The sequence below is a fragment of the Sorex araneus genome, chromosome X, assembly GCF_027595985.1.
Source record: "Sorex araneus isolate mSorAra2 chromosome X, mSorAra2.pri, whole genome shotgun sequence".
Lineage (NCBI taxonomy): Eukaryota > Metazoa > Chordata > Mammalia > Eulipotyphla > Soricidae > Sorex > Sorex araneus.
In genome coordinates this window covers 311417790-311561968 of record NC_073313.1, presented here as the reverse complement: position 1 = coordinate 311561968, position 144179 = coordinate 311417790, and the positions used below count along the sequence as shown (strand labels likewise).

At 40.6% G+C, this 144179-nt stretch overlaps 1 protein-coding gene across 1 annotated transcript; it reads right to left on the bottom strand.

Moving 5' to 3' along the window:
- Window positions 1–26557: 26557 nt before the first annotated feature.
- Window positions 26558–88800, bottom strand: MRPS9 (mitochondrial ribosomal protein S9). The gene is made up of 11 exons (XM_004617922.2): window positions 88635–88800; window positions 79792–79971; window positions 63357–63419; window positions 63242–63272; window positions 51849–51928; window positions 38742–38827; window positions 37383–37458; window positions 34596–34764; window positions 33571–33679; window positions 30011–30180; window positions 26558–26816 (listed from the first exon to the last, which is right to left on the bottom strand). The coding sequence occupies exons 1-11, from the start codon at window positions 88767–88769 to the stop codon at window positions 26725–26727; spliced, it is 1191 nt and encodes a 396-aa protein (XP_004617979.2). The 5' UTR covers window positions 88770–88800; the 3' UTR covers window positions 26558–26724.
- Between the last annotated feature and the right edge of the window lie 55379 nt (window positions 88801–144179).

Here is a 144179-nt window from a genome sequence, read left to right as displayed (position 1 = left end):
TAACAACCAATAGAAGTCTGACACAGCACTTGCCCAGCACAAACCAGCTGGATGTGGCCAACCAAGTATAAGGTCACCAGGAAGTTAGCTAGACCACCAAGAATCAGGCAATTTGCAGAAATCAGGGATAAAAAGAGTTCAAGAACAAAAGCGGGAGTCTTTCCTGCTGGAGGGGATGGCCCTGACTCATCAGCTTTCTCAGCTTTCTGAACTCAACCTTTGCTTGACTTGTGCCAACTAAAACTTTATGCTACAAAACTCACTGCTTTATGTGGTCCTTCAGACACCAGACAGTAACAGCTCAGGGGAACTGTCTAGTGCTGGGGATCAAACCTGGGTCAGCTACATGCAAGAAAAGTGCCTTAACAAATATAATATATCTAGAGACCCTACATTCTATTTTCAATGACATATTATATATATACATATATATCCTTTGTTGAAGTTTAGAGGTGTTTGAATTAGAGAAATAGAATCAATGGGTTAAAATCATATTTTAACTGGCCTACATGGATTTTTTTTCACTTCTCTAAGCATGTACATTTCTTGGTGAGGTATAACACTTACACAGACATGTATAGTATAATAGATCACGTGAAAGTGGACAGTAGATATAATCACTTCTTAGTCAAAGTCAAGGAAGTGAACATTATTCGCACCCCCAAAAAACCCACCCCCAAAAAACACTCATTCCCTCATCTGCAACCCCTGATGACACATGGTTATTTCATGAACCACTTCCATATGGAACCTGAAATGTCTCCTCTCCATCCCTTCTCTTCCCTCTCTGTCTGCCTTCCTCACTGTCTCCTTCAGGCCTTTTCTTTTTAGCTCAGCATGCCTTTCTCTCCTAGAATTAATTTGTGCCACCTGTGTGCTCCTATCCTCACCTGTCTGGCTCTTTTCTCCTGGGATAGGGAACCTTCTCTCCATACTGCCTTCAAGTCCCCCCATGGATAAGCTCCAGTAAATCTGAAGGTTTCCCAGAGGTACTGGAGCTCATCCTTGATTCCTCTTTCTCTCCCGCTGCAATTTCCAATTAAATTGCCATGGATGGTTAACTCTATCTTCTAGATGACCTTCCAGTCTGCCCACCTCTTTCCTTGGCTACAATTCCAGCCTCTGTCATGTGTGATATTGGAATTTATAACAAAAATGAGCCACAGTGTAACACCACACATTATAGAGTACAAAAGATAATTTAAAGTGGACCACAGCTTTAAATGTGTCCATGTGTATCAAAGCTGGGCAAATCCTTGGCCCTGGATCACATAAATGAAAAGACCAGGGAAGAAGAAAAATGCAGGGGGAGAAGGGGTAGTGAGATGAGGCAGAGGGGAGGTAACAGGGTCAGGGGCCAGGGGACTCAGGCACAGAATGGGGACAGAACTATGACATATGTATATATCTAAACCACTTAGTCAACAAAACTGAAAGTGTGGACCCAAACTAAAATTGAACTTTTAAATGTATCTGTTTTAACGAGGTGGGCTGGGATAGGAGGGAACCTGGGGACATTGGGGGAGGAAAGTTAACACTGTTGGTGGGGTTGATACTGAAACTTGTATGCCCAAAACACAATTACTGACAGCTTTGTAAATAATTGTTCCTAAAATTAAACTAAGCAAATATATGTAAATGTAAAAATATAGAAGTTAGGGAAAAAAGAAACAAAACCAAGGTACTATTTTATATCAATGTATGTATGTCTAGAAGAAGAATTCCTAGACTTGTCACCAAAAGCAGAATCCATAGAAAAAGAATGATCTCACTGCAAGGAAGTGTTTTTGCTCTAGAAAATATCTTGGTGAAAGGATGAGAAGACAAGCTAGGAATAGAAAATGTTCTCAAACATATCTAATGAAGGATTGCAACTGGCTTAGGGAAAGAATTTTGAATGTTCTATTGCAGAAAAGCAAAGAACAAAAGCAAATCAAGAATGAAGACAGGGTAAGTCTTCACAGAGGAGGGGGCAGATGGCAATTATGCACATGCACATGGTTTAACACCATTACCCATTTGGGAAGTGAAAATTCAAGTCATAGTCAGATAACACTCCCACCCATCAAATGGCTAAAATAAACACATTTGTGACAACACCTAGCATGTAAAGAAACCGGACCCCTCACTCATTGCCAAAGGGAATGTGAAATGATTTCTCCACCATGGCACACAGTATTTCTTTACACAACATGATAATTACATGACCCAGCAACTACAGGCTTGGGAATCTGATCCAGAGAAATGAAGACTTTGGTTCGTACAGAAACCTGGAGATGGATGCTCTTGGCATTTTTCTTTGACCTCCGATTAGAGTAAAAGATATTGTAAGTGAAAAAGAATTTAATTAGCCCGCTTGCAAAAATACCTCCCGCTTTTAACAAAACAGAATCAGTAGCTTTCAAAGATGCCTTTTTATGAAATTCTTCCTTGCTTTGCAGATTATGTAAATCAATAGATAATCAGGAAAAGTTCTTGCATGATGAGAAGGGAAATTTTGTATCGAACTTATTAATATTCTAAGAAGATTTGCGAACACCTGAAATGACGGAGAGAGACAAGTGAGAGAAACCCCTCTGGTTTAAATGCAGAGGCTGCCAGACATCAGGCAGGAGAAGCACACTTCCTTCCTGACAACACCCTGGTGCCTCTTATCATTTAGATGAATTGTCAGAAATTAGCACTCAGCTTTATTTCTTGTCTTTCTCATTAGAAAAACCCATAAACTTTAAATTTTACTTATGCTAATGCTTTGAAACAAATCTCACTATTCTATTTGCATAATATCAAAATATTGTTCAAACTCTTCCATTCATTTATCACTGTTCATTTCCACCTCAGAGACACATAAACACTAAGAAGAGCTCATGCCTCCTGTTACCCCAAACTTTTGTGAAACTCAAGCCTCTCCAACTGCCATGTGGATCCTTTCGTCATCATGACTGCTAACAATGCAAAGAAAGATCAAAACCAAACCAGCTCTGCCATTACTTTTCCCACAACTGGAGAAATGTGTCCATAATGTAACACAGGATCAAATGCATTCACGACCTAATGTGTGCCGGGCATAGTTGCAAACATTTCACATGCTAATTTCTTCAGCATAAGCACTCTATAAAATCAATGGTATTGTTACTCTATTTTACAATGAGGAATGTGACACATAGGAAAGCCAATAACTTGCTTAAGATCACACAAGCTGGTGGCAGAGGTAATGTGCAGGCCAAGCCATTCAGTTGTATTAAAGACTATGGATTAGACTGCTGATTCTAGCTGAATGAAAGAATAGAAGGATGGATGAATGGATGGTTGGATGGGTGGATGGATGATTAAATGTATGTACGTGAGTTTGCGTGTATGAGTAAACAGATGATTAAATGATCAAATAAAAATATTTGCCCCATGTAATCCCAGCAAAGAGTCTCTTGCCCGCATGCCTGGCTGTCTTCCCCAGGGCCCCTCGAAGGGGATGGGCTTCACCTTCCCTCCACACCCCGAGCAGAGCTCCCATGGCTGAAGACCTCTAGAGCCTTAGCCACAGCCACGCTCAAGGCCCCTCTCCACACGTTCGGATGAGCCTCACACATGAAGGAACCGGCAGAGGAACCCAGGTGTGTGGGACCCGGGGCTGAGACCTCCAAGCCTGCTTGGATCAGGACTGGGCCTCTTCCATCAAGATTTCCCATATTCCAGTAGCTGGGCAGTCACACCCAGGGACTGCCCCCAGCGCCGTGTAATCCCACCAACGACCAACATCCAGAGACTTAAAACCAAGCTCCGGGAAGCTACATCTTATAGCCTACTTCTCCCTCTGGGAGAACCTGGGAAGCTACCGAGAGTTTCCTGCCCACATGGGAGAGCCTGGCAAACTCCCCATGGCGTATTCATATGCCAGAACCAGTAACAATGCTGGGTCTCATTCCCCTGACCCTGAAAGAGCCTCCACTGCGATACCATTGAGAAGGATGAGTAAAGAGAGGCTTCTAAAATCTCAGGGCTAGGATGAATGAAGACGTTACTGAGACCGCTTGAGAAATTCGACGATCAATGGGATGAAGATGATGATGATGATGATGTGATCCCACGCTGCAAAAAGGATTCTCATTAGTGTGGGAGCACCATGGTGCCCCCAATGTCAGCATCTGGTACAACCCTGGCTAGGACTTGCTTTTTCAGGATGTGACCAGGGTTGCTGGAGAGCAGTATCAGGAGTTCAGAAAACCTAGCTATAAAGTTTGTTGTTACCACCAACTTATTATTATATGTTCTGGGTAAATAGATGAACTGTTTTCCTACTGGTAAATCAGAGAGTTCAAACTAGAATTCCATAAATCCATGTTTTTATTGTCCCACCGGAAGTCCCTCAGTGAGACAAGGAATTCAGGATGTGTGTGTGAAATAGCACAGACATGGAAAGTAAAATGCTAGAGAACCCCACAGAAACTGAAGATCGGTCACGGTCATAGCCCAGAGACCACTTGTATGGCAGCATTGTGGTTCTCCCAATGTCAGCAGCTGGCCCAACCCTGACGCAGGACTTGCCTTTTCATGATGAAGGGGAGGAGTTCAGGAGAAAATAAGCTGGAAAAATTTTCTAGAGCTCAAAACACAGGCTATGGTGCTAATTTTTTTCTTTCACTTATTTTGTTTGTTTTAGAGTCACACCTGGCAGTACTCAGGGGGACCACATGTGATGCCAGGGATTGAATTAAGGTTATCAGTTTTGTGCAGAGAAAATGCCTAAAGCATGTACTATCCAGCTTGATGCTGTAGTTTTGTGGAGCATGGAGATGCACTGAAGGATGCATTTTATCCTGGTGAAAACATACACATCAGACCTTTTAACTATTTTAGGTACTACTGTTGAGTGGAATCAAGTGTCCTCACACTGTTGTTCTACTACCACCACTCATCTCTAGAACATTTTCACCAATTCAGACTGATCCTCTATGTCCATTAAACTTTAATTTCACATTCTACCACCCCCCAGGTCCCTGATAGCAACCATACTGCTCTGCATCAACTTGACTCCTGTAGTTATCTCATGGAAGTGAAACCAGGTGGCATTTTCCTTTTTTATAACAGGTTTTTTTTTCATTTAGCACAGTGTCTTCAAAAGTTCATCCATGCTATAGTTTATGTCAGAATTTCCTTCCTTTCTTTCATTTATTTGAAATGAATAAAAAATTTCTTTTTTGGAGGCTATACCAGGCACTTTTTCAGGGTTTTCTCCTAACTCCGAGCTCAGAATCACTACTAGTGGTGCTCAGGGGACCATACACTGTGCTGGGGATCAAATCCAGCTCAGTTGTATGCAAGGAAAAAGGCTTACCTGCTGACCCTACATCTCTGCTCACAAGATTGCCTTCCTTTTAAAGGCTGCATAATACTCTACTTTGAGCATGTGGCATATTTATTTGCCTATCCAGCAACAAACACTGCGCTATTTTTATTTTTTGCTCATTGTGAATCATGCCAAAATGATCACAGGCATGACAATATTAGTTTTGGGTGTGTAACATAATGACTTGATATTTATAGACATTACAAACGATCACCCCAAAGAGCATGGTTGTCATCTTTTATAAAAATTACACACTTTTCTTCTTAAGATGAGAACGTTTGAGACTTATTCCCTTGGAAAGTTTCAAGTAGGCAATGTTATATAATTGTTAACTATCCTCAGCAGGCTGTACATGACATTCCCATGACTTGTATACTTTGCTACTAGAAGTTTGTGTCTTTTAATCACCTTACCTGTTTTTCCCACACCCCTGACTGGCAACCACCAATCTATTTCCTATATTTATTCACTGTCACTGTATCACTGTCATCCCATTGCTCATTGATTTGCTTGAGTGGGCAACAGTAACATCTCCATTGTGAGACTTGTTGTTACTGTTTTTGGCATATCGAATACGCCACAGGTAGCTTGCCAGGCTCTGCCGTGGGGGCCGGATACTGTTGGTAGCTTGCCAGGCTCTCCGAGAAGGATGGAGGAATCAAACCCGGGTGGGCCGTGTGCAAGGAAAATGTGTTACCCACTATGCTATTGCTCCAGCCCCCTATATTTATTAGTTGTAGATTTTTTTTGTTCACTTAAAAAATATATTACATATAGGAGGGCTGGAGCAATAGCACAGCGGGTAGGGCATTTGCCTTGCACGCGGTCGATCCGGGTTCGATTCCCAGCATCCCATATGGTCCCCTGAGCACCGCCAGGAATGATTCCTGAGTGCAGAGCCAGGAGTAACCCCTGTGCATCGCCAGGTGTGACCCAAAAAGCAAAATATATATATATATATATATATTACGTATAGGGGCTGGAGTGATAGCACAGCGGGTAGGGCGTTTGCCTTGCACGCGGTCGACCCGGGTTCGATTCCCAGCACCCCATATGGTCCCCTGAGCACCGCCAGGGGTGATTCCTGAGTGCATGAGCCAGGAGTGACCCCTGTGCATCGCTGGGTGTGACCCAAAAAGCAAAAAACAAACAAAAAATATATTACATATAAGTGAGATCAGCAGTATTTTTCTCTGACTTATTTCACTAAGCATAATGTCCTCAAACTTAATCTCTATTTTTATGCAAATAAGACTTCATTCGTTTTTATGGCTGAAAAATTGTCTGTCGTGGTCCTGGCCAGTCAACCTCGGCACACTGGAGTATGAGCCCCGAAGTGGCCAGACTTACTCCCTATGGTATGGGAGTGGGAAGGGAAGAAGCCTCTGCCCTGGCCCTCTGCTCACTGCGGGATTCCTGCCTGGCCACCGGCAAGAAAAAAATTGAGAAATAAAGTTGCTGAGAAGAGTGGGGGGAGTCTGGTGGTCAATCAGTCTCCATTTATTAGCTCTTACACGGGGATTTTTTATGCACACACATGTATCATGCATTCCACACATGTATCACGCTTATGTCGTTGAGCTCAGTACAGATGCTAGTTAATGATTTGTATCCCCCAATCTCAGGGCAGGGTTAACTAGCACAGGCAAATGTTAACTGTCACGCCCCTCATCCCATTGTCCCCTCAACCAGAGTGCCTGTGTGTGGAATGCTGGAGCAAGCCCCTGGGCCCCTGTAAACAGGGTCGGCTCTTGCTTTCAGGGGCAGGGGGTTTGGTCAAAGTCTCAGGCTGGCTACGGAGACCCCAACAATTGTCCAACAATTATCAATACCACGTTTCTTTATTCATTCACTTACTGGTGGAGAGTTGGATTGCTTCCATGTCTGGGCTATTGTATATAAATCAGTAATAAATATGAGTGTGTAGGTATTTTTACAAACTAGTTTTTTTAAGTTCTTTGAATAAATGCCTAGACATGGCATTACTGGATCACATGATGGATGCATTTTTAGATTTTGAGGAACATTCACATTGTTTTCCATTATGACTGCACAGGATTTCCATTATCCACATTCTCATCAACACTTTTATATGTGTGTGTGTGGGGGGGTAGGGGTGAGAGTGGAGGGGGAATGAGGGTGCCAGGAACTCACACAGATGAGGCATTCTCTACCATTGAGCTACATCATCAGGCTGGTCCTGTTTCTTTGAAAGAAACCTTCTTACAGGTATGATATCATATTTCTTTTTTTGTCCCACTTTAATCTTTATAAATTGAAATCTATTATAAATAATGAGCGGTAAAATGCAAGGTACAAAGTATCTCTATATAAATATGTTGTATTTATTTATTAATTATTATTATTTTTATTTTTTTTCAGTTTAATGGTCACAACTTTTATTTTATTTTATTTTATTTTAATTAATTCACCATGTGAATTACAAAAGTTACAAAGTGTTCAGGTTAAAGTCTCAGTTATACAATGCTCAAACACCCATCCCTTCACCAGTGCACATATTCCACCACCAAGAATGACGATATACCTCCCCCCTTCCCCCCACCTCCCCAGCCCCCCACCCCGCATGTATAACTGGTAAATTTCACTTTACTTTCACTTTACTTTGATTACATTCAATATTTAAACAAAAAAAATTCACTATTATTGATTTGGAGCTTCTCCCCCCTAAAGTCGATCTGCTGAAAAGAAAGCATTTGGTAATTTGTTTTCCATTGCTGAGAATGAAGAGATATGAAGTCAGGAGGCCGCACTAGCAGCAGCGTAGTTTTGGATTTCTGTATTTTAGTATCTAGTAATTAAGTCCAGAGAAATGTCTGCCAGGAATCGCAACATTGTAAGCTTGTACCTCTCAGCTACTTTATATTCCACATATGAGTGCAATCTTTCTACGTCTGTCTCTTTCTTTCTGACTCATTTCACTCAGCATGATACTTTCCATGTTGATCCACTTATATGCAAATTTCATGACTTCATGTTTTCTGACAGCTACGTAGTATTCCATTGTGTAAATATACCAGAGTTTCTTTAGCCAATCATCTGTTTTCGGGCACTCTGGTTTTTTCCATATTGTGGCTATTGTAGACAGAGCGGCAATGAACATGGAAATGCAGATGTCATCTCTACTATACCTTTTTGTCTCTCCGGGATATATTCCCAGTAGTGGTATTGCTGGGTCAAATGGGAGCTCAATTTCTAACTTTTTGAGAATCGTCCATATAGTTTTCCAAAAGGGCTGAACCAGTAGGCATTCCCACCAGCAGTGAAGGAGAGTCCCTTTCTCCCCACATCCACGCCAACACCGGTTGCTTTTGTTTTTTTGGGATGTGGGCCAGTCTCTGTGGTGTGAGATGATATCTCATTGTTGTTTTGATCTGCATCTCCCTGATAATTAGTGATGTCAAACATTTTCTCATGTGCCTCTCAGCCATTCGGATTTCTTCTTTGGAAAAGTTTCTGTTCATTTCATCACCCCATTTTTTGATTGGGTTGGCAGTTTTCTTCTTGTGGAGTTCAACCAGTGCATTGTATACCCTTGTTATCAACCCTTTATCGGATGGGTACTGCATAAATATCCTTTCCCATTCTGTAGATTGTCTTTGTATTTTGGTCACTGTTTCTTTTGAGTTGCAGAAGCTTCTTAGTTTGAGATAGTCCCATTTATTTATCTTTGTTTTCACTTGCTTGGCCAGTGGCGTGTCAGCTTTGAAGATACCTTTGGCTTCAATGTCGTGGAGGGTTTTGCCGACCTTATCTTCAATGTACCTTAGGGATTCTGGTCTGATGTTGAGGTCTTTAATCCATTTTGATCTGATTTTTGTACATGGTGATAGATGGAGGTCTAAGCCCATTTTTTTGCATGTAGCTGTCCAGTTTTGCCAGCACAATTTGTTAAACATGCTTTCCTTGCTCCACTTCACATTTCTTGCTCCCTTGTCAAAGATTAGATGATCATATATTTGGGGGTGTATGTCAGAGTATTCAACCCTATTCCATTGGTCTGCAGCTCTGCCTTTGTTCCAATACCATGCTGTTTTAATGACTACCGCTTTGTAGTAAAGTTGGAAGTTGTGGAGGTTGATTCCTCCCATTTTCTTTTTCCCAAGGATTGCTTTAGCTATTCGTGGGGGCTTATTGTTCCATATGAATTTCAGGAGCGCTTGCTCCATTTCTTTGAAGAATGTCAAGGGTATCCCTATAGGGATCGCATTGAATTTGTACAATGCTTTGGGGAGAATTGCCATTTTGACAATATTAATTCTTCCAATCCATGAGCAGGGGATGTCTTTCCATTTCCTCGTGTCCTCTTTTATTTCCTGAAGTAGTGTTTTATAGTTTTCATTATACAAGTCCTTTACCTCCTTTGTCAAGCTGATTCCGAGGTATTTGATTTTTTGAGGCGCAATTGTGAACGGGATTGCTTTTCTCAGGTCACTTTCTTCTCTCTCATTATTTGCATATAGGAAAGCCATGGACTTTTGGGTATTGATTCTATAGCCTGCAACTTTACTATACGAGTCTATTGTTTCTAGGAGTTTCTTGGTAGAGGTTTTAGGGTTCTCTAGGTATAGTATCATATCATCTGTGAATAGTGAGAGCTTGATTTCTTCCTTTCCTACCTGAATGACCTTAATATCTTTTTCTTGCCTAATCGCTATTGCAATTACTTCCAGTACTATATTGAACAGAAGTGGAGAGAGTGGGCATCCTTGTCTCGTCCCTGTTCTCAGAGGGAAGGCTCTTAGTTTTTCCCCATTGAGGACAATGCTTGCCATAGTTTTGTGATAAATGGCTTTGACTATATTGAGGAAGGTCCCTTCTATACCCATTTTGGCAAGTGTTTTCATCATAAACGGATGCTGGATCTTGTCAAATGCTTTCTCTTTATCTATTGATATGATTATATGATTTTTATCTTTTCTTTTGTTGATATGATGGATTATGTTGATTGATTTCCGGATGTTAAACCATCCTTGCATCCCCGGGATGAATCCCACTTGGTCGTGGTGTATGATCTTTTTGATGAGTTGTTGAATTCTATTTGCTAATATTTTGTTGAGGATCTTCGCATCTGTGTTCATCAGGGATATTGGCTTGTAGTTTTCTTTTTTTGTGGTGTCTTTGTTTGCTTTTGCTATTAGGGAGATATGAGCCTCATAGAAACTGTTTGGGAGGGTTTCTGTTTCTTCAATTTCCTGGAAGAGCTTGAGAAGGACTGGCAAAAGGTCCTCTTTAAATGTTTGGAAGAACTCGCTAATGAATCCGTCTGGACCAGGGCTTTTGTTTTTGGGAAGACTTTTGATTACCATTTCAGTTTCCTTGATGTTAATTGGACTATTCAGGTACTCCAGGTCTTCTTGGTTCAGCCTTGGGAGATTATAGGAGTCGAGGAATTTATCCATTTCTTCCAGGTTCTCTTGTTTCATGGCATAGAGATTTTCAAAGTAGTCTCTGATGATCTTTTGAATTTCATTGGTTTCTGTTGTGATGTCCCCCTTTTCATTTCTGATTCGGCTTATAAGGGTTCTCTCTCTCTCTTTCTTTGTGAGTCTTGCTAGTGGTTTATCAATCTTGTTTATTTTCTCGAAGAACCAGCTCTTGGTTTCATTGATCTTTCGGATTGTCTTTTGGGTTTCCATGTCGTTAATTTCTGCTCTAGGTTTTATTATCTCTTTCCTTCTGCCTGGTTTGGGCTCCTTTTGTTGGTCCTTTTCTAACGTCTTGAGCTGTGAAGTCAAGTTATTTATGTGGGCCCTTTCTTCCTTCCTGACATATGCTTGCAGAGCTATAAATTTTCCCCTTAAAACGGCTTTAGCTGCGTCCCACAGGTTCTGGTAGCTCGTGTCTTCATTCTCATTTGTTTCTAGGTACCTTTTGATTTCTTCCTTGATTTACTTCCTGACCCACTCATTGTTCAATATCGAGCTATTTAATTTCCAGGTATTTGATTTGGTTTTCTGCATCTGTCCACGATTAAGTTTTATCTTCAGTGCATCATGGTCTGAAAAGATAGCTGGTACAACGTCTATCTTTTTGATTCTGCTGAGGTATGCTCTGTGGCCTAGTGCATGGTCTATTCTGGAAAATGTTCCATGTGCACTGGAAACGAATGTGTGTTCCTTTTTTGGGGATATAAAGCCCTGTATAGATCTATTAGCCCTCTCTCTTCTATTTCTTCCTTCAAAGCCAGTATTTCCTTGGTGAGTTTTAATCTTCTTGATCTGTCCAGAGGAGACAGTGCGGTGTTGAAGTCTCCAGCTACTATTGTGTTGCTCGAGATGTCCTTCTTAAGGTCTCTTAGCAGCTGTTGTAGGTATTTAGCTGGTCCCTCATTGGGTGCGCAGACATTTAGGAGTGTGATTTCTTCCTGATGTACACATCCCGTGATTAATAAAAAGTGGCCTTCACTATCCCTTTTAATCTTTTTCAACCTGAAGTCTATGTTGTCTGATACTAGTAACGCCACCCCAGCTTTCTTGAGGGAGTTGTTTGCTTGCAGGATTGTTTTCCATCCTTTGACTTTGAGTCTGTGTTTGTTCTGGCTATTCAGATGTGTTTCTTGCAGGCAGAAGAATGTTGGGTTGAGTCTTTGAATCCATTTTGCCAGTCTGTGTCTCTTAATTGGTGAATTCAGACCATTGACATTAAGGGAGATTATTGTTATGGGATTTTGTGCCATCTTTGTGCAAGGGTTTGTTGTGCTTGTAGGGGTTGTTCTTGTCTTACAATAGCCTCTTTAGTGCTTCTTTTAGGTTTGGTTTTGAGTCTATGAAGTTCCTGAGCTGTTGTTTATCCCCAAAGTAGTGTATGATTCCTTCGAGTTTGAATGAGAGTTTAGCCGGATAAAGTATTCTTGGTGAAGCGTTGATTTCATTGAGTTTTTTCACTATATCCCACCATTGCCTTCGAGCTTGGAGGGTTTCCTCTGATAGATCTGCTGTGAGCCTAAGGGTGCTCTTTTGTATGCAATTTCCTTCTTGGACCTTGCTGCTTGGAGTATTGTGTCTCTCTGGATGATGTCCATCATTGTAACTATGATATGTCTTGGGGTTTTTCTGTTAGGATCTCTTTTAGCTGACACTCTTCTGGCGCCTTGAATCTGGATGCCCGCATTGTCCAGCTGTGGGAAGTTTTCCGCAATGATTTGTTTGACTGTGTCTTTTTCATTGGGGTTGGTTCCCTGTGGTTCTGGTAGTCCAATGATTCTAATGTTGTTCCTCTTGAAATCATCCCCTAGGACTCTGATTCTGGCTAGAGCTATTTTGAGGTCTCTTGCCATGGTTTGTTGTTGCCTGTAGGCCTCTTGCAGCTCATCTTCAAGCATACTGATTCTGTCTTCGGCTGCAGTCATCCTATTGTTGAGGGCAGCCAGAGAGTTTTTGATTTCATGTACCGAATCCTTCATTTCCTTTTGAAGGCTTTTTATTTCTGCTCTCATTTCTTCCCGTATTTTGTCGGCTGTCTGTTGTATTGTTTCTGCCAGGTCTTCCTTGAAATTGTCTATCTTTGCATTGAGTTCATTGAACATGTTGAGGATTTCAACTCTGAATTCTTTCTCAGTGAGGTCAAATTTGTAGGAAACGCCCCTTGAGGTTTCCGGACTCCTTGGATCGTCCTCTGCTTGCACTGGGGATTTTCGCTGTTTCTTCATGTTGTTGTTGTGGTATGAAAGAGGGCCCTTGGAGATGAGTATCCCTGTTTCCTTTTGTTGCGAAAAAAGATTGTGGATAGGCTCAGTTAATAGCGGTTGCCTTTTTACTTGCCATTTGTGGAACCTGGTCTCCTACTGAGATGTTTCCTTCAGTTCTTATGTGAAGTCTTGTGTTTTATTGTCCTACTGCTTGCAAATAGCTAGGATGTTAGTCTTGGATAGGATGTTGAGGAAACTATCTGCTGCCGGTGATGAGGCCACTCCCACTTTTCTTAGGCCACGCCCACTGCCTATTATGCCACGCCCCTTTCCCACAACCTGGCAGCGGTCAAAGCACGGGGTGCTCAGGGCCGCGGAGCAGGCTGGGTCCGGAAGGGCGGGTCGAGGGAGCGTCACAGACCTTTGCCAGAAAACAGAATGGCGGCGGCGTTTGGGGTTGGCGTGCTGGCCACTGGGCCGGCAGTCCGCAGGGGAGGGAAGCGCGGGTGCTCAGGGCCGTGGAGCAGGCTGGGTCTATTATTATTTTTAATGAAGCATCACAAGATACATTTATAGATTCACAGACTTTCTTGGAATATAAATTAACTTGATGTCATGTTTCATTGTGCTTTGGGGATTAACATTTCCCCATATCAGTAATATTGAGAATCTTTTAAACTTACCTGCCAGCCATCTATATGTTTTCTGTAGAGAAATTCAGCTCTTCTGCTTATTTTTTGGGTGGGGTGGGAGTGGGGCTACATTGCAGGACTTAGAGGCTATCCATATGGTCCTGTGCTCAGGAGTGACCCCTAGTGGTGCTCAGGTAACCATATGTGGTGTCAGGGATTTGAACCAGGATTATGGACCCCAGAGCCATAGGAAAGGCAAGTGTCTTGTACCGTCTCTCTGCAGCCCTCCTCTCATTTTTATATAAAATTATTGTGCTTTTAGGTTATTACTTTCTGTGGGTATATGTTTCATTAGAAATCTGATTTGCAAACATTTTCTCCCTTTTGCTAAGTTTTCTTCTTATTGTTGTTGTTGTTTTTTGGCCATACCTAGCAGTGTTTGGGTCTTACTCCTGGCTCTGCATGTAGGGATCACTCCTGGTGAGCACAGGGGACCACATGGGGTATTTGAGATTTAACCCAGGTTGGCTGTATGCAAGGCAAGTGCTCTACACATTGTACTATCTCTCTGGCATCTACAGATGATTTCTTTCGCCAAACAGACACTTTTTAGCCTGACACAGTCCCATTTGCTTACAAATGGAAGGCTTGAGTAGGCACTGTTAGGATATGTTAGAAACCACTCCCTGCTATGCAAAGGACAAGGATGGTATCATAGCAACTCACATTTAATAGGTGCTTACTATGTTTCAGGTGCTCTCCCAAGTACTGACTGATCTGGTGGCAGGTAACCCTCATTCTAATCTCATGCCTGTCCCTGAGGAGGGGGATTCTATTCTCACCTCCCTCTGACATACAAGCAAACAGAATGGACATAAAGAACCTATCTACCTGCAGCACAGACATGGAGGACAACCTGCAACTGGATCCAGAAAGCTGGTGTGCAGGCCTGCCTGTTCACCTGGTGGACAGACCATAGGACGTCACCACTCGTGAGGGCACTGGATGGAGTCAGCAGGAGCAAGCACAGGCCATGAAAGCTGGAAGCTGCAGAAGGGGGCTCTGAGGGGAGGGAGTTGAGGGTGTTGGGAATAGGGTAGGATGAACTGTGGGATAACATTGGTTTGTCCTTTCTACCTTGCCACAGGGAGCTTAGGTTTATTGGTTACTTAGGTCACTCCCATCACACTGCCCCTCATGCCCCTCTCCTCCTGTCTCTCCCGCTCATCTCTCTGTGTTCCTTCTTGCATGCTGTCTCTTCTGCATGCTTCCCCTACATTCTTCTCTCTTTGTCCCCCTTGCTAGTCTCTCCACGCTCCGTCTTGCTGCCCAACTTTTCGCATTGGGGGTAGACACCACATTCCCTCAGGTAGCAAAATCAACATAAGAAAGCCCTTTTTCACATCAAAGCATCGTAATTAACATCTTAATTCTAATTCTTAATATTGGTTATTTTGTATGGACACAGTAAGAGATACATTGAGCTTGTAGGGTGGCTCTCCTGGGAACATCTCGCCATGGACTTGGACTACAGTGCTCAGGCCAGATTAATCTTTCCTAACCCTAGCAGGGTCCAACTCCAGTTATTGCTTTTTGGATCATGACAGAATTTGTCCCTGACCAAGATCTTAACTTATAGTTAAGCATTATGGCACTTTGGCTTGGCCCATTTGGATGCCAGGGTAGCTCACTTGCTTGCCCTTGGTCCATCCAGTCCCTCATCAGGAACCTGCTTTTGGGGTGCTAGGAAATAAGGGCAACTGATGCTTAAGTTGAGAGAACAGATGCCCTGGGGTTAATACTATTCAGAGTCAATTAACTCACAAGTTACAAAAGCATAGCATTGTCTTCCTGTGTCTATACAAAAAGGACATTGCTCTGAATTAACTATGCAAAGGACTTGAGGAGAAGATAAAAACAATATTTACAAGTTAACAGAGCACAAAGAAAGAGGTTACAAATAAACACAGGGGAAAGGGAGCACTGTGAAGGGAGTAACCCAATAAACCTAAGCTTCCTGTGGCAAGGCTGAAAGGGCAAACCAATGTTATCCTACAATGAACAAGTGATCAGAGGGTGAGAGATGGTGGATGAGGGGAATGGAAAGGAATCTGAAGAATAAGACAGCTTGGAAGAGACCCCAGAGTGACATCTGCATTTGATGTAGGCAGGCAGGCAGATAGGGAAGGCCCCTCCACAGGCAATGGCAGTAAATTTCCTGGGAAGTAATAGCTCTGAAGTTGCAAAGGCCAACCTTGCAGAAAAGAGGAACTAAGGCCTGATAAGACCCTCACCTATCTATAGCAACAGACTCCTACAGAAACCGAAGCCCAGGAAAGGAATTTTAAAGAAGACCATCACCAACTCAACCCCTTGGTAACCTCCGTGGCTTTGACCTAGGTAGAAGCCCCACATGGGGGCAGGTTGGAAAAACCCTATAAAGGCCACCTTGAACAAAGGAAGTGCACACATATGCTGCCCAAGAGCATGTTCTACTTGTGCTCACGTGGCCAAGCACATGTGGTGCCTGAGCACATGTGTCGCCCGCATCACCCCTCTTGAGATGTGTACTTTCATGCTTTCCTGTCTAATGCTGGGATGTGTGTAGGGGCTCTCTCCGCCCTTGGGGAAGCCTGGGTTCTCCCTTGAGCATGTTACTCTCCACTCTCTTTCCTACTTTCTCTCCCTCCTTCCCTTCAAAACCTCCAAATAAAATGTTTTACTTCACTGCTTATCTACTCCTGAAATTCTTTTCTGTGAGGCAAGACAAGAACCCAGTAACCCTGGGTTCCGGGTGGCAGAGGCAGATTGGGAGAAAGTGACTGCCTTTCTCCTCCCCACTTCACATGAACCACCTGTGGGGCCCCCCAACATCACATTTGCTAGGAGTGCAAGAACAAGGGCAGGGAAAGTGGAGAAAACTGACCCTGGGTGGTGCCTGCTGAATGTGAGGCACGGGCAGCATCCAGACCGAGGCAATCCACAGTTAGACAAGCATCGGACACAAGAGAAAGAACTTGCAGGAGAAAGACTGGAAAGCCACCAGCATGAAAATTAGAATCTTGAAGGAGTCGGGGAGTTTGTGTGTAGAATGACGGAAGGAGGCAGATGGAAACCCAAGGATGGGGAGTCTCGATGTCAGCATTCGGATGCACTGGAGAGCATAAATCTGAGTGTGGATGTAAGAGGAGAGATCTGAGAAGGGATGAGACTCTGCACCTCTGACTCTGCTGTGGTCCTACTCCAAGGACACAGCCATGGTTAGGGACTGAGTTAATAGAAGACACAGCAAGCACTTGAAAGGGAGTGTCAGAAGGGCAAGGGGACACATGCACTAAAAAGGGAGAAAGTTTTCAGAAGGATGGTATCAAATGCCTCAGAGAGCAAATGCAAAGATACTGACGGATATCCCTGATTTCTGCAGTGACTGTGTGACTCTTTTTTTTTTCTCTTTGGGTCACACCCAGTGATGCTCAGGGGTTACTCCTGGCTTTGCACTCAGGAATTACTCCTGGCAGTGCTCAGGGGACCATATAAGATGCCAGGAATCGAACCCGGGTCTGCCGCATGCAAGGCAAATGCCCTACCTGCTGTGCTATTGCTCCAGCCCCTCATGGGTGACTTTGGAAAGAACCATTTCAATAAAGAGGCGGAAGCAGGAGCCAGACTACCAGGATCAGGACATAGAGGGCAGGGCTGAGTCAGCGCTAGGAATCTGTGGTTCCACAGCTGCAGTAAAGCAATCTAGATGGAAATGCAGAGTAGAGACAAGGCAAGCTGCAGCTCTCCACACGCAGATGATTTTCTTGTCATTATTCTCTGGACAATTTTGGTATGACCACTCTTTACATCGTATTCATGTGGTAGTATGTTATAACTAACAAATGTAGACATGATTTAAAGTATTAAAGGAGGGGCTGGAGCAATAGTACAGCGGGTAGGGCATTTGCCTTGCACACGGCCGACCCGGGTTCGATTCCCAGCATCCTGTATGGTCCCCTGAGCACCGCCAGGAGTGATTCCTGAGTGTAGAGCCAGGAGTCAGCCCTGAGCATTGCCGGGTATTACCTAAAAAGCAAAAAAAAAAAAAAACACAACAACAACAACACAACAACAACAAAAAAACATAACAAGACAAATAAAGTATTAAAGGAGAATGTGGACAGCTTTTATGCAAATACTGTATCTTTCATGTGAGGGATCTGCACAGCCATGGATTTCAGTGTGAGTAGGGGTCCGGAAACACCTCTCCTGATATCAAGAGGTGACTGTGTAAGAGGCAAAGAAGTGTTCATATAGGGGGAATGAGTATGCTTAGAGGGCCCTGGCTGCCAGAGGAAGTGGTTACTATTGAGATGCTAGAAAAGGGTACAGAGTTGGTTGAGAGGGAACTAGGGGAGGGAGGGACAAAAAGCAAAAAAAAAAAAAAGTCCATGTGACTAAGAGTACGAAATGGTTGAAGTCAATCATGGAACATATGCTCAATGAATAGAATGTTCTGGAGCTTATTAAAATTGTCATTAGGGAGCTCATAGCAGCACGACTAGAAAAATGATTACAATATTAGAGAGAATATCATTTGAAGAAGGTATGTACACTGTAATCACAACGATGAGAAACGCACTTCCACATGAGCGTGTGACCAGTAGAATCCTGAGAAGCAGCATTAGTTGTTGCAGAGAATGTCAAATCACGGTGACATGGTAACTTCGATTCTTATTTGGGGGCTCTCCTCACAGTCTGCAACTCATTCAGATGTTTTTGATGAACATTAGAGGGTGATTTTTTTTTTAACTCAAACACTAAAGGTTTATTCTTAATGCTTATTAGTCCAATCTTACATGTCATCCATATGGTTGAATTAGTTTCCCAACTTGGTGTCATTAGACTTATTCTGGAAATGAAAGTTGTGATCTATAAATTATATTTAGTTCTTGAAAATTTATTTCATGCTTAAAATTATTAAGACTTTCATGACACAAGGAATGCTAAATATTTTCATGAGCATATTATTGAATCAGTGAGAGAGAGCATTAAAAGATCGTTCATGATTGCATTTCAGTCGTACAACGTTCCGACACTCATCCCTCCACCAGTGCAATTTCCCAGCACTAGTGTCCCCAAATTCCCTCCCACCTCTTTGAGCCAACCCCTACCCCAGCCTGCCTCTCTGGCAGGCACTAGAGGGTGTATTTTTAACAACATTCTCAGCCCCTAGTTCCCAGTGGGGGTGGTATGGGAGGATGATCCTGCCAGGTGCTTCTGGGGCTCCTTGTCTATGTCAGGTCCTGGCAAGCCACCCACCACCAGTGGGCCCCCACTTAATTTCTGGTTCCCTCTCACTGAACTTCAGCAGAGACCGCATCCAGATGCACTGATTTATGAATCTCAGTCTCCATTCAGTCTCTTTGTCCATTTCAAATCAAATTCTTGCTATTTCTTTTTTGTTGTTATCATCAATGTATTCATGTTGGAAGAGTCTTTTGAACACCTGGAAACAAGAAGTCAAATGATAACCGTATTTTATTTTAGTATTTTATTGACATGGAGGTAAAACAGTTCACAATAGGGTATTTATGTTTTTGATGTACAATGTTTGGGTATGTGATCCATTTGTTCTCAATGGAATGAACATCTCCGAATGCAGCAGCTATGTGTACCTGGGTTGAGAACTCAACATGAGGAATGACTTGGCACCAGAACTTCGCAGGAGGAAGAGAGCAGCGTGGAACGCCTTCAAGAGCATCGAAGAAGTGGTTAAGAGGATGAAGAAACTCTGGCTCCGGGCACATCTTTTCTTTTCTTTTTTTTTGCTTTTTGGGTCACACCTGGCGATGCACAGGGGTTACTCCTGGCTCTGCACTCAGGAATTACTCCTGGCGGTGCTCAGGGGACCATATGGGATGCTGGGAATCAAACCTGGGTCGGCTGTGTGCAAGGCAAATGCCCTACTCGCTGTGCTATCGCTCCAGCCCCCACCGGGCACATCTTTTCGACTCCACCATTCTTCCTGCACTAACATATGCCTCAGAGACCTGGGTCCTATGAAAATAGGATGAGAACGATATTCGGATATCCCAAAGAGGAATCGAAAGAGCTATGCTTGGGATATCACATTTCACTCAAGTGAGAGAAGGAATCCGAAGTTCCGACCTCCTTCGATGATCAATAATCAGGGACGCTGTCTCATTTGCCAAGGCATCGAAAATCAGATGGGCCAGATATGTAATGCGATTTAGAGACGACCGCTGGACTAGAGCTGTTACTGACTGGATTACATGGGATGTCAAAAGACCGAGTTGCTGCCCACCTACGAGATGGTCAGACTTCTTTGTCAAAACACTGAATGAATGGTTTGAGGTTTTTCCTGTTCCTGGAGCAGATACCATTTGGCTACACTAGCACACGACAGGGACGAATGGAGATGTTACTGATGCCCACTCAAGCAAATCGAAGATCAACAGGATGACAAGTGACAAGTGATACAAGTGATGTATAATGTTACTGTACCACACTTGCCACCTAGGTGCCATTGTTCCTTCACTACTGTCCCCAGGATCCCTACTGCCTGCCCCTCCTTCCTGCCACCCTTTGCTTTGATAATCTAAGTCCTGTCATTCGGGTCTATGGATGTGTTTCTAATGGACACTGTGCCCTGTTTGTCTTTCTCCTCCTGGTTTTTCTTAATGGGACCCTCCAGCTTCATCCATGTTATAACAAAATGTAGAAATACAGGTGAGTAGTAAACTGGTCAGCCATATGCAAAAAACTGAAATTGGATCACCTGGTACACTCAAGTTAATTCAAAATGAATCAAGTACCTCAATCTTAGACCTAAATTCACAAAACACACACCAAGGTAAAATTAGGAATAACTCTCCAAGGTACTGACTGACATCAGAAGGGGTTGCCAGTGATTCAACATGATAGCTAAGAAAGCGAAAACAAATGAAAAAATAAATGTGGCAACATCAAACTAGAAAGCTTCTGCACTCTGAAAGAAATTCTGGCTCAAATAAAAGACAACTTGCCAAATGGGAGAAAATGTTTGTATATCAGACATCTGATAAAGGGTAAAAAGGAAAATTTATAAAGCATGAAACAAACTCCACATTACTTTTTTAAATTCAGAACGTTAATTTAATTTTATTATGAGCCTGGCAAGCTACTTGTGGCATATTTGATATGAGAAAAACAGTAACAACGAGTCTCACAATGGAGTCTTACTGGTGCCCGCTCGAGCAGATCCATGAGAAACAGGATGACAGTGACAGTGAACCAAACTCAACCACAAAAGAACCCAACAACCGCATCAATAAATAAAATAACTGAACAATTACTTTCTCAAAGAAAAAACAGACATAGCCAAAAGGCATATGAAAAATGTTCTCATCATTACTAATTATCAGGGAAATGCAAATGAAAACGATGTTATTGCCTCACACCAGTGATAATGGTCTACATCTAAGTCCAGAAACAAGCAGAGCTGGAGGGGATGAGTAGTAAAAAGAGCCTCCATCCACTGCTGGTGGGAATGTCAACTGGTTCGGCCTCATGAAAAACAGTATGGAGACTTTTAAAACACCAAATAAAACTACCCTATGGTCCTCCCCACGGTATCTGCCCAAGGAATGCAAAATGCTAATTCGAAAAGCATACCTCTGTTCATCGTAAGGCCATGTAGACTAGCAAAGATCTGGAAATGGTAACAACTCTTCAGTGGGGCAGGGAAGATTGTGGCGGAAGCAGTAGACACTGACCCTGCATATCCAGAACTTTCTTTCATTACTGAAAGCTGCTGCTAAAGTACTATAACTATTTCCTAGACTTTTCTAATAACTTCCATTAATAGATGACATGATGATTGGGAGTAAATATTTAAAAAAAATCAAAATTTAGAGGTCCATCTGCACTGGAGGTACTGAAGAACATAATCAATATGTTAGATGTTTTCAGGAAAACAACATATACATGAATCATCTACATTAGATTCTGGAAGAGGCTAGAATCCATTCCTTTCCCGGCTCTCTTCTCTGCATTTAGTTGTAAACTACTCCATCTTGTGGGTGAACCAGGGAACTAATAGAAATCAAGGCTCACTGAAAACCATGACATATTCTGTTTTTAAAAAGTTGCGAAAACATGAAAAAACAATCATATTTATCACTGTAGCACTGTCATCCCATTGCTCATCGATTTTCTTGAGTGGGCATCAGTAATGTTTCCATTGTGAGACTTGTTACTGTTTTGGGCATATCGAATATGCCACGGTTAGCTTGCCAGGCTCTGTTGTGCAGGCAGAATACTCTCCATAGCGTGCCAGACTCTCCGAGAGGGACGGAGGAATAGAACCTGAGTCGGCCGCATGCAAGGCAAACGCCCTACCTGCTGTTTTATCGTAGCACTAATAATATTTAATAACGTAAAAATATTAATGACATTAGGGCCCAAGTGATAGTACAGCAGGTAGTGATAAGGTGCTTGATGCTGGGTTTAATCCCTGGCCCACGTATATATGGTACCCTGAGCCCCAGAAGTGATTCCTGAGTGCAGATCTAGTAGTAAGCCCTAAGCACAAGTGGGTGTGGATAAACCAAATGAAGTAAATAAAACCCATCAGTATCTAGAGCTATCTAAATGCACCAAAAAATTCTGAAACTGACAACCTACGGTGGCAACAGCAACATCTGAAGCATCATACCATCTTCTCCTCTCAGTCCACAGACCTGCACCCTTGAATATTCCCAAATTGGTCTAGAGGGCTGCCATCCTGTGCGAAGGATCAGGTTCATTGACAGGCACCAAACAACCCACTCTTGCTGCCTTCAGGAAGTTGCCTCATGTGTTTTCCCAGGAAGTCCTACAGCAACTAATGTGGCCCAAACAGTTTCTGTGAACATTTGTGTGTTCTTTCCACTCCAGGATTTTGCCCGAGTTCAGCCCTTTGCTCAGTGCTCCAGGTCTGGGTTGACGACTCTTGCTCAGACATGCTCTCTTGTCTACTGCAAAGGCTCCTCACAGCCCTGTTGAGAGCACCATCCCCGTAGCAACTAGTCCCTCAGCCCTCCTTCAGCCCATGACCGACTCCATGCACTTGGTTTAGCAGATTTGGTTTGCAGCTCAATGTGAGCACTGCAAGGATAAGGATTTCCTATTGCGCCCTGGAACATTTTCAGCTTTGACATGGGGTCTTCCTGCCTCACAGGGATCAGTAAGTGTTTGTTGAGCTGAGGGAAAGCCACTAGGCTGCTGCCTCGGAGAGAAATCCTGTCCCACCCCTGGGACGCTGAGGACTGGAAATACTCAGACAAGGTAGAGATTTCAAGTGCAGGGGAATTCCAAGCTTTTTCTGCAGTCGAATCTGAGTTTAGAACCTGCCAAGTCCTAAGCTGTGGGCAGCCATAGTCCCAAATTACCTCTAGCTCCCCCCATTGCCAGGAAGCATGACATGTGGCAAAAGAACTTTCACTTCGGGATCTTTTATTTTTGTTTTTCTTTTGTGTTAGGGCTGCACCCAGAGATGCTTCTAGCTTACTCCTGGCTCTGGGCTGAATGCTCACTCTTGGAAGGTCTCAGGAGACCATATGCAGTGTCAGGGAGTGAACCTGGGTCTGCAGTATGCAAGGCAAATGCCCTACCTGCTGTATCATTGCCCCAGCCCTTCCTCTTTTCCTTTTAAGAAGTTTTATTAGGGCCTGGGAGAAATCTCAGAGGGTGGAGCACATGTCTTTATGTGCCAAGTGCCGGGTTCTTTCTTTCCCCAGGGCACCACTGGGGTAGTGTGGTGGCCCCAGCTACATGGAGTCTCAGCAACGGACGATCTGGCCTCCACAGGTAGGTGTTACTGAAAGTAGTCACTTGAGCCCCGGAGTACTGCTTGGGAGGTTCAGAGATATATTATGATGTGTCATATATATATATATACTTATATATATATCACTGTATCACTGTCATCCCATCGCTCATCGATTTGCTCTAGAGGGCACCAGTAATGTCTCCACTGCGAGACTTGTTGTTACTGTTTTTGGCATATCCAATAAGTCACGGGTAGCTTGCCAGGCTCTGACGTGTGGGCTGGATACTCTCGGTAGCTTGCCGAGCTCTCAGAAAGGGGCGAAGGAATCAAACCCGGGTTGGCAGCAAGCAAGGCAAATGCCCTACCCACTGTGCTATACAGAAATATACAGTATACAGAAATGTATATACATTTACATATATATGTATGTATATGTTTATATATAACATTATATTTATAATAAATGTAACACATATGTTTTGGGGTTTGGGGCCACACCTGGCGATGCACAGGGGTTACTCCTGGCTCTCCATTCAGGAATTATTCCTGGAAGTAATCGGGGAACCATATGGGATGCCGGGAATCAAACCTGAGTCAGTCACATGCAAGGCAAATTGCGACTTGCTGTACTATGACTCTGGCCCTTGCTTCTAAATACTAAAAAGGAGAAACTCCCCGCCCCCCCCCCGCCCCGCATAAACATCTGGTTGATGAATAAAGGTGGGAGAGCAAAAGCACCAACAGAAGCGGCACCATTGCCTTGCTATTCTTGGCTGCAGAGATGGTGCCTGAGAGGCTGACGCCTGGTTCCAGGTGATGCGTCCGTGATTGGTGCAGAGACTCGGCCCAGATGGGGAGACTGGCTGCTGGACACTTTGCTACTTACTCAGGGCTCCGCAGAGTGCCAGAGCTCATGAGGGGAGTGCAGGGCCCCTGGGGGCCAGAGCAGAGGGGAAATACGAGAGCTAGAACAGGAGCCCCCAGGAGGAGCAGGTGGAGGTGAGCAGCGGGGCTGGGGTCTCAGGACTCTGGGCATGGGCTCTCTGGCTCCAGCCCTTGAGGCGATTCAGGCTGAGGGGCGCAGAGACCCGGGACAGGGTGGGGGACCTGAAAAGGAGACAGCTGGGGCGTGGACACTAGACTGATTACATTGTAAGAAGGGTGTTGGCAGGCAGTGCCTCCAGATACAGCTTATCCTGGCAGGAGCACTGTACCCAGCAAGGCAAGGACATCAGAGTACCAGCAGCACATGGCTAACATGGGCTGTTCTTCATGGGCCAGGCGCTTTAAGTACTTTTTTTGTTTGTTTTTATTTGGGTCACACCCGGCGATGCACAGGGGTTACTCCTAGTTCATGTACTCTGGAATCACTCCTGGCGGTGCTCAGGGGACCATATGAGATGCTGGGAATTGAACCCGGGTTGGCCTCGTGCAAGGCAAATGCCCTACCCACTGTGCCATTTGCTCCAGCCCCTAAGTACATTCTCAATTATTTTCATGTTTTTGTTTTCAGGGCTATCCCCAGAAGTGCATAGGGCTTACTCTTGGCTCTGTGCTCAGGAATCACTACCGGCAGAGCCTACGGGGACCCTATGGGGTATTGAGATCAACCCTAGGTCTGGTGCCTGCAAGGCCAGTGGCCTGGCTGCTATATTATCGCTCTGGCCCTAGTACATTTGCAATTCTAACAAAATACTTAATTCTACTTATGGAGCCTTTTTCTTTTTGGGGGGTGGTGGGGGGGCATGGATTTTTGATTATATTGTTTGAAAAGGCAATAGTTTGATTGGAGGGAAAGCAATATGTTCACATTTGGCACCTTAGTAGTAATTTACAATTATTTTCTGTGAAATGTCAGGAACAATTCCTTGATGAGCTTTTGATCACAGCATTGACATTCAGTAGTGTTCAAAGACTACTTCTGATTTTCATAATGAGTTTACTGTACTCCAGCTAAGCCTTAGTGCAGGAAAGAAGAAACTTCTGGAGCCAACATTTTATTTTTTTTTTTGGGTCACACCCGGTGCCGGGGTTACTCCTGGCTCTGCACTCAGGAATTACCCCCTGGCAGTGCTCAGGGGACCACATGGGATGCTGGGAATCGAACCCGGGTCAGCTGCGTGCAAGGCAAACACCATACCCACTGTGCTATTTCTCCAGTCCCTGGAGCCAACATTTCTGCAGCAAAGATGGGGTCAATCATTTTTGTGAGATGACAAAAATTATTTTTATGGTTTTTCTGCCAATTTTGGGGACTCTATTAGTCTTCTTTCAATAGCATTTGGCTTCATTTATACAAGGCAACTTATTCATTCTTCCTTATCAAGGCCTCTCAGAGCCTCACTGCTCAGTGCCTACAATAGTTCTGATAGTTTGTGGGAAGCTTAGTTAACACAATGTACCCAAGTGTTACAAAAAAGTAAAAATGTACCAAAAAAAAAAAGTGTCTGATGAATCAAGGGACTTACTCATTAATTTTCAATGAAATCTGCCTGCTTATACCATCAACTTGATTCCTTGCCTCTTCCAAACTTCTAAATCACTGTGCACTTTGGTTTAACCCAAGGACAGAAGTTAAAGGAGGAAATTTAGTGAGAATTCCAACCAATGTTAACAGCACATCTACAGGCTCTAAGGTTCACTTACAGGCCTTAAGAAAACGTTTATTACTAAACTTTGGGGTGGGGTTTGGGCTATGCTCGGGGGACTCTGTAGTGCTAGGGACTGGCCCGGGGTCAGCCACATTCAAGGCAAGTGCCTGAGCCCCTTTCTTCATGGATAACAATTTCAGGAGACAATGCAGCAAAATAGTCTTCTTTTAAGAAATCTACGTAGAGAAGGAGTGAGAGACACATGTTTGAGAGTGAACAGGGCTTCTCCAGGGTTGACAGGCCAGTTTAGAGTCTCAAACAAGAGCCATGGGACCGCTGTGCACTGGGGACACAGGAGCCTCATTCTGTTCACTGTGCTCACTGGTGCTCACTCAATCCACGGGGGTGGGCTGTCCTCTGTGGCCCTGACTGTAGGGTGACTAGACTTTGCTGGATGGTCCCATCAGCTCTAACCAGGCCACAATTCTATTCATTAGGTTTCTAATAATATCTTCTGAAAGTTAAAAGGAAAATAAAGCAACCAAATAAAGTGAAACACTGATTTATTATTATTTTTTTTAAGATAATCTTTACAAAGTCACATTTAAAAAGGATCTTGCAGCCCCGTTTGATGATCCCACACTGGCCAGCAAACGTCACTGTGTGCCTGCCACATGCCGGGCACAGGGACAGTGTTGGCTGTGGAGAGACGCTTAGCGCTTCTTCCAGGTGAACTTCCTGCGGGCTCCCTCTTGGCCTGGCTTCTTCCGCTCCCGGACTCGGGGGTCAGCAGTCAGCAGTCCAGCTGTGGCACGAGAAGAGACACATTTAGGAAGCAGGGAAGGACGGGCTGCCTGGAGAGGGGATACTCCAAGGCACTGTGGTCAGGGGACCAGGCTCTGGGACTCCATAGCTGCCGTGTCTGCACTCCGGCAGAATGGACACCCCCCTGCGAGACCAACACCACCTGTGTTGTTCGAGTCTGCTTTCTTCATCCAATGCTAACCATGATGCTTTATTATTATTTTTAAACTTGTCCAACTGAAACCAAAGCTGCTCTTGGGTGGGAGTTGGGGGTAAACAACACACTTACTAGAGATCAAAATTAATGAGTACAAGGGGTAGAAAAAGAAAATCACATTGTACACTGCAGGATATACAAACTGTGTATTTGTACTAGACACAAAAGCTTGCATATATAAAATGTAATGAGCACATTTGAGAAAAGCTTATTTTTAATTGGGAGGACAATAATACCCCTTGATAGTTTGTGTCACAGACTAAAACTTTCAGGGCTGTTTTATCAGATTTCACTTATTGGAGAATAAAGGCAGTTTGACAGGAAATGTCCACTTTCCTCATCATGAGGAGTAGACTGTCTCAGCCATGAGAAAGTAACTCTTGAGCAATGGCCCAAAGAGAAGCAGCCCCATGATGGTGGGCAAAGACCGTGAGTAAAGACACTATGTCATGTATCCCAGGGATATGGCAGCTCCTGTATTGCACTTACAGAAGTGAAAATGGATCACAGTTTTCCATTGTTTTTCGTCTGCCAACCAACACTTCTCTCTGTACATAGGCTCAGGTATTTTGAGAGAGGTCTTTTAATAGCTGTAAACAAAGTCGAGCTACAAATATTTCCCACATACCTTTTGTACTTACTTATGCTTAAAGGTCACGAGTAAAACTACAGTGTCTTAGACAAAATGCAGGTGAGACCTGTTTACATTTTAGTGCTGACTATACGTTTTATTTGCTTTATATCTCCCCTATACGCATCATCACAGCTTAAACTAACAGACTTACACCCAAGAATAGTAGAGATGAGCACCAGGAGGTTGGCTCCATGGCTTGGAAGCCGGCCTCACATACTGGGGGAAAAGGCAGCTCAGATAGAGAAGGGAACACCAAGTAAAGGGTGCTTCGAGGACCCGCTCAGGAGGCGAGATGCGAGCTGAAAGTAGACTACAGACCGAACATGACGGCAACTCAATACCTACATTGTAAACCACAACACCCAAAAGGAGAGAGAGAGAGAGCAAAAGGCGGGGTGGGTGGGGGGTAGGGGCTAGGGGTGGTGGGCGGGATACTGGGTACATTGGTGGTGGAGAATGGGCACTGGTGGAGGGTTGGGTACTTGATCATTGTATGACTGAAGCATGAAAGTTTGCAAGTCTGTAACTGTACCTCATGGTGATTCATTAAAAAAAAAAGAAATTGTTAAATAAGGGTCTACCTGAGTATTTTCATGAGCAGACAGGAATAAAATTGTATTGTTTCAAAGCACAGGGGTGTTTCGAAGGCTTACAATACTCAATAGTGAAGACCACAGTTCTGCTGACCTACCCACAGCGTGCTGGCAGAACCCCAGTGGCCGGGTACAGGGGCCGGGGCACACGGGAGTGCTCAGGTGGAGCCTGAAGTGCTGGCCACACAGGCACGTGAAGCATGTGCTCCAGATCCCTGACCATCACCGGGCTCCACAGAGACCATCTCACCAACTCAGAGGGGAGCTGCAGGTCTGGAAGGGGTGGGGTGACCTGTGTAGGCGACAGTGATCAGCACCCATGGTGCTTCCTTCCCTCGGACAGTCGGGGCAGAGACTCATGGGAGCCGCCCCGACGAGGACCAGTGCTAACACAGTGCTCTAAGAACAAACAGCACAGGTTCTCTCCTACTACTTAGACTCCCTCTGGGCTCCAAGTGATAGGCCATGTAAAACGTGAAAAGAAAATAAAGTTTTGGAGCCAGGAAGAAAACTCGGTGGCAGAGCCCTGGCCTAGCAGGGGAAGCCCGGAGTTGGAGCCCCTGCACTGCTGCCTGCCCTCCCAGCTCCTCCGAGCATCACCACAAGCGGCTCTGCTGCCCCCTGAGCACTGCCAGGTCCAAACACTGCAGCGGGTGGCCTGAGCACTGGCCTGTCTGTGAGCACCTCCTGAGAGTAGCCCTGACCCCCCACCAGGGCACAAGGGGGCGATTCCTAGAAACTAAACTAAAAGAAAACTGAAGCAAACATAACCAAGAAAAAATGGAAGTCAATAATTTTGGAAATACCCAAATTATCACTAAATCACGTAATCCTTCCTTCAAATTTCTGTGATAAAACGAGAATCACCAATTCAACCGCTGAACGCAGCTGGCGTGGTACTTGTTTGCCAGACAGCGCGTGAGGTCTGGGGGCCCCCGGGAAGCTTCTCGACGCTGGGGGTGCTGCTTTATCTTGTGATTGTTCACTCACTTGGCAGGGGGCAAAAATGGAGCCTCCTCTCACGGCTGGAGAACATTAAAGGAAACCGCAGCACGCCCTTTCTTAGAGACCTTGTACGTGACACACGTGTGCACCTGTGTTTGTGTATACTACAATAGTTCACAGGCTGGAGCGATAGCACAGCGGTAGGGCGTTCGCCTTTTATGCGGCTGACCCGTGTTCCATTCCTCCGCCCCTCTTGGAGAGCCCGGCAAGCTACCGAGAGTATCGAGCCTGCACGGCAGAGCCTGGCAAGCTACCCGTGGCATATTCTATATGCCAAAAACAGTAACAAGTCTCACAATGAGAGACGTTACTGGTGCCCGCTCGAACCAATCGATGAGCAACGGGATGACAGTGACAGTGACGGTGACAATAGTTCACAAGTACTTTCTTGGGTCCAGGCAACCACAAGGAGAGTAACAGATAAACACAAAGAAGCCTCTCGCTCTGTCCGTGTTGCTGCCAACTGTCTGAGTTTGTTCCTAGAGCGGCAGAGCTGAGTGAAGCTGGAGGGATAGACACAGAGTGACCTCTCAGATCTCCCAGAGACGGGCCACACAGTGTGGCACCAAGAGCCAAAGGCAACATAATGGGGGATCAGACATGCACAAATGGGTTGGGGGGCAGGTGAGAGGGAGGGCAGTAAGGTGTGGTGTCAGAATAATGTTTATGAGAAACCGTTATTTTTATTACTACAACCCCCCCCCTTTTTTAACCCATGACTAAGTCACATCTGGTCGACAGCTCACCTTGTCTCATCCACTCGACCTCCTCCTCTGAGATGAAGCTGCACAGGGCTCTGGCCACGGCCAAGCGTATGGCGCCTGCCTGTGCCGCCCGCCCGCCGCCCGTCACGCGGCAACTCACGTCATGCATCCCCAGCCGGTCCAGGAAGTGAAAGGGAAACATCAGCTGCTCTCTGAAGCACAGGACAAGTATATGTTTTACTCCAAAGACACCCTTTTGTCTTATTTACTAGCAAGAGGGCAAGGGGACGGGTAAACTGGGCAAAGGGGGTTGGCTGCACCGTGACAGAAACTAGATTTTCAGTGGTAATCATGATGTATACAGAGATACTGCCTTCTCGGGTGATACGCCTAGATCTATGTGATGTTATAAACCAACTTATTTCGATTAAAAAAAATGATGGCTTTATAAAAGAGTCACACAACTGAATCAACTTTGCCCATTCTGCACAAGAAAATCACATCAAGGACATCAGTGTTGTTCCCTGCTGATCTACCACTGGACGAGCACAGGACACGCACATGCAACTGCCGTGTCTGGAGACTAAGGAAAGCTGAAGGGACAGGGAGCCACTGGGCACAGTCCTAGAGAGGCGCAGTGACAGAGTAGCAAGTCCCAGCAAGAAGACATGGTGATAGGGTGCCAGCTGGAGAACTTGGACCAGGAGAGCAAACACTGGATAGAGAACAGCAATGGGACAAGACCGGACCCTTGTATAAGGGAGGTGAGCAGACAATGATGAGGGACAGGACTTAGGACATTGTATAGTAGTCTGGGCACGGAAAGGTAGGATAAGTGACATCATATACAGGTAAAAGGAGATGCCGGGACATTGGGGAGGGACCCAGAGCCATCTACTTGAACTGCACAAGAAATTCTAACTTCTTCAGCATTCGAGCTTTGTCTGCAAAGCATTCATACGATTCTCAAGAACCCACCAGCTCAGCAACAGAAATCAGATGGAATCCTGAGTTTTAAGAAACTAATCTGACTTATTTCATTCTTTGTTGTGCATTCTGAAACCAATGAACAATTTTCTCATTTTGTTATACATTACTCCTATTACATCAAATTTGTAGCAGGTAACTTTGTGATACATAGTTCCATATTCTTATTACTTAAAATGTTCAACATATCTGCTTTATTATATGGTTAATACTGTATGAGGAATGCAATTCTTTAGTACAGGTGTCCAATTAAGAGCTGCTTTACTGGCTAACTGACAAGGAAAGGACTTTCCAAATCAGAAAGGCTACTGATCTTTGCATTCCAAAGTATCAGCCACATAAAAATAAATCTCTATCTCAGGCTGGAGAAACGGTACAGCAGGTAAGGTACTTGCCTTGCATGTGGCCAACACAGGTTGGATTCCTGGCATCCTACGTAGTCCCTAGTACTGCCAGGAGTGATTCCTGATCTAAAAGCCAGGAGTAATCCCTGTGCATTACCGGATATGGTCCAACATCAACAATAATAACAACAAGAAATAAATGTCTATCATTTAAGTAATTGTGTGAACATAGAATTTCTAGCGATATCAGGAAGACAACATTGCTTACACTTCCAAACACTTGCCTGCCCTAACTGTGTCAACAACAGTCTGACAGAAAGAACCAGAACGATGAATAAGAGTTGAACTAATTTGACATAAGCATCTTACAGAGTTCACCAATTTCAACTTTCTCCTCTAGAATAGGGAAGTGACCCGTAAGTATCTTACAAGGTCCCACAGCCAGGAAACAGAACTGGAATCAGGATCACCTGATTCTTGGTGCCTTGGTTTCAGCAGAGTCTAAGCTCCGAGCTGCTCATAAGGCAGTCATGGCCAGCGCGTCTGCGCAATCCCAAGTACTGAAAGCTGATGTAAACACATGGGTTTCCTGACGCTGGTAGCTTCCTGAAGCTAAAAATCATACCATAAATTGCAGTTATCTTCACAGTGCCCAGAAAAAGCTGGGTACACAGACAATTCTTGGTAAATGCCCAGTAAATTAAAATTAATGAGTAAGTTCTAAAGATATAATTTAATCATGAGATTAAGTCATAACTGAGATCTGCTACCACATTTTCAGAAGTACCTGAAAGCAAACTGACAGACAGGTTATTATCAAATGCCACTTCTCCTCACACTCCCCAATTCTTAAGCTCTTGTGTCTCCCCGGCATTTTTTAAAGGAAGTAAGAGCTTCTGTGAAAGAATTCTGGGCAAAATGAGATGAACTTACACTGAAAGAAGAGAGGATGACCTGACACACTCACACACTTTCTCTCTCTCTCTCTCTCTCTCTCTCTCTCTCTCTCTCTCTCTCTCTCTCTCTCTCTCTCTCTCTCACACACACACACACACACACACAGTATTTCCTGAGGCAATCACTCTGTCCAGAGTGCATCTTCTTAGAAGAAACCTCTTTATCTCTCTGCTCCATAAGCATTGGGGTTCGGAGACTTTTACTCTTTGCATCCTGACACTATCACCCACTCAGGTAGATAACTAAGAAAGGGAAAAGGAATCAGGCAGAAATGATCAAACTTGCAAGTGATAGTGACTAGTAGAAAAAATAATCACCATCTCATAAGAGGCCTTTTTACCGCCACTCAAAAAGAGGTCCTGGATGAGTCTATTCAGAGAATTTGATTCTGAATACTTATTTATGATTACAGCCATTTCTTTGTGAGATACAAAGCTTAAAAACTAACAAACAGCATAAACAGAAGGAAGGGAGAGGGAGAAAGAAATCATATTAAATTAAATTGCCATATTTAAATAAAAATTGCATATTTAGCACAAGGAACTAAAATCTCAAAGTCTGTTGAGATTTTATTTAATTTATTATTTTATTTTTGCTTTTTGGGTCACACCTGGCGATACACAGGGTTTACTCCTGGCTCTGCACTCAGGAACCACTCCTGGCGGTGTCCAGGGGACCATATGGGATGCTGGGAATCGAACCCGGGTCGGTGGCGAGCAAGGCAAATGCCCTACCCGCTGTGGGGCACTTCAGCTCCCAACATTTTATCTTAATAAAAAAATTCAACTTTCTTTTCTTGCTTTCTGAACTACATATAATTAATTTCTCCTGAATAGGGAAAAAAAAAACCTGAAGTGTTAACAGACATTTTCAAATAATGTCTGTTATTTGAATAACAGTAATTATGATGGAAATTACTAAGGCCAGCTTTTTTATTATTCTGTTTTATGCATGCCCACCTCCAAGACAGGGGAAAGGAAAAAAAAAGTACTTTTCTAACATTGTGGCATAATCTGTATTTTAGAATGTAAGCTAGATGTAAAATAAAATCTTCAAATTCCAGAAGGATCGATAAAGAGGGGAGGAAGGTTCAGATGAGTGACTAGAGTTATGCTTTTTACAAAATCTGGAAAATTATATTAAAAAAAAAAAGTACAGTATCCACTACTGTCAGTATGATGTTATTCTGGTGAGAAATAATCACTGAGATAAATATAATCAGAGAGTCACAGAAAGACTGCAACAGATCATGTCTCTAAAACAAAGTATATTTTCTTTAGAAACAAAAGGTAAGAGCAAAGTCCCAAAACTGACCTGTCCTGCGTCACTGGAAAGTAAAGTAGATAGTCAATTCCATTCACTGAGATTCTTCCACTTCCATGTTTATAAACAGTAGCTTCTGCTTTTGCACTCTTCCTTTTACCTTTAAAATAAAAGATTTCTATTAGTAAAAATCTTAAAGATCAAAGATTTGAGTCAGAAAACAATTACAATGAAATTTCCCCCCATCCACAGAATAAAGATTTATAGCATATTATACATGCAGGTTCTGTAACTGTTACAGGTAAAACATAAAACAGGTAACATACAACATCAGCCATGTAATAAAGCCTATTATTACATGGTAAATAGGCTTAATAATAGGGTAAATGTTATCTTGAGTTCCATTTTGAGAACACTACAAAGATTTAAATTAGTTTTAACAAGCAACAAATCAATTTATATTAATTTATACCATTTTTAAGTCAACCAATTTATAACATCTTTAATAAAAATACATCATCATCATTTCTAAAACTGAACAAAAAGAACAAATTACAATTGATTAAAAAAAAGTTATGCTCAGCAAAGGTCACATTTCTTTTAAGACAGTAGCTGAAAATGACAAAGGAGTGATGCGAATCTTGAAGAATCTTAGATATTCTAGGTCACTCCTAAAAGTGGTACCATGTCAAATGTCTTTATATGTATGAAGGAAATGTCCGTTGAGGGCCTGAGCTTTTCACATTTTGTAGCTTTAGCAATGACATGTAGAGTCACTGAGCATTTTCATTTCACATAAGAATTTTTTACTACAGTAGTCTATAGTTTCCACCAGTCAAAAGGATGAAAATAAGGTGTCAGGATGATCGTGTATGGATTTTTTTTTTTTAACTTGGAACACTGTGAGGTTAAGTTGGTAGAAACTTCCACACAAACTTAATATTAGGAAATCCAACATGGCAGTAGCAAATATAAGCAAATATATCAAATGAATATCAGAAAGCAATAGCAAATAAAAATAATTGGAGTTTCTCAATCTCCACTAAATTTATTTTCTCTCCACGGAATGTCATTACCTTCGCTTGTGCTGAAGGCCATTCCTTGCTCGTCGTACTGCACAGGTTCAATCAGCTGTTTTTTTGATTGAATAGCTACACTCCTACGAAACCTCTGCACAAATTCTTCCTCGGCAGCACCACACTGCAATGTCAATAACCTTTCCAGCAGCCGAATGAACTGTGCATACTGCAGACAATAAAAATTCATTAGAAGACGCAAGTGTAATTGCATTTGCTAAATTTTTTCTATTTTTATATACTTGATCTTTCGAATGTTGCTGTTCTTGATGAATTTTGACAGGATGACACTCCTGTACCTTTGTGATGCTTTTAAAACAGCACGCAGATGCTCCACACACAGATGGACCACTTTCCCTATGCCTTCATGTTCCATCTTTCAGGAAACAAAAGAGATTTATCATCCAAAGAAAAATCAGTTTCTCTGTATTTGATTACTTGAAATTGAGATTTAAAATTTATTCCCCCCAAGAATATTTCGATGATCTTCAAGTATAATTTCTACTCTTTTATTAGAAGTGTATCTAGGAGAGCTTCATAAATAATTTTGACTAAGTTATGTACAGTAAAATGGGAAGAGTTTGATTTTGAGTAAATGTACCTCTTAAATTATATTTCATAATACATTTGACAAATATATCTTTAGCTGTTCAAGCTGTGTTACTTTAATGTTTATGATTTCCTTTAAAACTGAACAATCAAGCTATTTAAAAATTCAAGAGATACTTGACTTAAAGGGCAACCTCTTGAAATAAATTATCCTTGCTACTCTGTGCATTTTTTTAATAGTTCTTGAACATGTGATTAGAAAGTAAACAACTTGGTATTAACCCCTTAAAATTAGAAGCCAGAATAATCATTCTAAAGTGTTTATGCAGAAGGAAACAACTAATACTTGAGATCTTTAGTTATTACCAAGTGTCAACCCAACTTCTGATAGCCAGTCAACCTTAAAAATCATATCATCTTGTCTCCACTGCTTTTACAGTGAAAATCTGCCATTAATAAGTTAACATATATAAAGATCTCACCAATCGAATTAAAAAGAGCTGCTTCAATTGCTGCTTGCTCTATGAGATGGCGAAATGAGCGAGAAAGCAGTTTTCTAAGTCGGAGTGAAATTCTTAGCACCTACAGTGCTTGGCCTGATCAAAGCTCCACTCCTCTTCACTCACTGGCTCCTGTGCTCTGTTCTCAACTGCATCTAGTCTGTCGCACATCCAGTGGTGACCACAGAATCTACAAAGAGCCAACTACAGGTGTGCTACAGCCTTGCTAAGGAAGCAGGTTTTTGGTTGAAGACACAGACTACACCCTCATCTTGATACCAGCCCTGATTTGGGGGGCTGCTTCTGAGATGGGTTCCCCAAATGTACAGCAGACTATGGCATACAAACACAGTTTTGCCTTCAGAGCTACACACTCAGCTAGGTGATATTTTCAAAATTAAAAAAAAAAAAGAAAGACAAAAACTGTATTATACAAAATGGTAAGAAAATAGAGAAAATAATCTAATAAATGATATGCTCAACAGCAAAGCAAAAATGAATTTTTCATTTAGATCCAGCAGCAATACTGACTTAGCATGAAGGCTCTATCATGAAACTCCAGATCTACCACTTGCCAAATGCATGATGCCTTGGTAAAGCAAATGGCAACTTTTCCAAATCATTCATGTCTCCAATTTATTAAGTGAGAAAGAGAACAAATGAAACACATGACTTGAAATCTACTTGATGGCAAGGTTTGACAGAGCTAGCCATTACCAAGGGAGAAAGCGCTTCCTGACAATCTGTAAATTTACCTACATTCAACTCTTAAAAACAATCTAACTGCAGAACATTCAGATTCCTTAAAACATCCTATTTCCGGGGCTGGAGTGATAGTACAGCGGGTAGGGTGTTTGCCTTGCACACGGCCGACCCGGGTTTGACTCCCAGCATCCGATATGGTCCCCCGAGCACCGCCAGGAGTAATTCCTGAGTGCATGAGCCAGGAGTAACCCCTGTGCATCACTGGGTGTAACCCAAAAAGCCAAAAACAAAAGAAACAAAACATTCTATTTCCTCTGATGAAATATATATAATATATATATGCATATATACACACATATATTTCATAATATTTAACAAAATAAGAATATGGAATCTAATTAAGAGCTAAAGCAGGAATCACAAACCTTATATGTATCTACTTCCCTAAAGGGGCTTGGTTAAAGTATAGAATCCTGACACCCTGAAAATTCTAAGCTTGGTCTGGATTTTAGAAAAGTACTTCCTGTGTAGTCATTATTTCAAAAAATTCAGATTCAAGAAGGTTTTTTCTGATGAAAATACAAGTGATCCAAGATGAAAAATTCTGGCGTTGGACGCATCACACACACAGGTAAGCCAGGGAACAGCAAATTGCATGAAGGTAAACCATGCACTCTATTCCTTTCTACTTAACCTGTAAGAGCTCTTTACACTTATCATTAGCTTATAAAATTGGCGTTCTGCTTTAGTGAAGGGGATGAAAAATGGCATTTGCTACGCTTCCCTAGAACAACCAGCAAAGGACACCGGGCATTTACAGCAGGAGGTCTGGGGACTAGATCTGTCTCCTTGCTGACCACAGATAAGGCGCTGACCCCCACAAGGCAGAAAGAAGTCAACCACTGCCATGTTCTACAGAGGAGCATCTGAGGAGTGTCTGCCTCTCAGGGCCATCTCTGTAGGACCCTAGACACGGCATTGTGTGTGTTCTCATGATGTAGATCCCCTTAAATTAAAAAGATTAATTACTCACATCTTGATCTGACAGTTTTTCCACTAACATTTCTTCTAGTTCCTCCTTAATCAGCCATCTGCTGCCAATCAGGTCTCTGTTAAAATATCACATATATTTTCTTTTAAAATTAGCCATGCAACCAGAGTCCTATCACAAAAAAACCCCACATGTAGCAGCAATCCTTCACTGAGTTTTGTGTTCAAGCTGTAAAAATCTCACCCAAGCAAACATTTTGAGACAGATTTAATTTCCTCAATTAACTTTACAAAAAGGACTTAATCTTGAAAATACTGTGTTTGAAAGGTTAGACATGCCACTGTGAGAATCATTTGACAGTAAAAGCCACCAGATTTCGGGCCACAAAATAGTACAGCAGGTAGGGCAAATGGTCTCAGGAGCCCACCAGGAGAGATTTATGCATGCAGAGCCAGGAGTAAGCTCTGAGCACCACTGGATGTCCCCCCAAACAAAAAACAAACAAGCTAACAAAACTGAAGAGAAAAAAAAAAAGAAGGTGGAAAGAGAATACAAGGGTTAAGGCACTTGACTTGCACATGGTCAACCCTAGTTCGATCCCTAGCACCCAGTCTAGTCCCTTGAACCCTGTCAAGAGTGATCCCTGAGTGCAGATCCAGGAGGAAGTTCTGAGCACCACAGGGTATGGCCCCCAAATTTACTCCAGGGGAGATGCTACGGACAGAAAATTAACCTGTTGATGGAAAAATTACAAGCTGAAGACTAGGAGCAATATTTGCTAATTTACTCCAGAGGAGATTCTATGGACAGAAAATTAACCTGTTAATGGAAAAAATTCCAAGTAGAAGACTAGGGATATTATTTGCAATTTAAACAAGGTCTGCTCAAGAACTAGGACCTTTGCCTGAGATTAGGAGGATGACGAAAATTTAAAACTGGTAATTGAGGGGCTGGAGAGACAGACAGTACAAGGGCAAAGGAATTTGTTTTGCATGTGTCTGGCCTGGGCTCAATTCCTGACACTGCGTATGGTGCCCTGAGCACAGAGCCAGGAATAAGCCCTAAAAAAATACTGGGTATGGCCTCAAACAAGCAAAAATAAAAATAAACAAAAAACTGGCCATTCAAGCTAATCTAATTCCAGCAATGTTTTTCCAACTGGAAGTGCAAATCTTGAAATATCCAACCTCCCAACAAAGGTAACACACATAATATCCTTAATATTTATTTTCTTCCTCTCGAACAACAAAAACAATCACCTCCTACTTTGACACCTAACTTCAGTATTGAAACACTGAACATGTTTTTAGACTTTAGGTATGCCTAAAAAATTCCAATGATTTGTGCCATGTTTTAAATTCATTTTTTTTTTACTCATTTTCATGCAAGAAAAGAACTTACATGCTTTTTGCTTTTTCTGGAGACAGACCTTTAGCTTGCAGCTGATTCTGATGTTTCTCTAAATCTAGTAGCTTCCCATAGGCTTCCTATGGCAAATAAAATATGTATGTTTAAGATAAAAAAGATGGTACACAGCATTTCTATTTCAGATGGTCCTTCAAGTATCCCTTACTTGGAAAAGTCACCATCACAGAGATGTACAATATATGAGTGAAATGTTTCTGAAGAAATCTATAGTCATGACTGAGAATTTCAAGTCTTGTACTGCAGCATTCTTGATATTAATTTTTAAATAACTATAAATATATGCAACCCCAGTAACATTGTTAAAACCAAAAAGAAGCTATAAACTATTTTGTGGCTTAGAGTTCCTCAAACAGGATCAAGATTTTCCCAAGAAGGGAAATGATGGATATGGCAACGTGCTCTTTAAGTTCAGAGAATTAACCAGTAAAAGCTGCGGGGATTGTAGCTCTGCTACTTATCCAATACTTAGTATTTATGTCACACTCAAGGCCATATGTTTTTACCTTTAAGACTGTTGGACTGTATTTATTTTCATTATTTGATTTCTGTTATTAATTTACCTTCTATCAAAGTCTGTGAGTAAATATCATTTACCTATTTACCTCAGGAAAAATCTGTCATTTTGCTGGAACTTGTGAAAAGCAGTACGCTGGCAATAAACATTATCAATGAAATACCTTTTCCAGGAAATGAGGTTACAGCGAGTAGAATAATGCTCTTTTAATTTCTTTTTATTTACCAAACTTAATTGAGAATTCACAGCCAATGTATATTCATTTTTATAATTTGCACATAACCTACCACACTAACACCTAATGAATAAACATTTTCAAATAAGCTGGAGTAATATAGGTAACATTTTTTTCCCTTCTCAATATTTTTGCAATATCAACAGTTAATACTGGAAGACACAACCTGTTACTGACAGAGATGTCCATTAGTCTCAATTAGTCCTATAATTTCAAATTTTAGGGAGGAACTTCCTGTGGGCGCTGATTAGACTTGCCATATTATACTCAATGTTGCTGATCCAGAGTTTGTTCTAAGAAGAGACATGTTCTGTGTGTCTGTATTTATCAGTGCTTGGCATTTATTATTATCTTCATCCTGCAGCAAGCAATCTCATTCAGGAGTCTATTTTCAGGGAGGGAGAGAGGGGGAAAGGAACGATGTGAAGAAGGAGGGAAGGAAGAGACGTGAAAGCGGAGGCTCTCGCTTTGCCCATGAGAGGAGCTGACATCACACTCAATGAGCCAGGACTTCTCCGTGGGGGGAGAGAACCCCCTGTGGCTGGGGAGACTCTGAATTCTGAGTTTCTGGTGTTTTTGTAACTCTGTTTTCGCTCTGTAAGGGGTTAGAAAGCTAGCTTAGAGGAAAGAGAAAGCCGTGGAAAAATTAAAAGAGAGGAAGCAGTTAGGGGACGGACACACACACACACACACACACACACACACACACACACACACACACACACACACACTCGGGGCTTTGTATGGATGATACCACCAATAAAAGACGCAAACAAATTGGGTGATTCTAAAGGCAGATTCGCAGGGTCGCAGCGGCATCAGCACCCAGAACTGTGTAGAAATGATTCTCAGACCCCAGGCCAGCCCAGGCTTTCTCGGGAAAACCCCTCTCGTGTGGGGTCGCCGTGCAAGTGGGACTGGAAACACTAGGCATCCCTCCCATGCCCAGAGATGTGGCTCCTCCCCAGTGACTCCGCAGTGCATGCCCCTGCCCGCGGCTGCAGCTGCGCACTGTGACACACTGGGCCAGAGGAAGTGCAGACTCCTCTGGGGATGGGTCAGCAACTACAGCGGCTGCTTGCCAGCGGGCATCCAAGAGCTTGAAGTCACACACAGAGGTGGGCCCAGGGGTCTGCAGTCCGGAATCCCACACCACCGGTCTGTGGCCTCGGGCGCACACCCAGGGGTGTGCGAGCACCTCGGCAAACCCAATGGGGCGCTACAGCCAGAATGGAAGAGGACACCAGGGCTCAGGGCTACCGCCCTGCAAGTCCATGGGCGCAGCACTGCCCAAGGGGAGTGTCTGAGCCCAGGGAGTGCGGATGGGAGTGCAGGCTCCGGGCGGCACAGCAAAGGGGGGCAAGAGAACTCGCAGGAGAAACACACTTAGAAAGCATGTTTAGCAGGAACACCGCATGTGGCCGGGCAGATTCCATTCTGGAATCTCCTGGATCCCAACTTCAGATGGAATTCCTTTCTTTTGTTTTATGGGGGTTACGTCTTTTCTCTTCTTCTCATTTTCTCTTTCTGTCTTCCTCCTCTCTTCCCTAATCCCCATTTTATTTTTTAAGACTTCTTTTTCTTCTCCCAAGGTCAGCTTCCTTTGATACTTTGTGGTTAGGGTTATACTTTTTTAACTGATTTTTAAAATATATATATATATTTGTTATTTTCATAAACTTGTTCACAATAACGGATTACATTCAATATTTCGAGACCAGTCCCACCACCATCACACCTTCTCACCACCATTATTTCAAATTTTCTACTATCACTCAAACCTACAGTACAGGCAGATGCTAGATAATTTATCTGTACTGTCTGCTATGAATAACATAGGAAGTCACATGGCCGAAAGAGCGGCCGTGCATTCCTAGAAATCTAAAATTTTAGATAATTATGGACTGGAGAAATCTCTGCAGCAAGCTGCTTGGTTCCAAGGTTCTTTTGTGTCTCTGGACCGTGGCCATTAATGAACTTAAAGAGAGTAAGAGGTAATGTGCCTGCCACAGAGGCAGGAGGTGGGAAGAGGTAGGGGTTGTGGGAGGGATACTGGGAACACTGGTGGTGGAGAATGGGCATTGGTGGAGGAATGGGTACTTGAATATAGTATTGACTGAAGCGTAATCACAAAAGTTTGTAAGTCTGTAACTGTATCTCACAGTAATGAAAGATAAATAGTTGTCAGGAGGCAGCTCGTGTGCATGACATCCAGGGTCCCAGAGGGACAGGGAGATGAGAAGGACTGGCCCATCCCCTATCTCATGAGGCCTAGAGTTTGCCGTCACTAATCCTGAGCACTGGGCTTTTCATTGGGTTTGGAATATGGTGGCCACTGGGATTCCTAGGGGGCAAGTGGAGAAACAATGCCTGCTCCCATCTGAAGGACCTTGTGAAATCAGCCTGCAGTGAGCTGCTCGATTCTGAGATTCTTTTGTTTAAGCTGATTTTTAAAAGCTCAGATAGTGAGTTGGGAGCTTTCTGGATAGAGCATTATAGACAGTAAATACATCTTTTCCTAGAGGAGAATTTTCTGGTGCTGGAAACAGGTAAAGTAGCATAAGAAATCCCTGTAGAAGAGGTCCCACACTCAGACTGACTGTGCAGACATCTCAAACATCTCATTGCACCAGCCCCAGCTTCTGGGAGCCCCTGGAAGCCCACTCAGCTGCTGCCCATGGGCTCAGGGACAGGAATGGCAGCTGTCTCTTCCTGGGCTGCCCTGGTTTTGAGAGTCTGACATTGCCTAAGTCAGAGGTGCTTCGGGGTTCAAACGTAGCTGAGAAAATATTGATCTAAGAGAACACCAGCAATAGTTATCAGACACCCTTCCTCTGCCTCTAATGGTTCCTGCTATAATCAAGACAACTAGAATATTGCTTCATAGGTGAGTTTCAAATCAAAGTTTGGGCTGCTAAATACGTCATTATTTTCTAGTGATGTTTGAGCAATTTTTTGTTTGCTTGTTTGTTTTTTTGTCGAGACTGGGAATTGCAACTGGATTCCCTGAAAGCAAGGCCCCCATTCTCCCACTGAGTCATCGTCCCGAGCCCTGAAAGTATCTAAAAGCCCATTTTTTTCTTTGAATGTGTTATTACTGTCCACGGTCATTATTTAGCTCCATAATAATTTATAACTGGTGCAAAAAAAAAAAGTATAGAATAGGAGAAAAACAGCCATGGAAAGTACAAACAAATTTTAAACAGTCAAATCTATTCATTGACTTTAGGTTGTTATAATCCATCAAATTGTAGAATGCTCATTGACACTTCCTTAAATAGGAAAATATTTCAGAAGTATTTAGCACATGCTTGACTTATAGTAATGATAAAAAAATGTTAGCAGGGATGAGTTATAGCATTCAAAAGTCAATCAAAACCACTTTATTGTTTCACCATTTCTATTTATTCTTTTTCTTCTACACACATACACACACGCGCACACACACACACACACACATCACTCTTAAGATTCTATCTGGGTTAGTTAGACAACACTTCTCTGGAAAGGACATTCTATTGCTTCAAATCCCTGAAGAGATGTGGACTAATTTACATCAAAAAAATCCTTGAGGGTATAAAATATGCCAGGAACTGTCAACATCCACAGATTATCACTGGTAGCTTCTGGTACATTGTTAAGTTTCCACTTAATTTTTAAGGGACACTAGAGAATTAGTCTGACCCCATCCACACTAAGTTTATATACTGTATTTAATAGTATAATTTTCAAATATGACAGGAATAACCCAGATGTGAAATGCTGAATCATTAATCACAGCTATGATTAATATTTCATAAAATCAAAGCAAGCCTATCCACCCCTCATGTCATCAGATTTCCATAATGTATGAGTCAAATTTAGAAGGTGCCTAATTTGAAAATACCAGATGCTCAGTTTGCAGTGGAAAAAAAAGACTTAAACTAAACCCTTTCAAAAACAGAAGCTTATTATGATTTTTAGTATCCTTCTAAGAACCTATTTTGGTTATATTAATCATGTAGAAATTCTAATCTGAGGAAGGGCAAATAAATAATAGTTCTTAGGAAAATGACATTAGGAAAGTTAACTGTATTTTGATACACAAAATTTATACTAACAAACTAATAGCAATTATCTTAAATACTAATAAGAGAAAAGCAACTGATTTAAAATATATATATAATATTTTAATCACAGAGAGCAATTTCCTAAATAACAATCTTCTTGATGTTGTTGGCTCCTGATATATACAAAATCAAGTGTTGTGTGTTTCTGTGTGTGTGTGTGTGTGAGAGAGAGAGATATTTATTTATCATGTTCTCAGTATTTAAGTTCTGTGATACTTTGTGATACTTTGCTAATATCAAGGAATATAGTTGAGTGGATAGGCTATGAATATTATATGCCATGTACTTCTCTATTCAAGGTAAAAAGGAAATGATCTCATATAAGTCATCCAGAAAAGCACACAACTAGTAGAAATGATATACAAGTACCAGTAACTCCAATACCACATACTTCTACTACTCAAATTTAAAGTCCACCTATGTTATAACAATAATTACCCATGATGAAGGCTGAGATTATGCCCATGGCACTTACTTCACACACGTGAGGCCCTGGGTTGATTCCTGGTACTGCCAACGTAAAACCCCAACACAGTTATGCTGTTTCAAAGTAGTGCCAATTAAATCAAAGAGGGAATTAAGCTGAGTTGGTGCTTATTCCTTTATATTCCTATATTTGGGCTCTCAAGTGGTGCTAAGGAGATGTGCGGGCCCTACCCATGATCTGCAAACAACAGGGGGAGGGGGTGGAGACCAGGTTTCGAATTCAGGTTGGCCGTGTGCAATGCAAGCTTTCTACCCACTGTACTACTGCTCCAGTCCCTTAACTCCATTTAAAAATATTTTTTTGCAATTTTTATATATTTTACTTTCATAACATAGTTCACAAAAGTTTATTACAGATAATATTCAAACACCAACCCAAACACTGAGCACCTTCCCACCACAATAAGAGGGAAGTGTGTGAAGGAAGTGTTGTATTTCATTCTGGAGCCATTTAAGCCAGTATATAAGAGAATACAAGCAAGTATGTTAAAACCAAAAAAATGTGTGCTGCTTTTGGTATGTAAGTGGGCTAGAGCATAAGAAGTCATGCTCCAGGACATTCTGTGTTGCTCTCTTCTGGGAGCTTGAGATTATAGTCTCTGGGTCTTGGCCATTTTGAGAGTACATGGTGCTGGGGGCATCTTGTGACTGCCAAGCTACCGGGAAACCGAGGAGCTGAGGGGAGGAGGCCCAGTTCGGATCTAAGCAGGCTTGGAGATCTCCATCAGGGGTTCCCGCATACCAGATTAACCTCATTTTAATTTAATTAATTTATTTATTTTTAAAAATTTTACTGAATCAAAAAAAGAAATTTTACTGAATCACCATCAGATAGCTACAAACTTTCATGTTTGGGTTATAATCTCACAATGATCAAACACCCATCCCTCCACCAGTGCACATTCCCCACCACCAATATCCCTGGTATAGCCCCCCTTTTCCCACCCTCCCCCTACCTCCATAGAAGACAATATTTCCCATACTCTCTCTCTACTTTGGGGCATCATGGCTTACAACATAGACACTGAGAGGTCACCATGTTTGTTCTCTTATCTACTTTTGGCACACATCTCCCATCCCGACTGATTCCTCCAGCCATCATTTTCTTAGTGATCCCTTCTCTATTCCATCTGCCTTCTCCCCTCTGCTCATGAAACAGGCTTCTAACTATGGGGCAATCATCCTGACCCTTGTATTTACTACTCTTGGGTGTCAGCCTCATGGGATGTTATTCTATACTCCACAAATGAGTGCAATTCTTCTATGTCCGTCCTTCTCTTTCTGACTCATTTCACTTAGCATGATACTCTCCATGTCTATCCATTTATAAGCAAATTTCATGACTTCTTCTCTCCTAACAGCTGCATAGTATTCCATTGCGTAGATGTACCAAAGTTTCTTTAACCAGTCATCTGTTGTAGGGCACTTGGTTTGTTTCCAGATTTTGGCTATTGTGAACAGTGCTGCAATGAACATATAGGTACAGATGTCATTTCTACTATGCTTTTTTTGCATCCTCGTGATATATTCCCAGAAGTGGTAATGCAGGGTCATATGGAAGCTCAATTTCTAGTTTTTGAAGGACTGTCTATATTGTTTTCCAAAAAGGTTGGACCAGTCAGCATTCCCACCAACAGTGAAAGAGTGTCCCTTTTTCCCCACATCCATGCCAGCACTGGTTGCTTTTGTTCTTTTGAATGTGTGCCAGTCTCTGTGGTGTGAGATGACACCTCATTGTTGTTTTGATTTGCATCTCTCTGATGACTAGTGATGGTGCATTTTTTCATGTGCCCTTTGGCCATTTGTATTTCTTTTTTGAGGAAACTTCTGTTCACTTCTTCTCCCCATTTTTTGATGGGATTGAAGGTTTTTTCTTGTACAATTCTACTAGTGTCTTGTATATCCTGGATATTAATCCCTTACCAGATGAGTATTGGGAAAATATTCCTTCCCATTCTGTGGGTTCTTTCTGTATTTTGATCACTGTTTCTTTTGAAGTGCAGAAGCTTGATCTAGTCCCATTTGTTTAAGTTTGCTACCACTTGCATTAACCCCATTTTTAAAGATAAAGGTATTATACAAAGGTTCAAAACATTTATAGGAAGATGTAAGCTATGTAAGAACTCAAGTCCCCAAGTCTGCCCCACATCTATGCCAGCACTGGTTGCTTTTGTTCTTTTGAATGTGTGCCATCTCTGTGGTGTGAGATGATACCTGATTGATAACATAACCTCTAAATGATAACATTCATTTAGAAGGCTAAATGAATATTATCCCCAGTACCTGCCACCCCAGTCTTAATCAGTGCTGGAAAAATGGTTTCAGAACTGTTTGTCTCAATTGACCATTTAAGTTTAATAGTAAAATATTGGTTAATGATAACAATGCATCCTAAAACCTTCAGAAGGAAAGAAAAATGTTTTGTGGACCATTTGTGTTTATTTTCAATGTGTGTGGCAGTTTAAGTTTTAAGGTAGTTTTTAAAATCAGTACTTTTTAATGGAAACAAACTTTACCAAAAATCTGTCACAGAATTTTGAGACCCATTAAAAACAAAGTTTAATGAGAAAAAAAGCAACAACATAATTTACAGTTATTCATGAAAGTTTCTAAATAAAACTCTCAGGGTGGAGATGGTGTGTAAACAATCCAGTTTTGTGGGTCGTCATCAAGTTGACACCAAGTCCCCAGGACTCTGGCTTGTTGTGTCTGCAATCTTCACACCTTTGGACTTCTGCGGTCGTTCTTATGTTTTACAATATGGACTGTTTCTTCAGTTGTTGAGAGTAAACTGAAGACTTTCTAGACTAGCCAATTCTTTCTAAAGAAAGGAATCTTGTTTATCCATAACTACTTATTTTTCTTCCATGTTTTAAACTATTTTTCTCAATCCAGTAGAATGGTTTAAGCATGGTGTAAAGTCTCATGATTCTTTTATTTAATAAATGTTTTGGTAAAAAAATTTCATCAGTGGCTAATGTACACCAAGTAGGCCCTGAGTAAGTAATTTTATTACAATGTTGATGAGAAAAAGCAATCCTGCAGATGATAAAGGTAAAAAAATCCTCTTAGAGGAACTGCTTTCTTCTTAGTTTGTGAATCTTTTCATGTAGAGTCAGTTTCCAAGAGCCTACCAAGAGGACGGGAGGAGAACTCATTGTAATATTGGGGACTCACTGTAATTTGCCCAATCTATAGAAGTATTTATAAAATATTCTATTGTACACTATAAAACTAGCAGAGAAGATTCTGCTAAAATTTTAGGGTTGGAAAGACAGTACAGGAGTGAAGGCACAGGTCTTGCATGTGGTCAGCCTTGGCTTTTTTCCTGGTATCACATGGTCCCGTGAGTGTCACTGGGTGCAGCCCTAAAGGCTCGAGCACCATTTCATACTTAAGTCCTTATAACAAACTGTGGGACAGCTTGGCTGGGTGAGCCGCTAGCCAGGAGCTAACTCTCTCACCCCCAAGAGGCTGAATTTCTAGAATAGTCTGTAGAGATCCCAGACTCCGCTTTAATGCTTAGGGTAGGAGGAATTTGGGTATAATTTCAATAAATGCTTATGGTGGTTTCTGATAATCTTCATAGATATTTTTGTTTTGGGGAGACACCTGGAGGTGCTCAGGGCTTATTCTTGGCTGTGTGTTCAGGGCTTATTGCTGGAGGTGCTGGGGGATTATATGGGCTGCCTAGATAATTAAATCTGGATTATCCATGTGCAATGCAAGTGGCCTACCTGATACACTATCACTCCAGCCCCTGTTGTTTTTGTTTTTTGCTTTTTGGGTCATACCTGACAATGCACAGGGGTTACTCCTGGCTCATGCACTCAGGAATTACTCCTGGTGGTGCTCAGGGGACCATATGGGATGCTAATAATTGAACCTGGGTCAGCTGTGTGCAAGGCAAATACCCTACCCGCTGCGCTATCGCTCCAGCTCCCTCCAGCCCCTGTTCTTTACAGATCTTTCCAACCATGGGTTTCACAGGACATAAAAGGTGATCAGGGTAGAAAGGATTCCCCAGAGCAATGTCTGATCAACAGTGGCTTAATGCAATGGGTTTGAATTATTTCACAGAGCTTTTATCATGCGAAGTGCCTCTTATAAGAGCTTTCTAGCAACTGACACACAGCCTTTCCAAACTTATTTAATTTCAGAGTTCCTTTGAGGCAGAGTATTTTATAAATGGAGCTTCCCATAAAGTGCTTTGGACAAGACCACTGATGTTGTTGGCATGCTTTGACTTAAAAACACTTTACACAAGGTGAAATAGTTTCTATCGTGACTTTACATCATTTTCACCCTAAATTTTTGTGAAGTTGTTCAAAGACTTTCTGTGGCTGTCGACAAAGAAGCACTTCTGTGCCAGGCTGGTGGGCTGGCCTTAACTGCGCACCCAGACCTCTCCACACACACCTGGGCTCCGACTCTGTCCTACCGACAGCACTTCCTCTCTGCAGACACAGGTCCTCTTCAGAAACCCAGCCCTTTCCTTTGCACTTCTGATCCATCATCTCAGGAAACTTGTTTCATTCTGCATTTCTCAGTCTGTTCCTGAGTTCCTAAACGGGAAGACATGGCTGGAGAGTGGAAACTCCAAATTATGTCTGGAAAGTACACAAGTAGACTGTTCAGGAAATGGAAGGCCGTCCATTCGGGGGGAAATAAAGGCAGATGAGCGAGTGCCCTCAAGCAGGAAACTCTTTCCAGCACTTGATGATCCTTTGAAAACCCCCCTAAGTCTCTTATTCTTTTTACTTTTTATTATCAAAATTAGCAGTTTAGTCATTTTTTTCAGTAGTTAGATAGATCATAATCACTATATTGTAAAATTAGTTGGTTGCTACTGACTCTTCAGGAAACTGAGGCACATGAATCATTCCTTACGCGTCAGCTTGCCTAACAAATGCACATCCAGGGAAAAACGACAGTTCCGACTGGTCTTCCAACCTAATGCTTAGAATGTAATATATTTTGACAAAGCTGGAGACCCCCTGGATGAGCACTTTTCCTTCCCTTTATACTTTTCTATTGTGCTCATCAAGGCCTAATGGATTGTTTCTATCTTCTCATCTTCCGTCCCACTTCTCTATGGTGTTCACTAAAGCATCATATATTCTCCTTAACCCGAAGCTGCAATCAGGATTGTCTTTTATTAGATGCTCTAATACCATATAATATATTAGCTTTATATGCGAACAGTGACTGAATGCAAAACATAAAGAAACAACACCCTCCCCCTACCACACACACACCCCAAGAAGATCTGTCATTACTGCAGAGACTTAAAAGATTAAGGGACCTGAGGAAGGTTTCTGTGCAAAACTTCATGCACAAGTTTTGAGATCTGCTGCTTTCCCTCCCTCCTCCCACTTCTGGTCGAAAGTCTTGCCTGGGGCCTGCTGTCCTCAGAGAACTGGAACAGGTCAGTAGTATGATGGAAAAACAGTTCAGTTCGGCTTTAGTGTCTTATATTTAAACCTGCCAGATGGGAAGTGTCAAAAAGAAATTTCACATTTCATCTTCAGTATTTAGTGGCCACAAGTATGGGGAGCAAATGCCTTGCTGTATCAGAATATGGTGATGCTATGGACACAAAGAATGACCACCCCTGCCCCTACCAAGAGAACGTAGAACAAAGGAAAGAACAAGTGCAGGAAGCAGCTTCAAAGAGCTTTGCCTTTCAGCATTTCACTTTAAATGTGGTTTCTGATTTCACTACAAAACCAGTTTTGCAAGCTGAACAGTGACTATTTAGTCACACACTCTTTCAAAGGATGTTGATCTGTATCATCTAGAAGTAAGATGGATGTGACTAGCTATAATTATTAATGCTTGCCATAGGCGATGCCAATGTGATTGGCATTTACTAAGAGAAAACATGTATTCTTTCCCCCTATACATGCAGTTACTTTAAAAGTCCATAAAAACCAGTTTTGAAAATACAAGGTTTCATTAACTGTCTATTAATTATCTGAATCATAATGCTCAAACTTAAACAAAATATCTGTAATTCGTGTAAATTAATAGTCTGACAAACAGTAAAACAGATGCCAATTCCAACACGGGTTTGCAGACCTAAATTATACAACCAAATAAACTCACCTAAATTACTGAATTTAACTAAAACAGAACAGCTGCAAACAGGTCTCCTCTATGTAACAGAAACTATATTAATCGGGGAAAAAATGTATTCATCAGATATAATTTGACACTGCAGTCAGGGAGCACGGTGGCAGTGTTCTATCTGCTAAAAAATGAGCCATTCCCGTGCCATACCTTTTAAAGCTCATCAACTAAAAATAGTTAGGCCTCTTATACAATGTGTAATTTCTTCATTATGATGGAATGCAACAAAGTATCTTGCCCTTGGGTTGCTCAGTTTCAGCCAAAATAAATGCAAATGGCTTGTCAGATGACAGCTGCTTGATAAGGCTCTTCTACCAGACCTGCATGCTTTACTTTCTCCCGTGAAACTTGGGATGAAAGGCAGAAGGCAGGGAGAGAATTAATGTAGCATACAGTCTAAAGGCAATGCTACAACCGTGATTAAGTAGAAAAGTTAAAAGGCACAGATTTTCCACAGCTTCGCTGAGTGCAACCCATCCGTGTAACAAGTTGACAGGCCTAGCGCGTCAGCTCCATCATCCCTTCCGACAGCTAAAACGCAGCACTGCAGCCCTTTTCAGAGAAAATTTGCGTCTGCACCATGAAGCGTTGTACATTATTTCTGAGCACTGCAGGGGGCTCAAGTCCATATGGAACCTTCACAAATATTACCACAGATCAAACCAGCAGCGTTGGGAGGCAGATCTGACATACCTATTTAAATGAACAGCAGGGGGCCTCAGGCAGCCTCAGCCGCAGCCGCAGCGCCATTACTCAGCAAAGACACTCTCCACATTTATCATTTATTTCATTTCTGCCAGGGCAAGAAACTCATTTGCCCAAGGTCAACAAAAAGAGAAAAGAAGGTTTCTTTCTTTCTTTCTTTTTTTTTCAAAAAAATTCCCCTCCCCCACCAAGAAATAAATGTACCTGACAAGTGGGGATTTTGTCCTTTGGGACCGTGTGACACAAATAAGCACCAGAGAGTTCTAAAAGGCAGAGTAACTGTGTGCACGGGATGACTGCAACATCAGGGCAGATTCCTGCTCAATAAATAGCTCTGTAACTTTCAGAAATAATCCCGTAAGTAAAGTCAAATTTGATATTTAATAGGAAAGTGTTGTTTTAGGATATGTACTAACAATCTCTATTTACAAATTTCCTGTAGCAACACTCCCAAATCTGTACATGATTAAACATTTAGAGCTCTGAAACAAAATTTAAATGCTCCCTAACAAAGCATTAGTGAAAGGAAAGCAAAATTAATACATGAATAAGAAACAAGTACTGTTAACTATGGCTTCCTTCAACATGAAACCTGCTATTGGCAAGCATCCTGGAATTACCTGGTCTGACCCACCTGGGAGCACTTCTAGCTCCTACAACTGAGTTGAACACTGACCCTCTTACAGAATCTCAGTGAAAATCTTAAGGACAATCCATGAGCTTAAAATATTTACCAGTAACAAAAAAACGAATTAATCTTGAATTCTTTCCTCATACTATCTTACCTCTAAAAGGACTAATTTTGTCTGTTACAGGAAAATTCTGAAGCCAAGAAAAAATATTTGGTATTAATATTGGTTTCCCGCTCAGACTAGTTATTGTAGATGTAATATACTTACATGCATTAATGAGTAATATGACTGTTTGCCAGTATAAAAGAGGAAATGAAATGGACGGCCATCTTCTCCCCACTGGATTGCTAATAAAAAGAAAAAAAGCCAGATAAGAATAGCAAAAATTAACTTACAGTAACCAAATAGCTAAATTTATCTGAACTTATGAAACATTTATTACTTTGATAAACCTTTAAAGTAACAGATGAACATTAATATTTAGAATGTTCAGATTTACTTTAGCATCCTTAACTTGAAAATATTTAGGATATTTTCTATTTCAAATCCATTAAAATAAGATGATGTTTATATCTGATGAACTATTTCTATTTCTGCACCAGAACATCTATCAACTTGTTTTAAATATCACATCCTCCCAAACTGGTGGAAACGAACCAAAAAATTCAGGTTTGGCTATAAATACAATGCAACCATGTATTCTTAGAAGGAGAAACCAATAAGTCTACTATATAATATCTCCAGGAAACTTGAAACAGGACAATAAAAAGATCCTAAATGGATTTTCCATGCCACATTGTTTAGATCCTGTGCTGACATCTCTTTGTGAGTGTAAAATGTCTAAACCAGAAGTTCATGAAAATGTGTTCAACGTAATTCCTTTTGAAATATATATAGTCACTTACATCTAATAAACTGAGACACAGTCATTATAACAAACCAAATACTAACTCCATATTTTTGACCCTTATCTCTGAAGGATTGTTTTCTATTACTTGGATTTTCCAAGTCCATGAGAAACTATGCTTTCCTACTATCACATGAACTGTACACCCTTTCCTCCAACCTGTCACTTGACTTTGCATTTTATGATATGTCTTTACTTATCAAGAAATTTAGAGTTCGTATATAGTAAAACTTGTCACTTTTCCCACTATGGCACTCTCAACTCCCAGCCCCGCCCCCCTTTACTGAGGAGCCTTCCTTTTAGATAGCTTTTCAACAATTGTCTCCCTCCCTGTGAAATTTATCTCAGATATACTGGAAATCTGTTGATGTATACTGAAACTCACTGGAGGGCCACAAAACCTCTTAATGGCTAAGACTTTTTTCACCTCTTCTGAACCAATTTACATCCCTGTGGGTTAACATCACCCCCCACTGAGAATCCAAGCTTTAAGACTCCTAGTTTCCTAGAAACAATCTTCCCATCTTTTCACTGTGTTTATTTTATTTGTGTTCATGTCCTGAAGTTTAACCTACCGGGAATTTTTTGTGAGGGAGATATTTAAGTATAATTCTGTCTGAAAAGGATAGCTATACTTCCATTAGTTTTTTGAAGAGCTAGTATACCATTTTCACTCAAAATAACATCTGATTAATGAGGGCTACCTTTCTCTTCTAAGCATAACTAGCATTACAAACAGGACACATTAAGTAAATACTCTTAAAAAAAGCCTGGTATTTTGTTTTAAAATAGTGAAAAGTCTTGACTGGGGAAAAAAAGAAAACCAGATCCTCATTTGCCAATGGGTTGTGGGTAAATCAAATGCTTTTCCAACAAAAATTTCATAGACTTGCTGAAGTCCTGTGTACTTTTGGTATTTATAACTGTCACTGTATAATCAATTTTCACAGTTTCATTAAAACAGATAGTGGCCAGGAAAGAGGGACTTTTGAACTGGGTCTGACTGATGCACATGTCCACTTAATTTCATTATGTAGTATGGTTAGGTCCAGAACAGTATACACAGGCATACATACTTGCTTTCACATCTTAAAATGCTCTACCATACACTCCATACAAAGACAAAAAAAAAAAGGGGGTGGGGTACAGCACCATTTTCATTGATAAAAAATGAATCCTGTTCTCAAAATGTTAAAATCTGAAAAACTGTATTATAATTCACAAGATTTCAAGAATAGTTTAGGGGGAATACTCTATTTGTGTCCATCAGTCATATTATCCTTAATGCACATGGCCACCTTTTACTTAAAAGTAGCTTTCTGCTTTTTATTGCATATTCATACTTTTTATACTTCCTTTAGTATTTTGTTGGGGGGGGGTGTATGTGTGTGTGTGGGACCACACCCAGTGATTTACAGGTCTCACTCCTGGTTCTGCACACTGGGATTACTCCTGATGGGGCTTGGGGGAAATTATGGGGGCCAGGTATCAAATTAGGGTCAGTCACATGCAAGACAAACGCCCTACCCACTGTGCTATTGCTCCAGCCCAACGATTCTTAATTCTTTTAAGTATTTTCTCACTATTTCTTGCACATTTCACTCAAATCTTGCACATTTCCACTCAAATCTTGCATATTTCCTTCTGAAATGCCATTAGAACTCTGGCTGAAATTTTGTTAGAATTGTTCATGATTTTCAAAGTAGCAGCTCTGAAATATTATATTTCCTTAAAGCAACATAAAAATTTTTCCCAGCTATTTTGTGTTTTTCTCTTTTTGCTGATTTGATATTATCATCTCAAATATTCAGTTTTCTTTTTCTTTTTTTTTTTTTTGCTTTTTAGGTACACCTGGCGATGCACAGGGGTTACTCCTGGCTCTGCACTCAGGAATTACTCCTGGTGGTGCTCAGGGGACCATATGGGATGCTGGGAATTGAACCTGAGTCCGCTGCGTGCAAGGCAAACGCCCTCCCCACTGTGCTATTGCTCCAGCCCCTCAAATATTCAGTTTTCTATAAAATTAACTTTACACACTCATCTTTTACTGGTTAAAAACAGAATTTTTATTTAATTTCCACTTACGAATTTGTTTGAGGGCCACACCTGGATGTGCTCAGGGTTTACTCTGCCTCAGGAATAATGGAGTCCCTTGTGGGGCTCCAGGGACCATACGGTATGCAAAGGATCAAACCTGGGTAGTTTTGTGCAAGGCAAGGGCCCTACCCATGGTACTATCACTCCAACCAGGGTTGGTTTTTTTTTTGGGGGGGGGAGTGGGGAGTTATACCCATAGTGCTCAGGGTTTACTTTCCCATTCAGATGGGACCATGTGGTGCTGAGGATTCAACCTGGCCACCTGCGTGCAAAGCTTAAACTCCAGCCCTTGAGTCTACCTCCAGGGCCCATCTTGTACTTATATAACACCTTTAAAAGAGTAGTTTTAAGTTCACAGCAAAATTGAGAAGGTAAAGAATTCCCATAACCCTTTTGGCCTCCCACCCCAACTCCCGCCACACACAAGCATAGCCACTTTCTCTATCAACATTTCCTACACTGGTAGGTTGCTCTTGGACCTACAAAGACAGAGAACTAACATCCCAAGTCTGGAATTTGTATTAGGGTTATTCTGGATGTTGTGTGTTCTATGAATTTGGAAAACGAAAACAGCAACAAGTCTCACAATAGAGACGTTACTGGTGCCTGCTCGAGCAAATCGATGAACAAGGGACAACAGTGCTACAGTGCAATAATGACACACACTGACAATGTACCCCAGAGTCCTGTCCTAGAAATTCCCATGTTCCCTCCCTTCCTTGAAGCCTAGAGATATGCGTGCAAGCCCCATAATCTGGTCTTTTCTAGAATGCCATATAGTTAGAATTATGTAGGATACAGTCTTTTCACATCGGTTTATTTAGTATTTAAGATTCCTCCAAGTCTTTTCATGGTTTGATAGTACATTTGGTTTCTGTGTTGAATACACTATTGTTTGATGTGTCACAATTTATTTATCCATTTGCCAACTAAAGGACATCACTGCTACTTCCCAGCTCAGGCAATTCTTATAGAGTTGCTATACATATCAAAGTGTAGGTTTTTACATGGACACTAAAATGTCAACTCCTGTAGATAAATACCATGACATGCTACAATTGGATCAGAGTTAACGAAAACTGCAAACTATCTTCCAAAGAGGCTATTCCATGTTTACATTTCTAACATTGAGGAATGAGTCTATTTTTGTTTTATTTCCCCATCAGCATTTGGTACTGCCAGAGTACTCTGCCCTTTCCAGAAGGCAGTTAGTGGTATTTCCTGTTGCTTTAATGGGCATTTTGCTGATGTGACGCAATTCTTCCTATTTGCTATTTATGTATCTTCTTTGATGAGATCAAAGTCTCTAGTCCATTTTAAATCAAGTTGCTTCCATGTTGATTTTTAAGAGTTCTTTGTATATTTTGGTAATATTTCTTAGCACATATGACTTGACTTTTCCAAATATGGTCTCTGTGGCTTGTTTTTCCATTCCCTTGACAGTCAACTGCAGTGCATAAATTAATTTTATTATATATTTACAAAATCCATCATATTAGCTCTTTTCTTTAATGGAACATGATTTTGTTTTATCTGAAGAGCCACAGTAACCCAGAATTTCCTAGGTTATTAATCATTGATTAAATTTAATAGAGGATTTAAAAAATTTGCCTACTTCTTGCATAGTTCTGGCAGATTCTGACTTCATGACTATTTATTTTTTAAGGTTAGCAAATCTATGAGCAGAGCTCCTCACAGAAGTTCATGATTGACTCTTGATTATCCATGTGATTTATGACAGTGACCCCTCTTTCATTTCTGCTGTCAGCCTTTTTCTTCTCCCTTTCTCTTTAATTCACCTGACTATAGGCCTATAGAAGTAACTGAAGGTTTCACAAAATCAGGTTTTGCTGTCTTTCGTCCCTGATAACCTATTTCCAACTTCCCCTCTCCAACCCCTAGGCTCCCACCACTTTTGTACTTCTTACTTTGGATTTACTTTGCTCTTTTTCTCTAGTTTCCTAAGATGGATACTTAGATGATTCATTTTAGGTTTTTTTCCCCCAATACCTCCACTGTTATAAGCTTCCCTCTAAGCTCTGCTTTCTGCTCACCTCTTATAAATATTAAATATCAGCATGCACTCAATGGAGACATAAAGTGAGCTGTTGTGGACGTTCAGTGCATTTATATGTGCATATATTGACTGAAATATAGAAAATTATTTGTATTAATGCATCGTTAGTGCATTAATAATATAAATAGTATAAAGCTGTACTTAAGCTGCCTATCAGTTACAGACGGAAGGTTTGTGTTCCTCCCCAACCAATTCAGACACTGGAAATCAATGCTCACTGGACTGTTCTTTGAGGGGAGGGTCTTTGGGAGGTGATTAACTCGAGAAAGGCTGAGCTCTCATGAATGGGATTAGTAACCTAGACAGAGAGCCCTAGTCCCTTCTTCCAGTGAGGACACAGCAGGAGGGCAATTCCTCTGAACTAAGCAGGCACTCCTCAGATATCAAACTGCTGCTACCTTGATCGCAGACCTCCAGCCTTGAGAACCCTGAGAAATAAGTTTCTGTTGTATGTGATAACCTAAAGCGTTTCATCTGTGTTGACATTCTGCACCTTCACCTTTCACTGGCATATCATATACATTTCCATCTACTGCAAGACTCTGGTAGCTAACTTGGCCATAACGTAAATTCTGGTGAAGATGTAGATGTTGTTTTGTTTTGTCTTTGGGCCACAACCCACAGTGCTCAGGGGTTGCTCTCGGCTCTGTGTTCTGGGGTCACTGCCAGAAGTGTTCAGGGAGCCATGTGGTGCTGGGAATCAACTCAACGCCTCCTGCAACAACGCATTCCTTAACCTGTTGAATTCTCTCTCCTGCCCTAGACAGTTAATAATTTTGGGTTGACACTTCCAATCTCATCAGTGATCATGATCTCATCACTGTTTTCCAGAACACTATTCCTGCTCTATTTTCTTAGGTTTACAACCTAGTTTTCTTCTCCTCCTTTATAAACTCTACTTCACCTTTGCCACTTTTTTTCTGTTAGGCTTTTATTGTTTTTATACGTTGGGTGTTTTATTTAGAAAAATGGAAGGAAGGTGGTGTTTGGCTATAGTTCTAACATTTTAGGTTTAACACTGGTTCGTCCTTTCTCTTCCATTGCAAGGATCTTAGGTTATTGAGTTACACCCATCACAGTGCTCTCAGGGCACTCCCATTCCTCTGTGTCTACCTTTAACTTCTCCTTTGTGCTCTGCGTCCCCTGTCTATTAATCACTTATATCCCCAAATCAGAACCTGTGAAAGTCACAGGGTCTTTACAAGTCCTCTTGATTCTTCTAGGACTCTGGATTTTGTATATGCAAGTGAAATTTGGGTTTTCTCTTTTTTTTCCTTTACGTCCTTTGCAGAGTTTACTTTAGAACAATGTCCTTTTTGTATAGACACAGGAAGACAGTTTAATGCTATGCTTTTGTAACTTGGGAGTTAATTGACTCTGAATAATATTTACTCCTGGGCATCTGTCATAGTTACTTAACTTAAGCCTCTGTTGCTGTTGCCCTTAGTTCCTAAAACCCCCAAAAGGAGGGTCTTGGCAAGAGACTTGGATGGACTCAGAGCAAGCCATAAACTACCCATTCATCCAAAAGGGACAAGCTGTAAGCTATCCTGGCAGTGAAAACGGACAGGCCAGACACCATAAAAACTTGTAATAAGTTAAGAGCACGGTCATGGACAAACTCTGTCATGACCCAAAAAAGAAGTAACTGGGTAAGTACCCTGTTGGGCTTAGGAAAGACTAACCTGGCCTGAGGACTATAGTCTGGGATATATAGCAAGCAAGATGTCCCCAGGAGATCTACCCTTTAAGCTAAATATATCTCTTACTGTGTCCATACAAAATGACTAGACATATTATTAAGAAGTAAACTTAAGATGAACATTTAAATGGATCTCTACACCTTAGATGGAATTCCACTCTTGGGCAGATCACCCTGCAGAATGAGATTTTGTCATAGAAGTAGTTTCCCCTGAGAAGCAGCCATGAGTGCTGGACGGTGGCTGATGAGATTATCTGGCACTGGCAGGAGGTGGCTTATGGATGTGATCCCCAGGCCGCTGGAGACTAGAGGAAGCAGGCAGAGGATCTCTGCTCCCGAGTCCCGTTGAGCCCGGAGTCCAAGGTCAAAAAATTCCGCTTCACTCATGCATGAGGCTTGACCTGAGCTTGTGGAAAGTGGCCTGGAGTGTGGCGGCGGTTGGGTTGTGGAGGTCGGCTGCCGGGGCTGGGTCCCTTGGGGTGGGGAGGGCTCTCACCCGCCCCCCTCTAGGGCATCCCAACTGAAACAGCCTGGCACAGAGTCTGGTGGCATGGTTATAGAGGCCTCATTTTATGCTCTCTTCTGGGAGAAGCAACCATGAGTTCTGGACGGTGCCTAACTCCCAATCCTTGATTCCTTCTCTATAATGCAGTGAGACTAGCTGGCGGGCAGAGAGAGACTAGAATAGGACTGAGATTGGAATAAATGGCGAGTGATCACCAACCAGCATGGCTCCTGTTTCCTCCTTCGTTCGCCCATTGCTGTCTTACTAAACCATTCTCCAACTTCCTTAAATTCCATTTTATCTGGCAGTGGGTGCTATTTAATGTTTCTGTCACATGTTCAGTATCTATCTTTATTGCTACAGCTCTTGGAGCTATCTCCCTGGCCCTGGACAATTCCATTTTTAGTAAGGGAAGTACTAGCATCTTACAAATGTCATAATCTATTCCAATCTAAAGTTCACTAATATTCTTTTTGACAAACATAAAAATCAGATTGTCCTATATTTACTAAGAATGGTTAAATAGGTGTCAAAAATTATTTTACAGGGGTCAGGGAGATCGTACAGGAGGTGAAGCACTTGCCTTGCGTGCAGCTTTCCCAGGTTCCAATTTCTGGCATTGCCAAGGGTCTCTCCCAGGAGCAGAGCCAGGAATAGCCCCTGAGCACTGCTGGATGTGGCCATCCCTTCATAGCATGCCTCGCCCCCCGCCCATCATTACTTTACCAATTCAGAAGTAGCACTATTTAAGTATAAGTATACTTAAATGTGATGTAGAAAATTCTACCAACACTGACATATTTCCAAAATAACAAATGGACATTTTCAGGAATACATGGAAATTTCGCTTGTGACATTCCAGCTGACTATATATAGACACTAAGTGTAACTACTAAGTATAACTACTATGTGTAAAATGTGCCGTTTTACTTTTATAAAAACAAAGCTGCATCTCTAACATTAATGTGCACTTTTAATATTTTTATTTAGATCCCCAAAATCTATCAACTGAATTGATGCTATATTTTATAGTCAACCATATCTAAGAACTGAATAAGTATCTACAAAGAGACTATAGATATTTAAACTAGACTCAGAGTAAACATTATTCCAAAAGTAAAGTGTAAAACTAGATAGAATGCCTAGCTCTGGATGCACATTAAGATTTAGCAGAGATATCAATGCAAAAACAGAATTTGGGGGAATATGTTAATTGTTCCTAGTCTCTATCCAATAAACTAAAGCAAACTAACACTGCCTGCATACTGAGCATTTCTGGCTACATATGTCTGATACATTCACAGTTTTTGCTTCTGAGTTACACACCTACTAGGGTCTATTTATTCCCAAACCTATTCTTCACAATTCTAGTTATTTTCATAATTATATGAATTAAGTATTATGTACACCAATCAGATCTGAGTGAAAACAGTAAAGACCGCTGCTGCTTCTGTGAATATTAAGTTAAAAACTTTAGAAAAACTCAATGATGTTATGAAAAGTTTGCTCAGCCTGAGTGTGGCTGAAAGCATCATCCTAGAAAAGAGCAGGACAACTGAATAGAACAGAAGGGCTTTCAAGCAACGACACAACCAGCTGGGAAGGGTGCCATTGTACTAGCTCTGGCTGGAGAATTGGAGCAAAGCATCCAAGGGATCTGAGTTTAACAGTGCCAAAGTGTTTTTAAGGTTCCGCTTTGGCCCCATCAGCCAAAAGAGATCAACAGGCGTTTCTCCCAGAGGCTGGCTGTTCCACATGTCCAAACTACAACTTCTCCTAACCCCAGAGAATCCTTCTATATTTTCAGGGAAATTTATAAGTCCTTTTAGATTTTCCAAAAGCTCTGAAAGGGGAAGAACTATAGAAATACAGAAATAATCTGCACTCAGATTTCTCAGGCCATGTTTTTGCTCCCCAGTCACTGTCACTGTCATCCCATTGCTCATCGATTTGTTCGAGCGGGCACCAGTAATGTCTCTCATTGAGAGACTTATTTGCCCGGCTCTCCCTTGCGGGCTCAATACTCTCAGTAGCTGGCCAGGCTCTCTGAGAGGTCCGGAGGAATCGAACTCGGGCCGGCCGCGTGAAAGGTGAACGCCCAACCTCTGTGCTATGGCTCTAGCCCTTGCTCCACAGTAAGAAAATTAAATGACTGAGATGAAGCACCAAAGGCAAGGGTAACACACACACACACAAAAAAAAAAACAGGGACACAGTTATCTATTCAAAGAAAGACTTGGGTGGGTCACAGTAAAAAATTGAGTAATGACACATCTATATTGAGTGGTTTCAAGTTTGAGATGTTCAAATTTACTGACAACTACCACAAGTCAAAACGCATATAAACTAAACTTAAAAAACATAAGTTCACTATTGTGTGATGACTTTAAAATTGAGTTTGCTTCAAGAGTCTACTTTACACATTTGGAAAAAAAAATGGTAAAAGAAGCCAGAGAAAATGGGGCCAGATAAGAATGAGGATGAACTATTTATTAGCAAATGACTGTTGATCAGATTTAATGTTGTTTAAATAAAAAAAATAGTTTGCAATCTCTTCACATGAGTGACACAGGGGGGTGGGGGAGAGAGTCCAAACATCTGGAGCACTTATTGGCATGCTTGAGTCCTGGATTCAACCCCTGGCACCACACGATCCTCTGAGCACTGCCAGGAGTGACTGCAAAGCACCACTTATGTGTGTTATAGGGTGATAACTTTTAAACACAGGACTACCTCACCATAGGAAACATTGTGTCCCTCAACACAAGTTGAGCTGCTTCACTTCGGGGTCAATACAAGAGACTCCTGTTTTGTTTTGTTTTTGTTTTTGTTTTTAATTTAATTTTTATTAGTGAATCACCGTGAGATAAAGTTACAGACTTAAAAGTTTTCATGCTTACGTTTCAATCATACAATGATTGAGTACCCATCCCTCCAACAGTGCCCATTTTCCACCACCAATGGTCCCAGCATCCCTCCCACCACCCCCACTCTCTCCCCTTCACTCCACCCTGTCTCTGTGGCAGGGCATTCCCTTTTGCTCTCTCTCTCTCTCTCTTTTTGGGTGTTGTGGTTTGCTATAGAGGTATTAAGTCGGCATCATGATCAGTCTATAGTCAATTTTCAGCCTGTATCTCCCATCCTTACAGGGCCCACCTAGCACCCTTTGCTTGGTGATCCCTTCTCTATCAGAGCTGCTCCTTCACCTAGCATGTGAGGCCAGCTTCCAAGCTATGGAGTACTCCTCCTGGTATTTATCTCCACTATTCTTGGGTGTTAGTCTCCCATTCTGTAACTTTATATTACACAAATGAGTGCAATCTTTCTATGTCTGTCCCTATCTTTCCGACTCATTTCACTTGACATGATACTTTCCATGTTGATCCACCTACATACAAATTTCATGACTTCATCTTTTCTAACAGCTGCACAGTATTCCATTGTGTAGATGTACCAAAATTTCTTTAACCAGTCATCTGTTCTCGGGCACTCAGGTTTTTTCCAGATTCTGGCTATTGTGAACGGTGCTGCAATGAACATATAGGTGCAGGTGTAACTTTTACTATACTCCTTTGCATCTCCGGGATATATTCCCAGGAGTGGTATTGCTGGGTCAAACGGGAGCTCAATTTCTAATTTTTTGAGAAGTCTCCATACTGTTTTCCAAAAGGGCTGAACCAGTTGGCATTCCCATCAGCAGTGAACGACAGTCCCTTTCTCCCCACATCCGAGCCAACACTGATCGCTTTTGTTCTTTTGGATGTGGGTTAAGAGACTACCATTGGTGCAAGAGAAACAGGTTCATCAGGGTGCCAGAGACTTGAGAAGCTGGTCAACTCATTGTTCCCCCCAATCCATCACACTCCTAAGAAGGGGTGTTTGCAGGAAAAGAAAACAGGAGGAATGGTTTCAGGAAGGGCGAACCGCAGAGGGAAGCACCAGAGTGTTCAATGAGTATCTGCTATCCATCCTATCCATACACCTAGATCAGTTTCTCAGTCGGGGTCTGATCTGTCCTTATCTTAGACTTTGGGGGTAAGAACAAGTTAAGGACAAGATCCTTGCCCAGAAGTGCTTGTTGGTTTTTACCTTTCAACTCGGCTCTTAAATTTCTCTTGGACTGGTTTCAGTTAGAGTAAAAAAGGTAACTTCTGAGTCTGAGGCATAGTGCAGTGAGCTGGAGTGCACATTTTGTTCACAAGAGACCTGGGTGAGATCCCCAGCACCACATACGGTTTCCTGAAAACCTCCAGGAGTGACCCCACTACCCCCCAGCAAGGGCTAAGACTAGCTCCTGAACACATACATCCATGACCCCCAAAACAAAACAATAAAAAAACTTTTTAAAAACTTGACTTTTGAGCAACCTTACCTCTTTGTTTTGGAAAAATCTGCTCAGGATGCTGTAAAAGAAATTAACGGTACATTAGCTAATTACTATAACATATACACCTTACTAAAATTTTAAAAAATATTATGACATTTACCTTCATTATTGGCCTGGCTCGCTTCTCAAACAAACCACTTGGGAAAAGGTAAACAATCGCTCTCTGGAAAGATATACAAAGGTTAATTCACAATTTTTATAAAAACAAGTTCACATTATCACTAATAACTACTGAGTATTTACTATGTGCCAAACATTTCATAATCTTTCACATAGAATAACAGAATCACCACATTCTACTTTCCCCCCAAGAAAACAGTATCTGGTTATTAATATTTAAGGGGCTAGGGATGACACTAGTTGTACAGCATATGATGTTTCTTGGTTGGCTCCCAGGCACATATATATGTGTGTGTGTGTGTGTGTGTGTGTGTATGCACACAGGACACACATACACACACATATATATGTTTTTATATATATACACATATATACACCATATGTAATCACTGTATCACTATAATCTTGTTGATCATCGATTTGCTTGAGTGGGCACCAGTAGTCTCCATTGTGAGACTTGTCATTACTGTTTTGGGCATATCGAATATGCCATGGGGAGCTTGCTGGGCCCTGCTGGCGGGGAGAGATACTCTCGGTAGCTTGCCGGGCTCTCCGAGAGGGGCGGAGGAATGGAACCCGGGTCGGTCTTGTGTAAGGCAAATGCCCTACCTGCTGTGCTATTGCTCCAGGCAAAGTAAATAAAATGTTAAAGTTTTAACTTCAAACATGCACAATGATACCACAATAACCTCACCTCTGCACCCCTTATGTCAAAGTAAAGGTGTTCCTGCAAACCTTGTGTGGTGATGTGCCCCAAAGCAATCACTTGACCTCCCAGAGGGCAACTCCAAAAACAAAGGCAAAACACTAGAAAGCAGGTTCCAGGTCTCATCTACCATGACACCACTGAGGTTTTCGGATGCCCTAGAGACTTTCCCAGGATGTTTTGAGAAATTCTGTAATTATATTTTCCAGGCGAGTTCTTTCTCAAGGGTGATGCCAGTGGGAGTCTGGACATGGTCACTTCAATTGGGGCAGTTTCTCCTTTATACAGCTCACCATTTTTCATCCCCATTCCCTCCTTCTCTGGTCTTTGCCCAAAACATTCAGTGCCTGTGACACATCTTAACGCCACACATTTCCAAGTGGGCCAAGTTTTGGAGCAGTTTTGCCTGAATGGAGAATCACTGAAATTTTATAGTTTACAGAAATTTTATAGTTTATAAAATTAAGTTTATAGTTTATCCTCCATTACCTCTTCTCACAATAAAAAAATGCATAAAATAATGCATTTTCAAATTGCTGAATGATTATTCAGTGATTATTCGGTGGCCTCAGATCTCAATACCCCATCTGAATGCCAAATGAATAGGAGGTTCAGGTAAACACTTGCTCCTTTGGAAAGCTCATTCTTGAATGGGCCTTCTCTGCCCTCCCATTGAGAGCCATGTTCTGCCTGTGAAAGTAGCACTGTAGCCCTGTCCTCCCTTTATTCATCAATTTGCTTGAGTGGGCACCATCAAGGACTCCCTTGAGAGACTCGTTACTGTTTTTGGCATATGGAATACGCCACGGGTAGTTTGCCAGGCTCTGCTGTGCGGGCAAGATACTCTCAGTAGCTTGCCGGGCTCTCCAAGAGGGACAGAGGAATCGAACCTGGATTGGCCGCATGCAAGGCAAAAGTCCTACCCACTGTGCTATCATTTTAGCCTGTGAAAGGAGAGGGTCTATAATTTGGGGATATAAATTCAATGATTTGGAAACCCAGCTGTACCTCTAGGTCAAACTTTAGTCGTCTCACACCCAAACTTCTGGCAATAATCTGACACTTAGGCTTATTTTGTGAATCTCTTTCTTTTTAAAACCAAAGACTTGACTGCCCCCATACCCCACCCTTTCTCTGAAGGAGAAAAGGCAGGTTTTTTCCTGAATAAGTCAAAGAATAATTGCCATTTGGAAAAAGATAAAATAGGATCCAAACCTCACCATACATTAGACTTCAAGCAAGTCTAATTGCTCCACATAGAAAGTGAAATCAAACAAGTTAGAAGGCAACATTGGTCAATTTTTTTGTATCACCTAGATAAAGGAAAGTCTTGAACTTTGGCTCAAAATTCACAAGCAAAAGAGGAGGAAAAAACTTACCAACTGAACTGCTAAAAAATAATGAAAATATGGGTGAAATGTATCCATAATAAGATAAGTACAAATGAGAACAGTAAGATACCACTTTTTGACCTCCAAGAGCAGCAAAAACAACAACACAGTGTTGGCAAGACTCAGACATTTGCTTGTGTGTCGGACAGATCTAATAGAAATTTCTCCCTAAATCCCACTTCTATACACTTCTATAGATTTATACTGACGGAATCACAAATCCCAAAGCCTAAGCACTGGTTACTGATAAGAACACAAAGTTAGAAGCAATCAAATCCCCCTACAAGAAACTGGTTGAATATATGATGACAACTCTATGAAATAACGTCTTCTGCTATTAATTTAAAAAAGATTGAGGGACAGTACAGAGGTTAAGGCACTTGTCTTGTATATGGCCATCCCCAGCTTGATCCCTGCCATTGTATGTGGCCCCAGAGTACTGTCAGGAATCACTCCCTAGCACAGAACTGAACAACACCATGTGAAGCCCCCAAATACCACCCCACTTCCCCCAAGGACTGAGAAAAGCACGATATCAAAAAAGGGCTGTAGTATGCAACCTTAGGTATAAGAAATAAGAAATAAAGAATCACATGCAGAAAAGAAAAATGAACCACATACAGGAAAAATGTTTGTAGGTTTTTGTTTTGTTTTTCTTTTGCAAACATATGCATTATCAAGAAAAAGTGAAAACTAAGAAAAATCAATCTACTAAGGAATGGATGGGAGAAGGTTGAGGATCACAGAAATTAGTTTTCCTCTCGGTAACCCTTTTTTAAGAAGCTGAAATCTAAAGCCATGTACGAATTTTGTAGGCCAAAGTTTTTTGAATTTAATTTTATTTTTATTAATTAGTTCGCAATATTTGATTACATTTAATATTCAAACACCAATCCCACCATGATTACACCTTCGTACGATCATATTTTGGATGTTTCCATCCTAAACCCCAACCCCTGCTCCAAAGCATAACAGATATAATTTATTTTGTATTGTTTGTTATGAAAAAATTGCTGAAAATGACTCAAAAAATTTTCCTTAGAGGAGTATGTGAAGATTGTTGTATTTCACCCAGGGACCATTAAGCCCTTCTATAAGAGATTACTAATATGTTGTTAAGGGTTGGACCTTGTGTGCGTGCGTGTGTGTGTGTGTGCGTGTGTGTGTGTGTGTGTGTGTGTATCTATAAAAATATATTTCCCTCTAAGATTGGTTGCTTCTACTTTAAGCACCATAAAATGTGGTGCACTACTCTTGGAGTCTCTGAGAGCCTGGCAAGCTATCAAGAGTATCTTGCATGCATGGCAGAGCCTGGCAAGCTACCCGAGGCATATTCAATATGCTAAAAATAGTAAAAAAAAGTCTCACAATGGAGACGTTACTGATGCCCACTCGAGCAAATCGATGAGCAACGGGATGACAGTGATACAGTGATACTCTTGGAGTATAGTGGTATGAGGTATGAGGTATGAGGTGCAGCCGAGAAGTTCAGGAGTAGGTTTAAGCGTGGGTGAAGCTTGGCCCGAGTATGTGGAGAGCATAGGCTAAAATTTTTAAAAGAAACTTTTGAGATGTGATAGGACTAAATAAAACAGATTTTTAGCAATGAAAAACTATAAATGTTTTTCAAGTTTACTTGATAAGGTTTTTGTCAGTAGTCCATCATGTTAACATTATACTTGGAAATACTAGGTTTATTGCAGCATTCAATAAGCAAAAATGTTGTAGAGACCAAACTTTTATAGCAGAAAAAGAGATGCATAATACAAAAGAAATGAAATGTCAAGTAATATTATGCTTGCATTAGATAAATCAATAAAAATCATGATCTTTAAAAATTGTTTTCTGTATTTATTCCTATAACGACATTATTTTTTTGAATTCCATACCCTTGAGCAGTCTGTTTAATATGCAGCTGTGCTCAGAGGACCCTTTCTCTTCTGCAGAGTTCTCAACAGAGCTTGGATATATTTTGGAACAAAGCAAAAGACTATTCTGTCTTTAAAAAAAGTAATTTTGTTGCTTCTGTGTCTGCTTAACTATCAACTAACTTATATAGTGGTTAAAATCCTTGCAGGTAAGTATGTTTGGCAATAAGTAATAATATTTATAAAAGTAAAACCATGTGTGTGTTAGTATTAAATCAAACTGCCTGTAGTTATGCTTTAAGTAAAGCATCCCATGCTATGAAACCATAAAACCTTTTATTTCCATTGCATTTCTGAATTCAGAAGGAAGAGAGTAGCAAAAATGAAGATTTGATCAACATGTCAATAACAATTATTTTTCCCTTTTTTAAAAAAAAAACCCATTGTGATTTACCAAGTTGTTCATAATATAGCTATTTCTTCAGACAGTAAATGTTCCGACATCAATCCCCAAACCAGTGTGACCCTCCACCAGTTCCAGCCCAGAACCCAATCGGCCCCTTTGCAGGCACAAATTTCCTTGGTGTTGTTTGTACAACATAATTGTACAACACAAAGGAAAATAAAATGAACAAGGCACAGATCAATGAAGGTCAATTTGTGATAATTGTATCTCTCAGTGGTGTTACTAAAGTTACTGAGGATTTACTGGGCTGGTTGGTGTTAGTTGAGCCTTCTGGCCCATTTAGCTTGGTGTTCTATGCAATTTTTCCATCAGATTTACTGTGATCCTACTAGGTTGACAGTATTTGGAGGTGTCACATGGACACATATGTGGTCACATGGTACAGGAGCGATAGAAATGGAGCTGATAAAGTTGATGAGGTTCAGTTGTGGATCTGGGCTGTTTCTATGTCAGAGGGTGTCAGGTAACGATCCTTTTTGAATCTACCACTATAAAGATAACTTACTAACTTTATTTTTTATTTTATTGAATCACCATGTGAAAAGTTACAAAGTTCTCAGGCTTATGTCTCAGTTATACAATGTTCAAACACCCGTCCCTTCACCAGTGCCCATATTCCACCACCAAAAACCCCAGTATGCCTCCCACCCCACCCCCCACCCCCGCCTGGGTAACTGATAAATTTCACTCTTCTCTCTACTTTGATTACATTCCATATTTCAACACAAAACTCACTATTGTCGTTGGAGTTTCAACACAGACTCACTATTTTTGTTGGAATTTATCCCCCAAGAATACAGCCCTATTGACAAGGAAATACTTGATATTGAGTTTTCCACTGATGAGAATGAAGAGATAAAAAGTCCGCGGCCTCGCGTTTTACAATTTCTGTATTTTAGTAATTAAATCCAGGGAGATTAAAGTTGGAAATTGAATCATTTCCCTTCCTGGAGCAGCATGGAGCAAAAGCTTAGTTCACAGTCTGGATACATGGTTGCAAGCACTCTCTGGAACCCCAAGTCTTATAGCTGCCTCTGGTTCCTGCTCATTCGGCATTCATGCGGCTGTGCAGAGGCTTGGCCACCCGGGTTGAATCTCGGCCGGAGCCCAAGCTCCGGCCCCGGCCCGAGCCTGCCCAGGTGTCCCAGTTTCAAGTTCAAAGCTCAAAGGACCCATAAAATGTTGGACACCATGCCTTCTCCCCGGGGAGGGAGGAGAGACCAAGGGAGAAGGATATTTCCTCGTTAGCCGGCGTGGGGCAAAAGCTTAGTTCACAGTCTGGATACATGGTTGCAAGCACTCGCCAGAACCCCAAGTCTTATAGCTGCCTCTGGTTCCTGCTCGTTTGGCATTCCCGAGGCTGTGCAGAGGCATGGCCACCCGGGTCGAATCTCGGCCGGAGCCCAAGCTCCGGCCCCCAACTTACTAACTTTTTGATTTGTATGGAAAGGGACTTTATCTAGGCATTTTAAGGTTGATTGAATTAATAAAAGCATAACATGCATTATGATAATATCAATAATAAGCCACATCAAAATGTTCCACCTCTGTGAAACTCCTTCCCCCATTCAGGATGTGTAAATGAATCACACATTCACTGACTATTCATTCTACAGACAAACAATAGAGAGCCCAGGACCCGTCAAAATTAGACTACTGATTTTTATATACCAAATTTAGCTATTTGGTAGCATAATTAGAGAAAACTCAAAAGATGCTTAATAAGAAATTGATCTTTATCTTGAAAAAACTGTATCCAACAAATATCCATCCCACATAACTCTAGGCATTTTGCTAGTTTAGAAGAAAGATGAGTTCACCTGTGCCCCTACCCTGCTCCGCTCCATCCTACTCCAGAAGCGACAGTAAATGGGGGACCTAACACAGATACAAGGGCTATTACCATGTTACACAGGAAAGTTCGAACAGGCATAAAATGACACAGGTCTGCCACTGCTTGTCAAGGATTCTCTGGTCTCTGGTTCTATTTCAAGGTACAGCTGGAATAAAGGTGTGCAGGGGTCACTGGTCTATTGGGGACTGGAGATTAATTTTAGCAGAAGAGCAGGTGCACAAACCCCTCTAAACACAGTCTTCCCTCAGCAACCACTCTGCTCCTTCCCTCCCCTCCCCCTCTTTTACGTCCTTGGCTGGCTCAGCCAGATTTTCTCAAAAGCCACAAGTTCAAGAGACTCCCCCAGCTCCAGAGTCTCATGATGGCAGAGAACTTTATACTCTCCTCCTACTTATTCTCGGCAGCTTGGCCCCACATGAGGAAGACTGTTCATGGAAGACAAAGTTTTCCAAAGGCCAATACTTGGAGTCCTTGCGGCTTTTCCAAAGAACCCATTAACTAAAAAACAAAAAAAGCAAATTTCCAATTGGACATAAAGTTATTTCAAATACAATGGCTAAAGTATAAGAAGCAGGAGAACTAGTCTGCATAAATTTTAGACCTCAAAGACTGGGCTCGAGAAAAGGTTCAGAATTGCCCAAAAAGAATTAGAGACATGAAGACAAAGAAAGTGTTCAAATACCCCAATATTTTTGCAGACAGCTTTCCAGATCTGTCACTTAGAAATAGTTGAAATAGTTACATTAGCATGATTTTAAAATGCAGAATTCAAATGTTGTGCTAAGCAAAATGAAGTCATAAAACCAGTGGAGGAAGATGAGTAGGAAAATACCTGGCTCTTGACCAATATAAACCTTTCTATCCAATGCTAATTCTCCACCGCCCCTTAAGCATGTGGCACATTAAGAGGCACTAGGGAAAAAGTACCAGCAGGAAAAGGTGAAGCCTTCAAGTATTAAATCAGAGATAAATTGGCAATTCACATCTGACCTGTGCTTTAGCCCACATAGACCAGAAATTTCATATAAGAACTTTTTTTTTTTTTTTTAGAAACAGGAATGGGCCATACCTGGCAGAGCTCAGGGATCACTCTGTGATCTGGAGACCACATATGGTACTGGGGATTTGAACTGGGGCTGACCACAGACAAGGCAAGCATCTTACTTTATTTCTTTGTTCCCAAAGTACTTTTTCACTGCCAAACGGCTAACATAAAAACAAACAAAACCTCCAAAACCTTACTGTTTAGATTAAGAAACACTCAACCAGGAGCCCAAAAGATTGGACAGTGAGCGGGATGTTTGACTTGCACACAGTCAACCCAGGTTCAATTCCCAGCACCCACTGTTGTCCCCTAAACTCTGCCAGGTGTGATCCCTGAGCACCAAGCCAGGAGTAAGCAAAAACCAAAACCAAAACAAAAAGCAACACCCAAACTTTCACTATAACAAATAAATCTATCATCTATCCGATGGAACTCAATGATTCTTCAAGAAACTTGAAAATATTAGTTGCCTAATATTTTTTATTTTAGGCTTCATATTTGTATTTCAAGAGATTTTTTCTCAAATACCAAAACTTGGTTTAGATGTAGCATATAGTTTTGTACACTGGTAATCCAACATCACAGATATCTACAAATCTATACCTAAAATAGTAACAAAATCAATGGCTAATTCTGATTTCAGAGTGTTGATGCCTTAATTTTTTGGTTTCATAATCACTCACAAAAAATTTGATCCACAGAAATACAAAACAAAGCATTCTCCTATATTTTCAACTTTCAATTTCCTATATTAATGTGTGGAATTTGTACAGAATTTAACTTGGCAATGTTTAGGGTGTTTTAAACTGATGTCATATTTGAATGAAAACTGTTAATATATGACTTTGGTTCAATGATTGGTTGTCAAAAAAAAAAAAACAAACTGCTTCTTCCAGAAAAAAGAAAATGTTGGGACCTATGTGCTTAATGATAAGTATAGAACACTTAAAAAATATAATTAGGCCACACCATCATTTACCTGAAGCCCAAACAAAAATGTGCTTAATAAAAATAATGTCAATTTTTAAAAAGCAAGTAAGTTGCAGAGTAAAGCGATTTTCATTTGTAAACAAGCTTCTTACTTTTTTAAAAAAATTTAACAGAATACTAATACTGCAAATGTTTCCTAAAACTAAGGCAACATATTTAGCTATATTTTCAGGCTTAAGTCAAAGTACGAGCGGCCTACAGACTCAACTCAGGAGCAGTGCTGGGTCAGGAATGCAATCTCTATTAATTAGGTATCCCAGCTGGTCAGTGGGCTTGCAGCTGTTAACTTGATCAATGACTTACCTAAATGTCATCTCTACTGATTCGCTTATAAATTACCAGCAAGTGAGACTAATGTACAGGTGCTAATTTATTTAAACTGTTCTCTACAGTTCTACATAGCTTTATAAACTGCATCTGGCACCTAATGTTAGCTGTCAGTTGTACTTAGACATGCCTGTCCTAATGACTCTGTTCATTAGAACTGAGTACAAATTATGAAATATTGTGAAAAATGATACATCAAATGGAATGGGCACAGCAAATCAATTAGAGAAACTTCATACAGCATATTCACACTTAGGAGAATAAAACATTCTAGTTTCAGAACGAGGTCTATAATACCAATTAAAAAGTAATTGGTAGACTTCAGGAGTGTTATATATCAATTCGCTGGCTTTTTTTCCCTGCAATTCTATAGTAATGGGGAACTTAACTTTAATTCCCAAATAAAGGCGTTAATAAATGCAAGTAAAACTCTGTACTCAAGGTGTTTAATACAACTGAATATGTCTCCAAATTTAAGTTTAGAACTGATTGATTCATTAAAAAAGAAAAAAAGAAGCAAATCAGTGGTCCTCAGCTTTTTTTGTTTACATGATTTTAGGTTTTTTGGGGGAGTGGGGGCACACCCTGCAGTGCTCAAGGCTTCCTCCTGGTTCTACACTTAGGGATCGCTCCTGGTGGTGCTGGGGGACCATATGAGATGCTGGGGACTGTGCCCTACCCACTAACTATTGCTCCAGCCCCCTGTTTTTAAGAAAAGAAAGTTTTGCTGGTACATGTGAATGGGCTAAAAGATTTCATAATAGTGATCGGATTAGCCAGAACTGTCTCTTCTAGCATAAGAGCATGCTACAGTGCATTTCCTAATCACCTAGCCAGGCTTTTGCCCTGGATCACTGCTTGAGGAATAATATAGGATATAGAATATATTCCCTGTTACACAATATAGGATATATTTCTTTTGCAGTCTCTGTACACAATATAGGATATATTTCTTTTGCAGTCTGTACACAATATAGGATGTATTTCTTTTGCAGTCCCTGTTACACGATATAGGATATATTTCTTTTGCAGTCTCTGTATACATAAAATCTTCTGACCAAATTGTAACTGCTTTACATTGAGCTACCAAACCCACTCAGTTCAACATGTATTTGACAGATTCCTTCTCTCCACAAATACTGTTACAGCTAAGAACATTTTATATATTGATCACATTGGCAGTACCTATAAAAAGGATTGTGAAGCAGGAGTCGAGAACCACAGCATTAAGATCTATTTTCAAAATATAAGAACTTATAGCAAGACATGCTGTGTGCGTACAATGATCTCAGACACTGTGTATACAATGATTTTAGACACCTTGTGGAAATGATCTTAGATATTATGTGTATACAATGAGTTTAGACTCCATGTGCAATACTTTTAGACACTATGTGTATACAATTTTAGATACCACGTGTGCAGTGACCTTAGGCACTGTGTACACAATGATTTTAGACACTGTGTGCAATGATCTTAAGACACTTTGTGTCTACAATGATTTTAGACATCATGTGTACAATGATGCACTGTGTGTGAGTACACACAAGTGATTTCATTTTGCTTTATTTATTTCTTTTGGTTTTTGGGAGGGCATACTCAGCAGTGATCAGCGATTACTCCTGGCTCTGCACTTGAGGATCATTCCTTGCAGGATCAGGGGACCGTATGAGATGCTGGGGGTCAAAACCTGGTGGGCCATACCAGGCAAGTGTCCTACTCTCTGTACTATCGCTCCAGCCCCAGCACACATGTGATTTTAGAGGAAACCTGTTTCCTCCTGGTAGATCTCTAAAGGAGATTAGTGGAATTGTAGTTCAATGGGCAAAAGCAACTGGTGGTTCTTTCTTTTTAGTATGTTAAGAAATTAGGTTAAAAATTAAGCTATTACTGAGATGGAAAAAAATTTACCTATTCATAATTATTTCTTTTTTGCTTGATTTTTAAAAATTTATTTTGATTTGCTATTTACCCAATTAAAAGTATTATTATTTATATAAAAATTCCAATATTGACCATAAATGGAACAAAGTACTTTTGCCAGAAAAATTTCCTAGCAGGTATATCCTGCTTTAATATTATTAATAATGTGGAAATGTATCTTTCATAATGTTAAAAATTAAAACAACATAACTTTAAAATAAACATGAACAGTGACATGTAGGATCTTTTTAGTCATAAAATGTTTTTATTTTACTGTAACTGCACTTTCAAAAAGTCTTACTGGACTAAGGAAACAGTATTATATAGAATCGCTAGGCATAATTTTCATTCAGCAACCAGAAGCAAGACACCAGCATAGTCTTCTAGGACAAAGGTATGGAAGTAGGAACCAATGAAAACACAGATGGAAAGCAGACGCAGATTCTGACCTGACTTTATAAGAAGGGCAAACAGATCCATGTGCTGAATCCCAAGTCTCGTTTTAAGTCACAGATCTAACAACCTGAGTTAGGCCACAAGGCGGGAAAGTAGGTGTGAACAGCTGACGGAGACAGGCAGACATCTTGGCAGGAGAGGCAGAAAGAAGACATGGCCAGTAACAGGAGCACAATAAAACATGCGACAGAGGAATGAACCTGCGCCTGAAACCACCGCAGGGCATCAGAGCTCAATGGCCTCACTCAAAAAGGTCAATCCTAAGGCACCGCCAGGTTAAATAACACTCTACTACTTAAGGTGGGGAAACCACAATTTATTCTAGGGAAACTTAACCTCCAAATTAATTTTTCAGGTATACAAAAATCAGACCTTAGATCCAGAAAGACTTTGTACAGTCTTAGTTTCCCTAATATTATCTCCCTACAGAGAATGTATACACGTTAAATGTGATATATGAAAGACTTGTCAATAAAGTCATACATATAAATAGGTTTCTAGTAGCTGGTGATAACTTCTCATTACAACCAATAAAAAGTAGGTTTCCCTTGTCTTGAAAATTTCACTTTTGTGCAGTATATAATTTCTTGGTCATCTGTTAGTAAGAAAATACTATGACTCATCAGCTACACCATCTCTCAGTCTGTATATTCAGCTGAACCTCTAAATAAAGACAACCGTTTTAAAAAACAGATGAAAACCATCATTAATATTTTGGTAACAACTGGCTGTCACTGTTCTCTTTTGCTTTTATAGCTCTTACTGCCAAAGGGAATCCTAAACCTAATAATATTAACTTGCTATTCTATGCTAACTCATAAAAAAACATAATTACTTAACACAGCAGATCAATTACTTGCAGGGATTGTGCCCCTGATATCAATGAGCACGGGTGACATTCACTCCTAGAAAGGTGTGTGGTTAGGGAGCTGGGGGAGAGAGAATATCAACGTTTAAACCACTCAACCACATACCAGTGTACTCAACAGAATTTCAGATCCCTCTGCCCAACATCCAGTCTTAGGTGGCATGGAACACTTGTGAGACAAAGGCAAGCAGAGAAGCAGTGAATCAGTCAAGCAATAATAGTTTTACTTATTATGATTAATAGCAACAAGAACAATAACATATTGTATTCATCCCCTGCACCTTGCACCTCATTTATATTCTGAGGTAGGCGAGCAGTATTTTAGATATGAGAAAACCAAACGATGGAATGCAGCGACTGGCTCCTAAACATGACAAGACTCGCTGGTAGTCACAGCCAGTTGTTACCAAGACCTTGCCAGTGCCAGCTTCTGCTCCTTTCTACACTATCACTTCAACTACAATGAATTTGTCCCTATGACAAGAATAAATTTAACAACAAGGGCTCTTTTTTGCATCATATTCCTCACAAGAAACTCAGCTCAATTTAAGAAGATTCTACATATTTTAAAGAATTAGTCTTTCATATTAACTCATGATTTTATTATTTTATGGGTCAAACCCAAGAGAAATTTTTATTACAGAGTATTTACATAATGATACAAAATAACATTAACTTACTTGCCTGTATGTACACATAAAGAGATATATGTAGATGCACCACATGTACAGTATTAGTAGCATAGAAAAGCTGTCACCTCATATTCACATGGTGATATTCATTATGCCTTCTCTGGAAAACAATTTATACTTGAACCAGAGCTAAACATACTGTTGCTGCCTGAGTGACATGCTCCTATATTTCTCTAAATATCAGTAACAAAAAAGTATACTCTAATGAAGATACTCATGTGTGTCTGTTCTAAACAAGTTTTAAAAAATATTTGAGGGGGCTGGAGCGATAACACAGTGGGTAGGGCATTTTCCTTGCACGAGGCCGACCCGGGTTCGATTCCCAGCATCCCATATGGTCCCCTACACCATCAGGAGTAATTCCTGAGTGCAGAACCAGGAGTAACCCCTGTGCATTGCCAGCTATCACCCAAAAAGAAAAAAAAAGAAAACAAATTTTGAGTAAATAAAAAAATTTGCCTCAAATCTTAAATATTTTGTTTAAATACACTACAAAGCTCATTCTAGTTGTAACTAGTTTAACAAGTGAGTAGTAAGTGGAAAAATTTGTCTAATACATGGAAAAATGGTTTAGTTTATCTACTTTACCTATATAAACAGAAGTAATTTTTTTTTTCTTTTTACTATATATATAGTCACTTGGATATACAACTAAACAATAAAGCTGGCAAAGGAAATCTTTGTAAGTTTGGTATTTTTACAAAATTAACAAGAAAAATATTTTATACTTAACTGCATTTAAGTGTGTAACTATATTTTTCTATTTTGAAAACGTCGAGTAGAAGTTATAAATAGAGATTGTATATCGTTCACTGCACAAAAAGTTTCAGTACACAACAGAACATTTATCTTTAATTACACTGTGCATTTGTGATATTTCCAAGGAAACATGTATGCTGCTTTTAATTTTTTTTTTTAAATTTATTTATTTTTAATTAGAGAATCACCGTGAGGGTACAGTTACAGATTTATACACTTTTGTGCTTATACTTCCCTCATACAAAGTTCGGGAACCCATCCCTTCACCAGTGCCCATTCTCCACCACCCGTAAACCCAGCGTCCCTCCCACCCTCCCCAATCCCATCTCCCCCCCACCCCACCCTGCCACTGTGGCAAGGCATTCCCTTCTGTTCTCTCTCTCTAATTAGCTGTTGTGGTTTGCAATAAAGGTAAACAGAAGTAATTTTTGAGTGCAGAGTCAGGAGTAAGCCCTGAGCATCACCAGGTGTGCCTCCCCACCAAAAAAAGAAGAAAAATATAGATTAGTATTAATCAATTAGACACCCAAACTACAACAAATTGCTAGCAAAATAAATCGAGAGGCACATAAAATGATAATATTCACATAGACAAAGTATGATATATTTTGGATTGAAAAACGGGTTTAAAACTGATTTAATGTTATCTGAAAGTATATAAAAATTATCCTAAATAAATAATGTGTGTCCTTTAAGTATCAGTGAAGTCTGATAAAAGAATAAGTCTCTGCTGCTCATGAGTCTAAGTTGACATTGAGTGTGTGAGCTCAAAGCCATGTTAAAGCTCTTGTATTAAGTTGAATTACACGTCATTCAATGCTTCGATAAATGATGTGTAAGGGGGAGACAGTACAGCAGGGAAGGTGCTAACATAATAAGTGACCAATCTACGTTTGATCCCCTGCACCAAATATGGTCCCACAGCACTACCAGGGGTGATCCTCGAGCACAGTGTTGGGAGGAAGCTAGGCAAACTCCAACCCCCAACAACAGTAAAATGTTCTAAAAAATTCTATCAAAAATGAGAAGAGGAAATCAACAGATACTTCTCTGAAGGAGACAGGTGGCCAATAAACACATGAAAAGGTGCTCATTATCAGAAGTTATTAGGGAAATCCAAATCAAGACAACAATGAGATATTATCTCACACCACTGAGAAAGGCACACAACAAAAACACTGGTAACAATCTGTTGTCCGAAATGTGGTGAAAAGGGAACTCTCATCCACTGCTGGAATGACATCTAATTCGATCTGTTTTAAAAACAGTATTGGGGGCATATTGGGCGCTGGGGTGATAGTACAGCAGTGAAGGTGTTTGCCTTGCATGCAGCCAACCCAGGTTCGATCCTCAGCATCCCATACGGTCTCCTGAGCAGTCAGGAGTAATTTCTGAGTGCAGAGCCAGGAGTAACCCCTGAACATCACCAGTGTGATCCAAAAAGAAAAATTAAATAAATAAAAACAGTATGGAGATTTCTCAGTAAAGTAAGAATTGCATTGTCATAAGACGCAGCAATTCCACTTCTGGGTATCTACCCCCAAGATACAAAGACATTTATTCAAAAAGACATACGCACACCATTATTCATTGTAGCACTTTGCACAATGACTAAGATATGAAATCAATCTAGGTGTCAAATAGTTAAGTAGATAATGAAAGTGTGGTATATATACAGCATGGAATACTATACAGCTGCAAGTAACAATGAAATTATGCAATTCACTACAACTTGGATGGAACTTCACTTAATCATTTTATTTAATCATGTTAAGTGAAGTAACTCTGGAAAAGAAGGACAAGTACAGGAAGATCTCACTTATTTGTGGTATCGGGGGTAACTGGATGACGGAATGGAGGGGTAGCTAGATAACTTTTGACTCTGAAGTACAGGAAGGAGGATAGGAAAAGAAAGAAATTGAAGACAAGAGAAGAGGCGAAAGGGAAGTAAGAGAGGGGCAGTAAACAAGGGCTTCAGGCAAACAGTGATCAAAGGTATAGCTCTATATCCAAACCACAGAGTCAACAACACCAAAAGTATGAGATCCAAACTATAACAACCAAATTTTAAAATGTGCCTGTCAAGGAGGCAGGTCAGTGAGTGGGAGGGAACCTGGGGATACTGGTGGAGGGAAGATGACACTGGTGGTGGGAACACTGACTGCCTGAAACAACTATAAATAACTTTGTAAATCACAGTGTCTTTTTAAAAAAATTTTTTATTAGTGAAGTAAATCACAGTGTCTTAATAAAAAATAACGCCATTGGGCTATACTAGCATGCGACAGGGAAGAATGGAGATGTTACTGGCACCCGCTTGAGCATATTGATGAGCAACGGGACAACAGGTGATACAGGTGTTAATTTTTTTTAAAAAGAAGCCACACTTGGTAGTGCTGGGGATCAAACCCAGGGCCTCACACATATGAGTCTTATGCTCTACCAGTTGAGATATCTCCTTGGCCCTATATGTTACTTTAAAAAAATTAAACAGTCTTCAAAGCTCTGCAGTTCATAAGTTCCTTTGGAAATTATTCTGGGATGCCCAGCAAAAAAAGTATTATTATTATTACTAGTTTTATCAGGATATAATAATTCAAGAATACAGCAGGAATAGAGTTCTAGCCCTAATTCTCAAATCATTTAGAACATGTTCTCATTTTGAAAATGTAAATATACAGTTAATGAAAACACCAAGCTTAAGTTTACTTCGGGATTTCCAGTAAATGTGAATATATTTCCATTTCCACTTATTTTATCATTTTGTAAGAAAGCCAAGTTCAAGCCATCATGGATGCTTTCAAATCAACTATAAATATTAGTCTGTGACATAGAATCAATACACTTGCAGTTAAAATCTAAAACTCACCACACTTGATAATACTTCAAATACAGGGGAACATCTCTTTCTGAAACCATGGATTCAACTTGCAATATTTAGTAGCACTTTCCCTTATTCTGACAGTTTGATTAAAATTCACAGAGAGCTAAAGAGCTCAGACTGAAGAAAAAGCTTTCCATATCCAGAACTCTATAGCAATTAATTTCCAACTGAGAAACTGTACTTACATCAATGTCCTCTTGGGTAAAAGTTTCTGGATCTTCCCCCATCATGTTGGCTAAATGTCTTTTTCCTAGGTTGAACTCTTCAATCTGCTTTTTAATAAAATCCTCTGTGTAAGTTTCTCGTCTTAAGGCAGCAACATTTTTCTTTGTTGTTGCAACCCTGGTGTGTCTTAGCCTTAATACCTAGAAGAAAATATAATATGGAAAAAATTTCAATTAAACACTGATCTTGCAGGCTACTGTCTTGAAATAAAACAGGATATTCAAATAACTGGCTTTTTTTTTTTTTAATAGTACTCAGTTGGCAAGAGTCTAGAAGCAAAGTAAGAAGGTCTATAAGGAAAGTTGTTGGAAATTGCTCCAGGCTCAGAAGCTGACTTTTAAAAACCTACACTGACAAAGTCTTTTCAACACCAGCATTTCAATACATTAAAAATAAAAATACCAGTGATATGCAACCTCCTTACCTACAACAAATATCTATAAATGATACAACAAGCGGTATCAGCTCACTATGACAATTGATAGAAACACGAGAGAAGAGATGGAAAGAAATGGGCGCATGCTCGGAAATACATCCTTAGGCTACAGTTCTCCAAAAACTATCTTTAAATGCCTTCCTATGATATCTTTAGCTTAGCTTGAGGCTTGAATTAAGTTGGCATGGTGAAGAAACTTTCACTAAACATCAAGACTATTTACTGAGTGAGACTCAATCCACTAACTGCAGAAACAAGGCCTTTCACACCTTTTTAAGCCATCAGTAATCACACTTCACTAGTCGCTATTGATCCTTTCATGCCGTGCCACTAGGAATTGCCCCTAGGTGACAATGCTTCGCCTGTAATAAAGGATGGTAAAGTACCAAAGAAAATGCTTCCAAAAGTTCATTCTGCTGCATTCAGTACCATGAACAGATCTTTTGGATCCTGGTTTTCCTCAGAATTTTTAAGTCTGGTTTTCAGTCTTCATCTCTGCCTCAAAATACTTTTAAACAGTCTAATAGCAACAGTCAAGCTGTAGAAGCTGCATCTTAGTGAACTCTCATTCATTTCTCTTTCATTAATATGAAAAATCTCTCCATATATCAGCAGCAGTACCTTCTCTTTCTACCCTTTCCTAGCCCATCGAGAAAAGACTCAAAAATCTCTACAGCTATTTGTCACTACGCTTACAATAGAAAAAAAAAATAAACAGGACAAACAAATATTTAATAGTAGAAGTATGCTTTCAAATTCACAAATCAAGATGGTGATTAAAAAATCGTTTCTCCACTACTTTCTAATGAGCAATAAAGGACAATTTAATGAATTTCATTTCACTTTCTCTTCAGGAAAACACAACACTACTTCTTATTTGGGGGTTTTGGGCCACACCTGGTTGTGCTTAGGGACCAAACCCTGGTTGGCTATGTGTAAGAAAAGCATCTTAGCCCCTGTACCATTTCAGTAGCCCAGAACTTTTTTTTTTGGGGTCACACTTGGAGGTGCTCAGGGCTTACTCCTGGTGTGATGATCAGATATAACTCCTGGTGGGCTTGGAGCATTGTATATGCTGCATATGGTGCTGGAGATCGAACACAAGCACCCTGTCCTTTGTACCATCTCTGGCCTCCCCCCAAATTTTCTTTTTATAATAATCAATCCCCCCCCCCCTTATGCCTTCTAAATCCACAGTATTACCATGAGCAGGGAAACACATAGCCCAGACCTGCTGCTCTCAGGTTCACCTGGCCTTTTTCAGACCAGACTGCTCTCTACCCTGCTAGCTCTCCCACCTGCTAGCTCTCCCACACCAATGCCCCAGGGCACTAGTTTTATAATCCTCTTTTCATTTTGCTTTGTTTTGACTTTTCCCAGGTTGTTCTCATTTCTTTCTTTCTTTTTTTTAAATGATTCGACATCTTTTTCGAACAATGAAGTACACTGCTTCTCCTATTTAAAGCAAGGAGAAAATCTCCCTAAACGTCAAAAAGTTATGATATAATAAATTTTTTTCTCCATGGCTACCACACTCTGTTGGTAAGAGAGATGGACCCAACCTATCACCAATCACAGCCCTCAGAAGAGAAATGAGTCTCCCAGTGAGTATGACTCCATTCACCAAATGAATAAATTTTAGAGGAAGAGTTAGATTAGGAGGGAAAAGCATCAGAGTTCAATCTGGCACCACAGTTTGAAAAACATCTAAAAAGATGAACATCTTTTTAGAGACCTAAGCTCGAGATGCAGAGACACATGGGTTAATCATTATTATGGGAGCCAAAAAAGGCAACAACAGAGCAGGGGAACTGGTGGGCATTAGTATTAAAATGAGAAACAGCTTGTGTACTCAGCAAACAAAACTGCTTGTGAGAGAGAGGAAGCAAAAAAGATATAAGGTGACTTCTGTCTCATGGACACTACTTTCTCTGTGAAATAAATATTGGCGATAAAACAAAAGTGGCAGGTGGTAAGTTTATGGACTGAATACTTCATATCCAATGGCCGGCACAGTGATTATACAGGAAGGAAAATTAAAGAAAAAAATTAAGTAACAATTTATACTTAGATCTGAGCCAGAAGAATATCAAAGAAATGAACAGGAATCTACATCTATATACCTATAGTATCTTGTCAAGTATCTTTTTGTTTCCCATATATTTCCTTTGTGAGTATCAATGGTACAAAACACATTACTTAGAAGAGTTTTGCCTTTGAGCAGGTTGCTCCCGTGAATAATTTTATCTTGGATTCAGTTCTGCTGGATCATAATCCTGTGACCTTTTAACCTCTTATTGACTCTCTTCTGGAATATCCTTATCCATACTTGTCATTTAAATTTTGAATTCACCTTCATTTTTTTCTTTTAGTGCATAATCCCCCACTTAGGGGCCAGGGGATTGTCCAGCGGTACTATCTGTAGAACAGGAGCTAACTGAGATTTAATCTCCATCTCACATAGTCCAAGAGCATCACCAAGAACAGTTCTAGAGACTACTGAGCACTGAGTACCACATAGATGGGTCAGGTAACCCCCAGCATCTCAGGACCTGAATAGCACTGGGAAACGCTGCATCCTTGGTCCTTACATTGAAACACAGGCCCAGTTAACCAAGAATCACCGGTGGAGTCCCCTACCTTATGAGCATAACTTTGCAAGCCTTCTCCTTCCGCCACCCTTCAAAAGAGAACATCCCATTTAAATGGATTTAATAGATTTTGTCTTCTCATCTTATTTAATTTTTAAAAAACCGTTTTCATCCTATTTTGCCATAGTCTGTGGTTTGCTTTTTCTTTTCATTTGTTAAGTTTGGCATTATACATTCTGCTTTAAATTCACTAGTGATTATATGTTTCTGAATGGAAATAAAACAACATCCACCAGACTCTCACCTACTATTTCTCAATTGTAGTAATTGTCTGTTCTTTTGTCTTCCACATATATCAGCTTCTCTTGGTCTAATTTCTCATTCCTTTTTCCTGCATTCTGTAACTTTTAAGCATTACATGTTTTCTATGCATTGTCACTGTCACTGTCATCCCGTTGTGGGTCGAATATGCCATGGGTAGCTTGCCAGGTTCTGCCATGATTATATATTAAATAAAATTTTCCTGGTAATTAATTCTCCTTATAGCCATTTTGACCTTTCAGTTTCTCATAACAGTGGACTATGCTCAAAATTTTTTCCTTTGAGTTCCTTTTCATCAGGTCTTAAGCCATGCTTCATAGAACTCTGCTGCACTAAATCTTTTTCCTTACGGAAGTAGTCATAGTAAAATAATTCTTTCATTTTGCTAAGCAGAAACGCTTTGCATTTTCATCCCTCTCTACCTTACTTTTTGTTTCTACATTTTAGCTTTATCTCAAGTGACTGGTCATTGAACACAAAGACTCATTTCATTTAAAATTAGGGACCAAAGTGATAGTACATTGAGTAGGTGCTTGCCTTACATGAGGCCAACCCAGGTCTTATCCTGGCACCCTGTATGATCCCCCAAGCCCTCCAAGAGTGATCTCTGAGCACAGAGCCAGGAGTAAGCCCTGAGCAGTGCTGGGTATGGTCCAAAAAGAAAAATTAAAAAATTCTGTGACGGGTCTTTGTACTTTGCATAAGAACTTCCTTGGGGCTGGAGCAATAGCACAGCGGGTAGGGCGTTTGCCTTGCACGCGGCCGACCCAGGTTCGATTCCCAGCATCCCATATGGTCCCTGAGCACCGCCGGGAGTAATTCCTGAGTGTAAAGCCAGGAGTAACCCCTGTGCATCGCCGGGTGTGACCCAAAAATCAAAAAAAAAAAAAAAGAACTTCCTTAGTTTTATATAAATGAGGCTTAAAAATATTTGTATAGTGGATCCAGGGATAGTACAGTGTGTTGGGTGGTTGCCTTGCATGTGGTCAACCTGGGTTCAGTCCCCAGAATCCCAGATGGTCCCAGAGCATCACTAGGAGTAACTCCTGAGCACAGAGCCAGGAATGAGCCCTGAGCAACTCCTGGTGTGGCCCCCCAATCCCCCCAAAATTTGTATAGCTTTTTCTGCTGTTCATTTAGAAAGGTGCTTTTTTAAACGGATTTCTAACTTGCTATTTCTTTTTATAAAAATCCTTCTAGAATCTTTAGGATCTTCTCAAAGTCACTGAATACAGTGCTTAGGAATATGAAAATCTGGGGCTAGTGACAGTTCTTGGCTTGCATGTGGCCGACCCCAGTTCTAATCCTGGCACTGATGTTTGTGCCCCCCTACACCCTCCCCCCAAGAAAAAGAGGGGAAAAATGAAAATTTGTAAATTCCCAATACTTACTGAAGCTACAAAGCCATCACAATCTCAATAGCACAGAATTTTATTTATTAAATTCCAGCAATGAGTACACACTGAATTGTTTACATTAGTGAGTGCTCTATTTATTTTTACAATCCATGATGTAACAAGTTACGCTAAATGCAAAATGCCCAGATCTTTGACCAGAATCATAAGAATCTTGAAGAAAATCTGCTTTGCCACTCTTATATACAATTCACAGCAATATTTCCCACAACTTCTATTTCCAAATACTAAGTTCTGACCAAATTTTCCTTGAATTGGTTTTCACTGGAGTAGTATGGAAGTAAGCTGACAGATTTGTTTCTTTTGCAAGGTAATCAGCAGGTCAGACAACTATAATTTCAATCACGCAGGTTGCCAGAGAAGCAGACACATCCTGACAGCGCAGGGAGGCCCTGAACCTGGCCACTGGCCAGTGTTCCAAGACAGTGGTACTGCAGGACTGTCATGGAGGAATTTCCTCGGTGTAAATGAATAAAAATGGAACAAAGAACCTGTGGCTAATCTGAGCAGAAAAGAATAAAGACTGAAGCTTAGAGGAAGTGGGGGTAGAGAGCAACAGCACCAGAACTCAGACACCTTCCTGAACAGTTCTGTAGTTTGACAACTAGTGGGCTCTGGATGCCAGCCTGAGAAAGGGGCTGTGTCCAACTCACATACAAGAGGGCATTTCTTAGAAGGTTACCAGGGTCCACAGGAAACACATAAGGTCAAGTATCTCTGATTAAAAAAAGAATCATAATAATGCAGGTACCCCAAGGATTTACTGCACTTTTAAAGCATTCAGAATGTGGCTCTTAGGATAAATATGCTTCTGCTCAAAACCTTAAAAGAGGGAATAGCTCTCACGAGACAATATTTGGTCAGGAGTCCTAGACTGTTGTTCTTCTGAGCTGTGACCAATGGGGAAGGCTGTTTCCTTCCTGAGAAACAAGGGTGCTATTATGAAGGGGGAACAGATCTGAGGTTAAAGAAGAAATCTACAAGACTAAAGGAAAAAGCTCAGTATTTACATTCATTCCACCAACTGTTATCAAAGAAACACCTTGACATAATTGCCAACTGAATCAAATACACAAACCTCATTTAAATTCTTATTAAGTAGAATGATAAAAAGTTATTGTTGGACAATCAGGAATATTGGAACACGAGCTAGATAATAAAGACTACGAAAATACTATTTACCTCCTGCTATATATAGTACTGAGACAAAAACTAGGTTTTAAAAAATATATCTTTGTTCTAGAGATATAGTACATGCATGTGTTGGGGGTGGAGGGGTTCGGTTTGATCTCCAATACCGCAAATGGTCCCCTGAGCACCACCAGGAGTGATTCCTTAGTACAGAGTACAAAGCCAGGAGTAAGCCATGAGCATGGTCTGGCGTGACCCAAAACCAAAATAAAATTTTTTTAAAATGTCCATTAGAGATGCAAATTCTGGTACAAATTAATGGAAACTAATCGATTTACATTAAGACTCCAATAAAATTAAAAGGTAGTAAGACATGGAACAAAATTAACAAAACAATAACTGGGGGCCAGAGAGATAGAACAGTGGAAAGGGTATCTGTCTTCCATGCAGCCAACTGAGTTCAATCCCCAGCACCCCACATGCTTTCCACAGCCCCACTGTAAGTGATCCCTGAGCACAAAGACATGAGTGAGTCTTGGGAAGTGCCAGGTCTGACCCAAAAACCAAACAAACAATATCTGGTTTATATGCACAGGAGTTCATTAAAGTATTATATTTTCTCTTGGGTATCCTTTATATTTCATAATAAAATTCTACACAGTAAATTACCATACAAGGTCATTTAACAAATCTTAGCAATTGTTATGGGCCATGCAGTGCACTAAATTTCAACAAAAATTTCAACAAAAAAGTAGAGCAAAATGGAGCTGTCTTAAAATGAGATTATTGCTAATTTGAGGTAAGGGATCATCAAACATGGAGATGCAGTTTTCTTTGCTACTAATTAGATCAAGTTTTCAATTTTTTTTTTATTTTTTTTTTTACAAAAACTAATAGTAGTTGCCAACTCAACTATCTCACAAAAAATACATTACTATCTCACAAAAATTAACAGTAGGAAACATTCACAGGTACACAAATGTGCATACAACCACAATATCCCTGCACATTCACAGTCTTTACACATGTAATCCAAAAAGTGTGCATCTGGGAAATATCTGGAGACATTATGAAACATACAAAGATTACCTTTCAAGCACTTAACAATTCAGCTATAGGAGAAAAGCCTAAGCACACAAGTCGTTGATAATACAAAGAAATACAGGTGGAGCTTTCACTGTTGTAGGTAACAAGATGGCTCCTAGGTACTCTGCCACATGGTATGCATCTGGCATGCTGCCCTGGCTATGGGTGCAGACTAAACCCAGGGACTTGATTCTGATGTGAGAATACTAAAGTGAAAGTTCTTTTGGGGACTAGGCTACAACCAGACAGTCCTCCTTTAACTCCAAGTCAGATGTGGGACAGGGCCTTATAGAAGCCAACAGGTCAAAAACTGAGAGGGTGGCCTTCTGCCAACTGTCAGTCCAGCAAGGACAGGAATACTGCTAACCCACACCCAGAGGGCTGGGCTTTGGATTCTCTTCTTTGCACCTTTCCCTGCCTTGAGAGGAATTATAGCCACAGCCAACGGCTAACTACTGCCTTAGGAGAGATCCTGGGCAGAAGATCCAGTAAACTGTGCCTGGCATCCTGACCCACAGAAATTAGAATAACTATGTCTGTGTATGTCTGTTAAGTTGCTACACTTGGGGGTAATTTGTTAAGCAAAAAATAACAAATTGATTTGCCTTTCTCATTACAACAATGGAACACAGTATCCAAGTTTACTTTGTTTCATAAGGAAAGAGAGGAGGGAATGCGGTGGCATTTATTATCAAGCTCTTTCTTTTCAGCGGCTGGGAGAATCTGGGGCACAATTCACGGGTGCTCAGGGAATACTCCTGGCTCTGCATTCAAAGGTCATTCCTGGTGGGGCTGGGGACCATATGGGGCCTGGGGATCAAACCGGATCAGCTGTGTGCAAGCGCTTACCTTAACTCCTGTAACCAGGCCCCTATGATACTGCATATCTTAACGTCCTTGTATTTTCTTTCTTCTTCGTTTTTTTTTTTTGTTTGTTTGTTTGCTTTTGGTTTTTGCTTTTTGGGTCACGCCCAGCAATGCACAGGGATTACCTCCTGGCTCTGCACTCAGGAATTACTCCTGGCGGTGCTCAGGGGACCATATGGGATGCTGGGAATCGGAACCGGGTTGGCCGCGTGCAAGGCAAACGGCCCTCGGGGGCTCGTTATTTCCCTGGTCTGCTACCAGCAGCCCGGGCCGGCTCCATCCTTGTCCAGGACCCGTGTCCCCTCCAAGGCGACAGATGTGCCTGGCTCTGCAGGACCCCTCTCGGACACCCCAGAAACGCCTAAAACCTGCAACTACCATTGCTGGGTCCGAGGGGGCGTCGTCGCGCGCTTCTCCCGCTGCTCTGAGACCCACCGGGGGCGTGCACGTCGGGTCTACAACTCCCGGGAAAGACAAAGCGCGGGCGACCTGAGACACTGGCCAGCACAGAGCACTGTTCTCTGGGTTCTGCTTGGGTACCAGAGCCGGCGGTGCTCTCGGGGGATGACTTCAGGCGGAGCTGGGGGGGGGGGGGGGTCATATGGGATACCTGGGATCGAAGCAAGTTCTAGGCAGGTGCCCAACCCGTTGCCCGCTCTCTCGGCCCACCCCCGCCCCCCGACCCAAGCCACTTATTAAAAAGCCAGTTTCCAGTCCCCGCCCCAATGGCGGGTCTCCGCGCCCAGCTGCCCCCAGCACAGTGCCAACGGCCGGGCCGTCCCCGCCGGAGACGGTGCCCACCCTTTTCCTGGGGGTCCCTGCAAGCCAGCGCTGCTGCTGCTGCTGCTCCTCTTGCCATCTCGCTTCTCCGCAGCCGGGCACTGGGGTCCGGGTCCGCGGCACGCGGGGCGGGGACAGGTGGCGGCGCGGGCGCTGCTGCGTCTTCCAGGCCTTACCTGAGATCTGACAACTGTCTGCAATTCAGCAGCCGCCGCTCTCCAGAGGCCTTGACTCTGCGCGAGGCTAACACCCGCCCTGAGGAAGATACGAGGTGAAGCCGCAGCGCCCCGCAGCGCCAAGGGGGCCGCCATGTTGGCCGTGCGGGACCCGGGCCAGAGGGTCAGGGGGCGGGACCTAGGGGGAAGGGGCGGGACCTAGAGACCTGCGTGGGGAGGGGGGGGGGAAATGCTCGGCACAGCGCAGGCGCAGTGGGGCGCCGCTCGCGGAGGCTGTCGGGAAGAGCTCTCGGGGGGAGGGGTTTTCCCGCAGGCGGGCATGGCTCGTCGCTGATTGGGTGGGCGAGGTCACGGGGCGTGTCCGGCTCCAGTCAGTCCTGGAGGGGACCGCTTGGCCCGCTGCTCCCGAAGCGCTCTGCTCCCCGACTAGCCGCTTCTTCCCAGTCGCCTCTCTCCCCTTCTCTCTTCTCCCTTAACCCAGAGGGATGCTTTCTCTTTCCAAGGAGCTTGAGCATGGACTCCCAGCCGTGGCTTCTGTCTCGCACGCCCTCCGAGCCGGGGTTTCTCTAGCTCCCCTTGCAGGGTCCCCACCAGGGACATCCCCCACCACCGCCGTCCAGCAGCTGTGAAAGGCGCTCAGGGCGGGAAGCCCATGTCCTCAGCAAAGCTCACTCTCTCTCCTCTTTGAGCTCTATCAGGCTCGGGCTCAATAGTAAAGCAGTAGCTTTGCATGTCACGCGGTTTGCCAAGTCTTCACGTAACCGAAATACTTGGTCCTGGGTTGCTGGTGGACGACGTGGGTACATGCTGAGGGTACTCCAGAGCGCTTGCTACAAGATACACGTTCCCGGGTAAAGCAAGCCTCTCTGGGGAAGTTTCCAAACGTAAATTTGAAGAGTCTGTACGGTGAAAACACAAGCAGAGCAGAAATTCTGAGATCGAAGTCCTCACGCAAGTACATGCTATCATTGAACATTATTAAAAAGGTCAAAATGGCAACCTCAGGATAGAAATGCATTTGGTTGTATAAAAATATCACTCTGCTTTTTATTTTCTCTTTTAGCTGGTGAAACTTTGATCAGGAATTGATAGCGAGGTACAGGAGCTAGACCTTCTATTACTGAAAGAGGGGCGGTCAAACAGTTTATACACCTTGCAAGGAGGGTGGAGGTGGAGGGGAACCCTTTAAACTTTATTGTGGGAATTTAACCACTTGAAAGCAGCCATATGCTTTCTTAGAAGCAAATATTTACTATTTTTTAAATGATGTGTTGGAACATAGGAACAAAGTAGAAACTAAAATTAAGTGTTACATTATGGACTTTTTTTACATTGCATGTTACAATTTTTTAAACCAAATTACATAAAATAAATGCATTGTATTTCCTTCCCACTGCTAGTGGCAACACTTGGGGATTGCTGTATTGAATTTCATACAGTCTCAGTTTGGTAATCTATTTCACAGATTGAAGTATAAAATTTGGAGACCGGGAGACTGGGATCAGAAATGTCCTTACAGACTGCAGCACTGTAGCACTCTCGTCCAGTTGTTCATCGATGTGCTGGAGTGGCACTAGTAATGTCTCCGTTGTGAGACTTGTTACTGTTTTTGGCATATTGAATACGCCACCGGTAGCTTGCCAGGCTCTGCTGTGCGGGCAGGATACTCTAGGTAGCTTGTGGTGCTCTCCGAGAGACAGAGGAATTGAACCCGAGTCAACTACATGCAAGGCAAACTCCCTACCCGCTGTGCTATCACTCCAATCCATACCGCTTACAGACATTCAATATAAAAAAATGTGTAATCCAACCAATGAAAGTTTAGTCAATTAATTTTTCTGCCACGTACTCTTTTTTCATTATCCCCCCTCTCTCCCTCCTTCCTCCCCTCCTTCCATCCTTCTTCTCTCCTTCCCTCCCTTCCTTCCTTCCTTCCTTCCTTCCTTCCTTCCTTCCTTCCTTCCTTCCTTCCTTCCTTCCTTCCTTCCTTCCTTCCTCTCTCTTTCCTACTCTCTGTCCTCCCTCCATCCTTTCTATTTTCCTTCCCTCCTCTTTCTTTTTTCCTTTTCGTCTTTCTGCCACACTTCATGGTGCTCAAGGCTTAATCCTTAATCCTGGCTCTTTGCTCAGGGAGCACTCCTAGCAGGCTAGAGGATCTGAAGTGGTATCTCGGTCGAACCTGGGGCAGACACAGGCAAGATAAATGCCTTGCTTGCCTTACTACATTTCTGGCCCCTATATAATTCCTAGTAGCTTTTTCAAGAATATACCTACCATATTGGGTTCTCAGTGATCACAACTTTTTGCTATTCCTCTTCTTAAAAGGTAGAGCCCCCAACCTTTGGTTGAATTAATGGAATATGCTCACAAATAAAGTGTAAGTTAAGGTGCACTAATTGGAACACTAGTCACAAAAGGTACAGTGGTTTACTATTTCCTTTTCTTCTCTCTCCCTCCCTTCCTTCCATTTTCCATTTTTTCTCACCCTCCCTCCCTTTTTCTCCCTCTTCCTTTTTCTTTGCTCTCCCACTGCCAGCCTACTTTGAGGAAACTTTGTTGTCAGGTCAAGGAACACCCTACAGAAGTGCTTGTGAAATGAGAACCCTCATACTAACAGCCAAAACAGTGAACTGTTTTGGAAGAGGATCCTTCAGCCCAGTTGCCATGCATTCAAAGGCCATATATGCAAACATCTAAACTGCTGACTGCTGCCTCTTGAGACATTTAGGTCACTTTTGCTGATCTCAGACTATGGACCACACAAATAGATAATAAATATTTGAATTTTTAAGCCACTAAATGTGGGGGCAATTAGTTATGTAGCAGTAGCATCTAATTTAACAGATCATAATTTTTTATAAATACAAGGTCTTGGGTTCCAATCCAGATCTGTTATGTTGGGTGAGGCCCAATACAAAATCCTCAAATAATTCAACATCTGCCTTTGTTTCATATTTGTGTTCGCAGTCTCTTGTTAAGTTATAGTTCAGATTCCTTTATATCTAACCCAGAAACAGTATCCTTTTTCATCTCGTTCATTGGGCAGATTCCTGTGTGTCTTATGTGTGGGTAAAAATACATAAAATGTACGACTCTCACTCTTTTTAAGAGTACAATTCTTTGACATTTAGAACATGCGTACTGTTGTGCAACCATCATCATCATTCATCTCCAGAGTTTTTATCCATCTTTCCAAACAAAAACTGGGAGCCCACTAAATTTCAGCTCATCAGCTCTTGAGAACCCCATTCTACTTCCCTCTCTATGCTTCAGATCATTGTAGGACTCCAGAGGAGTGGGGTAAAACAATCTAGTCCACTTGTGTCTGGTTACTTCTGCTTAGCATTCTGTTTCAACATTGTACATATTGTAGCACATATCAGATTCTGACTTTTTAAGATCAAATAATATTCAATCGAATGTATAGACCACATTTTGCTAACACATATCAAAGGACACTCAGGTTGTTTCTACCTTTCAGTTATTGTTAATTATGGTGCAGGGAAGGTGGATATACGAACATCTGTTCAACGCACTGTTTCCTTTCAGATCCTTTGGGTGTACATCCAGAAATAATGAATGATTGATTGTTGACTTTAATGGACTATATCTATCACAGGCATGTAACTAGAAAAAATAACCTAAGTGGAATTTATAACTTTAAAAGTCTTTGTATCATTCCCAGCTTAATAAACAGAATATATGGGTGAAAAATAGCAACAAATTTCACTGATGTTATACAAGATTTAAGCAGTTATGGACATATCTCTGTGGTAGAGCATGCGCTTCACATGTGTAAGTCATTGGTTTCCCAGTACCAAACAAATAAGTAAATTAATAAAATGTTTATATAGGAGGTGATTTTGGTGTCTTATTACTATATATCAAGTTTCTATAACAATTTAAAAAATGAGTTTGCTCCAGCCAGCCTACAAATAAATTTCATCTCTGAAATGTATCTTTTTTATCATATTAATTGAATTTTATGAAATAAAAAATAGAACAGATCATATCTTTGTTGCATTTTCTTTCTGTGTTCAATGTGGACTCTCTCCATCCAAGCTGCTCTTTACCTCCAAGCTGTCAATTATATTTGCTATAAAAGATCTGGCACTCAGGGAGCCATCAATCAGTGCTGTTATAATGCTTCAAGAATCACTTCGCCGTGCTCCATTATCAAAAATAAGACTAATTTACATGAAACCAAAAGGTTAATCGATCACACTATTTGCCCTGCACAGAAAATGCTTCAAACTTTCACAAGTTTTCAGAAAGAGTGGTGTGGTGCACTTGTCTGTGTTTGTAATTACATTGAAGAGTATATTCTATATTTATACACATATATACATCTATGTATATATATTTAAGTGAATGTAGACATAGAAACTTGTCATTCTAATCAAGTGGTGGGATTATAAGTCATCACCTTTTGGAAATAATAGTTTGTGGTGGATGTTCTGTGATGATATTGGCCATTTTTTTCAACAATACCCTTACCATGGAGTTGGACTCAGCTGAAGTCTCCCTGTGAGAGATGCTGAGTCAGATGTATAAAAGTATATGTAGGGGGAAAAAAAGAACTAAGTGGCCAAAGTATGTACTGGAGATAGTGTAAGTGTGAAAGCTTTCAGAAAGAAAAATATGAATATGAAGGGAGGCAATAAATGAAAGCAGTATGATAATTGAGGGCAAAAATTAGATTAATAGAGACACAATTATTAAATTCCAGAAAACTAGAATGAAAGTGCACTCCTTAAGGTATTTATAAAAAAGACTATTTTTGGACAAATAGAAGGAGTACCACTTTACACTGAAGGAAGGCAGTTCAAAAAGTGCTTTACTCCTGAGAAGTTGATGCAGCTTGAAAATGTAAATAAGTAGAATATGATTGTTATTTGAACTTGACAGAGAGGAATGCTCTGAAGTGTGGTTTCTTCATTCTTAATCTTTGGAAAAAGAGAAAGTAAAAGTAATATACTCACTTTCTAATAATATACTCACTAGTGCTGTTATCAGAGTAAGAATGGATTTAGAAGGACCATAGATATGATTCCAAGAAATAGAAACTATAGTTACAGAAACAATGTATACATGTATCATCATCATCATCATCATCATCATCATCCCAATGATCGTTGATTTTCTTGAGTGGTCTCAGGAATGTCTCCATTTGTCCTAGCCCTGAGATTTTAGAAGCCTTTCTTTACTCATCCTTCCCAATGGTGCCACATTGGAGACTCTTTCAGGGTCAGGGGAATGAGACCTATCATTGTTACTGGTTTTGGCATGAGTACAGCACAGAGAGCTTGCCAGGCTCTCACATGTGGGCAGGAAACTTTAAGTAGCTTGCCAGATTCTTCGAGAGGGAGAACTAGGCTATAAGATGTCACACGGCTGCTTCGTGACTGCATGATTCCAGGAGCTTGGTTTTACAGTCTCTGGATGTTGGCCATTTATGGAATTACATGGCACTGGGGGCAGTTTCTGGGTGTGACTGCCTAGCTACTAGAAAACGGGTGATCTGGGCGGAAGAGGCCCAGTCCCGATCCAAGCAGACTTAGAGATCTCAGCCCCAGGGGCCCGCACACTTGGGTTTCCCTGCCAGTTCCTTCATGTGTGAAGCTCGTCCGAACGCGTGGAGAGGGGCCTTGTGCATGTCTGTGGCTGGGTTCTGGAGGTCTTTGGCCAGGGCTCTTCTCGGGGCATGGAGGGAAACTCAACCCTCCCCCTCCAAGGGGCCCTGGTGAAGACAGCCAGGAGCAGGAGCAAGAGTCTGCCTATATATGCACACAAATGAAAATTCTTAAAATGTAAGTTGATATAACAGTAATGATTCAATGATGTTATATAAGTTTTAATTAATTTTTTTTTGGTTTTGTGGTGCTACACCTAGCTGTGCTCAGGGCTCACTCCTGACTGTGCTCAGAGATCACTCCTGATAGTAGTGGGCAAGGAGTAGGGGTGGGAGTACAGAGGGTGGGCAGGACTAAACTGTACATGGTGCTGAGATCGAACTTGGGTCAGTGGCATGCAAGACAGGTGCCCTACCCTTGTACTATCTTTCATTGCTGCAGTTTTATAGCAACCATATCTAATAATAATTGTACCTCCATGAGGGAGACGCTGTAATTTTCCTCATCTTAGATATGAGCGAAAAAAGCAATAGGGGAGTTTAATAACTTATCTGTAGGCCCACAGAGAAGTATGGATAGAGCCAGCACATAGTGTTACTCACCTACTACTCAGTCTGCTGTGCTCACCCCAGGTGGATTGATAAACAGGGTTGGAGCAATAGTACAGTGGGTAGGGCATTTACATTGTATGCGGCTGATGCGGGTTTAATCCCCAGCATCCCATATGGTCCCCAAGCACTGCCGGAGTAATTCCTGAGTGTAGAGCCAGGAGTAACCCCTGAACATTGCCGGGTGGGACACAAAAGTCATCCCCCCCCCAAATAAAAAGAAATGGTAACCAAGGTAAGTGTGTTTGTGTGGCTCTCTTTTCTCCTTTATCCAGGCTGTCTGCTTATGGGTACCACTATTTAGGGATCCTGTTCACTTGCCACCTCCCCTCAGCAACAACTATCTCAAATCTCTGTTCATTTTGTTTGTTGGTCTCCTAAGTGTCAGCCATCCCTTCTCTTGTGTAAGGACTTAGGATGGTATCATGATATCTGTCCATGATATCTTATGTTTGGACAAAAGCAATGTGACCTTTCACATACTTTTTGATCTGCACAGCTGTGTGTGTATGTGTGTGTGTGTGTGTGTGTGTGTGTATGCGTTTGTGTCTCAAATGTAATACTTTATGTTAATCACATATCCTCCATTCACCCTACTACCCTCACTGTCCAGCTTCAGGTTGGTCCCACATTTATGTTTCATCTCTGTTTTCTCACAAGTGTCTCTCTCTCTCTCTCTCTCTCTCTCTCTCTCTCTCTCTCTCTCACACACACACACACACACACACACACACACACACACTTGAAAAATGCTTCCTGAATGAAAACATCAACTTCAGAAAACTTTCAATTTTCTTACTCAAAGATAACTAGAAATTCTGGGGTTCTAAAGCCCAGAGACTTCTTCAAAGATTAACAAAGGAATAGGGTAATTTATTTCTTGGAAACAATGACAAACCTACTTAATGTCTCCACAGATTTTGCTATTCAGCAGGGAAGCAGAATTTAATCTATACGAGAACTGTTTTATTTGTACTCCTTATTATTTATGATGGGACTCCAAGCCAGGCTGTTTCCACTCGGAGTGCCCCAGAGGGAGGCGGGTTAGAAACCTCCTTGCCCCAAGGGACCCAGTCCTGGCAGCCAACCTCCACTACCCAACCGGTCCAGGCCGCTTTCCGGACGCTCCGGCCCGGCCTCACACATGAAGTCCCACGGAACCCAGACATAAGACATTTCCTACCCATTTTCCATAATTGCCACACCACATTTGATGGAGTTCAGACAGTAGGCAACAAATCATATATATATATATATATATATATATACTCACACATACAAACACACACACATATATATGTGTGTGTGTATATATATATATATATCTTGATATATATATATATATATATGTATATCTTGGAGAGCCCGGCAAGCTACCGAGAGTATCCCGCCCAAATGGGCAAAGCCTGGCAAGCCACCCGTGGCATATTCAATATGCCAAAAACAGTAACAATAGGTCTTATTCCCCTGACCCTGAAAGAGCCTCCAATCATTGGGAAAGACGAGTAAAAAGAGGCTGCTAAAATCTCAAGGCTGGGAGGAATAGAGATATTACTAGTGCCCACTCGAGTAAATCCATGAACAGCGGGATGACAGTGATGATGATGACAGTGATTATTTATTGATGTATACTTTGCTAAGTTCTGTTATGTGATCTACTCTAATATTTATTTATCTATTTATTTATTTATTTATTTGTTTGTTTGTTTGCTCTTTGGGTCACACCCAGCAATACTCAGGGATTACTCCTGGCTCTGTACTCAGGAATTATTCCTGGCGGTGCTTGGGAGACCATATGGGATGCCAGGAGTCGAATCCGAGTCTGCCGCATGCAAGGAAAACGCCCTACCCGCTGTACTATCACTCTGGCCCCTACTCTAATATTTAGATGGTACCTGTCTTTCAGGAGCATCCAGACTTTATGGGAGAAAAGATATTTACACAAATAAGATAATTTTAGAAAGACTGTGGTAAGGTCATCCAAGAATTGAAAAGTAATTTGTAAGTTTAAGAAGGAAACAATTACTTTTTGCCAAATAGAACAAGAGGGTTATATTTTCAAAATTTTTCACAGATCAGGAAATCAAAATGGGGAAAACATCTAACTCATTTCTTAACTATTATTATGCACAAGCACTTCTAAATTCACTCTGAAAGCATTTATTTTATAATACCTACAAAGTAGAATTTTCTGTTTCAATGGACCAAATTAGGCCTTTAAAATTATCCTCAAGTATCTTTAAATGATTTTTCTGCATTTGCATACCATCCTTCCTTTTTTACTGAAAGACATTTCTGTTTCTTCATATGTTTCCCCAAATCGAATATCATCTAAAATCTGAAAATGGGACCAATTTCAATGAACATAGAGCAGTTTATTGTATGATTATGCTCCTTGTCTCTTTTAGAATAAAGTTTTCTGAGATTAGATAGTAAGCACTTGCATTGTGTTATTTTGACTTTAGACTGATTCATAGGCACAGTTTATCTTGGGAAACAAAGACTCCTGAAATAAGCATATCATTTATCAAACAAATCATCTATAGCTACATTCATAATGATTTCTTTTTAAACTTTATATTTCTGGGAATCAAACTCAGGGCCTCATGCATGCAAGGCAAATCCCCTACCACAGAGCTATATATCTGGTCCCTCTTAGTGACCTTGAGGCATAAAAATATTTGTGTTTTTATGATAAATTCATCACTTCATATCACCTTGTTTATGTATCCATCACTTTTTAGATAAGTGTTTCTAAAACGTAGGGGCATGAATTTATTAAATATCCATATTATTTAGAAGTTTATTATCAGAGGTGCTAGAGAGATAGTACAGCAGGTAGAGATTTTTCCTTGCACTAAAGAGACCCGTGTTTGATCTCTGGTGTCCTATATGGTACATGAGCACTGCCAGGAGAGATTCCTGAGTGCAGATCCAGGAGTAACCCATGAGCATAGCCAGGTGTGGCCCCGAATAAAAAACAACAACAACAACAAAGTTTTTAATTATAATAATATGTTATTTTGTTTAGTCAAAAACAAGAGTTTGATTTAAGAATTCAACAGCTCATCAACACCCAAAAGTCCATGACTTTCTTATATACAAATAATGAAAGAGAAGAAAGAGACATTTTTTAAAAAATCCCATTTACAATAGTACCTCAGAAAATCAGGTATCTTGGAATCAGCTTAACCAAAGAGGTGAAGAACCTATACAAGGAAAATTACAAAACACTACTCCAAGAAATAAAAAAGGGCTCCTAAAATTCATATGAAACAATAAACCCCCACAAAAAGCTAAAGAAATCCTTGGGAAAAAGAAGATGGGTGGCATCACCTTCCCCAAATTCAAACTCTACTACAAAGCAGTAGTAATTAAAACAGCATGGTATTGGGCTAGAAACAGACCTGCAGACTAATGGAACAGAGTTGAATATCCTTTCACAGACCCCCAAATATATGGCCACTTAATATTTGACAAAAGAGCAAGAAATGAAAAGTGGAACAAGGAAAGCCTCTTCAACAGGTGGTGCTGGGAAAACTGGAAAGCTACCTGCAAAAAAATGAACTCTGATCTCTGTCTAATACCAGACACAAAAGTCAGATCAAAGTGAGTTAAAGACCTCAATATCAGACAAGAACCTATAAGGTGCATAGAGGAAAATGTAGGCAGAACCCTCCATGACATTGAAGTTAAAAACATCTTTAAGGATGAAACAGCACTAACCATGCAAGTGGAAGCAAACATAAACAAATGGGACTACATCAAACTAAGAAGCTTCTGTACTTCAAAAGAAACACTGAACAAAATACAGAAAGAGCCCACAGAATGGGAAAGAATATTTACACAATACCCATCTGATAAGGGATTAATAGCCAGGATATACATGACACTAGTAGAATTGTACAAGAAAAAACCTCCAACCCCATCAAAAAATGAGAAGAAATGAACAAAAGTTTCCTCACAAAAGAAATACAAATGGCCAAAAGGCACATGAAAAAATGCTCCACATTGCTAGTCATCAGGGAGATGCAAATCAAAACAACAATGAGATATCATCTCACACCACAGAGACTGGCACACATTCAAAAGAACAAAAGCAACAGTGCTGGCGTGGGTGTGGGGGGAAAGGGACGCTCTTTCACTGTTGGTGGGAATGCCGACTGGTTCAGCCTTTCTGGAAAACAATATGGACAGTCCTTCAAAAACTGAAAATTGAGCTTCCATATGACCCCACAATACCACTTCTGGGAATATAATCCGAGGAGGCAAAAAAGCACAGTAGAAATGACATCTGTACATATATATTAATTGCAGCACTTTTCACAATAGCCAAAATCTGGATACAACCCGAGTGCCCTAAAACAGATGACTGGCTAAAAAAACTTAGTACATCTACACAACGGAATAATATGCAGCTGTTAGGAGAGATGAAGTCATGAAATTTGCCTATAAATGGATAGACATGGAGAGTATCATGCTAAGTAAAATGAGTCAGAAAGAGAGGGACAGACATAGAAGGAATGCACTCATTTGTGGAGTATAGAATAACATCACATGAGGGGCCGGAGCGATAGCACAGCGGGTAGGGAGTTTGCCTTGCACACGGCCGACCCAGGTTCGATCCCCGGCATCCCATATGGTCCCCCAAGCACTGCCAGGAGCAATTCCTGAGTGCAAAGCCAGGAGTAACCCCTGAGCATCGCTGAGTGTGACCCAAAAAGAAAAAAAAAAGAATAACATCACATGAGGCAGACACCCAAGAACAGTAGATACAAGGGCCAGGATTATTGCCCCACAGCTGGAAACCTGCTTCATGAGCAGAGGGGAGAAGGCAGATGGGATATAGAAGGGATAACTAAGCTGGAGGAATCAGTTCGGATGGGAGAGGCGTGCCGAAAGTAGATAATGTCCAGACATGATGACCTCTCAGTGTCTGTTGTGGAAACCATAATGCCCAAAAGTAGAGAGAGAGTATGGGGAATTTTTCTGCCATGGAGACTGTGGGAGGGTGGGAAGGGAGGGTTATACCGGGGATATTGGTGGTGGGGAATGTGCTCTGGTGGAGGGATGTTTGATCATTGTGTGATTGTAACCCAAACATGAAAGCTTGTAACTATCTCATGGCAATTCAATACAAATTTTTTTTCAAAAAGAATTCTAACAGCTCATGCAGCTTATAACTGGAAAGATAAAATTGACAAATATAAGTTAGTCTGAATTACGGATTATTTTGAATGCAATTATTCTACTGTTAGAAAAGGAATATGAGGGAAAAGTTGGACATTAGGTTTAGAGGGATTACCTTATGGGCTGGAGTGTATGCTTCACGCTCAGTAGGCTTGGGTTCAATCCCTGGCACCTGGCACCTCGAAGCACCATCAGAAGCAATCCTGGAATATCAAGTCAGGAGTATCTCCTGAGCGCTGCTGGGTATAAATTAAAAAAGAAAAACTATAACAACAAACCACAAATAAAAACTCAATAAACAAAAAATATTATTAGACTTTACCTTTCTATGTACATAATCAATATTATAGATGAATACCTGACTAGCAATAAGAAGGGATTCCTACTCAATATTGACATAAATTTTGGACTAAGAACACTGTGTCACTTTCTGCTCAGTAGCAGTTGAATTTATTCAGGTATTAACTAATCTGCAAAGGTATTGAATGGCAAGCTGGATTATGGCTGAATTTATTTGTCTATTTTTGGGGGTGTGGGGGCGCATCTGATGGAGCTCAGGGGTTTCTCCTGGCTTTACACTCAGGAGATCGTATGGGATATCAGCGATCAAAGCCATGTTGGTTGGCCACATGCAAGGCAAGCACTCTTATCTATTGTATTCTCACTATGGCCCTGATTTTGGCTGAGCTTAGAAGAGGTTTTCTCTACAACTGCTCTGCCACAGCTATGCTCTGCCCTGCATAAGGGTCTGCCTCATGCTCTGTTCGTCCAATCCCACTCAATCCAGTTGCTGTATCTTCTCAAACACAATCTAACTATAAGGGAGTCTATCGCTTTTCCAGCTTATTTATTTTCTTTGACTTTTGTTTGGTTTTTGTTTGGGGGCCACACCTAGCACTGATCAGGGCTTAATTCTGGCTCGGTACTGAGGATGATTTTTGTATGAGGTGCTGGGGATGAAACTCAAAACAACAGCATGCAAGGCAAGCTACTTGTCCCCTTTATTATCTTTCTAGTGCTAGCTTTTCAGCTTCTACAGGAAAGAAGTGATTTTTAAATTCTTGCTTGCCTATAAAAGGAGAGAGAGAGTATGGGGAATATTGTCTGCCTTAAAGGCGGGAGGGGGGATGGGAAAGGAAGGGTATACCCAGGATATTGGTGGTGGGGAATGTGCACTGGTGGAGGGATGGGTGTTTGATCATTGTGAGATTGTAACCCAAACATGAAAGCTTGTAACTATCTCATGGTGATTCAATAAAATTTAAAAAATTAAAAAAAATAAATAAATTCTTGCTTGCTACTCTGTTCCTAGCAGTTTGACACACAGCACCCAGCCCCATGGAGCATAATTGTTTGTTGTTGGTTAAAAACTATGGAAGGGAAGTTGAGGAAAGGAATGTACTATTGTCTGGTACAAACACTTCATGGAGATCTTGCGAAAGTGGGCTTATTAATCTAGTGGGTGCTTAGATGAAATGAATCTGAAGTCTTTTCTAAGTGCTTTTTTTTTTGTTCAAGGGCCACACAGGTTCTTAGGGGCTACCTGTGGTGGTACTTGAGGAGCCACATGTAGTGCTAGGGTTCAAACTAGCACTTCTACCACAGGTACATGCTAAGCAAGTGCCTTAATGTTCGTGCCATTGCTCTAGCTCCTCACATATGATAAGGGAAGGGCCCATGTATATTTGATATTATATCCCCAACTTGAGTTTTCCACACCACATTTGATAGACAATAAATGCTTATTGACGAAATGAATGATTACATACACTCTAAGTTGTGGTTTTCTTCTTCAGTATCAAGAATCCTAAGTTGATGATTCTGTAGTCATCATTTGATGTCGTGAACAATTTTTGAAGATTTTGAGAACTTTTGAGAATTTTGTCTCCTGATTTTCTTTTCCTAAGCTGGAAATGTGTGCACATGGAGGATTTATAAGTATATTGGTGTATCGCTTCTGTTTATACTGACAGTTAAATTCATTTGATGCTTAGTTAATTCAGTGTAAGACTGGCTATCACACTCACAGTTTAGTTGCCTAATGAGTGCACAGAAAAATATCACTGAAGATTTCTACCCTGGCAGAAGACACATTTCTTCTAATTTTAGAAAATGGCATCTTAGCTCTTGAAGCAAGGCAAATGCAACATGATTAATCAGAAAATAATGATTATCCCATCAATTTTCCCAACAATTTGTCCTTACTGTGGCCTTGTTTCTTTGAAATGAAGACTGACAAGGGAAACTGCATTATTTGACAAATAACTTCCTCCCTTTCCCTCTCATGTTCAAAGTAGGAGTCCTATTTATTATATTATTTTATTTTTAATTTGGTTCCCCTTCCTTCCCTTCCCTTTGTTGTTTTTCATTAAAACAACAAGAGTCTGACATTTGTTTGCTATGCTCCCACACTTTTTTTGTGGTATTTGCCAGGGGCTAACCCCTTAGCCATCATCCATAGGTAATCATACATTGAATTGTGGCACAAGGCACCCCAAAAGACAGTACCACCTGGCTCTTGTGTGGTATTGACTTGGGTATGTGAAACCAGGGTGCTAGCATTTACCAACATCACTAAGCTCTGATTCCTTCTTTAATTTAATTTTGTTTTTGTTTTTTGTCTAACACCTGCTAGTGCTCAGAGCTTATTCCTGGCTCTGTGCACCAGAGATTACTCTTGGCAGTGCTGTGGGGGCACTCTAACTGCTGCCAGGCATCAAACCAGGGCCTACTGCATGAAAGGCAAGTGCCTTAACTTCTATTTATTTATTTATTTATTCATTTATTTAGTTCTTTTATTGAATCACCATGAGATACAGTTACAAAGCTTTCATGACTGAGTTTCAGTCATACAATGATCGAACATTGTATGGAATCATACAATGATTCCTCCACCAGTGTACATTTTCCACCACTAATGCCACCAATGTCCCCAGTATCCCTCCTGCCACCCCTACCCCACCCCACCCCTGCCTCTATGGCAGGCACTTTCTTTTTAACTCTCTACTTTTGGGCATTATGGTTTTCAATACTGAGAGGCCATCAAGTTTGGTCTTCTATCTACCTTCAGCACACACCTCCCATCCTGAGCAACCCCTCCAACCATCATTGATTTAGTGGTCCCTTCTCTATCCCAACTGCCTTCTCCCCCAGCTCATGAGGCAGTCTTCCAACCATGGAGCAATCCTCCTGACCCTTGTCTTTACTGTCCTTGGGTATTAGTCTCAAACTATTTGACTTCCGTACTATGGCTCTAGTCACTTCTATTCCTTATTTTTAAAAGTCTGTGTTTTCCTTTCCTAAAAATATTGTGTTTTTAAATTTTTTTAAATTTATTTTATTAAAAATTTTGTTTTGTTTTGTTTTCTGGGACTGGAGTGATAACGCAGCGGGTAGGGCGTTCGCCTTGGACGTGGCCGATCCAGGTTTGATTCCTCCGCCCCTCTCAGAGAGCCCGGCAAGCTACTGAGAGTATCTTGCCCGCTCGGCAGAGCCTGGCAAGCTACCTGTGGAGTATTCGATATGCCAAAAACAGTAACAATGAGTCTCACAATGGAGACATTGATGGTGCCTGCTCGAGCAAATCGATGAGCAACGGGATGATAGTGATACAGTGATACAGTGATTTGTTTTCTATTTGGAACCTTAAAAACTTTAATTTGTGTACAGATCCAGCACACGTGTAGTAAAAAATTAATTGTTGTTTTAATTATTTAATCGAAGTACCTAAAGCTCAAAGAAATAAGGGAGGTGAATTTGTTGCACATTATACTAAACTCCTTTATTTTACAAATTTCTACTTTATAAAATACTTTCTGAAACTAGATTATGACCATATCTAGAACAAAAAATTAATGTCATGTATTTATTCAATAAATTGTTTTTACAACATTTTTGCATCTTTTACCTTATTTAATTTTCACAATAACCTAATTAGATTTTTGAGCATACCAAAAAACATGTCACACTGGCTTGCATATTTTAAATGTTAGAAGTATCTATCAGCAATAGAAAGTGTTATCTTTAGAAAGAAAAATACCACATATTAATATCACAAAATAAAATACTTCAAAGAAAAAAAACAGGGCATTACCTAAGTAGATTGGTTGTGAAAACAGAATTAGCTATTAAGTTTCTCAGATGTTCTTAATTTCTTCACACATGCACATATGCGCAAACATACAGAGTAAATAAAATTACTAAATAATATGAAAAATCCTTTAATGATTTAAAAAGTAATTTTATCACTAAAATCATTAATTTTCCCTAAATATTGATATGCAGATTTCATAAAATGAAGCCCTTTTGGCCAAGGGTTCAAACATTCTCTAGATTTGGAGTAATTGAGTAAATGAGATCTTGAAAAACAACTAGTCGAAATATCCTTTGTATTATTTTGGTGCAAATTTTCTTTATTGCCTTATTATTCTTTTCTCTGTTAGCTTGATAGTGATGTATCTCTTTTTTACCTTACTGCATATTTGCCATCTAAACCATTTTGAGCATATCGTTCAGTGACATTAAGTATATTCATATTGTTGTGTGACTTTCATCACCTTCCATTTCCAGAACTCTTTTCATCTTGCAAAACTGAAGCTTTGAACACAGTCACAATTTCCTGTTTTCTCTGATCCCAAGCCCTGACAGCAAACACAGCACTTCTTGGTCTCAATAGATCTCTCAAGGAAATTCATAAAGCAGAAGCATACCGTATGTCTTTTTGTGACTAGTTTATTTTATGTTGCGTAATGCTCCTAAGTATTTTTTTTCTCTTGAAGGCTGACTCATTCTTTGTATGAATAGACCACAGATTTCCTTTTCATTCATTTACCAATGGATTCTGTGAGTTGCTTCCACATTGTAGCTATTGTGAATAATGCTGCTATGCGTTACTATTTACATGGAATATCTTTTTCCATCTTTTTACTTCAGTTTCTGTCTTTGATCTTAATTGAGTCTTTCACAAACAGCATATAGCTGGATCATGTTTTAATCTACTCTGCAAATCTCTGTCTTTTGATTGGAGAGTTTGATCCATTTATACTTAGTTACTGAAAAGAACTTACTTTAGTCTTTTTTGCAATTTGTTTTGTGTATATGCCTTATACCTTGCAGTCCCACACAGCTGTCTTTTCTCTTCTTCTTTTTTGGTAGTTCATTGATTGTTTTTATAGTGAAATGTTTTGATTTCTTTTTAACTTTCCTTTGTGAAAGTCATCTAGTTACTTTCTTTCTGGTTACCGTGGGGGCCACAATAAATATCTTAAAGGCATGACATTTTCCTTGATTTTTCAGTTTAGTATTAAAAACATAGAAAAATATGCTTCTGTCCAGCTCCACTCACACCAATTTCAGTTACTGTTATAAAACTACATATTTATGTGTTGTATAGCCCTCAAAATATAAATATATTTTAATGCTAAAATTAATCTTAAATTACATAAGAAAAAAATGAGATACTACAAAACGAAGTTAAATTATATCTAGCCTACTGTTCACAATAGACAGAATCTGAAAACAACCTGAGTGCCAAGAACAGACAACTGGTTAGAGAAACTTTGGTACATCTACACAATGGAATACTATGCAGCTATTAGGAAAGATGAAGTCATGAAATTTGCATATAAGTGGATGGACAAGGAGAGTATCTTGGTAAGTGAAATGAGTCAGAAAATGAGGGACAGACATAGAATGACTGCACTCATTTGTGGAATATAAAATAACATAATATGCGACTTAAACCCAAGGACAGTAGAGATAAGGGTCAGGCATATTGCTCCATGGTTGGAAACCTGCGGGGGGAGAAGGCAACTGGAATAAAGAAGGGATCACTAAGTCAATTATGGTTGGAGGGATCACTCGGGAGAGGAGATGTGTGCTGAAAGTAGATAAAGGACCAAAAATGACAGCCTCGCAGTATCTGTATTGCAAACCACAATGTACCAAAGCAGGGAAAGAGTATGGGAGAAGTTGTCTGCCATTGAGACAGGAGGAGGGAGAGATGAGATGTGGTGGGATACCGGGGACATTGGTGGTAGAAAATGTGCACTGGTGGAGGGATGGGTGTTCAATCATTGTATGACTGAGACTCACACATGAAAGCTTTGTAAGTGTTGCTCACGGTGATTCAATAAAGAAAAAAATACTGAAAAAAATTATTTCTAGTCTATTATATTTTATTTTATTACAGTGTCAGGGATTGAACCTAGTTTATTAGCATTTATACTAATAATTTTAATGTATTACTAGTAATAGCTAATGTACTCATTATTTATAATATAGAAAGCAAAAAGTGAAGTAACAAAATAAAGTTACAGTAAAACTAGCTTTTAGAAGGGACAATTCCCACTGATGTACAAATCTTACAAGTCAGTGCTCAGGCCCAGTGATTCTGAAAAACTCTTAGTAGCTTGTCCCTGTATCCATTAAACCATTTAAAAATAAATGCCAAAAAATACATTAATAGGGAAAAGGATTAATGTTCTCGCCCTCCAATTTTATTTTTATGAACATGTCGTTGTACTGAGAGTAGTGTTTTTTTTTAAATAAGTTAAAAAAACATTTAAAGAAAGGCAGCTCTCTTGTTTTATAAGTTCTTCCATATTGAGACCATGCTTCATGCTAAAGTTTCTTCACATCAGCTATGTGTTGAAAAAACACTGATGTCAGATGCCAGACCCAAGGATTTTGTTTGAATCATCTGTGGTGTAACTTGAGCTTAGGGATTTATAAATGCTCCCTAAGTGATTCTAATTAGTATTGTTGGAATATTCACTTTAAGCTTTCTTCTCTGATAGCAATGAGTATGCTACTCATCACTGATAAAAAAAATCATTAAAAACATGTTTATCTAGGGACAGAACTCATGATTTCTTAATGAGCATTTTATTATCATTTTAAAATTTCAGGAATATTGTCTAAATTTCCTACATATTCTAGATACTTATGGGCTTTGGCCAGATTCAATTGAATAGCAATTTTATAACTCTTTTATTCTTACACATGCACTGACTTCTGTATGCTTAGGCTTCTAAGTGTCCGCCCCGTTTAAAGAAAATTGAATCACTGTGAATTATAAAGTTACAAAATTATTCGTGATTGAGTTTCAGCACCAATACCTTCACCACTGTTCACTTGCCTCCATCAATGTTCCCAGTTTCTCTTCCTGACCCCCTCCCTGCTTGATTCCCCTCCCACCTCCAACCAGCCTCCCTCTATGGCAGGCATTTTTTCTTCTTTTTCTATTTTCCTTTTAGGCTTTGTAGCTTTTACGATACTGTTGCTGATAGAGTATCAGGCATATGCTTTTATCCCCTTCAGCATAAGAGTTCTCATCCAGAGTGACCACTTCCTTCTATCATTGGGACTTCTAAAGTCACTTTGGGCAAGTTTGAGGGGGAAAATAGCAGAAAATGCCCGGAGTTCACATCTCATGAAAACTCTTACCCAGTAGCTGACTATGTAATCAATGAAAGCCCAGATCTATTGCCTCAAATTTGGATAAATCAAGGCAAAGTTTATAATCCAATTCAACTGCCTGATCAGTCTTGGTTCTTCTCTCATGCTGACATGCCTGAAATGATATTCTTGCTTGCCTTTCTCATTTCCTCTCTTGATTCTCACTATCCCTTATTGGCTTCTGCTGAGAGCACTTTTTCAGTGAATGTTTTATACACAAGTCGTTGTCTCAAAATCTTCTTATGGGGGATTCATACTGAGCCATAGTACTCCCAAAAGTGACTGGCCACAAAAGTACATTAATGGATGGGGAAAATAAATAATATATAATAAATCATTAATTGAAATTTAAAAAAACTTATTCATCAATGCTCAAACCTCAGTCAACAAAGTATTTCTAATTCAATTCTTCAATTGAAAGTTAGATGATTTCACGTTTTCAGAAATAACCCAGCCCAGTGACTGCTGCTATTTTTACACCCTAAAAAGTAGTACTAGTTTTGAAATGTTTTAATATTTTTATTTGATCACCAGTATTAATTTTATATAGATGAGTACATGGGCTGGAGCAATAGCACAGCAGGTAGGTCATTTGCCTTGCATGCGGCCAACTCGAGTTCGATTCCTCTGCCCCTCTGGGAGAGCCTGGCAATCTACCGAGAGTATCCCACCTGCATAGCAGAGCCTGGAAAGCTACCTGTGGCATATTTGATATGCCAAAAACAGTAACAACAAGTCTCACAGTGGAGATGTTACTGGTGCCCACTCGAGCAAATCGATGAAAAACAGGATGACAGTGATTTGGTGATACAGTGAGTATATGTTTTCTCCCAGCAAGACAACCAGACTAACTTTTGCAAACTACGCCCCATAATTGTGTCCTGTAGTTATTGGCATCAGGTGAGTAATGTGTCCATGCAGGACAATGGTTAACATGAAAAATCATAGCAGGCAGGGTTTTCTGTCTCACAGAGAAAAGATTGAGTTACTTTCACTTAAGGTCATGACAGTTTAAGATTTATTCTTGGACTGTTTGCAGAGGGAAGGTAGGTTCCATCTTATTTCTGACACTAGCACATCCAGAAAATGTTGCCATGAAAGATGTTCATTTTGACACCTAAGGTTGAAATATTAGTAAATGAAAACACACGTTAGTCATGGTTAAAGGTGACCTAAGCCTTGCCTTAAGAAACCAGCTCTCTCATGTGGAAGCAAGGCCACTAAAAACATGACTGTAATTCTAAAAAATTCAGAGTCTGAGGCCAAATAAAAGGCTTCATTTTCCAGGGCTGTCAGTTTGCTGCCTTTCATGACAATTAGATTTACTAAAGAATTTTATAGAGAAAAGAAAAGAAGTTAAGCAAAATGTCCAGATGTCATCTGTTAAAAATGTTTTATTGAGACAATAAACAAATAACATCAACAAGCACTAAAATTTTAATTAAAATATGATTTACAATGATGCCATGCACCACTCCAAGCTTTCTTATTGATGGGAAATAAGATTGTACTGCTTGTATCCTTAGGACACTCAAACAGCCCATTTGACTTTGTGGGTCTCCCTGCAAGTAGCTTGTTCTTGTAATGTCTTTTCCATGCCCACAAGCAGGAACATTTTCTTTGGCACTTTAAAACAAAATGGCAGTATCAGTTGTTGCCTTTCATTGCTGTCTACATCACAAAATAGATGTGTATTATGTGCTCTTGCCTTCTGCTCAGAAAAATCTAAGTATTGCATTTCTGTCAATTCATTGATTGAAGAGCTTCCCCCCTTAGAATGTTGACAGCTGTTTCAGGCATTTATAAAATAATGCAGATAACAGCTGCAAATGGATTGGCTAAAGAAGATTTGGAACCAGTGATTAGCATTCATCAAATGCACACATTTCCACTGAAAAAACCTCTTCAACCCAAAAGTTGACTATCAGAAAACTGATAACTCTTGTTAAGTCTCAGAACAGGTCTTGCTAGTACTTAACCATCCATTAGCTGCTTTTAAATGTAGCATATTGATATAGTTAATATTGAATGCTATCTGTAACTAATACAGCTTTAATTCTTGCCCTTTACCCAAAAACAGTCAGTCACATGAGGATGATAAGCCTTTTGTTAACAATATAATTCAATGATTCCTTATACTTGAGCAGATGTAATTCCCAGATATGAAATGAAAATAAACCCAATTAATTAATTCAATGGGCATAAAATTCTCACAAAAAAAGCAAAAAAATTGCATGTGCCATTGTCACCATTCTGAAAAGAAGTGTATTGAAATACTTGAACACAGGAATTTTTTGCGGGGGAGGAGGTCTTACCCAGCAATACTCAGGAATTACTTCTGGCAGTGCTCTGGGAACCATATGGGATGCCAGGGAATTGAATTTGCATCAGCATCATGCAAATGACTATAAGCTCAGGACCCCAAACACAGAAATGTTAATGGCGAAAGTTTAATGTCACATGGCTGTGTGCCTAATGCCAATCAAATAGGAATCTTCAACAACCTTCTGGATGGGACAAAGACAGAGAATGAGTCAACCAAACACATAAGGAGGCAAACAAACACACAAGGACTGTCCATAAGTCACCTGGGCACAGGTGAGTGCACAGACTGGGCATACAATATCCTCCTTACCCTGGCTCCCACCATGTAAGTTATTCGTTGATAGAGACATTAAGAACAGTTAGTGAGCACATCAAAGTTCAATTGTACATTCAGAGGAGATTGGGATGTTTCACACAGCCAATTTCAAATTTTTATTCTATTATTTCCTGGGAGCATTTTTGCTTGCCTTGATTATATTCTAAATATCTAAGCTGTTTTTCCCAGGGGACTAGACAAATCTTATGGTTATCGTGAAAGGGACAGTTGTCACAATAGTGGAAGATCTTTCCTTCTTTTGTGTTATAAATATAAGTAAGAAAAAAACCCTACCAAAATGCTTTGACTACTAAGAGGAAATTATAAATATATTCTTTGAAGTGAAAGGAATGTTTCTAAATTTTACTAGCATTATTTAACTATGTTGAAAGCTGCTTTGGTTCAAAAAGAGACTCTTTGGGGAATAGGTCCCTATAAATATGAAACAGTATTTAAAATGTATTGTACTTAATAAGTAGTGTGACTACAGATCTGAATATCTACTGAGCAATACTTATTGTAGTTAAAGGAAGGAGGTTGCATTTTAAGACCATCCCAAAGAAACTTCAAATCTGTGCTTTTGTTCAAACAGTTTGGTCTGTTCACTCTTCATCTCTTTCTTTCCAGTTTTAGGGGAATCTTTCAGTTTGCTTCAAATGTTGCTTCTTCTGTAGCTCTTCTAATTCCCAAATGAGGTATGTGTTTCTTTTTCATTAGAACTCCTCTAACACTGATTAGGTTCTCACTTCATCCTGTCTTCTAGATCATGAGTAGCTCTCACCAGTCTCTGTTGTCAAGAATAAAGCATTTACTCACAGGCATAATAGCAAAATGTTCAGTTTTTATGAAGTTCTATTGTTTGTTTCTTCTTTTCATACACATACTTTCAGTGTTTTTTATATATATACATATATATATATCACTGTCAATGTCATCCCATCGCTCATCAATTTGCTCAAGTGGGCACCAGTAACATCTCCATTGTGAGACTTCTTGTTACTGTTTTTGGCATATCTAATATGCCACGGGTAGCTTGCCAGGCTCTGCCGCATGGGCGAGATACTCTCGGTAGCTTGCCGGGCTCTCTAAGAGGGGCAGAGGAATCAAACTCAGGTTAGCCATGTGCAAGGCAAACGCCTACCACTGTGCTATCGCTCCAGCCCTGGCTCATGCACTCAGGAATTACTCCTGGCGGTGCTCATGGGACCATATGGGATGCTGGGAATCAGGCCCGGGTCAGCCGCGTGCAAGGCAAACGCCCTACCCACTGTGCTATTGCTCCAGCCCCTCAGTGTTATATTTTATAAGCTCTACATTGAATACGCATGAAGGAACCAACAGAGGAACCCAGGTTAAGGTACCTGTGGCTGAGATCTTCAAGCCTGCTCTGATTGGGGCTGGGCCTCCTCCACCCAGATCTCCAGTTTTCCAGTAGCTTGGCGGTCACACCACGACCCATGTACCTAAAGCAGCACACATGTGTTTGGTTTTCGCATAGTTGCTTGTATTTTCTTATATACAGGCTGGAGGCAAGATGGCACCGATGCTGGCTGAACCCCTTGCACGTTCCTCAAACCCGGCTCACCATCTTGCCTTAGACAACATGCGGCTCAGCACGCCAGGCATGGAACTCTACGTGTGATCCATGCTGGAACTCAACGTGTGATTCCTGATGGACATCCCTGGCTGTTTTGCAAGATTTGGACAAAATGGCATCAGTGGGGCATGGAAAAACTGGCTACAGCCGCAGAGTCGCCACCTGCCCTGGCCAGGCTGAGTCGCAGCACCGCCGGACATAGAGCCGTGGTGGCAGTGCGTGGAGTGGCTCATCCACTGTGGGGTGCTGTCAGTCAACCACCGGGTGACCTGAAACTCGGTGCAGGTGTTCGACCTGGCACAGACCCTCTGTGAAAGGGTCTTGCTCTGCCAGCTGCTCAACAACCTCCAGGCACACTCCATAAACATCAGGGAGATCAACCTGAGGCCGCAAATGTCCCAGGGGCTGCCCAGAGATCCAGGCAGGCACATGTTTGGCAGTGTGGAGATCATTACAACATGCCAGCCAACCAAAAACTTACATTTGGTAGACAGGGAACACCTGTAAAGGCGATTATAGGCCGCCCCAAAAGTCTCTTTCCCTCTCGGAGAGACTGGCAAGCTACCGAGAGTATCCCGCCCACACAGCAGAGCCTGGCATGCTACCCGTGGCATACTCAATATGCCAAAAACAGTAACAATGACAGTTCTCATTCCCCTGACCCTGAAAGAGCCCCCAGTACACCATCGGGCTACACTAACACGCAACAGGGACGAATGGAGACGTTACTGGTGCTGCTCAAGCAAATCAATGAACAACGGGATGACAGTGATAAAGTGATATTGAATACAAGATCACACACATATATAGTCTCTATTTTTGTTTTTACTCTTATGTGTAGACAGTGAGTTACTTCAAGTTAATATTTTATATGGTACAAAATAAAGTTCATGAAGGGATGGGTTCTCGAACTTTGTATGGGGGAAACATGAGCACAAAAATGTATAAATCTGTAACTGTACCCTCACGGTGATTCACTAATTAAAAATAAATTATTAAAAAAATAAAGTTCAGCATCATTTGTGAAAAGATTATAAAAAAACTCTTCTGGTACCATTATTACAAATAACTTGTCATATGTGTGCAAATCTCTTCAGTTCTATGGCATTGATCTATTTATCTAACACCAGTATAATATATCTAAAATATATTAGCTTTAAGACTAAAAAACAGATCATTTCAGTCCCATATAGTTAAGGTAGCCTAATTTCTTTTTCAATATTATCTTGGTGATTCCAGTACTCATATAAAATCTTTTTATTTTTATTGACTTGTTAATTTACATTATAGAACTTTATGTGTATGCTTAATGCCTCTCTATATCTATAGGATTCTCTGCACACTCTGCCTCAACTCCAGACCCTTTCTTCATGATAAACAGTTTTTACCTTTTTCTCCCACTCATCACTTTTTCCTTCTAGTAACTATTGAATCTAGGAATTAGTTTTCACTGAGGCTTAATATTGGGAGTTTTTACTGGGCTAGGAATTAGTTTTGTATTAATTAGTAGTTCATTTGCTTTAATAATTTATATTATTTATGTGACTGAAGTTATTCAATAATTACCTTTTTCTTCCTCATTGCTTTAACATGATCATGTCAACATGTATCCATTTTTGTCCCAAGGGGCATGATGTATTTTTTTAATAATAAATTTATTTATTTTTAATTAATGAATCACCATGAGGGTACAGTTACGGATTTATACACTTTTGTGCTTATGCTTCCCCCATACAAAGTTCGGGAACCCATCCCCTCACCAGTGTCCATACTCCACCACCAGTAAACCCAGCGTCCCTCCCATCCTCCCCAATCCCATCTCCCCCCACCCCACCCTGTCACTGTGGCAGGGCATTCCCTTCTGTTCTCTCCCTCTAATTAGCTGTTGTGGTTTGCAATAAAGGTGTTGAGTGGCCACTGTGCTCAGTCTCTAGCCCTCATTCAGCCCACAACTCCCTTCTCCCACATGGCCTTGGACTACATTATAGTTGGTGATCCCTTCTCTGAGTTGCCCTTTCCCCAGAATGTGAGGCCAGCCTCCTAGCCATGGAGTCAACCTCCTGGTAGTTGTTTCTACAATTCTTGGGTGTTAGTCTCCCACTCTGTTATTCTATATGTCATAGATGAGTGCAATCTTTCTATGTCTGTCTCTCTCTTTCTGACTCATTTCACTTAGCATGAAACTTTTCATGCCGATCCACTTAAACAAAAAATTTGTGACCTCCTTTTTTCTAACAGCTGCATAGTATTCCATTGTATAGATGTACCAAAGTTTCCTCAACCAGTCATCCGTTCTAGGACATTCGGGTTTTTTCCAGATTCTGGCTATTGTAAACAGTGCTGCGATGAACATACATGTGCAGATGCCATTTCGATTATACTTTTTTGCCTCTCTGGGATATATTCCCAGCAGTGGTATTGCTGGGTCAAATGGGAGCTCAATTTCTAATTTTTTGAGAATCGTCCATATTGTTTTCCAGAAGGGCTGAACCAGTCGGCATTCCCACCAGCAGTGTAGAAGGGTCCCTTTCTCCCCACATCCTCTCCAGCAGCGGTTGCTTTTGTTCTTTTGGATGTGCGCTAGTCTCTGTGGTGTGAGGTGGTATCTTGTGGTTGTTTTGATCTGCATCTCTCTAATGATTAGTGATGTAGAGCACTTTTTCATGTGCCTTTTGGCCATTCGTATTTCTTCCTTGGTAAAGTTTCTGTTCATTTCTTCGCCCCATTTTTTGATGGGGTTGGATGTTTTCTTCTTGTAGAGTTCAACCAATGCTTTATATACCATTGATATCAACCCCTTATCTGATGGGTATTGTGTAAATATCCTTTCCCATTCTGTGGATAGTCTTTGGATTCTGGTCACTGTATCTTTTGTGGTGCAGAAGCTTTTTAGTTTAATGTAGTCCCATTTGTTGATCTCTGTTTTTACTAGATTGCTTAGTTCTGTGTCACCTTTGAAGATACCTTTATCTTCAATATCATGGAGGGTTTTGCCGACCTTGTCTTCAATGTACCTTATGGTTTGTGGTCTAATGTTGAGGCCTTTAATCCATTTTGATCTGACTTTTTTGCATGGTGTCAGGTCAAGGTCTACACCTATTTTTTTGCATGTGGTTGTCCAGTTGTGCCAGCACCATTTGTTAAAGAGGCTTTCCTTGCTCCACTTCACATCTCTTGCTCCCTTATCAAAGATTAGATGATCATACATTTGGGGTTGTGTGTAAGGGTATTCCACCCTGTTCCATTGGTCTACGGCTCTGCCTTTGTTCCAGTACCATGCTGTTTTAATTGTTACTGCTTTGTAGTAAAGATTGAGGTTGGGGAGGGTGATGCCTCCCATCGTCTTTTTCCCAAGAATTGTCTTAGCTATCCTTGGACGTTTGTTGTTCCATATGAATTTTAAGATTGCTTGATCCATTTCTTTGAAGAATGTCATGGGTATACCTATAGGGATCGTATTGAATCTGTATAATGCTTTGGGGAGTATTGCCATTTTGACAACATTGATTCTCCCTATCCATGAGCAGGGTATATGTTTCCATTTCCTCATGTCCTCTTTGATTTCATGGAGTAGCGTTTTGTAGTTTTCTTTGTAGAGGTCTTTTACTTCCTTGGTTAAGCTGACTCCGAGGTACTTGATTTTCTGGGGCACGATTGTGAATGGGATTGCTTTTTTTATGTCCCTTTCCTCTGCCTCATTGTTTGCATATATGAAGGCCATGGATTTTTGGGTATTGATTTTGTAGCCTGCAACTTTACTGTATAAGTCTATTGTTTCTAAGAGTTTCTTAGTAGAGGTTTTAGGCTTCTCTAGATATAGTATCATATCGTCTGCAAATAGTGAGAGTTTGATTTCTTCCTTTCCTATCTGGATGCCCTTAATCTCTTTTTCTTGTCTAATAGCTATCGCAAGTACCTCCAGTACTATATTGAAGAGGAGTGGTGAGAGTGGGCATCCTTGTCTTGTGCCTGATCTCAGAGGAAAGACCCTTAGTTTTTCCCCGTTGAGGATAATGCTTGCCATAGGCTTGTGATAGATGGCTTCGACTATCTTGAGGAAACTTCCTCCAAACCCCATTTTGGCGAGGGTTTTCATCATGAAAGGATGTTGGATCTTGTCAAATGCTTTCTCTGCATCTATTGATATGATCATATGGTTTTTATCTTTGCTTTTATTGATATGGTGGATTATGTTGATTGATTTCCGAATGTTAAACCATCCTTGCATCCCCGGGATGAATCCCATTTGGTCGTGATGTATGATCTTTTTGATGAGTTGTTGGATCCTATTTGCCAGTATTTTGTTGAGGATCTTCGCATCGGTGTTCATCAGGGATATTGGTCTGTAATTTTCTTTCTTAGTGGTGTCTTTGTTTGCTTTTGGTATTAGGGAGATGTGTGCTTCATAGAAACTGTTTGGGAGATTTCCTGTTTTTTCAATTTCCTGTAAAAGTTTGAGGAAAACAGGCAGCAGGTCTTCTTTAAATGTTTGGAAGAATTCGCCAGTGAAACCATCTGGGCCTGGGCTTTTGTTTTTGGGGAGGTTTCTGATCACAGTTTCAATTTCCTTAACATTGATGGGTCTATTCAGGTATTCCAAGTCTTCTTTGTTCAGTCTTGGGAGATTGTAGGAATCGAGGAATCCATCCATTTCTTTTAGGTTCTCCTGTTTTGTGGCATATAGACTTTCGAAGTAGTCTCTAATGATCTTTTGAATCTCACTGTTTTCTGTTATGATGTCCCCCTTTTCATTTCTGATTCGATTTATTAGGGTTCTTTCTCTTTCTTTCCTTGTGAGTCTTGCTAGCGGTTTATCAATCTTGTTTATTTTCTCGAAGAACCAGCTCTTTGTTTCATTGATCTTTCGGATTGTCTTTTTGGTTTCCATGTCATTAATTTCTGCTCTAATTTTTATTATTTCTTTCCTTCGATCTGGTTTGGGTTCCTTTTTCTGGTCCTTTTCTAAGGTCTTGAGTCGTGAAGTCAGGCTGTCTATGTGGGCCCTTTCTTCCTTCCTGAGGAATGCTTGGAGAGCTATAAATTTTCCCCTTAACACGGCTTTAGCTGCAGGCATGATGTATTTTTAATGACAAAGTAGTATTCCATGGTTTCTTTATTTAGTCTTCTGTCAATGGGCATTTACGTGGATTCTATAGTGGAATTATTGTGAATAATGGTACTATGAACATAGAAGTGCAAATATCTATTTGAATCAGTGTGCTAATATTCTTTGTCTATATGCCTAGGAATAGTATTGTCATGGCACACAAGATTTCCATTTTCTTTTTCATGTTTTTAAGAAATCTCTGTACTATTTTCCATAGGGGTTACATTGCAATAAATTATTCCTGAGGGTTTTCCCCCTTGATCCATGTCTACACCTATTTCCAAGTGTCATATTATTATGGTTTTGATTGAATTTCCCTAATAATAAATGATATAATGTTTTTCATGTGCTTATGAGCCATCTGCATGTCTTCTTTAGAGAAGAATCTTTTTTAGATTTTTTTAAAACAAAAAAGTTCATTATTTTATAATCATGTTCCTGAAGAATATAAATTCTGTTATAAATCTGTAATAATCTATTAAATTAACACTTCATTTACATGCAAGAAGTGGAGCATCCTATTATATTCCAGGCTGAAATTCTGTTTCAGAGAGTTACAAAGTTTTGTCCATGTTTTGCTTGGTTTACTTGCTTTTTTCTGTTGATGAGTTGTTTGGTTTCTTTCTTTATCTTGGATGATATCCATGCAACTCTCTTTTCCCAATTGCTAGATGCCATTTTGGCTTTGTGCTAGTTTCTTTCACTGTGTAGTAGAACTTGATGTAGTTCTACTGTTTATTCTTGCTTTTGCTTCCACCAGCACTGGGGTTGAACCTTGAAATAGATCTCTAATGTTGAAGTTCTGTGGTAAATAACTTCTATTTTTTTCTATGTAGTTTATGGTTTCAGATCTATCGTCTGTAAGTTTTTTCAAGTTTGAGTTAATTTTTGTGCTGATGTTAAATAATGACTAGCTTCTTTTCTATTATGCATATGGCAGTTATATTTTTCTCGGAATTGTTGAAGACACTCTCTTTCCTTCATTGCACGGTTTTGGCTCCTTTATCATGGATTAGATGTCCATATAATGTGTGGGTTTACTTATGGATCCTATCCTATTCTATTAATCTCTGATCCAGTGGGTAAAGAGAATCACTGGGGAGTGACCCTGGGCACTGCATGAGTCTCCCCAATAGATATGAGTGGATTGAATTAATGTTCTAAGAATACTGTCATTTAAGCCTCTGGTTTGATATTGAATATGTTGAGAATGTACATTCTTGTAAAATTTCTAACCAACTTCATGTGCTGGGGGAGAAGGCAGTTGGGATAGGGAAGGCACCACTTATGACAAAGATAGAAATGATCACTCTGGATAAGAACTGAATGCTGAAGATAGGTAAAGGAACAAACATGATACCTTCCAGTATCTGTATTGCAAATCCTAATGCTAAAAGTGGGGCAAAGGAGAGAGACAGACAGAGAGAGAGAAAGAAAGAGAGAGAGAAAGAAAGAGAGAGAGAGAAATTGGTAAAGTGCCTGCCACAGAGATAGACTACGTGTGTTGGGGGTGGTGGTGGAAGGGAAACTGGGGACATTGGTGGTAGGAAATGTACACAGGTGGAGGCATGAGTGTTGGAACATTGTAGGACTGAAACCCTGTCATGATCAGCTTTGTAATTGTGTATCTCTCAGTGATTCAATTAAAAAAAAGATTTAAAAACATTTTGGGGGGGGTCATGCCTGATGATGCTCAAAGGTTACTCCTGGCTCTGTACTCAGGAATTATTTCTGGAGGTTTTTGGGAGACCGTATGGAATGCCAGGGATCAAACCTACCCACTGTACTATTGCTCTAGTTCCAAGAGTTTTAATAATAGGGCAAATCATTAAACCCTTTACTCTATTAATCTTTTTTTGGGGGGGAGAGGCAGGACCACACACCAAGTGGTGCTCAGGACTTATTCTGGCTCTGTACTCAGGGATCACTCCTGGTGGAGCTTGAGGGACTGTATAGGGTATTGGGAGTTGAAGTCTGGTCATCTGCATTCAAGGTAAGTGTCCTACCTGCTGTGCTATCACTTCAGTCTCTACTATGTTTTTCTTAGCTATAATTAATAATGCTTTATTACAACAAATGTGAGAAGAAAGTATTGTTTTATAAATTTTATTTTTCATATTCTTTTTCTCTGTCCAATTGTGTGATTAATTATATAATATTGTCAGGTTGAGTTTCCCTTCCTGCCCCAAGCAGAGCTTTGGTAGCCGAAAACCTCCAGAACCCAGCCACAGCCATGCTCAAGGCCAGTCTCCACATGCTCTGATGAGCCTCACCCATGAAGGAACCGACAGAGGAACCCAGGTATGCAGGACCCGTGGCTGAGATCTCCAAGCCTGTTTGGATCAGGACTGGTCCTCTTCCACCCAGATCCCCAGTTTTCTAATAGCTTGGCAGTCACACCAACAAACCACCCTGGTGCCATGTAATATCTTTAATAGCCAAGATCCAGATACTATAAAACAAAACTCCCGGAAGAGAGCGATGCCAAATCTCGCACAGCAGAGCCTGGCAAGCTACCCATGGAGTGCTCGATATGCCCAAAATGGTAACAATAATGGGCCTCATTCCCCTGATCCTGAACGCGACAGGGATGAATGGAGATGTTTCTGGCATCCACTTGAGCATATCGATGAGCAATGGGACGACAGTGATACAGTGATAAATATTGTCAGAATTTGGAAAAATCATTCAGTCTCTTCTACAAAATGTAGAGTTTTTTATTTTCAAAGATGAAATAAAATATTTTATTTGTACTTAAAGTATACTTAAAGTGTTAAAAGCTTTTTTCCTTAATGATGGTTGTGCATTGAATAAATAATTAAAAGGAATCCTAGATAATATGGGGGTTTGTTCCCATCAACTCTGGATGTCTTTTTCTTTCTTTTTTTAAAAAAATTAATTTTAATGTAGACAAAAAGCCACAATTGTTGCTACAATTTTAGACTTGAAATTGATTACATAGCAAAGCTCCAATATTAAAATAAATAAGTATAAAAATCAGTTTTTAATATGAAAAATGTTATATCTGGCCATGGGGTTAAGTTTTTGTCTAAAAATTTATTAAGCTGTTTGTTGCTAGTTGAGCCCTCTCTGTTCAGGTTTTTGACTGTTTAGTTAGCTCCTATGCTACTCACCTGTCTAACTTGGTGTGCTCCTACTAGAATTTTGGTATTGAGGAATGAAGAATTAAGAGGTTTCTAGAGCCTTCAAGATCTATGGTCTGGGCCACAACCCAGGCTGAAGAAGGTGGGTGTAGCTGCTTGGCTTCTGAAGTAGTGGGGGAGTGTGCCTGAGTGTGAACTCACACCTCTCCTCAGAGTTCTAACCTGGACACCAGGTACCTGAAATTATTCTCAGTTTGGCATCTCAGCAGAGAATATTTAAGCAACTTATGAGCTGAGTGATGACACAAGTGTTTCCATGAATTTTAGCTACTTGAAGTGCATTGCCTTGGAGATTTCCTGGAAATTGAGTAGAGCATGGAGGGTGGGTGAGCCAACATGCTTCAATGGTAACTTTTCATGGACATATGGACATGTTGCATCAGATTGAGGAAGTTCCTATCTGCCTCTTATTTGCAAAGAGATGATCAGGAACAGATTTTGCACTCGTACAGGTACCTTTCCTGCACATGCAGAGGTGGTTAGTTTTTCCTGTTTTGCTGCAGAGTGGGGTTAATTTATATGGATTGGTTTTGGTTTTTCAACCAACCATGCATTCTTGGGATATATGTCAGTTGATCAGGAGGCAAGAAGCTGGATAGAGAGGTATATATAGTTGTGTTCAATTTTCCAAATTATAGTTTAGGTAACAAGAGTATAATAGCATTTAAGCTTACAGTACTAATGTACAAAGTTACTGTACACCAGCACCACCAAGAGGCCCATGACCTTCCACTCATGTCTTTGTGTCACCTCTGGTCTGCTCTTCCTTCTCCTTGCTCTTTCCCACACTGATTGTGATCAGTAGTTACAGTTTGGTGCATACTATTACCTTGCTTTACTACTATCAATGTGTCCTAAACCCTCTACCTTTGCATTTGTGTTATGATAAAGTGAAGCAGAAATAACTGATATGTTCAATTTTTTATCATTAACATTTTTTATCTTTTTTTCTTCTTTTTTTATAATTTATTGATTTTTTAATTAGTGAGTCACAGTGAGGGTACAGTTACAGATTCACACATTTCCGTGCTTGTTTTACCCTCATGCAATGTTTGAGAGCCCATCCCTCCACCAGTGTCCATTCTCCACCACTTATGAACCCAGTATCCCTCCCACCCCCCTATCCCATCCCCCCACCCCACCCCACCTCTGTGTCAGGGCATTCCAATTTGTTCTCTCTCTCTCTTCTTTTGGGTGTTGTGGTTTGCAACAGGGATATTGAGTGGCCATCATGTATAGTCTCTAGTCTACTTTCAGCTTGCATCTCCCTCCCCGCTCGGGATTTCCAAACACATTTTACTTGTTGTTCCCTTCTCTATCTGGGATGACTTTCTCCCAGCATGTGAGGCTAGCTTCCAAGCCATGGAGACAACCTCCTGGTATTATAAACTACTATTCTTGGGTATTAGTCTCCTACTCTGCCATTTTATATTCCACAGATGAGTGCAATCTTTCTATGTTTGTCCCTCTCTTTCTGGCTGATTTCACTTAGCATATCATTAACATTTTTTAATTTGTGATCATGAAAGTAGTTGATATGCAGTATACTTGTAATGCCTTTGTCTAGTTTTGGTATCAGGGAAATCTTGGCCTCATGGAATGAAATGAAGATATTCCTTCTTTAATTTTCTGGTAGTAGAACGTGTGGGACACAGCTAAAGCAGTGTTGAAGGGAAAATTTATAGCTCTGCAAGCAGTTCTCAGGAACAAAGAAAGGGCCCACATAAATAACCTGACTTCACAGCTCAAGATCTTAGAAAAAGTCCAACAAAAGGAGCCCAAACCAGGCAGGAGGAAGTCAATCAGCATAATTCATCATATCAATAAAAGAAAAGGGAAAAACCATATGATCATATCAATAGATGCATAGAAAGTATTTGACAAGATCCAGCACCTGTTTATGATGAAAACTCTAACCAAAATGGGAATTGAAGGAACTTTTCTCAATATAGTAAAATTATAGCTATATTGATGCAAGCCTATGGCAAGCATTATACTCAATGGGGAAAAATCTAAGAGCCTTCCTTCTAAGATCAGGGACAAAACAAGGATGCCCACTCTCACCACTACGATTCAATATAGTACTGGAAGTACAGGCCATAGCAGTTAGGTAAGAAAAAGACATTAAGGGCATCCAAATAAGAAAGGAAGAAACAAAACTCTCACTATTTTCAGATGACATGATACTATATTTAGAAAACCCTAAAGCCTCTACCAAGAAACTCCTAGAAACAGTAAAATGGTTTAGTAAAGTTGATGGCTATAATACCCAAAAGTTCATGGCTTTCCTATACAAAAATAACGAGACAGAAGAAAGTGATATGAAAAAGGCAATCCCGTTGACAATCATGCCTCAGAAAATCAAGTACCTTGGAATCAGCTTAACTGAGGAGCTAAAGGACCTGTACAGAGAAAACTACAAAACACTACTTCAAAAAATAAAAGAAGACACGAGTAAATGGAAACACATCCTCTGTTCACGGATTGGGAGGATTAACATTGTCAAAATGGCAATACTTCCCAAAGCATTATACAGGTTCAATGTGATCCCTATAAGGGTACCCATGACATTCTTCAAAGAAATTGATCAAACACTCCTGAAATTCATTTGGAACAACAAGCGCTTATGAATAGTTAAAGCAATTCTCAGGAAAAAAAGATGGGCATCACCTTCCCCAACTTCAAACTGTACTACAAAGCGGTAATAATTAAAACTGCATGGTATTGGAACAAAAACAGACCTGAGACCAGAGGAATAGAGTTGAACATCCTTACACATACCCTCAAATATATGAGGATATAATCTTTGATAAGGGAGCAAGAGATGTGAAGTGGAGCAAGGAAAGTCTCTTTAACAAATGGTGATGGCAAAACTGAACAGTTACATGCAAAAAAAATGGGCTTAGACCATTACCTAACACAATGCACAAAAGTCAGATCAAAATGGATTAAAGACCTCAGAATTAAACCAGAATCCATAAGGTACATTGAAAAAAAGGTTGACAAAACCCTCTAAGACATTGAAACTAAAGGTATCTTCAAGGATGAAACGCCATTGATCAAAAAATTATAAATAGAGATAAACAAATGGACTATCTTAAGCTAAGAAGTCTCTATACTTCAAAAGAAATAGTGACCATAATACAAAGAGAGTCTACAGAATGGGAAAGGATATTCACCCAATACCCCTCCAATAAGGGGTTAATATCAAGGATATACAAGGCACTGGTTGAACTCTGCAAGAAGAAAACATCCAATCCCATCAGAAAATGGAGCAATGAAACGAACAGAAACATTCTCAAAGAAGAAATTTGAAAGCCAAAAGACACATGAAAAAATGCTCTTCATCACTAATCACCAGGGAGATGCAAAACAAAACAACAATGAGATATCATCTCATACCACAGAGACTGGCACACATCCAGAAGAACAAAAGCAACTGGTGTTGGTGTGGATGTGGGGAGAAAGGAACTCTCCTTCATTGCTGGTGGGAATGCCGACTGGTCCAGCCTTTTTGGCAAACAATATGGATGGTTCTCAAAAAAATCGAAAAGAAAATCAAAAAGAAATTGAACTCCTATTTGACCCAGCAATACCACTTCTGGCAATATATCCTGGAGATGCAAATAAGAACAGTAGAAATGATATATGCACTTGTATGTTTATTGCAGCACTATTTACAATAGCTAGAATCTGGAAAACACCCGAGTGCCTGAGAACAGCCGACTGGTTAAAGAAACTTTGGTATATATACACAATGGAATACCATGCAGCTGTTAGAAAAGATGAAACCATGAAATTTGCATATAAGTGGATCAATATGAAGAGTATCATGCTAAGTGAAATGAGTCAGACAGAGAGGGACAGACATAAAAGAACTGCACTAAGTTGTGGAACATAAAGTAACATAACAGGAAACTAACAACTAAGGACAGTTAAAATAAGGCTCAGGAGGACTGTCTCACAGCTTGATAGTTGATCTCATATGCTGGGGGAAAAGGTAACTGGGATGGAGAGAGGAGCACTAAATAAATGATGATTGGAGGGATCACTCGGGATAGTAGATGTATGCTGAAAACAGACTATGGACCAAACATGATGGCTACTTGTTACCTGTATTGCAAACCATAACATCCAAAAGGACAAAGAAAGTAAGAGGGATTGTGCTTGCCACAGAGACAGGAAGTGGGAAGGAGTGGAGATGGGGGGTGGGATACTAGGAATATTAGGGGTGGAGAATGGGTACTGGTGGAGCGATGGGTACTTGAGCATTGTTTGTCTGAAACACAATCATGAAAGTCTGTAAGTCTGTAAATGTATCTTATGATGGTGCATTAAAATAAAAAATACATTTACAGTAGAATTTATTTAGTACTATTGTTATTTTATTATTAAATGTTTTGGAAATTTCACTAAAAATATCTCTTTCTTTAAATGAAATTTTTGGTGTTGGGAGCACATCTGGTGATATTAATGATATTCAGGTAGTGCTTAGGGATCACTGTCTATTGGTTTGATGACTACAAACTTTCTCTCTCCTGATAATGATTTTAATTTATTTTATGAATATATATGCATATATGATGGTCATTATCAATCAATTTTCTTGATTTGCTCAAAGAGCTTTCTTTGGGTCACTGGATTATATATCTAGTTAGAAGGTAACTGATGTTGCTAATTCCAAATTTAGATATCTAAATTTAGAAATTAGATAAATTAGGGAAATTAACTTTCCTTGCTCTCATGTGTACCATAGAAAAAAAAGAGTTTGGGTTTCCACACCAGATTTACCTCATGTCTGGCTCAAGCTGGAAATATGAAGAGACTCTAAAACCTCAGGTTTGAGAGTTAACTAAAAAGATTCAGAGAACTTGACAAGAACTCTTAAGTGCACAGTTATGGTTTATCAGATGGAAAGGATGCACCTTAAAATCAATCAAGTAGAAAAGCATGTAAGCTGAGTTTATGAAAGTTACAATAGCATAGAGCTTTTGTTGTCTGCACCCCATGGCATTAGAGTGACTATTCTTGCATTATCCAAGTGCAACAATATGTGTGTTGTTAACCAGGCATATTCATCCACGCTTCATTGTCCAAGTCTTTATTAGTCTTCACCACACAGGTTTGCTGATGGATTGTCTACAGAGCTTCAGTCTTCAGGTAACTGATATTGTATAATCACAGTACAACAGGGAGAGGGTAAAAAAGAAACAACTGTGTTCTTATAAATATGGACTGAACTATGTTACCCACAAATTCATATGAGAGAGTTGGAGCGGAGCCCCAAGTCTTTATTTGCTTGGAATGTGACTGTCAAGAGATCAGATCTTTAAAATGGTAAGTTTAAAATGTCTCCATTGGAGGGGGCAGAAATGGGCATGGGAGAGAGATAGTACAGTAGTAAAGATCATTGCCTTACATTTGGCCAACCCAGGTTCAATTTCCAACACCACATACGCTCCCCCAAGCCCTGCTAAGAACGATTTCTGAGCACAGAGCCAGGAATAAGCCCTGATCATGCAAGATATGACTACAAAAAAATAACCCAAATATTTTTGTTTCAGTCCCCATTAGAGAGTGAGTTTAAAATAGCCGGTGTCATGAGATATCATCTCACACCACAGAGACTGGCCCACATCCCAAAAAACAAAAACAACCGGTGTTGGCATAGATGTGGGGAGAAAGGGACTCTTCTTCACTGCTGGTGGGAATACGGACTACAGCCCTTTTGGAAAACAAGATGGACGATTCTCAAAAAATTAGAAATTGAGCTTCCATTTGACCCAGCAATACCACTCCTGGGAATATATCCCGGAGAGGCAAAAAGGTATAGTAGAGATGCCATCTGTATTTCTATCTTCATTGCAGCACTGTTTACAATAGCCAGAATCTGGAAACAACCAGAGTGCCCCAAAACAGATGACTGGTTAAAGAAACTCTGGTACATCTACACAATGGAATACTATGTAGCCGTCAGAAAACATGAAGTCATGAAATTTGCATATAAATGGATCAACATGGAAAGTATCATGTTGAGTGAAATGAGTCAGAAAGAAAGAGACAGACATAGAAAGATTGCACTCATATGTGGAATATAATGTAACTGAGAAGTACAAGTTGATGCAACTTCTGGCAGATATCTCTCTGGACTTAGTTACTAAAATACAGAAACCCAAAACTGAGAGGCCGCTAAGTATGGTCACTCGACCTCATACCTCTTCATTCTCAGCAATGGAAAACAAATTATCTAATGCTTCCTTTTCAGCAGGTCTGACTTTAGGGGAGAGACTCTCCAAACAATAATAGTGAGTTTTGTTGAAATATTGAATGCAATCAAAGTGAAAGTAAAGTGAAATTTATTAGTTACACAGGCGGGGGGGCCAAGCGTGGGGGGCTAGGGGCATGGGGGGGGCTAGGGGTGTGGAGGTGCGGAGTGGAGCTATATGGGGATTCTTGGTGGTGGAATATGTGCACTGGTGAAGGGATGGGTGTTCGAGCATTGTATGACTAAGACTTAAACCTGAAAACTTTGTAACTTTCCACATGGTGACTCAATAAAAAAATTTAAAAAAATAAAATAAAATAGCCGGTGTCCTTTCAAGGAATAATTAAGATACAGATATTCATGGAGGAAAAGACCCGAGAATGGTGCAAACAAAAGCCAGGAATATCTCTGCAAATAAGGAAGTGAGGTCTTAGAAGAAAATCAACCCGAAAGCCCAAACGTCTCTTGATTGGGCATTAAATGGAGGCTAGGAAATCCGCAGGATTTTAAGAAAATAAAATTTCTGTTGTTTATTTTTATTTTTCAAATTTTTGTGAAATTTGAGCCTTACATGACAGTGCTCAGAGCTTACTCCTGACTCTGCACTCAGTGATCCAGGATCAGTCCTGTCAGTACCTGGGGCAAACCACATTTACTAAAATAATGGTAATAATCGTACCATAGTAATAATGGTTTTCAGTGCAGGGATGGAACCTGGGTATAATATGTACATGACAAACACCTTACCTGCCGCTATCTTTCCGGCCCCAAATTTCTATTGTTTAAACTACTCAGTCTCTGGAACTTTATTTCTTCTGGCAGCTGCACCACCAAGTTAATACATTCACCAAAATAGGGGAGTTTGTTAGGTCCATAAATGAACATAGGTCTGGTACAGAACAGAGGGAGCTCATGCAAAGGTGTATGTCTGTAACCAACCCCTGCCCCTTGAGTAATCCCATCTCCACATATGTTGAAACCATGTGGATGAATTGTACATTCACAGGAAGATCAGGCAAATGCAATCCAGATCTACCCATCCCTAGGTCTTCCCTATACATAATATCTAAGGGCATTTTTACTCACTTTGGCAAGTGCTTATGTAGAGTAAATTATGACTGTGTACCAAATCATTTTCACAGCCTGTTTCTGTAAATAAAATATTATTGGAATACAGCCATAGCTCCTTGTTTACATATTGTTTATGACTGCATCCACGCAAAATGACAGAACTGAAGTGTAGTGGTTTAGGCCATATGGCCTGTAAAATCTAAAATAGTCATTAAACTTTACAGAAAAAATTAGAGAAGTTTGAAATGAAGTCAATATTACAATAAAGTCCACCCTTTTTCCTAAACACAGGATGAATTTTCTAATGTCCATGCCCCTCAATACCAGCATAATTCACATATACTTTCAAACCACATGGACAGTCTTGTCTGAGGTGACATCCTGAATGCATAAATCAGAGAGATTAAAAGAGATGTCCTGGGGGAACTCTTGGGAAATGTTGATTTTCAACAAAAGAAAAGGATAAAGGTATGCTAATGAAGATAAAATAGCAAATGCAAGACTATTAACTGAGTAAACTCTGAGGAGACAGAACAAGGGAAAGCATTTGTCAGAAGTTTTGTATAGGGAGAACTTGAGGCACCTAGGTTGTCTTGAAGATAATAATTTCTTTTTTGTTGTTTTTTAGTGTAGGAATACTGCTATTTATTCAGCCATTGATTAAGCTGATTGAGTTGAGCATGAACTCCACATTCCTTTTTTTTTTTATTCAGAATGTTATTTTAATTTTATTTTTTAGAATCACTGTGAGGTACAGTTACAAAGCTTTCCTGTAACTGAGTTTTTAACCTGGTTAACAACACTGGTTAATAACTGAGTTTCAGTCATACAATGACCGAACACCCAACCCTCCACCAGTGCATATTCTCCACCACCAATGTGCCCAGTATTTCCCCCATCCCACCCCTCCCCCTGCTCAGTTTGGAGATTCTTTTGTGTGTCTCTGGATCTTGGCCAGTTAAGGAATTTAAGTAGAAGCCAGAGGCAGTTTGTGGGCGTGACCTCCAGAGTCCCATGAGGACAGGGAATGAGAGGGGCCACAATCCCCTAACCCTTGAGGCCTGGAGTTTGCCGGCACTGAACCTGCATAGCTGCACTTCTCATTGGGTTCTGGAAGTTGGAGGCCACCGGGGTTTTTAGGGGACAGGTGGAGGGATGACGCCTGCCCCTGTCTGAGGCACCCTGGTGACGTTGGCCTGGCTTAAACTCCTGTTTCTGGAACATGGTCCTAGTTTCCATCTTTTCTAGGGAAATAAACTATTGGCATATGCTCTTCAGGGCGTGCCACTGGCCCTAACCGTGGTTTTTTTTTTTTTTTTTTTTTTATCTCTTTCCAGATTTACGGGTCTCTGAAATAAGACCAATAAATGAGCCAAAGGTGGTTTGTGGGTGTGGCTCATACATGCCTAACTTTGGGCAGTTTAATTTCTTGGTAAACTTGGCCCCAAGTTGTTGGGGTCTGGCCAAAGGCACCGCGGCAATTTGGGGGTATCAGGAAGCCTGAAGGCACCACCGGGCTGCTGATGCACTCGCCCCACAAGTACAGGTTGACCTGCTGGTGGCACCTTACCCCCAGTGGAGAGAGTAATTTCTGGAAAAGGGGTTTATGTACTGTGTCAGTCAGGTGTGGGTTGGAAAGAAATCTTCGAGGCTCAGAATAGTCAGATGAATTTAGCTCAGAACTTTGTGGAAGTCCCTTTCTCCTTTCCAGGATTTCTACAAATTCCTAGGAGTTTACATCCTTCTGTTTAGTTTTGTCTTTAGGTTCCTGATTGTAGTGGATGTGGAACCTCCAATTCATTGCACATTGCACATTGCACATCAACCCACATTTGATCTCTTCTGTGGTTTTTGAATCTCTTCTGATGAGTTAGTTCTACACACACACACACACACACACACACACACACACACACACACACACGGAAAGCATTGGGGAAAGTAAAATAATTTACTCAATTTACTCCAAGTTCTTGAAGTGAGGAGGAGCATGGGATATCAATTTCCAAAGTAGCACTGTAGCACTGTCGTCCCGTTGTTCATCAATTTGCTCGAGCGAGCACCAGTAACATCTCCATTGTGAGATTTGTTACTGTTTTTGGCATATCAAATACACCACGGGTAGCTTGCCAGGCTCTGCCCTGCGGGCGGGAGAGCAATGTAAATCATCTTAAATTGAATTTTGAAAATGGTTTACCATTATTATTCTTTGTCTACTTCACCAACCAATAATTATTTTTTCTTTTTGACTGAAAATCATCACTTCTTGTTCAGTTTCTGCCTCACTCTCCTTTACTACCTTCTTTTCTGTCTCTCAGGATCATATCTATGGCTCATGAAACCATAATTTTGATGAACTCCTTTGTAACATTCATGCTATTGGCCAGTTTTTATTTCAGCAATTATAGTTTTTTAGTAATGATTTCTACCTTGTTTCTTTTTCTTTTTACCATAACAAAACTACTTATTATTACATAGAATTTAATATCAATTTCTAAAAAGAAATATCAAAGACTTCAGGTTGAAATGCTCACAAGTTAGATGCTAAAAGCTTACATCTATAAATCTTACATCTAGATAGAGAGTACAGGAGGTAAGTCATTTGGCTTTACATACAGTTGGCCCCACTGAATCCCTGAGCACTGCCAAGGATCACTCTTGAGAACAAAGCCCACTCGAGTAAATCGACGAACAACGGGATGACAGTGATACAGTGATACAGTGGCTTCTTTAAAGCACTACAAAGATAAGACTATGCCCTGTAAGTTTCAATAAAAGGAGGGAGAGAAAGGGGGTTTCGAAGGACCTGAGGAGGGACACAGAGGTGGCGTTCGACGAACTAGAGCTGCCTCCCCAGGCCAAACAACGACGGAGGACTGGGGGAATGGAGACACAGGAACCACGCCCCAGGCTGGTTGGTTGTTGGTTTATTTCTCTCTCATCCCCGGTGTGGTCCCATCCCTCCCCTTATGGTACAGTTTTAATCGTCATTTTGGTCATAGTCCTGGTCATCAGAGTTCCAGCATCCTGGTCCCCTCATCTTCAAGTTTTATTCTTGGCATCCAGTCCTCAGCATCTAGTCTTCAGCATCGAGTCCCAACTTTGTCTTTCCCAACATCTAGACCCAGTGTCTTGTATTCATCTCCCTCTCAGAATCTCCTTCCCAGAGTTCAGTCCCACAGTCTCATTGCAGAGTAGTTCTGTTTTCATCTCCTTCCTCTACTTCTAGTCTCATTCTGTTCCCTCTTACCCCTTACAGCATAGTTATATAGAAATCATGAAGAGTGAGGATACAAAGGTGGGGTTGAACATTATCATAACAACAAAGAGAGGTAAGGCCACTCCTTCAGGATATTAACTCAAGGACAAAATCTCATCTGAGGATTCAGCATTCCACATTACTAGGAGTTCTGCCCATAGGCGGGATTCCATCCAAGGTATATTGCTTTCTCCTTTCCTCAACTAATAATCTATTTAAACAATCAGAGTAAATTTACTTCTTATCATATTTCTAGCAATGTCATTTTGTATGAACACAGTAAGAGATATATTAAGCTTAAAGGTTGACTCTTCCTGGGAACATCTCGCTATAAATTCCGTAGTCCTCAGGCCAAGTTATTCTTTCCTAACCCCAGCAGAGTCCTTATTCAGTTACTACTTTTTGGGTCATGACAGAATTTGTCCATGACCATGCTCTTAACTTATAGTTAAGTATTATGGTGCTTGGCCTGGACCATTTTGATGCCAGGGTAGCTCATAGCTTGTCATGTGTCCATCTAGTTCCTGTCAGGATGCTGCTCTTGTAGTGCTAGGAACTAAGGGCAATTGAGGCTTAAGTCAAGTAAATATGGATGCCCAGGAGTAAATATTATTTTGGAGTCAATTAACTCCCATGATGTATAGCATAGCATCAACTGTCTTCCTGTGTTTATACAAAAAGGGCATTGTTAAATAAACCATACAAATGACATAAGGGAAAGAGAAAAGCAATATAGAATTATTAGTGCCTGAGGGAATTGGGTGTGCTTCAGTTTCACTATTGTAGGAGTGGCTCCATAAACCTTAAGCTCCCTGCTGGAGCAGCAAGGACAACCCAGTGTTATCCAACAATGCCCTATATTAGTTCTCTGATGATTCTTGGCAATTCTTAACTAATTCCAGGTGAAATTTAGAATAAATTTCAAAGGTTTTTTTCACTCTCTTAGTATTCTTATTTTCAAAACATTGTGTTCACGGGTTGCTTTTGAAATGTCATCATCTTTATGTCTTTTTATCTATAGCATGTTTTCCCATGATATTGCTTCTGAAGAATGGAGTATTTTAGCTTTGTACTATTATTTGAAATCAAGGCATCCGAGTATCCTCTGAGAGTCTTTCTCATAACATCTACTAGCTTACTCCATTTCCTTCTGGTTTATAATTTGATTTATCTAGTGAAGTTTACTGGAACAATCCTGAGTAAGTAATAAGACACAGCTATTTGGAAGCAGAGGAATGAGAATACAATGATGGACAACTAAAGCATCTATTTATTTTTTGTTTGGAATATAATATAGACCTTCTACCCCCCTTTACAGATACCATATTCTAAGGGCATTTAATTTGGGCTTAGGAAAAATAAGGTAGGCAGGATCTTGTTACTAGGGTCATTTAACAGGAAAGTCAAAGTTCAACAAAGACACTATGTGCAGATATTGTAAACACTGCACAATTGAGGTACTTCAGAGTAGGTAAAAAATTGATGTAGTACATAATCACCATTTACCATCTCTTCTTTTAAAGGTTTTGGAATTTGTGCCACAAGCTCACTGCACTTGGCTTTAAGATAAGTATATTACTTTATCCTGACCAGGTATCCAGAGAAAGTGATTTTTTTTAGAAGACAAGTGACAAATATACTAAAATAAGATTAACTTAATTTTCATGTGTATCAATAAAATTTTAGTGCAGAACAATATCCATGACACATATTTCATCCTATTAGCCACTTCAGGACTGTTTTTTTTTTTGAGACAGTTTCAGAAACATAAACAGAGAGTTGGAAATTACACATCACTACTCAGTTTTATCCACCACTCAAATGGAAAAGCTGGTGTATTTTTATAACTAAAAAAATTAATAATTTTCCTAGACAAATGCATGGGTGGAAATTTCAAGGCATTCTCCAGTGTAACACCTGTAAGCCACAGAATAGAATAAACTTCCCTGTATCTAGGAAAAGGGAGAATACCAACCCTGGAGGACTTTGGCTTTGCACAATGACACTATTTGGGATGATAAAGTGTATGTATGTAAAGTGAAAAGGAGAACTGACACTTAAGAACAGAGCCAATCTATGAACAAATCACTGAGATCATTGCTGAAATAACAATAATGTGGTGTGATACATATGATGATTGGGACTTGAATCATTCTGCCTAGATTCGGCTGAATATTATCAATGTCTGTTCTTCTGATTAGATGATAGAATTGTGGAAATTGTTTAAAAATATAGAGCAAAGACACACTTGGCTTTTTAAGTAAGACAGTAGCATTTCATAGTGATTGAGGGGATAGGGAGTGTATGGATCATAACCAACTGTATTCAGGGCTTACTTCTGACTCTGTATTCAGGGATCACACCTGGTAGGGCTTGGAGCACCATATGCTGTGCCAGGGATTGAACCCTTGGTTGCCACATGGGAGGCCAGTGCCTTTACCCCTATCCTGTCTCTTCAGCCCCTCATAATGAGTCTAGAAGGAAACTGTTTATATTCTTCCAATCTTAACCCCTGAATTCAGAAAGTGTTTTAAGTATTCTTATGGACCACATTCATGGGACTTAAAAAAAGTTATATTCTATAATTTATATGAATTATACTCTTCTGCATTATTCAAACTTGACCCATCTATATAATCCATGTACTATTACCAGCGAGACCAGCAAGATAAGAAGAGCCATGATTGGCAATACTGTCACAACTCAATTACTGGGTCAATAAGATATGATATTATTTTTAATGTTAATACTATAAACCAAATGTATAAATAAATATTATAAGCCACTTGAACTCAGGGATATTTTCTAAACATAGACATTTTGAACAGGATGCAATTTAAGAATCTTCTTGGGTGGACCAAATGTCTGCTAACTGTTGAAACAACTTACCAAGTGATCTTGAGCGTCACTTCTGCAATCTTGAAGTGTCAATTCTATCTTGCCATTTCTCTACTCAAAACCTTCCAGTTGCTTCCCTTCTCATTCAGAGCCAAAGGAGTATTTACAATTATGAACTAAGGCCCTAAGGAATCGGGGCTGGAGCGATAATACAAATTTGCCTTGCACACGGCCAACCCAGGTTCTATTCCCAGCATCACATATGGCCCCCTGAGTACTGCCAGGAGTAATTCCTGAGTGCACACCCAGGAGGAACTCCAGTGCACACCTTTTTTGGGTGTGACCCAAAAAAGCAAAAAGAATCTGTTCCCCCTTACTGCTGTCCTTCACTTCTCCAACCACCTCTCCTACAAGGTCCTCTCTGCTCATTCTATTCTAGACACACTCACTCTTTCTGGCAATTTCCCAAATAAGCTATAAAAGCTCTTAAGTACATAGCAAAGCAGTAGTAATTAAAACAGCATGGTATTGGACTAGAAACAGACCAACAGACCAACGGAAAAGAGTTGAATATTCTGTCACAGACTCTCAAATATATCATCACTTAATCTTTGATAAAGGAGCAAGAAATGTTAAGTGGAAACAGGAAAGACTCTTCAACAAGTAGTGCTGGGAAAACTGGACAGCTACCTTAAAAAAATGAACTTTGACCTCTGTCTAATGCCGGGCACAAAGGTCAGATCAAAGTGGTTTAAATACCTCAATATCAGACTTGATTCCATAAGGTACATGGAGGAAAATGTAGGCAATACTCTTCATGACTTTGAAACTAAAAACATCTTTAAGGATAAAACACCACTGACCAAGCAAGTGGGAGCAAACATAAGCAAATAGGACTACATTAACTAAGAAACTGCTACACCTCAAAAGAAACAGTAACCAAAATACAGAGAGAGCCCACAGAATGGAAAAATAATTACCCAATACCCATCAGATAAAGGGTTAATATCCAGAATATGCAAGACATTAGTAGAATTGTACAAGAAAAAAACCTCCAATCCCATCAAAAATGGGGAGAAGAAACAGAAGCTTCCTCAAAAAAATGGCCAAAAGGCACATGAAAAAATGATCTACATCACTAATCATCAGGGAGATGCAAATAAAAACAACAATGAGATATTGTCTCACACCACAGAGACTGGTACACATCAAAAAGAATAACAACAACCAGTACTGGCATGGATGTAGGGAGAAAGGCAATCTCTTTCATAGTTGGTGGGAATGCCAACTGGTCCAACATTTCTGGAGAATAATATGGGGATTCCTAAAAAAACTAGAAATTGAGTTTCTATATGACTTAGCAATACTACTTCTAGGAACATATCCAGAGGATGCAAAAGAGCATAGTAGACATGACGTTTGCACTTGTATGTTCATTGCAGCACTGTTCACAATAGCCAGAATCTGGAAACAATCCTAGTGCCTGAGAACAGATGACTGGTTAAAGAAACTCTGGTACATCTACACAGTGGAATACTATGCAGATATTAGGAAAGAGGAAGTCATGAATATTGCTTATAAGTGGATAGATATGGAGAGTATAATGCTAAGTGAAATGTGTCAGAAAAAGAGTGATAGACATAGAATGACTGCACTCACTTGTAGAATATAAAATATCATAATATGAGACCATCTACCCAAGATGGTAGAGACAAGTGACAGGAAGATTGTTCCATGGTTGGAAGCCTGCCTTATGAGCTGGGGGAGAAGGCATTGGGATAGAGAAGGGATCATTAAGTCAATGATGGTTGGAGGGATCGCTCGGGATGGGAGATGTGTGATGAAAGTAGATAAAGGATCAAACATGATGGCCTCTCATTATTGGTATTGCAAATAATAATGCCCAAAAGTAGAGAGAGAGTAAGAAGGAAATTGTCTGCCATAGAGGCAGGGGAGGGGTGGGGCGGGGGAGGTGAGGGATACTGGGGACTTTGATGGTCCGAAGTATCCCTATACACTGATGGAAGGATGGATATTGGATCATTGTATGACTGAAACTCAAACCAGAAAGCTTTGTAACCCTAAAAACAAGAAACAAAAAACAAAAAACTCCTAAGTATAAACTTGCCCTTAACTGTTGTCTTTAGGGTCTTTCTTACCTAATTACGTATATATCACCACAGATTTCCCTATGGTCCTAAGCCTTCCAAAAATCATTTCAAATGTTCCTTTTAACAAAACTTCTCTTGACCAGATCCCATAGCTTAAAGTGCATTCGTCTCTACTCTGAATCCTCCTCCCCTAGTTTATTTTTCTTCAAAGCACTTATCACCTTCTTAGATAGGTACATTTGTTTAGCTCTTTGCCTTTCTCCTCCAGTCAGAATTCAGGGCATAGGATGTTATGTATATGGTGCCCACCCTTTCCCTATACTATATCCTTAGTCCCTGTAACTAGAATTCATAGTGGACACTCAAGTAATGATGGAATGACTGCAACAGTGGATGAAAGCACACATTTTATTCCTTATGCAAATGAAAGACTGATTTTTTGAAACAATTTCCAGCGCTAAAAAAATATAAGCCAAAATTTCTAGAATTATTATTTCTGCTAATATAACCAACTTATGATGCTACATCTTTAAAATGTCAAATAAATGTGATTTTTTAACAAAACTGTGAGCTATTTATTTGCACTACCCCCTTATTTGCCTAGGTAGTGAAAAGTAATTAAAATACATGAAATATGTCTGAAGAAAATGAAAGGCAAGGTAAGTTTTAATTTTGAGACTATATCTTGATTGTATCAAATTGTTGAACCACTTTTATTACGCACTGAATGAAAAGTCAGCTGAAACATTTTAATAATTGCTTGTATTTACAAAGTTTTAAAGCTCAGTAAGAAATGTGTTGAGTTTTCAAAGCTGCTTCTAAATTTTATGTTCATTTGAGTTCAGAATGGAATTTTAGTGACGCTATTAGTGTTGGAAGCAATGTGATCTAGTGGAAAGGAATTTTTGTTTGTTTGCTTTGCTTTTTTCCTCTCTGCATTTGCCAACAATTTGCTTCATGATTTCAAGGAACTTTCATCACTCTTCTGTTTTCAGGCTACAAAAATGAAGTAGAAAAAAAATCACTGCTCTTTTGCAAGAATGTTGTCCTATTTTATGAACTAATGTAGGTAAAGATGAAAGTACTTCAAAATCTCTGGAAGAAATTGACAATTTAATGTTAAGTGTCACTATGTATCCAATATGTAAACTGATAGTGATCATAAGATCTAAGGTGTGAACCTAGTGATTCAGCAAGGAAGTATTTCCACATTATGAAACCTGATCCACTTCCATGTTCATATTCACTCTTATATTTGCTTACTCTAAAAACTGTGCAAAATATTATATTAAGTTAAATTAGTGATTCTTATATATGCTGTATATAGTATATATTTACATACAAACATATAAAATTATATATTTTAAATCACTGTATCACTGTCATCCCATTGTTCATCGATTTGCTCGAGCGGGCACCAGTAACGTCTCCATTGTGAGACTTGTTACTGTTTTTGGCATATCGGACACGCCACGGGTAGCTTGCCGGGCTTTGCTGTGCGGGCAGGATACTCTCGGTAGCTTGCCGGGCTCTCCGAGAGGGATAGAGGAATTGAACCTGGGTCGGCTGCGTGCAAGGCTAATGCCCTACCTGTTGTACTATCACTCCAGCCCATATTTCTAAACATAAATATTTATATTATATATGATAATATCATGATAGGGCTGGAGTGATAGCACAGTGGTTGGGCGTTCGCCTTTCACGCGGCTGACCTGAGTTTGATTCCTCTGCCCCTCTCGGAGAGCCCGGCAAGTTACCTAGAGCCTCGAGAGCCCGTGCGGCAGAGCCTGGCAAGCTACCCGTGCATATTGGATATGCCAAACACAGTAACAATAAGTCTCTCAATGAGAGATGTGACTGGTGCCCTCTTGAACAAATAGATGAGCAACGGAATGACAGTGACGGTGACAATATCATGATGTAATGTAGTCACTAGATCCCCCTCCTTCATAACACAAGGATGTTGAGGTTAAAATTTACACAAGTTTGCATAACTGGTAAGTGGAAGAAAAAAATTTAAATTAGACTTCTCTACAGTTTTCCCATTGTGTTCCCATTAATTTTTGCATGAGCAGTTCAGTGTCCAGTAGGTACGTATTTATAGTACTAATCATGCTAATAAATATTATCCCATTAGGTTTTATTTCTCTAAGAAAACACATATTTCAAGAAGGGAAGCCCAAGGGAGTTAAAATTCACTCATGGGTATTCTTGAAAAACACCTCTTCAAACCCTGCAAGAGAAATGAGCAAATCTCACATAAAATGTTTGAGAACTACCTTGGGATTCTGAATGGTGATAGAAAATCATGGTTATATGATCATATCTCTGAATCTGTCTTGTCTCCCCTGCACAGTGTGACATATCTTTAATGTACCCAAGCTTTCTGTGGACAAAATATATAAAATAATTCAGACAGGGGGCAGGAAAAGAGCTCAAAGAGCTCTAGTGTGGTTTACAGTGCCTTCAGGACCCCTTGGTACTGCCAGAAATGACCCCAAGCACTGAGCAAGGAACAGGTCCCTAGTATTACCTGGTGTGGTCCCAGAACAACAGCAACAAAATACTCAGGACTGATATTTTTCAAATTTTTAACATCTACAGACTAGTACCTATCCTGCACAATGGACCAGGGATTGGTGGTTATAACCAAAGTGCTATACCAGGGTTTTCAACCTTCCTCATCCTGTAAGCTGGCGACCATCAACTAGTGGAGAAGTTGAAGACCACAGGGTTAGATGTGACGGAGGTGGGGTTGTGGGTTTTTTTTTCTTTAGTTTTTTTAAATTTTATTGAATTACTGTGAGATAGTTACAAGCTTTCATGTTTGGGTTACAATCTCACAATGATCAAACACCCATCCCTCCACCAGTGCACATTCCCCACCACCAATATCCCCGGTATACCCCCCTTTCCCACTCTCTCCCTGCCTCTATGGCAGATAATATTCCCTATACTCTCTTTCTACTCTTGGGCATTATGGCTTGCAACACAGACACTGAGAGGTCATCATGTTTGGTCCATTATCTACTTTCGGCATGCATCTCCCATCCCAACTGGTTCCTCCAGCCATCATTTTCTTAGTGATCCCTTCTCTATTTCATCTGCCTTCTCCCCTCTGCTCATGAAGCAGTCTTCCAGCTATGGGGCAATACCCCTGGCACTTGTATCTACTGTCCTTGGGCGTCAGCCTCATAAGGTGGGGTTGTGTTTGAGGTAAGAGATTCCAAGGGCTCAGATGAGTCACAAAATGGGAGTAAGAGGGGAGTTCAGGAATTGTACTGGAAGGAGGAATCTGAGATGCTCTTAGCACCTTTAAGAACCCAAAGAGCTTGGATTATGTGGTGGGGTTCTGGTCACTCTATGTCCATATTAAGGACAGAGTGACCCTAGTGGTTAGACCAGGGCTTTCTCTTAGTTTTCTGCTCAGCACCTCTTTTATTTTTTCTTTTTGCCTTTTTGGGTCACACCTGGTGCTCGGGGGACCATATGGGATGCCGGAGACCAAACCCAGGTGGGCCAAATGCCCTACCTGCTGTAGGTAGATGTGCTCCAGCCCCTTTCGCACATATTTTCACCCAAAATCTGCAGCATGGGTGAGCACTGCCAGAAACCCCATGGATTCATGACAAGATTGATTTGAAATTCATTTTTGGTGGTTGTACATTCAGAAAACTTTTCCTGCTGCTCTCTTTTTTGACTCTCACATTCCATTCCCTAACACTTACTGGGTCACAACTCATGTGTAGGAAGCCAGGGGCCAGATAACTTGGCTTCATTCGGATTATGAACTGGTTTGGGCCTCATCTGTTTATCTTGCTCAGTAAACCATCCTGACCAGCATCAGGGGAACCACATTCCTCCTGTTTCAGGTAACACCAGACATTGTTGTATGTGACTCTGCTCTGAGTCATTTTTCTCATCAGCAGTGAACCTAATGCCTTTCTCAGGGGAACAAACCTAACTGATGTTTTAGCCAAGGCTTCCGCATTGCCTTGAACAAAAGTCTTAGTGGTGGTGGTTGCAGCATGTTTATCATGGTCCCATGAGTTCATGGAGGTATTCTCTTTGATCTAAGGGACATCTTTATTTTTTTATTCTTTTTTTAAAAAATTAATTTATTCTTTTATTGAATCACCATGTGGAAAGTTACAAAGCTTTCAGGTTTAAGTTTCAGTCATACAATGCTTGAACACCCATCCCTTCAGCAGTGCACATATTCCACCACCAAGAATCACAGTATACCTCCCCGCCTCTCCCCCACCTCCCCAGCCCTCCACCCCTCCTGTGTAACTGATAAATTTCACCTTACTTTCACTTTACTTTGATTACATTCAATATCTCAACAAAAAACTCACTATTATTGTTTGGAGTTTCTCCCCCCTAAAGTTGGACCTGCTGAAAAAGAAGCATTTGATAACTTGTTTTCCATTGCTGAGAATGAAGAGACTTGAGGTCCAGTGGCCCCACTAGGGGCTGCATGGTTTTGGATTTCTGTATTTTAGTATTTAAGTAACTAAGACTAAGGGACATCTTTAAATAAACAGTGGGCCATCAGAATAGCAAAAACTCTGGAATCAACATATTGACCTAAATTAGAAATAGATTAAAAATGACATTATCAGCAAGGGAAGCACATTGACAAAAGTATTCCTAAGTGATTTTTTTTAAATGATGGTGAGAATGTCGATTGGTTCAACCTATTAACTGAAAAATGCAGACACTTCTTCAAAAACTAGTAATTGAATTTCCATTTGACCCAGCAATTCCACTTCTTGGCGTATGCCCCAAGTGTCTCAACATACAATTTTTAAAAGATGTTTGTTCCCCTAAGTTCACTGTAGCACTATTCACAATAGCCAAGATGACTGGATAAAGAAAGTGTGGTATATTTATGCAATGAAATACTACTCAGTTCGAAGATAAATCAAGCAATTTGCCACTACATGGGTGGAACTAGAGAGTATAACGCTGATGAAGTCAGGAAGAGAAATAAAGATGTAGAGTGCCCTCTCTCATATGTATGATATAGAGAAACATAATAAGAGGGCAACAAGTGGCCAAAGACAACAGAATTGGAGCAGCTTGGCCCCCTCCATTTCCACCAGGCCTTCAGGGTTCTGCTTAAGTATGGATGCAGAGAGGTCCAAAATAATCTACAGTAATACTCAGGGGTTAGAGGCAAGGAAAAGATCGAGTGAGGCTATAAAAATACACCACTAATAGTAGGAGAAATGTAAATGAAAAACACTTACCAAGAGTTGCCTTTTATAGCATCTACATTATTATACTAACAGAAGTAAATTGTATTTTGATTGTGACCGGTTGAAAACTACATCCTACATGTATGAGGTATATAATCAGCTTAATCAGTTGCTGATCCCAGGACAATTTCATCCCAGTGTATTGGGAGACTGCAAATAACATAGAGTTTATTCCATTCTTCTTAGTAATTTAAATGTCACTTTGTTAAATGAACTTGAAGACAGATTTGCATTACTTGAATGCAGGGTTTCCAATAATAACGTAACACTTTTTTTTCTCGCCCTCCCAGTGCCAAGGCAATGTCTTAATATAAAAGAAAGTGGTTAAATTCGATGCATTTCCCCCAATATTTTAACTGCTATGCTCTCCTTACTGGTTTGTTTTGTTTCTGGCTATAATTTATGTTCAATAAATTTCAATCTCACTACCTGTGCCAGTTATTAAGCCGCTGTCTTTCAACTCACTTCTCTCAAATCTACTGGCACATTAACTTTTTGTTTGGTGGGAGATATTCTTTCCTCCTCTACAGTTGGGTATCTCTGGTCCAGGGTTCCTTATTTTAGGTGGAAACCACAACTCTCCACCTGCAGTTTTCGGAGCAGGAGGTGTTCCCTGCAGCTATGACCTCTAGGTTGTCCTCAGGCTGGCACTCAGACTACTCAGTTCAGCATCTCATTAGCACAGTTTTGTGCTGGACAGTCTCAGCTGACATAGCTAACATGGTTCAGAGCATGTGGTGTGGACACGTCAGACCAGGATAGTTTCTTGGGACACCTGGCACGTAACGGGTTGTGAAGGCAGAGCCTAGCCTTGCTCCCAGATGTCACTGATGGAGACTTGGTGTTACAGACATGTCAACTCTGGCTTCTTTCACCATCAGCCTGGAGTGAGCCAACACCTTGGCCCTGCTAACCTGCTTTCAGTATAACAGTGGGGACAGTCTCTCGCCATCGAGCCAGTAGAAAGATGACAGAAATAGAAGCCATCAACAGAGAGTTTGACTTTTTTTCCAGTTGGATATTATTGAAAATTCTTTAAGAGGAGACCAGAGAGATTTCTTCCCCTGAAGGAAGGTGAGACTGAAAGATAATTTTAAGCTCAGGGTTTGTGTGACAGTAGCTCAAAGCCTTAGTTACATTTCAGGAGCCAGAATTATGGTCCTTGAACCCAAATCACCCCATGGCACTCAAGGTACTAGGCCTGGTTGCATCATCCTTTTCTTTTGCATTTGTCAGCATTCAAAGATCTGAAGAGGAGCTTGCACACATCAGGTGATTGACAGTGCAGCCACAGTTTCCATGGCTGGCTCCAAGACTTGTAAACCGAGTAATCTTTTCGACTTAGCTAAGTTCCAGCTTCCTCATCTTGAAAAACTACAGCGGAGACCCCTGTCTCGGATGATTGTTGAGAATTAAGTGTCGTGAAGTTTGTGAAGAAGTGAGCTGGGCCTGGACATCAAATTAATGCGTGACAATGGTTATACTCTTCCCCCTCCCACTGCATCTTCTCTTATGTATTGCTCGAAGCTGGGCTAACTCAGATGGTGTGAGGATGGTGTGAGGGTGAGGCACAGATGCTCTTCATGACTCGGATCTACCATTATCTTTTGCTTTTAGGTTTTAGCTTTAGATACCCACCCCCACCCTAGCCCTCCTACCCCATGGTCACCAAATCTACACTGTCCTATAATTGTGAACCACAGTAGAATTTTAATATTTTGTGTGGCCAATTCCCTATCACCCTTGGTTTCCAGTACTTCTATTTCTTCACTTCTTCTGGGAGTTAGGAAGTTGCTTGCACAATGCAACAGAAAGGGTTAAGTCATCCTATAGCTTCCCTCTACAGAAATCCCTGTTGCCCTGCTTATGACAGACTCCCTGCTTGGGGACTCATAGGGCGTCTGACATGGCACCTTCTCAAGACATTTTGCAGGTCTCCAGATGCTCTGTTTATAGCCTTGATTCACTCAAAGAACAAACCAGTCATTCCCTCTGGATGTTGTCAGCTTAGTACCAGAATAAAGTTTTTAAACACAACTCAGATCTAATTTCTGTCCTGCTGAAAAGTCTTTAGTGGTTCTCCCTTATCTATAGGATCACTTCTAAGCTACCTTAAAGTCTTCCCAGCCATCCTCCCACACCGGGACCACTGGTAGTTATGCCTTTTGGATCTGGATTTGTAACAAGCCCTTTCTTGCCCAGCTCCAGTCATAAGAAGCCCTGCAGCTTTTGTTATGTTTTCTTGAAATGGCCACTCTGAGAGAAGACAGTTCTGTGAAAAAATTCCAACTACTCTGACATCTCCATTCTGGAAGAAAGGGCTTTTCCACATGTGCAACAGTCCTGAGATCACACATAGAGGAAGAGAGGGCAGCCACCCTCACTATTCGAATTAAGTCAACCTAGTGAGTACAACTGCTATCTAGTGAGTACAACTTCGTAAGAAACTCCAGGGAGAGGAGCAGATGTCTCAGTGTTATAGGGTGGTTGAGTCATGAGCTGTAATAGGATGGACCAGCATCTCCCTCACCCACTCTTTTCTAGAGGTTCCAGGGTCGTGCCATGTATCTTCTGGGGTGACCATGGCACCGGCTTCCAAGAATAAGATATCTAAGCAACAAGAAGTAGAAGCTAGTGTCACTTCTGCCATATTTTATCAGTCAGGCAGCCCAGAGCCCAGGTGCAAAGACGTGGGCTCAGATATCCTTGTTTAAGATAAGCATCTCAAAGGATTATGAGCCAATTTTACGAACTGCTACACTCTGATTTCTAGCCACAAATCATTCCTATTTCTCTCAAGTGCAAAAACACATCCTCTCCAAATTCTTTCTTGCATATACTTCTACCATTTTTGCACTGCACTATTTTAATACATTATTTACACATTTGCCTGTCCAGTCTTTCTCCTATACAAACAGTACCTGATTGCTTCATGTCTGATATGCTTATTACTCAGCATATTATACGTATCCAGGAATGACTGAATAAATGACATTGTGCACATACACAGCAATTAGATTACAGTCAACATTGTCGTAGCACTGTCGTCCCGTTGTTCATTGATTTGCTCGAGTGGGCACCAGTAATGTCTCCATTGTGAAACTTGTTGTTACTGCTTTTGGGCATATTGAATTTACCACAGGTAGCTTGCCAGGCTCTGCCCTGTGGGCAGGATACTCTCGGTAGCTTGCCGGGCTCTCCAAGAGGGATGGAGGAATTGAACCTGGGTCGGCCAACGTTACTGAGAAAAAAAAAGATCAGCAGATGGTAAGTTAAACACTGACTAAATTATGTATTTATAAAATAACTCCATTTTTTAATTCATTGTGATCATTTTTT

Excerpts from the sequence above, each read along its gene's own strand:
- MRPS9 (XM_004617922.2), bottom strand. The coding sequence starts at position 88,769 with ATGGCGGCCCCCTTGGCGCTGCGGGGCGCTGCGGCTTCACCTCGTATC. Across the intron at positions 38,828-51,848 it reads CATATTACTCATTAATGCAT|GAAGCCTATGGGAAGCTACT; the intron begins GTAAGTATATTA and ends TATTTGCCATAG. Across the intron at positions 37,459-38,741 it reads CCAGAAAAAGCAAAAAGCAT|AGACCTGATTGGCAGCAGAT; the intron begins GTAAGTTCTTTT and ends ATATTTTAACAG.